Here is a 144,179-nt window from a genome sequence, read left to right on the forward strand (position 1 = left end):
ACTCTCGTTACAAGAATTGAAATTGAGGTCCCTTCACACAAACCATACAGAAATTGCGATGAATAATAATTTATATATTTATTTATTTCGTCAACCGATGTTGACGCTCCGATCAGTGACTAAGCTTGAACGAATCTGCTTCGTTTGGCATAATGCCGTTTGGCATAGAAGATCACTTGCCATAATGCCATGAGAGCTTGCATAGTGACGTCATCCATATTTCCTTCTCTTTTTTTCCTTCGGTGTCGTTCCATAAAGCCTTGCTCTCAAAAAAATCTGAGGGCAATGTTTTCAAATCGTATGGGAATTCTATGAGGTTAGGTTTTTGCTGCAAGTATCTATTTGAACAAAGCCATCATGAACCACCACGCCAACGACGAACGAGAACAGAAGAAAGAACAGGAACGTATCGACACAGACAAACAGCCGTAACACTTACGAAATTTCCATCGACCACGCTTTTAAAGATCATTTTAAATTTTCATAGTTGTGGCTTTCACAACCAGAGGCGCGCACATCATTTTTCTATGCGTTTAACGCTTCACACTAGCGCCTTCTGTTGACGATATTGCACAACGCAGTGTTTCGTGTAACATTTCCACCATGTGATGATAGTATAAAGTGGGCGATGGATTTTCAGGAAAATTGGTTACGTCTGTTTGTCTGTGGTATCAAGAAGGAGCGAGCGTTTGCGTCGTCTCTGATAACCGAGGACGAAGAGAGCAGCTACCGAAAGCTTATCGATTAGAAGAAAGACAAGCGTCTGGGGTTTGACCGACTAGTACATTGGCAACCTGACGGAGATGATCAAGTCAGTACAAAGTGAACCAGAAAAAGAAAAAAAAAAAGCGACGAGGAACAGTGGAAACGCAGAGAAGCGCATGGTACTGTAGAGCGGCGACATTCAAGATACGGACTGTGAGGCGCACGATTATCGCGTCCACGGTGGTTATAACGGTTTCCAGCAAGACGATCACCGGCGATGATGCTCCGTTTTTGCGCGATTTGTACAATTGCTTGCAGATCCACTCCGAATGGGAGTATACCATTGTGGATAACGAGGATTCGGATGAGATCAAGAAGGTCTTCCAGAGAGCCAAGGTCGAACATGATGAGTACAAGACCGAGGAACAGGCCTACTATAGCATTGCGCAAACAGTTCACAAGTAGGTCACCGAGCAAGTCTCGACTCTGATGAACGGTACACTAAAGGAATACCAGATCAATGATCTGAAATGGTTGATCTCGTTCAACAACAATCTGAACGTAATCCTGGCCGACAAGATGGGTCTAGGTAAGATCATTCAAACCATCGCTCTTGTGACCTATTTGATGGAGAGAAATTGGATGTTGGAATTTGAGAAGTGGGCTCCGGCTCGGAGTGGTGACCTACAAGGGATGTTCAGCAGTCTGTCCAAAATCAGATGAAGGCCACTAAGTCCAATGTTTTGCTGATCACATACGAATACGTCATCATGAATAAGGCCGAGATCTCCTGGAAGTAAATAATCATCGACAAAGGTCACCGTATGAAGAACTATCACTGTAAGCTGGCTCAAGTCTTGAACATCCATTACCCCACATCGATTGCTATTGACCGGAGCTCTTCAGAACAAACTTCCAGAATTATAGGCTCATCTTAACTTCATCTTACCGTCTAACTTAAAACCGTATCGATCTTTGAGCAGTGGTTCAATGCACCGTTTGCCGCCACTGGTGAAACGGACAAATTGAACGAGGAAAAAATCATTCTGATCATCCGTCGTCTGCACAAGGTGCTACGTCCTTTACTGTTTTCCCATCTAAAGAAGATGTCGCATGCTACCGGACAAGGCATGTCCTGCAAAGTAGGGGTATTGTGCTCATGGATGGCTCCGAGAAAGGCAACAAGAGCAAGGAAGCAGCCAAGGCTCTGATGAATACGATCGTCCAACTGCGAAAGCTGTGCAACCACCCATTCATGTTTCAGTACTACGACCACATTGTTCGAAGGTTATGGCACGATTTCCGGTCCGGGTTTGTAACAAGCTTCCGGCGAGTTCGAACTGGTGGATAGATCTGCTCAAGCTGAAGGTCTCCGGACATCGCGTGTGGCTGTTCTGTTAGATGACCCAGAAGATCATCGAAGATGATCTTAGGTTGAACGTCTCAGGGTTGAAGTTGCTACATCCTGCTCTTACTCATTTGATGATGAGCAATTTCGAGCAAGTTCAACCAACGTCATTGCACAGGACTTTTCTGTTGTGGTGTGGTCGGATTCCTTCGGTTGGACGATACCACCAATGCGGAGGAGCTGAAGAAGTTTAACAGTAAGGCCTAAAGTACACAGGGTCAAAAATTTGACAAGGAAAGAACTCAAGAAACAACATCAGTTTGACATTCGATTGAAATTCGATCGAGTCAAACAAGGTTTATGAGCCTTGGTTGCCTTTTGGACAAATATTTGACCCTGTGTACTGGGATATTCCTGGTGGTTTGGGTCTGCAGACGGCCGATACGGTCGTCATTTCCGAAATAAACGTGGGAGAGGAAAATGAAGTGCTGGATGATCAGATGATCAATCTGATGATTTTCTGCAACGATGACGAGTTGGAACTGTTCTAGAGATGGACGCCGAACGAAAGGCAGAAGAGGTCAAGCCGCGCTTGGTCGAGGAATCGGAATTGCCCGATTGGTAGGTCAAAGAAGAGGAGGAAGTCGATCGGTGAGAGTGCGAAGAGGATTGAACAGCACTATCTATATATATATAAAAATGCAGTGGCATACGTGGGACCGCGCATAACTTGCGAATGGAAGGTCCGATTTTGGTTTTGTTCTGTTAGTTTTCACCCAAGGAAGGTTTATGAGACCAAAATCAATGAAAAATTGAGAGTTTTCGAAAATTGATTTTCCATATCTTTTTTACCGGGGACTTGGGTTTGGCTAGAAACTTGAAACGTCAAAAAACGCAGTAGGCAAGACAAAGTTTGCCGGGTACAGCTAGTTTATTATAAACTAGCTGTCCCGGCAAACGTCGTACTGCCTTCCTATTGTGTTTTTTGACATTCACGCTATTTTTTTCTCGCTCATCGACTGTGTTGACAACGCACAGAGCGCTGCAACACATGCACAAATCACAAAATGCGCGTCACACACATTCCATCCCAAGTAACATTTTAAGTTTTGTTCGGCTCTACAAGAGATCCTCATGACTAATTTTATAAAACTTGCAATAAAACTGATTTATACATCAAAACCTCTTGATAACCTCTTTAAGAACATCTTCCGGCTAAGTGGACCACTCTCGGAGAGGTTTCGCAAACCGTATTAAGAGTAACAATAAAACCGTTTTAAAGCCTAGTAGAAAAATTTCCCGTTCTCGATTGTTGTTGTTTTTTTTTTTCAACAAAAACTATGACAGCTCAAGATGCAGAGAAGCTTCTTTGATGGCACGTAAAGTTCAGGACGATACATCATTCTTAAGTAGGAGCGGTAATTTCAAAGTAATATTTTAGTTGTTATTGTGTTGGTAGGCTTATGCGCATTCAATTTTACCGTGAATATTGAGGTTGCAGAATCATAAAATTAATGCGGTTCAAAAATAGTGAATATTATCATCTTGGAAATAAATAAATCAATTTGTTTATTTAGTAAAACTATCTCGAATCACAAGAAAATGTTGGGTTTCCATTCGGACACCCCTCGTAATCGAGGCAACTTTTATGTAACGAGATTGACCATGATCGTTTATGCGATGTCAGTGTTATTGTTTATATTGTTTAAGTTGTATGTAAATAAAGAATATATCATTCGTTCGTGTACAGTGCAACCGCACAGTTGTTTAGATTCATTCTTGTCCGCTGATTCCTCTCTCGGTCCGCTGTTGTGTCGCGTCCACCGCGTAGTGCTTTCAACAGGCTATGGGTCCAGGTATGGACGAGAGGGTGAAAATCGCCGCGTTTGATGGTACCGGCTTCCACAACTGGAAGTTCCGGATGGAGACCATCCTCGACACGTTCGATCTGCTGGATTGCGTCCAACGGGAGATTGCTGAGATCGACGAGCTGCGAGCGATGGCTACCGATAACGCGGATGTGAAATCAGGGAAGAAAATCAAAATGGTAGAACGAAGATCCGCGGAGAAAAAGTGCAAGGCAATAATCATTTCGGCCATAGCGGATAGTCAACTCGAACTGGTGAAAGATTGTGCGACCCCGAAGCGGATTTGGGATACGCTGAAGACGGTGTTTGAGCGTCGAGGTGTTGCCGGGCAATTGTTCGTGAGAAAGCAGCTCCTCACATTGAAATATGTGGAGGGAGGTGGTGTTAGTTTTCCGGAGCACTTACTACAGTTCGATCGTTTAATTCGTGAATTGAAAGAAAGTGGAGCAACTGTAGAAGATTCCGATGCAGTTTGTCATTTACTGTTGACATTGCCTTCGTCATTTGACTCGGTGGTTACGGCAATTGAGACGATTCCCGCCGGTGTAACTATGGCTTTTGTGAAGAAGCGATTACTCGACGTCGACATGAAGCAGAATATGTTGACCCGCGACGATGACAATGTGGGTGTTGCGATGGCGAGTAGGCATGTTTGGGGCAAGATAACGTGTTTTCGATGCGGAAGAGTTGGACATAAACAGGCCGACTGCCGGGTGTCAGTGGTTCCCAAACCGAGTGGCAGTGGCAAAGTGAAAGATTTGAATCGAAAAACAGACGTAGTGATTGAAGAAGATTGTTTGTCGGATGGAGCAGACGTCTGCTTTGTGGCATCGAAAGAAGCAGAACTTGAGAAGATGCAGTGGTTCCTGGATTCTGGAGCGACGGATCACATGATAAAAGACTCCAGATATTTCAGTGAGATGAGGCGTCTGGAGAAACCCGTGGAAGTGGTCGTGGCCAACGGTGCTAAGTTGAAAGCGGAGTACTGTGGCGACGTAGTTCTGTACGCAGTCCTGGGTAATAAGAAGAAGAAGTGCATTGCGAAAAATGTGTTGTATTTGCCCGGACTTAGTTGCAATCTGTTCTCGGTGAATCGAGCTACGAGATCAGGTCTGCAGGTTAGATTCGTCGGGAGTAGAGCAGAAATTGTAGAAAATGAGGCTGTGATCGCTGTCGCACCGTACACTGGTAGACTGTATGGATTAAATGCTTTGTGTGAGTGTAAGCACCGCGATGGGGGAGCTCGATTTACAAAACGACGATGAGTTAATTTCTTTTTTTTAAGATTTGACAAATGTTAGGAAGTGTTTTGTGAAAGACGCCAGTTTCAATAGGAGGTACAAGAGAGAACAAGCTGCGTGTGTAGGCATCATGACCGATAGTTGAATTTTGTTGTTTGTTGCACTGTAGGAAATATGTTTTGGAAGCGTGAATTCTTTTCAGACTGAACCAAGAAATTGTAATGACTGGAAATTATTTTGTTAATTGTTGTGTTGGAAAAATGACAGTAATGTTTTGAAGATAAACAAAACTTGCAAGGACAAGTTGTCGATGAGAGAATATGATAAACTGTTTGAAGATAGTTCTGTGATAAAAAAAATGTAGATTCTCGGGTTGTCGACTTGAGGGGGAGTGTTGGGTTTCCATTCGGACACCCCTCGTAATCGAGGCAACTTTTATGTAATGAGATTGACCATGATCGTTTATGCGATGTCAGTGTTATTGTTTATATTGTTTAAGTTGTATGTAAATAAAGAATATATCATTCGTTCGTGTACAGTGCAACCGCACAGTTGTTTAGATTCATTCTTGTCCGCTGATTCCTCTCTCGGTCCGCTGTTGTGTCGCGTCCACCGCGTAGTGCTTTCAACAGAAAACTCAGCAGAAAGAGTTTATTTATGTGAGCATGTTATGGAAATGGTGGCAAACTATCAATTCATTGGTAATTTGGGCAAAATTAACTATTTTCCATTCACGTTAGCTAATTCTTAATATGGCGACAACCATAACCAGCGAAAATAAAACGAAAGCAAGTTTACTTTTATGATGACCGCAATAAACCTAGAAATGTCGTAGTTCTGCTTTTCCACCAACAGATGTCGTTACTAATCGAACGGATCGCCATCTGTTGAGAGTTTTAACAGTTTTATTGTGGTAATAATGATTGCCAGAAAGTTTACAAATCGGAAAGTTTTGTTTACTCTTAAAATCTGTTTTTATGGATATCTTCAAGTTTACTATAAAACATTTTATAAATAGTTTTCATGAAAGCAGTCATAAAACGGAGAGTTTTAATTATTGCTGTTATAAAACCCTAATAAAAATCAAACAAAACCAATCTGCAATGAAATTGTTACTTGGGATGTGTTCCCGGCCTCATACCTAATATGGGAGCGGATTCCATATTCCAGGCGTTCCACAGAATGTGTGTTTTCCACACATGGTGAAACCTTCACCCCCCCAACACAGGAATGAGTAAGGCCCATGCAACACACAAAATGTGCGGCATGTAAAGAGGGTCGATTTGAGAGCAACCAACACAGCCGCTGTGTCGGTGTGAGTTAGCGTGTTCAGCCCCATAGGGATGTCCCCCGCAGATTCACTTTGCAGTGGAGAAAAGTTAAGAACCTTCCACGGTCCGAGAAACTCTCGCATATAAAATTTCAAGCCAATCGGTTCAGTAGTTTCCGAATCCATAAGGGTCAGACAGACAGAAATTCATTTTAACAATAACTAACTCGTCTTTCATGGAAAAAAGTTTGCATTATGAACCACCAATATTTTATGACGACTTTTTGAAAAGTTCGCAAACTTAGGCATTCATTTGGCAAAATAGTCCTTTGGCATAATGATCGGTTGACATAACGATAAGTAAAGTAACATAACCATTTTTGAGAGTTTTTTTTTTCCCAAATATCTCTGTTATTTTCAAAACTTTCAAACCTTCCTGCTTTCCATTCAGAATAATGCCAAATGACCATTATGCCAAATGGCTTTATGCCAAACGGGGAAGACCCATATTTCATTGAATGTTCACCTACCATGGAATCTTGTTGGCTAGAAAGTAACTTTACTCCATCCAGCGCCAAAGCACCATCTTCGTCGGTCTTGGGCGATGTTCCTTCAGTTTCTCCGAGGTTGGAGGGTTGCCAAGATTTCTTCAACTACGTGCAGCCAGTGCATTCGCGGCCGTCTATGAAATCGCCGACTTCTACCTGGTTCCCTGTTAAATATTCTGCTTTCCGACATTCTTACTATGTGTTCAGCCCACTGAAGTCTGTCGTTTGAGCACTTTGCGTTCAAGCTCTGAGAGTCTACTGTCTCGCCTCGTACTGTAAGCGTTTGCGTTTGCAAGTTACGACGCCTAAGCTAGTTATACAATCCGTAAAAGGTCCTCTTCGCAGCTGCAGTATGGTGAATCTTCAAGTTATGCTACCGTAATTTGTCTAGGATCATCCACACACATTTGATCCAACCTAGCATTTGTCAACGAAGGACTCCTCAAGAGGTCGCAGTCTACTGAGCAGGTTAAGCGGCAAAATACTGTACTGTAGACCGAATTTGAAAAGGTAACCCCTCTGTAATTAGCGCTATGTTAATCCTGCTAATGAATGCACCCTAATTTATACCTTATAGTTTTTCGGCTACGAAGTCTTTATTGAACTAACGACGTTCTACATTTTCCCAACGTTTCGTCACTTGGTGTATGTTTTCCTCAGGGGGCACTAAAATAGAAACAAAATTGCCTTTGCCAGTACAAGTTCTTGTAATTGCTCAGTCCACACCCAGGCCGGGTGTCAGCCCATCTGCTTGTAGGCAGATGTGGACCTACTAAGCCTCCCCCGTTAACATGTCCTACACCGAATTAGCACACCGGGATCTTCCACAGGCAGGCGCTGGCGTTACCAGTCCCAACAAGTGTCAGATACATTAAATAGATGGGGTAGAGGATATAGGAAGATGTGACCATTTTCATCCTTTTCATCGCCTTTCTAGTGTTTGTTAGGGCCATCTCGCGTTTTTTCATCATGTCCTCTTTGCCGGTTGGCGACGTTCGGGATGTAAGTAGAAAAGCATGCATTTAATATGATTAGTACGACAGTAATTGTGATTGCTCAGTACTTCCAGTCCATTTGTCCGCAGTATCAGGCATCCCGTTTTAACAAGTCCTGCACAGAATTAGAAACCCGGATCTCCCACAGACAGTCCTAACTAGTGTCAGATAAGTTCAATTGAGGATAGGAAGCGGAAAAAAGAAGACAGTAGAGAAGGTTTGGTACATTGGTAGCTGTGTTCATGTGATGTTTGTCTGACATTGAAAACTATTTTCCGTCAGTGTTTAACTCTCTACCCCAAATTAATTACCGGAAAAAATATCTGATCAGATGTAGTTTGGCAATTCTATGTCCATACATCTTTTATCAAGAAGGAATAATGTGGTTTACTGTTATAAAATAATTCAGTTAAAGGGCAGCTAATGCATTGTAATCCAGAATAAACCTACAGAAAATGTCCCAATAAAAAGTTAACACTTGTTCAACTAACTGCACTAACTAAAAAGTGTTATTATATTTTACCGATGATTTCATCCTAATCTTGACCCTAGCATAGTTATGCGCTTAGTGTAAGTGGACGCCGCTTATGATTTTGGTTGGACAATGACCAAAAATAGTGTTGTTTCGACAATAGTCACATACTATGCCCTACGACATTGACGATTCTATTGTCTATGGCTCACCTATTTAGCGCCACCCAGCAGGGACTTGGTCTGGTACCCAATTCAGTATATCCGCTCCACGTAATGTACCGTACCTCTTTCGATTTGTGATATAGGGTATGTGTACCGTTCCTTGGCCTAATATGCCAGCCGCCTCGACAATTTTGACCATAACTCGTGAAATAATAGCAGTATAAATTATGTGTTCACTCTATCACGCACTCTAGGCAGTGCATGCTTCTGCAATTGGAAGTAAACTAGCGTAAATATTCAAGAATTTACTTTATTACGTTGAAAAGATTCGATGCGACGGTATGCAACGTTGGTCTACGGTACGAAAATTGGCCTATTAGTGGATACAACGTTGGCCTATTAGTTTCCAAACGCTAGAACCACATATTCTATAATTTTTTAATATTTCTGCTGAAGTATTATCACTGTTTGTTCACCAATCTTGCTTTCAAATTACATTTTCGGAGCCAAATTTTCACATAACTATAAATAAATCACTTAAACTAAAGTTCTTTCTTTATTTAGTAACAATAACAATGCAACCACATTATTGTGTTATATTTTTACAGTCACCGCACACAAAATCTTTCTTCCCGTTCGTTCTTTCTGGTTTATTCGCAAGGAATGTGGTTGACGTCACTTTTTCGGTATTGTTGACGTCATTTTATTGGTGGGCCAAGATTTGGGTACATGGTGAAAAAAATGTCCTCAATATTCGGCCCACATTTAATTTGTAAAATAGTAATTTTTCGTTGAAAACAAATATAGAAGATCAAAATAGCGTCTTTGACCATCGCATAAAATGTTCAGTTATCGAAAAGTCAATTCGAAATGTTCCAGAATCAGGCCATTTATGATCATGTGTATAGACTACCCACTAAGCCGAAGAATCATGGCGTCTACAAAAGCTAAACAAAATGACATTTTCATTCAATTTTAATGCTCCAAAATGCTAAAATTGAAACCAAATGTTACAGTTGTTTGGCGCATGGCTTTTCTGATCTTCAGTTATGCGTGTTTGTTTGAGTTTTTGGTTAACGTTAAGATAGGCCGAATGAGAGGACTATGCCAACGAAGCATCCCGATACCCTATTACGCGGAACATTACTCTCTTCATTCGGATAGCGGCTATGTAACCCATTGGATTAAAAACCTCCATCCAACATGAAGCGATTAATCGGAGACTGAAGACTCTATACCAAATTTGGCTGAGAGACAGGTAATCAGTGAGGTCAGTTTTTCTCGTTTGTCAGAGACGATTGATACGTATTAAGACAAACTTTCCACTGCATCTGCCAGCAATAATCGGTGATCGATCAACATTCCGAGTATCTACCCCAATTTACACAAGAATGCCAAGGATCACCGCTCATGCTTTACAATACAGTTGGAAAAACTAGAGCAACACCTGGCCACAATGATGCATAAAGCACTAAAGCGGACCGGAAGTGTCGGTGAGCCAGCCCCACCAAAATTGCCTTTGCCAGTACAAGTTCTTCTATAAAAAAGTGAAATATTTAAAGTGTAAGATTTTAAAAAGTAAATGCACAATAACTATTGTATAACATAACATACTTAAACTTACAACATGTACCAAAAATAGCCAACCCGAAAGTTATAGTTCTTCAAAACATGAGACAAATAACGACACAAGTATTGTAAGTCACACAAACTAGACATTCTTAAACATAATTCAAATAACTTTTTAATTTAATTTTAGTACCCCATGAGAAAGACACAAAGTGACGAAACATTAAGAGAATATAGAACTTCGTTAGTGCAATAAATACTGCCCCTTCCACCTGGCTGCAGCTGTTGTTTTGTCTGTCCGCACATTTTCTTTCCGAGTTTTGCACATAGCGGGCACTTCCTCAGTTTTGTACCGTGCGCTATTGACAGTTGCATAAAACCTCCACATGTCGTTCCTATCCATGCTTTCTCAGTAAAATAGAAGCCCTACACGAGGCATCAATTTCATACATGTTAATTCTTTTTATTTTCAGGTATTGTAGTTTTCATATACCTACTTAAAAATTGAATTGTCTTCTGCAAACGTTGTTGCAAGAGGTTCGTACGCTACACATCTTCCAACGGCTCTGTTTTAATAGTTGTCGTTTCTCCTTTGTGAACCGTGTTCAAATGCTTTACGAGTCTGTATTGAAAGTGGAATGCTTTAACACACAGGGGACACTGGATACTTGGAGCCGTGTGGACCGTTGCCTACAAAGAACACCATCGGATTGCTATTGCTAGATATGTGCACGGAAAGATTGAAAAAACTGGTAACTCACCTCGTGATATTTTAGCATACTTCTCGAGCCGAAAACGGTGGAGCATGATTGGCAGGGGTGTACCTCTTGTTTCTGTAATAATAAATATGTTTATGAAACTAAGAGAAGAAACTTGAATTCGCATAAAAGTTCGGTTAAGGTTAAAGCTTGAGAAATTGAGTTCATGAATAAATTATTTATACACCATCTTACCTTCGTAATCCGTAGCTCCACTTGAATTGGGGTATTGAATTTTACATCACTATGGCACACTAAATGTTTTACCAGCTGAGATTGGAAGTGAAATGCTTTTTCACACCTAGGACATTTTATTCCTGGTGCCACGTGTGCCGTTGCCTGCAAAGAAAATGAACGATATTAACGGTTACATCCATCCCACTCTTGTAGAAATGCCATTTTCTTACCATATGAAATCTTTTGGCATTTGAGGAAATGAATTCAGCTTTACAAACAGGGCAAGGCGTGATGACACCTTTTTGGGACTTCTCTTTCTTTATTTGTATGTTCTGCAACAGAGGAAACAATTACACCGATTTAGGGATCTGTGTTAAACTGTGATTTTGGATTCGTGTCCATTATAGATTATTGAAAGAGCTCACCTGAGGATCTTTAGGAGTTAAATCCTCCGGAGTGCGGTTGTTCAGTTCTGTTTTATGTACGCGAATATGTGCCAACAGTCTTGATCTGAAGTGGAACCACTTATCACAGTTTGGACACTTGAAGCGAGGTTTCGTATGAACCGTTAGCTATGAAAATATACCAAGATATAAAATTATATATCATAAATATGGAGGCATTTACTCACCCTATGCACTCTGAATGCATGAGCAGAATTTAATGTAACATCGCAAATCTCGCACGTCAAATTCGATGGTACCATGTCCTTTGGATCTTTCTGCAATGGATTAAAGTGGCGAATGAATTGATTGTCAAGAAGAGAAAACCTTCTTTGGAACTTTAAGGGTGTAAGAAAAGAACGATACAACAAATATTCCGAGTCTTCTGTATCTATAAGACCATATAAATACATATATCATATTGAAGTTTTCCAATTAGTTTCAGCTGATACCGGTTCGAATAATGACCTGTAACCCTGTAAGCAGGACTGTTGTCGCACATAAGAGCATCTGTAAGTTTGGATCACTATCGAGAGGGGTTACTTCTTGTGGAACAGAGAATCGAGAATTCTAACTTTGAACAGAATTGACGTTTCTTACTGCGCGCGCGTACACTCAGCCAAATAAACTTACGATTTCCATAAGGCCCAAGTTAAGAAACGACCTTTAAACGATTCATCATGATTCGAATGAATTTCATAAGGTCGCTCTATGACGTAGAATTGTCTCACAGCTTGGCTTTTATATATGTTTAGAAACATGGTATTCTCAAGCGTCGGTAGCCGTGTGGATAAAACACAAGCTCAGTGATCCCGACGATCATGGATCAAATCCAGTCTGCAACATTTTAAGATTTTTTTTTGTTCTTTTCATATGTCTAGCTTATAAAATTTGTCATAACAAGAATTTTGTCATAGGTAGTTATAGCAAAAATTCTTAAGGTATTTCTATGAATTTCGTTAGTTTTTTTTTTTGCTAAGTGTTTGACTGTGTGTAACTTGTAGTACAAATATCAAGGACTATTATCTGGTATTATCCATGGTATTATCTTCTATGGCAGTTTTATAGGCTTCCTCATGACGATAATTTTTAATAGAACAAACATTGAAGTAATATGACGAAAGGAATACAGAATACAATACAAAATACATGCTGTAATGTACATTCAAATACATAGAAACAGATTCAAGCGCCAAATCAGTACAACTGCGATTATGACGATAATTGATATGGAGTTGCTACCAAACATCTACAGTCAGACTCTCATATTCCGATTAATGCGTGAACAAGGCCAGTCACCTTGAAGTAGGTGAACAAGTAAAGTGTTGGAACCTAGTATTAACGGCACTTTTGGAGGATTTGTTAGGTGAAGAACATAATTGCCGATTGATATTCGACGAAATCGATTTGAAGGCTTCCCACGAATCCATGATTCCCGTACAAGATTAGTTCAGTGAAACATAATTAAACATAACAAGACGGAACGTGTCCCCTTACAAATTAATTTTGGAATTGCAACGACATTGAATCGAACACTTCTCTTCGGAAACGCTATGTTAACCCAGAAACAATCTTTGAGTGAATGTATAGACAATATCAATATGCTATTTACCTTCGGTATGACTCTATCATGACCGCGCAGGTGAATCCTCAGTTTCGACACGAAGAAGAATGCTCTGGGACACTTTGTGCATTTAAAACGAGCTTCACGATGCGCCGTTAACTGTAAAAAAAAGTTGATATTTTTACTATTTACCATGGTTGACATTAACAACATTACTGCACTGCTTACCGTGTGATACCTCAACCTGGCACCAGTAGGAAACTCAACATTGCAAATCTTACAAGTTTGTGGCATTTCGCATTTGAATTTTTTCGGTTCCTTAAATTAAAAATGTATTTAAAATCAGCGAATCAATAGCTCAAATTAAGAATAAATGAACATATTTCTGCTGTAGGATAAAATACTTTCTAAATCACTAAGCGATACTCACAACGTTTTTCGTCAAACTTTCGCCATGAACGCGCATGTGCTCCAACAGTCTGGATTTAAAATGGAATGTTTTCTCACATTTGGAACATTTCAGTTCCGGCTCTCGGTGCACTGTCAACTGTAGAAACAAAAAAAAAGTTATCAATTGTAGCACATGCAAGAAAAAAGCCACTTACAACATGATATTCCAAACCAGTTCTGGTGTGAAATGTAGATGTACACATTGTGCAGGGAATCGGTCGTTCGTGATGCTTGCCAACTTGTTTCCGCGAAATTTTCTTCTACAACGATTATAGCGACTTTACAACTACACGTACGGGAAAAACAAGTGCTACAGAAATAACTGAAATAATACAAACCAAGTCGATTTTTGTTCTCCAATGCCTTGTGGTAATCTTCGATTCCTTATTTACTATTGGTGGCCTTTGTGGCTTGTCTACAACAACCTGAACTCTATCGTGGTTGCGCAAATGTTTCTCCAGCCTGGACTGATAGTGGAAAGCTCTATCACACTTGGGACACTTTATGTGTGGTTCCGTATGAGCTGTTGCCTGAGAAAAAAAAAAACAGAATGCATATTACCATAAATAAGAGTTGGACATTAAATGTAAAACTGTTCATGGAGAAATTGTAATTTGGGAATAGCTTCTTGATGTGAAGTTCAGATAATCTGTCTATAACTACTAAAGAAATACACTAGAACTCCAATAGCGCTGTAGTCACTTTATGTAAATATTTATATTCATATTTTAAATCGATTGTTCATTATGTTCATCTTGTAGAGGATTTTTCGTTTTGAAAAAAAAAAAAACAAATTTCATTTGACACTTCTAGTACCACTAGTGACGCTGTAAGGATGTGATAAACTAGATGTTATTCACACGAACAGTCACGACATTGGACTGACGCAACAGGTAGGATAATTCCCTCTCCTCTTCTCTTCTTGGCGTAACGTCCTCACTGGGACAAAGCCTGCTTCTCAGCTTAGTGTTCTATGAGCACTTCCACAGTTATTAACTGAGAGCTTCCTCTGCCAATGACCATTTTGCATGTGTATATCGTGTGGCAGGCACGAAGATACTCTATGCCCAAGGAAGTCAAGGAAATTTACTTTACGAAAAGATCCTGGACCGACCGGGAATCGAACCCGTCACCCTCAGCATGGTCATGCTGAATACCCGTGCGTTTACCGCCTCGGCTATATGGGCCCTCAGGTAGGATAATTACGGTAGGCAAAATTGTGTTTCTTTGCGTTTCATAGAGCGAGCAATGGCGCTTAAGCCTAGGCTTGTTAGCCAGGACACATGGTCAAAATGCCTGTGCCCCATCCCGGAAGCGAAAAGGCCCATGGAGTGACAAAATCTTTATGCTACGTCACTCCCAACGTTGGTTATATACTAAAACACTTAGGGGCGATTTCTTCACCCTGGCTAAAGCGTTAAGCCAGGTTTAACTGTATGGGTAAGCCTGGCTTACCGGTTAAGCCGAGGTGAAGAAATCGGCCCTTACATAGACCTGTGCGCCGCCGCGCCACGCCGCCGCCGCCGATACTTTTTGTCCCACGCCGACGCCGACCGAGGTATCGGCGGCGCGCCATACGCCGGTGTTTGTCACGCCGCCGATTTTAATTTTTCGCGCCGTTGATCAGTGCGCGAACAAAATTAAGTTTATATAAAGTTAAGATAAAAAAATTCTCACGATCACTATCATAAAATTTTGACTGACACTATCATAAAACAATTCTGTAGAAGACTTATTAAGAACTTCTGAAGAAATTCAAATGGAATTTCAGAGTGTGCATTCAAATACGAATTCAATGATTTTTTTCTAATTTTTCATTAGATGTCATTCATTGTTTATCATTTATGTCTCTCCAGCAGTTTTTCCAGAGATTGTTCTGGGAGGATTCAGTGATGCCTCCAGTATTGTTTTGTTTTTTTTTTCAGAAGATCAGAAGGATTCAGAAGGAGTACCGTCAGGGAAAACTCCAGGAATTCCTTTAGGAATTCTTTCTGGAGGATTCAGGGATTCCTTCTAGAGATACATCAGAGATGCATCCAGAAGATCCTCAGGGTCTGAGAGTTTTGTTAGGGATTCCTTCTGAAGTTCCTTCCGGAATTCCTACAAAATTTTCTTTAGAAACTAGTCTAGGAGTTCCCTCAGAGATTCCGCCAGGACATCCTTCACAAATTCCTCTAGAATTCCAACAAGGGATTTCGCCTGACGTTTTGTAGGGATCGCCCAAGAAGATCATTCAGGGATCACTCCGGGAGTTTCATCAAGGCTTCCTACAGGAATTCCTTCTAGTATCCCTCCTGAAATTCCTTCAGGGAATCCTCTTGGAATTACTTCAGGATGCCTCATGAAAATTTATCAGAGATTTTTTCAGGAGTTCTTTCCAGGATTGCTCCAGAAGCTCCTTCGATGATCTCTCCAGGAGTTTGTTAAGGGATATTAATAGCTTCAAGAGGGATGCCTCCAGGTGTTCAATAGTAATTCCTTCAGCAATTTATTTAAACAGGAGTTCGCTCAGCTATCCTTCTAGAGGTACCTTCAGAGCTTCTTTCAGGAGGATTGATAAATGCCTCCTGGAGATCCATCGAGAATTCCGTAAGAAGTTTCTTCAGGAATTCCTGCAGGAAGTCTTGAGAAATTAGTCTAGGGGTTCCTTCAGAGATTCCTCCAGGAGTTTCAGGGATTCTTGCAGATGTTTATTCAGAGATTCCTCCTGAATGTCTTCAGGGATTCCTACAGAAGTTCCTTCAAATCTCTCCAGGAGTTCCTTCAGAGAATATTAAAGGAGGATCCAAGGTTACCTGCAGGAGAATTCAAGGATTCCCCCCAGAAGTTTATTCAGAGATACCTATATAAGAGTTCCTTCTAAGATTCCTTTAGGATATCCTTAGGGGATTCCTCGAGAAGTTTCTTTAGGGATTCTTCCAGCAGTTCTTCCAGGGATCGCTGCTTGGGTTCTTTCAGATTGTAGATTAAAATTGAGAATTTTTCAGGAGGTCTCACGGATGCCTCCATGAGTTACATCAGAGATCTTTCCAGAAGCTCATTCAAGAATTCCTACAGGAGTTCTTTCAGGGAATCTTGTAGGAGTTCCTTCAATAAATTCCTTAGGATTACTATCACGCATACTGTAAATTTCTGCACTACAGTTTCGGATCTATAATAAATGTACAGTAACTTATATATTTTCCATAGCATTTCAATCCGAGATGCTTCTTATTTCGGTGTGTCCAAGCACATCCGAGGCTATCAGTACACCACAAAGGCGGACGCATTTAACCACATCCGCTGGGTTTCTTTCTAGGGAATCGCAACAAGCACTATTTGATGTGGTTGTCGCAAGCCGTACGAACATGAATACACGTGAGTATCCTGCAGCTTCTCGTCAAATTAAAGAAATGAATTCCCTTACAATATCGACGGTAGTCCAAACGCGTCTAAAATTGCGCACACAAGTCCATGTATGCGGATTTATAAACATTGAGTAGCCCCTTCTCGAGCTTCGATCTGCATCTTCTGACGGTAATCCACATGCATAAGATGCTCTTTAATACGAGCACTCAATCAAAAGCACAATTACGTGCATAACGTCTGGTTTTTTTTTTTTTTAATTTACCAACGATACTTCGTACGGATCTTTACACTCCGATGTCGCTGTTCGTGTGTGCCTTTTTTTCTTTCGATGGAGCTCCAATCGCGCCGGATCCTCACACAAGCCCATGTGTGGCTCTTTTCATTTTCCCCCGGCGGAACTCCAATCGCGCCAGATCCTCACACAAGTCCACGTGTGGGTTTTCCATTTTCCCCCGGCGGAACTCCAATCGCGCCAGATCCTCACACAAGTCCATGTGTGGGTTTTTCCATTTTCCCCCGGCGGAAGTCCAATCGCGCCGGATCCTCACACAAGTCCATGTGTGGCTCTTTTCATTTTTTTCAATCAGCACTTATAACCTCTCTTGCTCTTCAGCGTCATTGCACAATCAAATAGCATTACTTTGCGAGTATGAAAAAAAAAATCACTTCCTCCAAATATGCTTACCATTTATCTTATATTGGAATATGTTTTCGGCCTTCACAATTTATTTGCTCTTAAAACTTTAAGCAGCAAACCTGGCAGGATCACCAATGTAAATTTCTGCACTACAGTTTCGGCCGATTGCCGCAAAATTGCCTCCAGCCTGTTTTGGATGACACGTGCTTACCGCCCGGTTGCTGCGATGCGAAAAGGGCGATCGTCGGCGGCGCGGTCTCTCCTGTCCGACCGGCTCGAGTCTTCGTGTCGCTGACGACCGACGACGTGCGCGTCGCGACGTCGCGAAGTCGCGATGTCTGATGGAGCGCGAATATTGTTGTCGCGGTTGGGCCGCGCTGTTCGATGATGCACGAATGCTGACGATTCGCATCTCTGCGCATAGGGTGCTAAACTGGTATGCCACACATACCTCCCGGATTTTCTTGAGGGATCTTTCATGAAGTTTCTACAAGAATTCCTCCATGATGTCCTTCTGGAATTCCTCCAGGAATTCTTCGAAAGATTCCGCTAAAAATCCTTTGAGATTCCGCCTGGAAATCCTGCGGACATTCCTACCAGAATTCCCCCTGGAGTTCCTGCAGCGATTCCTCCTGTAATTTCTTCGGGGGATTCCTCCTGGATTTCCTTCACGGGTTCCTTCGGTAATTCCTTCTGGAATATCTTCGGAGATTCCTCCTGTAAATCCATCGGGAATTTCTCCTGGAATTCTTTCGGGGATTTATCTCGGAATTTCCTTGGAGATTCTGCCTACATTTTCTTTAGGGGTTTCCTCCTAGACTTCCTTTGAGAATTCCCCCTGAAATGCGATGACTAATTCTCATCGAAGTCTTTCGGAAATTTCTCCTGGATTTCCTTCAGAAATTCCTCTTAGAATTCCTCCAGGAGTCATCCTGGAGTTCCTTCGATGATCTCTCCTAGAAGTTCTTCGGGGATTCATCCAGAAATCCGTTCGGGGATTCCTCCTTGAGTTCCTTTGGGGATTTCTCCTGGAATTTCTTCGGAGATTTCTCCTGGACTTACTATGGGGACTCCTTTTGAAAATACTTCGATTATTCCGCTTGGAAATAATTCGGAGATTCCTCCCAGAATTCCTTCAGGGGTTCCCTCTGGGATTTCTGCAGGGATTTCTACTGTAATTCCTTCAGAGGTTCCTCCTTGAATTCTTTCGGAGATTCCATGTGGAATTCCTTCGGCGATTCCTCCTAGAGTTTTTTCGGGGATTTCTCCTGGAATTCCTTCTGATATTCCGTGGGGGCTCCTCCTGGTATTCATACGGTAATTTCCTCTGGAATTTTCTCAGAGATTCCTCCTGGATTTCCTTCGAGTTTTCTCTAGGAATTCTTTTGTGATTCCTCTTCGAATATCTTCGGAGATTCCTCTTGGTATTACTCATGGAATTCCGCCTGGAATTTCTCATATAATTCTTTCAGGGTTTCCTCCTAGAATTCCTTCGAGGTTTTCTTCTGGAATTCCTTCAATGATTCCTTTTAGAACTCCTTCAAGAATTTCTTCTGAAAGTCTTTCGGGGATTTCTCTTGGAATTCCTTCGGTGATTAATCCTACAATTTCCTCAGGAGTTTCTCCTGGAACTTCTTCAGAGATTCCTTCTTGCTATTTTTCGTTAATTCCTCCTAGAAATCCTTTGTGGATTTTTTCTCGAGTTCCCATGGTAATTCCCGCTAGATTTGTTTTGGGGATTCCTGCTGGAATTGCTTACTGGATTATAGCTGGAATTGCTTTACAATTTGTGCTGCAGTTCTTTCGGGATTTTATTTTGTAATTCCTGTAAATATTCCTCCTAGAACTATTTCAGAAGTTTCTAATCGAATTCCTTCGGGGATTTCTCCTATAATTCCTTCGGGGATTCCTCTTAAAATTTAGCTAGTGATTCCACATGAAATTCCTTCGAGGATTTCTCCTGGAATTCCTACGCGAATTCCTCCTGAATATTTTACGATGGTTCCATCTAGATTTTTTTTTGACTTCTTCTCGAATTCCTTTTGCAAACTCTCTCTGGATTTCCTTCGGGATTCTTCCTTCTTGAATTCCTCCTGAAATTCTTTCGGTAATTTCTCTTGATATTCCGTCGTGGATTCCTCCTGGAATTCCTTCGAGATTTCCATATCAAATTTCTTCGGTTATTTCTCTAAGAATTCCTACGAAAATTCCTCCTGGAATTTAGGGATTATTCCTAGAGTTCCTTTGGGGATTCCTTCTTGAATTTCTTTGGAGATTTCTTCTGGATTTCCTATGGGGATCCGACTTGGAATTCCTTCGGGATTTCCTCTTGAAAAACCTTTGAGGATTCTGCTTGAAATTCCATGGGTAGTTCCCATTGGAATTCCTGCTGGAATTTTTCCTGTAATTTCTTCGAGATTCCTCCTAGACTTCCTTCGATGATTCCTCCTGGAATTTCTTCGACGATTCTTCCTGAAATTCCTTCGGAGATTCTTACTGGAATTCTTCTTCGGAGATTCCTCCTTGAATTTCTTCGAGGATTCATTCTGATATTTCGTCGGGGATCCCTCCTGGAATTCATTCGGGATTTTCTCTTGGAATACCTTTGGTAATTCCTCTTCATTTTTCTTCCGAGATTCCTCCTGGAATTCCTTCTGGGATTTCTCTTGCTATTTCATCGGAGATTCCTTCTGGAATTCGGTCTTGGAGTTCCTTTGGTGATTCCTCTACGAGTTATTTTGGAGATTCCTCCTGGAATTTCTTCGAAAATCCCTCATGGAATTCCTAAGGGTATTCCTGTTAGACTTCCTTCAGGGATTCTCCACAGAATTCCTTCAGGGATTCATGCTGGAATTCCTTCGAGGATTCCTCGTGGAATTCTTTCGGCAATTCCTCCTAGAATTCCATCGGGGAATCCTTCGAAATTCTTTTTGGGATTCCTGCTGTAATTCCTTTTGGATTAGTGCTTCAATACATTTGGAAAGTCCCTCCGGAATACCTTTGGAAAATCTTCTTGGATTTCCTTCTGAACTTCCTCGAAAATTCCAATCAGGGATTTCTTCAGAAGCCTCTGGAGAGATTTCTCTAAGAGAGATACCGTACCACCAGATATTCCTGCAGAAGTTCCTTCAGGGTTTCATACCGCATTTTCTGCAGAGATTAGTCCAGAATTTTTTTCTTGGATTCCTCCAGAAGTTTTTTGGAAGCTCCTCTTAGAATTCCTTCTGAGATTTTTCCCTGAAATCATATGGGGATTCTTTAGTGTAAATAGTGCAACCTTATTATCAAATTGGATAGCTTCTGAAGGTTCTAAGAAAACAGAATAGAAACTGTAGTAAAATCGATATTATATTGTCCTTGATTTGCAATGGAGTTATGCAATATGCAATAAGGATAAGGGTAATGTTACAATAGGTCAATCACTGGTCGCAGTGTCGGATCCGAACAGAAATAAAAACAAAAGTATTCATTCAAACATAATAGTTTATATGTCATCAAAAGTCATGGAAAAAGCTCAGACTACAAATTCTAGAGCGTAATGAAAACTATTCTTTGCTTTGCCATTGTTGACATTTTGGTCAAATTTTGGCCACGCCGATTCACGCCGCCGCCGCCGCCGAAAGCTGCCACCGGCGTGACGCCGATGACGCCGCCACCGCCGGCCAAAAATGGCCCTCACGCCGCCGCCGAGCAAAATATAGTCGGCGCACAGGTCTACCCTTACACTCATACCCAAGCTAATACCAACACATCTACATGATCTACTCAAATACACTTACACAATCTGAATTTTGCCGCATCACTCGCTTATAGTGAATCCCCTATCAACCCATTCCAAATATCCAACTCCTTGACACCTATGGGGGCGCCGGTGAGTCACTGGCCTTTCATAAAGTAGGTGTCATATCCTTTCCTATCCTCGCAACGGAGAAGATGGATGTGGCCAGCAATGGAAGTTTTCATGTCTTTTTTACTTCAACCTCTGATTGGAAAGCTGTTTCTTCCCAAACAGCATTCCATAAGCAATTAGAATAGGAGTATTAAAGTTTTAACATGACAACTTTCAGTATGCAATCTACGAATTACTCCGTTACCACGCAACGCAACGAACAGTCACGACATTGGACTTCTGAGGGCAATATTTCTGTTGTGTGACTTACCTCGTCCTTACAGCGGTACTAAATAATTTTCAAATGAAATTGGTCCTGGATGGTAAATAGCCGTAGATTGGTAAAAAAACAGCGTGTCTTGGCAAGAAACAAACTAGCCAACTAGTTTATCTTCACCAACACTATTCCTAGATGGAAGAATCCTGGCTACAACCCGGAATATTGACTGCTTGACACGAGGAAGAGACTTCGTCATCATGTCTTCAATAATTTCGGTTGTTGGAAGATATTGTGGACTGTTGGTTCCTTACTGCTTTAACTGACGAGCATAATGGAACCGTGTAATTTACGTGCTTCGAACGCCGTTCACTGAATTTGGATCCCAGTTCCTTGATGGCGCTCTGGTTGTCTTCATGAACTGTAGCTGGGTGTTGATTTCCAGATCGTCGAAAAGGTGTAGAATCCAAGATAACTCGTTGCAGCTTTCTATTGTCGTAACGTATTCGGCTTTCCAACTACTTAAGCTCACGCAATCTTGCTTCCTGGAACACCATCCGATCTTACCACCTGCGTGCATGATCTGATAGCCTGTGATCGATTTCCGATCTTTGATGTCGTCAGATAGTTGTGTGGAGTCTCAGTTCATGATCACTAGTACCTTTTAGGTACTGCAGGATATGCTTGGCCTTCTCCCAGTCGCTCTGTGATAGAAACAAACTGACAAACTAGAGGTCATTGGACAGCGGGATCTCCTCCTTTGGATGTAAGTGGCCGGGATCCAACCGGATGCTGGACGGTATCGCATCTTTTTGACCAAACTTGACCAATAGCTTCTGGATATAGTTCTTCTGACTCAGCGCAACATGTTGCTCTGATCGCGTGACTTGAATATCGAGGAAAAATGTACCCAGATGTACCCAAAATGTACTCCAGACGTAGAGACAACTATCGTTCTTTGATGGCTCGAAACGCCATGCGCTTCAGTACGTCGCCTAATTTGTGATGCCAGATACAAGCGGAATACTATAGCCCATATATCCCCTTTCGTTGCTGGCGCACTTGGTTATCTTCATGAGATGTGCAGCATTCAGGAGGCAGATGCATTTAATGGTTTCTTACAGGTATCCGTTCAGATAAGCTGTCTTGATATCAGCATGATTGATCTAAAGATTTTGTCGGCATGCAACGGAAAAAAGGGTCTGTAACGGTGTGCCGACCACGCCATCGTCGTGGATTGGTTCCGTTTTCTGTCGAGAGACTCGGTCCTCCATATTCGCATCTTCAGGTAGGCTGGCATCTGAATCTTCAAATCCTGAGAAAACTTCTTCATTGTCACTACCGGCTAGGTCGTTCCTGGCTTCGATTTCCGTTTCAGGCTGACCAGCTGCTCCTCGTTGCTCTGTCCCGGTTCACATTACATACCATCAGCCTTCACAGAGACCTCCACGTTATTCGCCGAAGATACGAAACGAGCATGTCGGCTAATCATCACCTTATTCGTCTTTATATCGGTGAACCGCCAAGCTTTGTGTTGCAGCGAATAGTCGATCAGGGTCGCATTTTAGCCTTGGATTCAGCTTCGTTCGTTTGACATCAGGGATGAAAACATATGCTGCTGTTTCGAAAAATTGCAATTTTGAGACGTCCGGTTCAATAGTGCAACGGTGCAACCGCCTTCGTTGGCAGCAAATTTTGATCAAAGCTGGCTGCCACTTGGTTAGCGCCTCGTTATTCTCCTCCTTGGTCGGACCAAAGCACTTATGCCGGTCTGACAAATCGCGTCTTCATTATCTGCATGTAGTCCTGGATTTGAACACTCATTTTTATGTTAACGTTGAACTTTTCGTCATTGAAATCATCGTCATCATCAAACATTTGAAAGCAGTTTTTTCGTTCAAAACAAAAGCTTTTGCTATGAAAATATATTCACTGTACTCCACATGAGGAATATAATGCAGTGAATATATTTTCATGACCCTTGTTTTGGTTTACAGCGAGAAAACTGCTTTTTATTTTTCGAAAAATGATGACGGATGCTTGAGCCTTAAGAACTAACTTACATTCACAAGACGCGACGCGAGACAAGACATAACACTTATCGTTCTTAAAATCGTCAAAAGGGTATAAATTTACCTTTTCTGTCGTTCGGTTTCAGGCGCGCGATGTTGCCCATCTTCCGGACAATTTCCGACTGGTTACGTATTGTCGTACGATGTTTGTATTCGTACAGATAAGAGAATCTATTTAATGTTGTTATCCAGCAGGTCGAAGAAACACGATGCGATGGGGGGATCATCTTCATTAATCAAGGGTCCCTTAGTATTGGTGACTAGCATGGATTCCCATGCATTGAGGTGCAAAGCCTATCTTACTGGTTCCACTGGCCTTCGCATTTCTCCAACTTATATTGTGACGGAATGCCGCCGCCGCATGTGCCGCCACCCCGGATCCCTTCGGTTTGTTCGACTCTACCGCTGTTTTGTGTTCCCTCAGACGCACCTTAGTCTTGTTCGGTCAATATATACTATCGAACAATCTTTGCAATTGATATATACTTAACTGTTTGTCCGGTGGGCTTTAGCCTTCAGGTTACATGGTAAGTCCCAACGTGTGTTGTCACTCTTGTGCACCATATGAAGTTCTTGCCGTTGCAGTGTATTTTTGATCGGGTTTGTGATTTTTGGATAAAAAGGTAGGCTAATTCGTTTTACTTCCTGTGTGTTCGGCTTCAATGTCGTAATGTGCTGACGATGGTTTTTTCCGTTTGTGTATTATTTCGTTCTAAGAACTTTCGGTCATACCCATTGACTTCATCCGCTTTGTAAATCCGAGCTTTTTCTTGGTCAAATCCGGTCTTATCCATGGGCACGTTATAAAGCTGGTACACCATTGAATGGAATGCAATTTGTTTCTTTCTGGGATCCGTAGTGGTTGGAGTCAGAAGCTATGTAGCGGTCTGTTGATGTGGGTTTTCGATAAATACCGAATTTTAACGAACCGTCGTCCTTTTTGCGAATCGTTAGATCGAGGTAGGGCAGTATCCCATTCATTTCTTTTTCAACTGTGAAAATTGATTGAGTTGTGCTGCGAATACAGCACGGTCGAAGTCTAGTAAAGGTACCGTTCTTCTATTGGAGCGATACATCATGGCGGGAAAAGTTTGTTTTTGTTAGCTTCAGCTTCTAAATCGCTCTTAAAAACATTGGCTAATAGTGGTGATACTTTGCTTCCCATACTGAGACTGAAGGTCCGTTTGTAAAACTTCCCTCTGAATGAGAAGTTTTGACTCCCACACCTTTGTAATCGAGAGGTACGCCTCAATATGATTCGAAGGTGCATGGTTTCGTTCAAGGTGTCAACGCATCCTTCTGGATTCTAAGCTATTGTCTACCAAGATCTTCCTAGCAGCTAACTGCTTCGCTACTGAGCTGCTTCCGCTGCTAGGCTCTTCCTGACACCAAACATGGTCCGACAGCGAGTACCTTCTGCCATCCAGCTCGTGCGTCCACCGATCAGCCAGCACCGAACCGACTCAATCACTTCAGTCACACAGCGCAGATTCTTCAAGATACTAGATCCTCAACGAGTGTTGGCCCCCTCACCGCCTCTCGGTACCTCAACGACTATTGACACCCAGTCACATCGTCTATTGGTACCTCATCGGATATCGGCCTTCTCATCATCTCTTGGATTGTACCAAATCTTGGTCTCCTCGCTTCCCGAACAACCGCCAGGGCGTTACTGGGCCCATAACCTGTTGAAATGGACAAATAAAACAGGGAGGATCTAGCATCATCCTTGTCCCAGGCAGCAGGAACTCCACTTTAAGTTTCCAGGTTTCCTAGTTTCCGTTGGTCAATTTGGCGATTCCAGTTCTTTCCATTTTGAATGTCCTCAGCGGGTTCAAAACCTCTGGTTGTAGATCGTTTTTCTACTTTTAAAAGAAAAAAACTTGACTTGACAAGAAACAAGCTAGGATTAAATGTTATCTAAATGAAGCATTAATCTTTAGTTGCTTCGCTTCTTTCTCGCTATCTAGATCATCTTCGTCAACAATTTGTTTACCAAAACAAAAGACCCTCTGCAAGATGGACACTAGTGAACAATCAATAGTGACCAATACAGCAATTGTAATAGATTGTTTTAATCCACCCTAATAGTCATACTCACCATATGGGACCGTCTCGTATGCACAGAACGGAAAATAACCTTGCAGATTGGACATGGAAGTTGTATATTCGCACGAGCTGTCTGTAATAGAAAAAAAGTTTCGATATCAGTTTTCAAGAATCCTCAAAAACTGATTAGTTTTTACACATACCTCAGCTTCAACCAGCGGTTGCTGCGAATGACCCGTTTGTGCAATGTGACGTTTGATTTGGCGCAAAGTCTTCCGGCTGGTATCACATTCACTGCACGAATAACGCCGTTCCGCACAGTAGGCCACATGATTTTGATATCGAGCTTCGTCGATAAAGGCTTTCGGACAGAACGTACATTTGTGCAACACATCCGGGTGGAATGAGTCCTGATAGTATAGAAAACAAGTTATAACTGCAAAAATAAAGTTTAAATAGTGATGTACTAACCATATGCTTCTTGAAATCAGAATGCTTGTTGAACGCCTGCTGACATACATTACATGTTCGAGGATTGCACGTTTTCATGTGGCGTTCGAGCCTCTCAGACGTGCGACATGGATGGTTACAACGCAAACAGGTGAAAGTTGCTTTTTGCGTTACCTTCAAGTTGTCATGAGTGGGCAGATGATAGGAAAGTTGGGATTTGAAATGGAATTCTTTGTCACATTTGGGACATTTCACCTTAGGTTTGGTGTGCTTGATTCTCTGTAAAGTAATTACCGATAGGGTTTATATGATGGCATTTATTCTCAAATTTGTGGCAGTACTCACCATATGATATTTCAAGTTCTTAAGGGCACGAAATACTGCATTACACTTTGGACATGACTGCGGTCCTTCTGGAACAGCGATTTTTCGCTTCTTTGGAAGTTTTTTCTATGACGTAGATTAGAATGTAGATAGAAATATGATTGAACTGAAATAGTGAATAACATAAACTTACTTTTGGTACTTTCTCCTTTTTGATTTTGATGTTAACTGGTACTCTATCGTGATTCTTCAAATGCATTCGAAGCCGAGATTTGTAGTGGAACGCTTTGTCACACTTGGGACATTTAATGTGAGGTTCCTTATGAGCGGTTGCCTGAAAAAGCCAATCACAAGAATCATTGTAAGCTAACCCAGGTCAAATGGGTCACCTAAGAGCACAGAAGCAAGCAAACTACCTAAAATGAGAATTCACTCACCATATGGAACCGCCTTGTGTTCACAGATCGAAAAACAGCCTTGCAAATAGAACATGGGAGTTGCAACTTTCCACGGGTTGCCTCTGTTTCAACCACAGGTTCTTCCGCATGGCCTGTCAAAGCAACGTGACGTTTGAAGTCGTCCAAGGTCTTCCGACTGGTATCGCATTCCCTGCACGAATAACGCCGTTCTGCACAGTATTTCAAGTGATTTTGAAACGGAAGTTTTTCCACGAACGTTCTCGGACAATACGAACATCTGTGCAACGCACTCGGGTGCATTGTTCGCTGATAATAAAAAAATAGAAGTTGAACTAATTGTAACATAGCGCTGAAAAGGTGAACCAACCATGTGTTTTCTATAACTATTATACTTGTCGAAATTCTGCTCACAGACGTTGCATGTTCGAGGACCACAAATTTGCAAATGGCGGTTAAGAATCGCATTCGAGCGGCAAGATTTGTCACAATGTGAACACAAAACAGGAACAGGACGTGGGATTGGCTCTTTTTTGATCACCTTTTTCACCTTTGCCACCTTTACCTTAATTTCCCTTTGATGAGTACGTAAATGCTCCAGAAGTCGAGATTTGAAGTGGAATGCTTTCTCGCACTTGGGACATTTGATTTGAGGTTCTTCGTGCATTGTTCTCTGTGAAGTAATGGGCATTAGTTTAACTAGAGCAAGTTACTGCCCATAACTGCATATTTGTAACATTTGCATATTTTGCTGGTATTGAGTTAATATCGGGGATCATCATCAAATCACAAGTGCTTTCGACCACCTGAATAAAAAAATCACGTTTGTTCTAGGATTTATGAAAAAAATACCAAGTCATTTTGTCTCATTGAGCAATGTGACCGCATAACAGTCACACTAGGAAAATAGATTGGCTTTAAAGCGTGACATCAATCATACTGAGGTTCGATTTATTTTTTGACAATTCCCCCAACATACAGGAACTGCTGTACAAAATTTGATTGCTATACGACTGATGACAAATTTATGAGAAATTTTTAAAATTTTGAATTATTCCTATACTATTCAAAGTTGCAACTTTGGGTTTCATTTTCTCCAATGCCTACTCTTGTCGAATGTTACTGTTATGCGGTTATGGGGAGGTTAGTACCTATTTAAAACTCTGTCTCACCAAATGATATTTCAGGTAGTTGCTAGTACGGAATACTGCATCGCACTTCTTACATTTAACTGGTTCAGCTTTGCGAACGATCCTTCGCTTTTTCGGAAGTTTATTCTGTCGAAACGACATATGTAATAATGCATAGACCGATATTATCAATTTCAAACATCTAATGAAAACTAATTAGCAAAGAGCATAATCACACAGCTTACCTGTGTCTTTTTGTGTTTTTCTAATTTGATTTTAAGTTGCCTTCTATCGTGATTGCGCAGATGCGTCAGTAGTCTGGATTTGTAGTGGAATGCTAGATCACATCTTGGACATTGAATGTGAGGTTCCCTGTGAGCGGTTGCCTGAAAAATTTGTGGACATGTGTTACTATCTGTGCAAATATGGGTAAGCATTGTTTAGTACTGAAGTATAAGTGATTTATTAAGAGTTAAATGATTACAGATATGGGTAACGCAACTCCGGTAGCAAGCTGAACTTCTCAATTACCACAAAAAGTGAAGGAAGAAGAAAAAACGAACGATATTTTCAGTAACGGACCCGGCGACGTGATAAGCACTATGATTGGAAACTCAGTACATGGAATGTCGGGACTTATGAACCCGAACGAGTGAGTCTTATAGCTGGTGAAATGCAAAAACTCAGGAGAGAGCGCAACTGTGATTCAAGATGCCATATGGCCTAGATTTGGAGAACGTGAAGAATTCAATGCAGTGAATCCCATTGACAACACTTTCTTCATATGAACATATACAACATCTATCATAGCGGCGGCGATAACGTAGAACATGAAGTTGGTTCCATAGTGTTCGGGGAACCATTGAAGCGAGTTATAAAGTGGAAACTGGTTAGCGAGCGAATCAGTGTATTGGATTGGATGATGTGTGGTTGCTCATCTTCTTTCCTTTGGTCTTCTTTGGCTTTTTGGAAATAGCCCCTGTCCTGGTCTTCGCTTGTTTTTGCCTTTCCACTGGAGCGGATCCAATCGGCAACCTGAGTGGCCACTTTGGGATCCTTAAAGTTTGGTTGAAAGCTGTTGTTGCTACTTGCCGATGGGTTTGGGGAGATGGCCTGGTGGTTTGGCGAGTTTTCAATGGTGATGATGGAGTTTTTGGGGGTTAACTGCTGTTTCTGTAACTCGACGATCAGTTTGTCCTTGGTCCTGAGGTCGGCCTGGAGTTACTTGACCGCGGCAGTTAGTTCTGCCACCTGCTGGATCAGCTCCTCGATGGGACCGTGATCTTTGGCTGCCTCCAGCCTTGCACCGACGGATCGGCTTTTGAGGGCTGCCTCCATATCAGCCATTCTCCCTCCTTTTGGCATCATCCTCCAGCTTCTGGACGGTGTGTTGGAGTTCGGTAATCTGAGCTTCTCTACTGCTGCTTGCGACTCCGGCGTAGCTGCTGCGGCTTTGTTCTTCGTTCTTGGCTGCTTCTCGCGCCTCCAACTCCCGCCATGCCTGTAGGTATGAGATACCCTCGTCAACCCGGATGATTTGGATAGCGTTTTCTCGTTTGTAAGCGGGGCATTCCCGACTGGAGAGGGCGTGCTCTGGGCTACTGTTGTAGGTCCTGCAGCATTGCGGGCTGGTTGCAGTTTCTTCTTGGGGGATGCTGTGCGGTGGCTCCTTCTCCGTTTGCTGGGTTCGGTACCGGGTCTCCATCATCGATCTGGCTACACCTGCCGCAGATATTGGCTGGGGTCGTGCACTGCTTCCCGGTGTGGCCGAAACTCCAGCACCGGAAGCACTGCATCGGACTCGGGTAGTAGTGTCTGGTCTGGCATCTCGACTACCCAAAGTCTTCATGTTCCGGGATTAGTTTTCGAGCGACGCGTGCTAAGGACGATCTTCGGCGGTGTGCAGGAGAACGGTGTGTGGCGGAGAAGAATGAACCACGAGCTCGCTGCACTTTACGGCGAACCCAGCATCCAGAAGGTGGCCAAAGCCGGAAGGATACGGTGGGCAGGGCATGTTGCAAGAATGCCGGACAACAACCCTGCAAAGCTGGTGTTTGCAACTGATCCGGTTGGCACAAGAAAGCGTGGAGCGCAGAGAGCACGATGGGCGGACCAGGTGGAGCGTGACTTGGCGAGCATCGGGCGCGACCGAGGATGGAGAGCGGCGGCCACGAACCGTGTATTATGGAGAAATATTGTTGATTCAGTTTTATCTTGAATTTGATGTAATACTAAATAAATGAATGAATGAATGTTCCGGGATTACAGTACCGCTGATGGTGAGGATTAGGGAAGGGGTGATTTCCAGAGCGCCAGTGTTGTGGTTTCGCCTTTTGATCCGCCGAACTTCTTTCACCTTTTGGCAGGTAAGCTGCTCCGCCAGGTATCTCGTCTAATCCGATGGTGCCGGCGTTGGATACGACGCACTTGACCTGGTTGAGGGTCGTGTGCCCCTCGATCACGATGTAGGTCCCGTCTGCTAACTTGGTCATTCGGAGGAGTTGGTTGAACTGCGTTTGGCTGCGGATCTTGAGGACGTAGGAGATGCCTTTGTTCTCTTTGAAGGTTCCTTGAATCTGTCCGCCGATAAACTTCTCCACGCTCAGGCGAAGGAGGAAGGGGTCGTTGGGAATGGATCCGAAGACTGCGCGCATGCGCAGGAACTGCAACTCGCCTGATGTACCTAGGGGGTCCATGAAAGAAGGCAAAAGTCTGTCCGCAAGTGCCTAAAGCATGACGTGAAAAATCATATCTTTTCCATCCGATAACACTAGTTTACAGTATTTTTGAACTCGATAAGTTGATGATCGTTTTTGGTGTAGAATCATGCCCTGAGTTCGAAAACGCGAAGGAAAAAAATTACAGTAGAGCGGAAATTTTTTCGACTTTCCATACAAGGTTGATGATTTGAAATCGATTTTTGTTCTATTTTTAAGCAACGTCGCTCACTTCACACATCTCATTCTCAGTAATAAATACTCCGAATGAGCTGAATTTTTTACTGTAACTCGCTTACATATGATATGTCAAATAAACGTTGAAAAAGAACTTTTAAATTGTTTTTTTTTTTATTGAAAAAATACATTCCTTCAAATATTTTTGAAAATTTTGGTAAAATTTAAGGAGATCGTCCCCAAAACTCACCTATATCTTGAATTTCATCAATCTGACACAAAACCTGTATTTCAGATGATCGAAAGGTATTGTATTCAGCTTTTAATTTATGGAAAGAGATTTAAAATTGGTTGAACAAGACGCAAGATATTTAAATTTTATTAAATTCCATATTTTCAAAAGTTGTAAAACTCTATATTGAGCTAAAACTCAAAAACTGTTCTACTTAAAATTTTTTGAAGCACGGTTTCGGAATCAGCGCTAAATTATGCTTCACAAATTTTGGTCGTTGACAGAAGTTCACGACTTTCGTTTTATTTTGTAAACTAGTGTAATTGGTATGGCGAGCAAAACATACGTCGGTAGGGTTTTGGTGAGTAGATTAGCAACTTAACAAATAAACAAATAAACAAACTTGATTTTCGGTTTCAATATACTGCACTTTGATTTCGTGTTCTTCAATGTGTTCTTGTACAAAGTTATATCGAATATCGATGTGCTTCAGCCGTTTTTGATCCCTCGCTTGGTTGTAGGTGGTGCCTAGTGTTGAGACCACTCCAGGGAAGTTCCTACTTGTTGCTTCCAGGCCGTAGAATAATCTGCTACAGATGATTGCATCCGCCACGCGTAGTCTGGATTTCCGGTTGCTTTTGGTATTTTTACTAGAGATAGCTTTTAGCAGGTTCAGTCTTGTTTAACAAGCCTCTTTGGTTGCATTTAGATGCGTTTTGAAGGAGAGGTGTCGGTCGTATGTAACCCCGATCAACTAATAGTACATATCTTGATCAACATATGTGCGCCAACAAACGATAAAACCGATGTCATGGAAGGCGTGTTCTACAAATGTATAGATAAAACCTACGGAAAGTGCCAAAAGCATGACGTCAAAAATCACATCTTTTCCATCCGATAATTGGTAGAGAGCCTTCACTCTGTTACCCACGATGAAGGTCTGAGAATAGTAAATTTCACTGCGGCTAGAGGGGAGGTCATCAGTAGCACCTACTTTGGACGCAAAAACATCTGTATTCTAACTAGGATGCACATAAAACAGCATAACTTGAAACCAAATAGACCATGTTTTAGTGAACGGCAGGCAGTTCTCGAATGTCATTGATGTGAGTACCTTCAGAGAACCGAACAGCGATTCAAAACAGTGTGGATCAAAATGATATGCGGAAATTCTACAAAACTCTCAATGCCGTGCGGAGAAAAACAACGCCTTCGCCCGTCACGTGCAATGACCTCGAAGAGAACTTGCTGACAGATAAAAATATGGTAGCTGCCAGATGGAGAGAACATTTCGATGCTGTGATCAACACCTCTACTGCCCCCACTCGCATAACAGTCCCATTTGCAAAAAGTAGGAATTGAGAAAACGGCATTTGAAGTTTAAAAATTTGTTTCCATATAAAACTTTGAAAAATCGTTAAAATTTGAAAAATATTTCGATTATCTCGAAACTTTCACAAATTGCTTTGCTCATGAATGTATAACTGTAAAAAATATCACAATCACTACAAAGTTGTTCAGTTTTGTGTTACGTAACACAAAAATCCATGATGGGACTGTTATACGGGTACTTTTGATATGGGACGCTCATGACTTGGTATTTTTTTCACACATTGACATAAAAATTCGTATTTTTTATTGTTGTTTTTGGAAGTACATCGAAAATGATGACTATTCATAACGTTAACTCAAAAGTGATGAAAAGTCAAACGGGACTGTTATGCGAGTGTGGGCAGTATTTTCAACCAAAGAGATTCGGGCCACTGGAGCAAAGGTTTCTGTTTCGGTGTAATCATAATTTTTCGTTTGGAAGTATCCTTTGGCAACGAGCCGTGCTTTATACGGCTCAATATTTCATCATTTTTTTTGTGCTTTACTGCCCCCACTCGCATAACAGTCCCATATGTCCCATAACTGCTGAGTGCTAGCCTATGTGAAGTCGCTGTTTAGTATAGTTCCTCTATTTTTATCGAAAATTTGTTTGTTTGTCGATCAGCAAAAACCGTCATAAACAATAGAACGTAAATAGTTACGCTACATCGTGTTGCTGTATAACTTTCAGCAAGTATCAAGCGTTGTGCGATACGAATATCTGTGACAAATTTTGTGACCAAACCGCTGTTTACAAGACTAACACCGGCCATTACAAGCTTCTCTCACGGTTCGAGAGATCATATCGTCGTAATGCAGTGCAATGAATGTCTCAACACTATCGACCGAAAATGCGACCGCTACACCGTATGTGAAGGAAGGTGTGCTAAACGCTATCACGCTGCTTGTGTGGGAATAACGGAAGCAACGATGGATGCCTTATTTACCAAAAACGTTCTCTGGATGTGCGACAAATGCTTGCTGGATTTCTGCACAACCCGTGACGCAAACGAGAGCAAAACAAATGATGTGTGCTGCTCTCATCCGACTACGTGTGAGGCTGAAATCGACGATTTGAAAATAAAGGTTGCCGGTATAATTGAAACACTCGCTACAATGGCATCAGAACGCAAATCTAATGGCATCGATACTACTGGGAAGCAACACTCAACTCCTGATTTATCACCGATAGATCGCACTCATCTCCTCGATGGTACTAAAGAGATACATACCGATGCATTTGTGAGCGGAAATTCTTCTACTGTTCCAACAGATTTAACAGACTGCAACGATACGTTTTCTCTGTTTATAACAAATATCGAATGCCACACCACTGAAAGAGATATCGAACGACTTGTTTGTGAGAGTTTGAGTTTGACTGATTCTAGAAATGTTAGGGTGAAGAAGCTTATATCAAACAAATCGGCCAATAATGTGATTGATTTCGTTTCATTCAGAGTTGTTATACCAAATGAATTCAAAAGTCTTGCTATGCAACCTTCTACTTGGCCGAAAAATGTTAAATATAGAGAATTCGAAAATCGTATAGTTACTTGGAAACCTAACCGTATATAAAACTCGCGACTATATTGAACTTTGAACTGATATTTTGCTGTGAACAGTGAACTGATTGTCATGTGATTGAGACTGATGTTATGTGCTTTTTGTATTGCCTTTACTTTTTGTTGTTGTCGAATGATGTTTGTTCAAACGCTAGTTGTGCCTTATTATCAGTTAGTTTTAAGAGTTTTTTTAGTGTATAAGTTTTCAACAAGACCATATAGGTCAGTTGGAATAAATCAATAAATATGCATAGGAAACCCAGCAAAGATGGGACTGTTATGCGAATGGGGGCAGTTTATACTGCTCAATAATTTCATTGTCACGATTGATATGGAATACCCATATTTTTCTTCAAACTCTTCAGTTCACTTTTGATTGCTGCTTCTCATCGGTTCCATTCTGTTATACTACCAGGAATATCTTCAACAAAAGCTTCTGCATTCAAGGCGAAGGCATAGGTCCGCGACGTATCCACACTGCTATATGGCACGTGATAATCATTCATTCAGACGGGGAGGGGGGGTACCTTTCGTCACGGGATGCTCGTTGAATTACATACGTTTTTTTTACAACTCAGCCCTTTACCAGCTTCTTGAATGACATCACTAGTATTTCCAACTGGATAATCAGCTTTGGTTCCATGAAAAATTTCGTTGTTTTCATTTAGCGTTTGATTTTTTTTTTTGTTTTCGCGGATCCCATAGCCATTGATCGCGTATCCTAACGTAAAGTTTTTCCCTAATCTGGGATCAAGCTTTGGTACGTTCCTGTGAGCAAATGCTCCGAATACTCTCCGGTTATTTATGTCCGGTTTCTTCTTGTAGCACATTTCGTAAGACATTTTCTGACATCCACTGCGCTTGATGGATGGCGATTTAAAAAATACGTTGCAGTCAAGGCGGCTTCTAGTCTAGTCTACACAGCCATTCATTGAAAGAATCCTGGAAAACGATAGAAGCGATTACTTCTAGCGTTTTTTTATCATTATTAATGCTTGCAGTATATTTCTAATGTGTTACAAGCATTAAAGCGGCTAGGCCTACTGTGCAGCGTCATTGAATACAGTTGAACTACTAAACAAACAATGGAACGGCGACATCTCTTCAGCTGCTCATACGTTGCAGCCAAAACGGCCATAAACTTTTTGTCAATCCAGCGTCAAACACCGTCGAGCAGGCGTTGTCCAGTAGGCTTCTGTTCATACGTTTCGAAACCAGTGTTGGTAAAAACTCAAATTCTCAAATCTCATGATTGAGTTGTATCACGCGCGATTCTTGACTCGCCAAACTCACCGCCGAAAAAATCATGCATGAGTTGACTCATGATTTCACTCATTGCTTTATTTCTTGGTGTTCTTGATATTTACATCAAAGTTTTTACGATTGTATGATAGAACAAAAGCAAATCTAGCGTACAACAACATTGAATGCCGTTTAAATTGATTTGAATTCGTTTTACAAGCAAACGAGATTTCGACAATTGACTCGTGAGAGCGAGATTTTGCATGAAATTCTCGCGCGTGAGAAAACGATTCAGAATCGCGTGCGAGTTTGCTCACGCAGGAGCGGTTCATGAGCAAGCTTTGAGCACGCAGAAAAATGGCGCTTGTTTAAAACAATAAAACGCATGGTTGATTTTCAAACTGAGAATTTACTTATTCCAAATTTATATTTAATTGTTTTCATTCAGAGTTTATTGATGAAAACAACCGATTACCATCATTTCATATAATGTCAAAAATTTCATTTGTTTCAACAAAATAAAAACCATAAACATGGTCCGAAAGCACTCACACATCTATAAAATGCTTACCCCAACATCGCCACAGCGAAGAAGGTGCAGCAAATCCATCACGCCAACTTCCAAGTGCAGCTTTGGCCGTGATGGATAACGCGCAGTTACTCACGACAGCATCCACAAAAAGTTGATCGGTTTCGCCTTTTTTGTCTTTTTCTAGTCGTTCTCCTCGCCATCCGCTTACCGACGATCTAAAAATAGATTTCCGAGCTGCCGCAGTTGCTGCCGTCACCAAAACAATCACATTCCGGGTTTGTTAGTGGCAAAAGTGAAGTCGTTTGAATCAATCAATTATTTCATGTTTAAAAAACCATATCTGTTTATTTTAACAAACTGTCAAAAATTTCGACAAATGAAAATATTTGTAGTATCAAACAAATGGAACAGTTCAGTTTAAACTAGAAATCAGTTTGTCGCTATAGTAAACTGAAAAATCGGTTGATTTGAACTAGAATTTAATTGTGTTTACAATTTATTTTTCTGCGTGAGTGTGAGTTTACCAACACTGTTCGAAACTCCATTTTTTGTGGTGTAGGGTAACCAATATAATTTGGACCCCCATATATTTTGGACCCCCTGTGTCCTATTGTCACAACTTACACAGGTTTAATGATTAGATGACGGAAATTTTTAGAATCATTCGCTGAATAAGATCGCTCTGCACGGGCAGCAATCATTTCCTCACTGGAAACAAATTTATTTGCCTTGAAATTATTTTTTGCCAATCTCGCCATCCATGCGGGTTTCGCATCATGTTTACAAAAAGAGATTGCGGGTGCTGAGGAAACTTGCAGATGTAAACAAAAACGTTTATCATTCTAGCGCATTAAATTCGCAAAGTTCGTCTAATCAGCCTTTGTCAATCAAGTGATTAGGATGTGATCCAGCATATTCAAGTGACAAATTCTTCCAAAATAGTTTCAAACGAGTTTAAACACCGGGTGTCCAAAATATATACTGAAGAGGGTCCAAAATATATTGGGGTGTCCAAAACAGTGAAAACTGATGCTTCAAAAATTAGTTATTTTCATCAAATTTTCAGTCAGAAATGACCTTGTGGATATTTTTAACGGACAGTAGAGGCTTTTACGAACAGACTAACATCGTCATTATGTGTAAATACCCTCTGAATCTGTTTAATTTTGAATTAAATTCAAACCAATGTCCTCTAGGGGTCCAAAATTCAACCGTTACCCTATTGTCTACCCGGTTGGAATCAACACAGAAATTCAATCAAAAATTGACATTTTCTTGGTCCACACGTGTCACAACTGTTTCGCGACTAGTGCGCTGTGTTGCTAATGACAAGGAGATAGATGCGCAATCGAAATGATTCAGAAAACGTCGCGAGTCGAATCGCGTCGCGGCTCAGCTGTGCGACGTCAGGTTTGATGGCGGCCCGACAATACACTGAAGTTTTTTTATACGACGGTAATGGTCCCGCGTAAAAAAAAACCGCGTTATTTCAAGACCCGTCGTAAAAAAAAACCGCGTTATTTCAAGAACCGTCGTAAAAAAAACCGCGTTATTTCAAAAAACGTCGTAAAAAAAGTCAAGTCACGTTAGATGTGGTGCTTACTATTTTACGCGTGTTTTTGAAAAAACGCGGATTTTTTTTACGACGGTTTTTGAAATAACGCGGTTTTTTTTACGACGGGTCTTGAAATAACGCGGTTTTTTTTTAGGACGGACCGCGTAAAAAAAACCGCGTAAAAAAAAACCGCGTAAAAAAAACTTCAGTGTATATGGAATCGTGAACTCCATCGAAATTCCTTCTGTACGGCAAAATGCTCAAAATGATTTGCACATTGGGCAAAATCAAGCCCAAAGGTGGGAAAAAATAATAACTTTCTTAATACAAGACCCTATGTGACCATCGATGGCTTATTCGAAGGCAAATTTTCTCAAGAATTGGTTGATGGATGATTCATGTACGGGTAATACTCTGAAGCGAGTTATAGAGCCCGTTTTACCCCAGATTTTTTGCTATTTTACGGCATTTGTTATGATTTTAATGATTTTTTTCGCTGTAGTTCTTCAAAATAACTTCTCTCTTTCACCATATGGCCAGGTACCTCTGAGTCCAGAAACCACTGGAAAGCTAATTTAGATTTTCAGGCCGCAACGAAGGCAATATCGATAGCTCGAGCGGTAGCACAGTTCACATTGCCTCGTCTTTTTCGTGATCCGTTAAACTCTTCCACAGTTGTACTACCCCTCTTCGCAGGGCAGTCCCATGTTGTCTTTAAAGCGCATACATTTTGTGCTATAACTCAAATCATTTTCTAAAACAAATGTATTCAATTCATGCTATCCTTTTCGGGGCATATTGAGCTGTGAAAACAACATGAGACTGACATGCGAAGAAGGACAGTGTAGCACTTGAACGAAAACCTCTTTCCAACAAACGCAGATTCCGAAGTAGGTTCTTCATCGAGAAAATCAATTTAAAACAAAAAACGTCGAATCTTTTTTCCAGCAAACGGCTCTTAACAAACTCCATGGATAGCATCTCAAATGACATTGTTTCCAACGCCGTACACAGATGGCACCATCTTCTTCAACCTTGGCACCTGTGATCTTCAGCCCTCGCAATAGCATGTCGAACTCCTCCAACAAATGATTTTGCATATTCGTACTGCTCCTCAGTATAAGCAAACCAAGTCTTCTTCGGTAGTACAAACGGTTAGCGAGACCTCGACGTTGGAATGTTCCTTGCAGGCCACCCCAGCATTCCTTCGAAGTTCTCCTTTCCATCACGAATTCAAAGTGCTTATCGGTAACGTGGCGTATAATCAGGCACTTCCGATCAAGCTTCCATTTTTCGCCGAGTTGATGCTTCTTTCTCGTCTTTACTTCTGCAGTATCTACAGGGTGTTTAACAAATTCTTCCTCGTTAATGCACTCCTCGAAACAACTTGCAAGGCCTTCTCTTCCAACACCACAGCACGGTCGCACATACTCCTAGGTTTTGCGGACGATATCCGTATCATCGAAACTGATTGTCGAACCGTGGAAAAGGCATTCGCGCCTTTTAAAAGAGAGACAGCTAGCAGCTCTCATAATCAACACCAGCCTCACGAAGTACATGATTGCTGGTAGATAGCGTAGGTCCAATGGTGATGTTGGTAGCGAAGTTCTGAATGAGACATTTGAACAAGTGAAGGAATTTGCGTATCTTACAACTCTAGTGACATGCGATAACAAATCCGCGAGGTGAATAGGCGTCTCACAGCTGCGAATAGGATTCTCTTGCTTCCGTAACCAGCTGAAATGCTGCTTTCTATAGTCCCGAAATTGAGAAAGGGTATTCTGTTGGCTGATCTAGTATCCGATGGAAGTGTGCTACGTGGTGACACGCATTGTTTGATTCAGATGCGGTTGGTGGTTTTTCACAGTCACGATAACGAGCTCTACCAAGTATATAAAACAAGAGGATAATGTCTAGCTAATAAAACACGACATGCTGATTTGGGCTGGTCATGTGGCAAGGATGACGGAAGAACGATCGATGAAGATAATATTCAGCAGAGGACCAGGGAGATGTCGGCGCCTCCGAGGTGGACGATGTTTGCGATTGTTGAAGTTTCTTCGGTGATTCCTCCAAATGTTTTTCCAGGAATTCTTTCAGGGGATTTTCGGCGATTTTTTTCGGGAATTTTCCCATGAATTCCTGCAAGTTTGACCAGGAGAGGAGTTTCTTCAGAGATCCCTTAAAAAAATCTTCAGCAATTCCTTGAGAGTTCATTCTAGGATTCCTCTAGGAATTCCTTCTGGAATTCCTACAGAAGTTTCGTCAGAAATTTCTTCAAAAACTTCAGAGAAATTTCATTACGGATTCCTCAAGGATTTTTTCAGGAATCCCCCATGAAATTCCTTCAGGGATTCTTCCAAAAAAACATTCAAAAATTCGTCCAGGAATTTCTTAATCTTCCCAATGCATCACGTTGGGAGCAGCTCGCTGACGTAGTGTAGTGTACGGTATGAGTCGCATACAGGAATTCTTCCAGGATTTCTTTCAGGGATTTGTACAAGAGTTCCTTCAGCAAATAAGCCAGGAATTTCTTTAGTGATTTCTCTAGAAGTTCCTTGAGAGATTATTCAAGAAGATCTGTCAGGGATTCCTCCAGGAGTTCCTTGAGGGATTTCACATGAATTTCCATTAAGAAGAAACTTCAGAGAATACAAACATGGCTGCCACAATGGCCGACTTGGTCCCCTTCTCACGTTTTCAAGAGCACCAATCTTGAAAATTTGTAAACAAATGCTCTCGATTTGTAAAAGCTGCCTCTTTTTGGAGGTGAGCAAAGCCAGGAAAAACAAGTGCGGCTTGGCTCGATGCTTTGTTCGTCAGATTTGTGCCTCTAAGTTGCAATGGGAGTAGCTGATGTTTCACCTTAAAGATTCGTCCTGGAATTCCTTCTAGAGTTTATCGAGGAGAACCATTACCTTCGGTGATTCCTCCAGGAGTTCCTTCAGGGATTTCCTAGGAGTTCCTTAGGTTTTTTTCCAGGAGTATCTTCAGTGTTTCAGGCATTCTGCCAAGATTTGCTCAGGGATTCCAACGGAAATGTCTATATTGTTTTTTTTTTTGGTGGGATTCTTGAGGTATTCCTGAAGAAAATCCTTCGGGGATTCCTTCAGGAATTTCTTCAGAGATTTCTCGTGAAGTTCCTGCAGAGATTTGTCTTGGCGTTCCTTCAGTGGTTTATCGAGGAGTACTTTTACCTTCAATGATTACACCAGGAGTTCCTTCAGGAATGTTTACAGGAGATCCATTATAAATACCTTCCTCAATAAGTTTTCTATAAATTTATTGTGGAGCTGACCTGGTGTGATGGTTAGAACACTTGACTATAATGCCGAGGACCTGGGATCGAATCCCACTCCCGATAAACTCACAAAATGTGAGTTCTTCCTTCGGAAGGGAAGTAAAGCGTGGGTCCCGAGATGAACTAGCCTAGGGCTAAAAATCTCGTTAATACAGATAAAAAAAATATATATATAAATTTATTTCTAAGTAACATCATTGGGGTATTTGGAGAGGAAAGGAAAGTTATTGTGACATCCGTTGCTTCTAAAGTATATCTCTGCATGTCCACGTTTGTCGAGGGAAAGAGTTTTTGGAAGGAGTATTAGGAAGGACACAACATAATCGGGATACATTTTAATTAGCAATACGATATTCTTACTCACCATATGGGACCTTCGCGTATTCACACAGCGAAAAACTGCCCTGCAAATCGGACATGGAAGCTGCAAGTTTGAACGGATATCCTGTGAAGGAATAATATGGCATTAGAAAGGTTGCAAAACGTAGACTACAATTTAGTGTATCCAATACCTCAGCTTCGATCACCGGTTCATCCGCATGGCCGGTCAACGCAACGTGGCGTTTGAACTCCGGCAAAGTCTTCCGGCTGGCATCACACTGGCTGCAAGAGTATTTCCGTTCGGCACAATAGCCTGAATGATTAACGTAATCTGTTTCTTCAATGAACTTTCTGGGACAAAACGGACAAGTGTACATCACTTCCGGATGAAGATCTTTCTGTGGGAAGCATATTGAAAAGCGTACAAAAATAAGACAAAAATAATACGATATAAGCACAAACCATATGCGCCATATGATGACTATGTTTGGAAAATGTCTGATCGCAAACACTGCACATTCGAGGACCGCAACTATCCAAGTGACGGTTGAGCATAGCGGATGATCGATATGATTTCGTACAATGAGGGCACATAAAAATGGCGGACGACGGTTCTGGATGAGTCGTGAGCTAGAAGAAGATACTCCGTGTTATAATCATTTGTCTTCATGTGGGCTCTATAAAGGCACCATAAACTATATACAAACCTTATGAGCAATCAGTTCAACGTCGTTATTGAAAACTTTCGCGCAAATGGTGCATATGCTCATCTGATGGATTTCCTGAACGTGGTTAGACAGCTGAAAACCATCACCAAAGATGTCCCAACAAATCGGACACTCGCATTTAATCGCTGGACTCTCGGACGGATCTTGTACAGTTTCAGGGGATTTATGGCGTCGCTTTATGTGTTGCTCCAAAGCTTTGGCAGTTGAGTGTGTTGCATTGCACAGTTTGCAGTTCAATATCCTACCGACACACTGAGACTTGTGCTCCAAAAATGTATGCTTTCGCGAAAATTGTAGGGAACACTTTGGACATTTGTGTTTCAGGTTTTGGTGAATTTTTTGCTAAAACATTTCATTAATATGTATTTTTATTGAAAAAAAGTTAAGTAATACTTCCCATACAAACCTTGTGCATGTTGAAACGATGTACACTTCTAAAATTAATATTGCAGGGTACACACTTAAGGGCTGATTTATAGGAAACTCGTTCGTGATCAGAAATCTGAAAATATTTCGAATTTAATAGATTTTTATGACGGGTTCAGCAGTTCCACACCCCCGTGAATCTGAGTTTATCAGTTTGGTGGCGCAAACTACTTGATAACCCCCAACTTCATACACACCATGTGGGTCGTAAGCTCGTCATCGTCTACAAAAGTCATAGTGCACAGCGTACATTGAACGCTATGGTCATGGCAAATTTTCATATGTTCGAAATGTAGACCACTGTCGACGAAAGTTTCATCACACACCGTACATTCGCGTTTGACGTGCAGCTTGACAATTTCGTTCTTGTGAGACTCCTTCGTGTGGTATAACACAGCTTCTTTTGTAGCATACTTCCGAGTGCAAAATTCGCAGGGAAACTTTTTGAGCGCACACTTGGCCGTATGACTCTCGAAAAGGGACTGTTTCCACACCTTTTTCGAACAGTGCGGACAAATGAGATCCGTTCCAATATGGATTTTAAGCTGAAAAGATGTAGCCATGCAAAAAATTGAACCCATAACTAGGAATCAAGAATAGCTAAACAAACCCTGTGCCACCGATAGGCAGTGTACTTCTCGAATGATTCACCACATGTCAAACACTCATAGAACGTTTTCTTCCCCACTTTGTAACTACGACATTGCTTTTGATTTGAACTTTGGGATTCGTCTTTATCCTGACCCGGAACTGGCGAATCACCGAGAAATTGTTCCTGCAATGAAAATGTCTTTGTAAGACCAACTCCATCCACTGGATGCTTTCCATTCAAATACTCACCATGGGATCTAGATCGGAAATAGTGAACAACGTCTGATCGTCAGCTTGCAGTTGCAGTCCATGAAGTGCGGTTTCCTCCACAGCAAATTCCATTTTGATACCAACATTGGCAGCAGGTACATTTTCATCAACGGACTCCTCATCGCTACTACTATCTTGAACCGTGAATTCTACATGCTCCGCCGTCTCTTGTGGGTGGGTTTGAGCTTTGTGCATTTCTAGGTAGCTGTAGTTCGCGAATTCGGCATTGCACAAATCACACGGAAATATCATCTTCGAACACACATCGGAATGATCTTTGAGCGTTTTTTCATCAGGCATTACCTCCAGGCAGTCGGGGCAGGAGAAGCTCTTCTCTAGATGATGTGTGTTCTGTGGAAAATCATATTTAGAATTTAATATACCCAGCGTTTGATGGGGTAATAAGAGCGCAAGTCAACTCAAAGCCAATATTCTAGATAATTAGGGTGGGGCGGGGCAAGATGGGTCGCGGGGCAAGATGGGTCAGTGCCATTTTCGGGCGCATTACTCATGTTTTGATTATGTTAATACTTTTGTTAGATGACCAGCATGAATATACAAAAGTTTAGGGCATTGATTGAAAAATTATTCACTCTCATTGGAAATAAAAAATAAAATGGTTTTTAGCCATTTTTCTTAAGCGATACATTCCATATAATCTCCATATAAACGGCCGCGGGGCAAGATGGGTCACCTTCAATTTTGAACGTATTTTTGGAGCATTCAAAAGTTATTAATTTTTTATTACAAGACTATCCCATAAATGACTTCAATCAAGCGGAATGAACGCTCAAAATTATAACATAAAATTATGATAATTTTTTAGTGAAAACATCGGTTTTCAAGTCGTCTTAAAACCACTCAAATCGTAATTTTTTTTATATTCCAAACAAATTTATAAAATGTTTACTAGTAGCTCTTGTTTACTCAGTATGGATATGGAGCATATATGAATGCGGAACAAATCTCATATTTTGACGTTTTTCGTTGAGAAAATGTGAATTACTTAAAAAGTGACCCATCTTGCCCCGCACTTTTTTCACGGCGCAAAATCGATCACTTTTTAAAACTGCTTGTTTAACATCATATTTTGTATCTAATGAACTTTTTATCGACTTTTAGCATAGCTAACTAGTGTCTTGAAGAGTAGCGGACGAATACAAACCAAGACGATTTGTATTTACAAAGTTATGGTGATTCATCCTTAGGTGACCCATCTTGCCCCGCCCCACCCTACTATCTATGACTATCTATAGCTCCCGAGCAGGAGAAAATAGCTGAAGAATAACTTACTCAGGTATGGAAAACCGAATACCTACAACCTGAATGAGGTATTAAGTAGCCCTGCATAAGAGGTAAAATACCTAAAATAATAACGGGTGTGTATTCTGTGCATAACGCATGAATAATGACATTAGGTATGACAATATCTAAATAATAATCGGCGTTTTTTCCATACAAATAGCAATTTTTCAATAGTTGAATAATACCTCAAGCAGTCCTCAACACCTAACCAATAACTCGTTGAGGTATTGTATCAATACCTACAAAATACCAAAATAAGTTATTGTCAATACCTGGATAACCGACCAATATCTTGTCTTGGTATGATACCTGAATTTGGTATGCTTCAGTTATGTGTCAGTTATTCATTCATGCTCGGGCTGTTGTAGTTGTAATTGTAATATATTAGCAATACGGTAACCTGATAACAGATTGGCGATATTTGGTAAAGGGTTTCTAGAGCCCTTGGAAATTTGGAGAAGTAATCCCAAAGGGTAATAAACTTTATAAAACGAGTTGTGCCTAGTTGGGATCAGGTGTTACATCAACCATTGTCCATCACAGCTCAATTGTGACAGAATACTTGACTAGCACCAAATTAAATTTGGGTCATACCACAATATTCCTAAAGAATGGACGCAGTGGTTAAAAGGCTCTACAGATGAGGAAAAAAACCTGTTAGAAAGCATTATATCGAGTCAATGAAGAAGCAATATAATAACAAAAATTACTATGGAAAAGCTAAACTAGTTACAAATTTTACAGCAAATACAAGATTCCATTGTTTGCAAATAAGGAATTTAGAATTTGGATTTGGTGATTTAGCAGTTCACGTTGCTTAGAGCAAGTTTGAACGTTTTTATCCAAGGGTTGCTTTTAACTTTTGCACGTCTTTTAATTCTCAATGCCAAAAACACGTTTCCTGCAAAAGTGCTCTAATAAAAGTTATTGCAAATTGGCTGAATTTCTCGAAATCAATGAAAAAATTCAGTTGTAAATCAATGGGGTTTAGATTGTTTATCAATAGCTCCACTATTGAAACAAGTAGTTCGCAGTTATGGATTAACCTTATGAGGTTGCAATCATATTCTAAAACTAACTGCGTCAAAAATCGATGGTACTGAAGAGTAACCATGGATAGGGATAGGATCATTCATTTGCAATCAGTTACCTACATTCACTTGCATTCATTCTTTCGCAGTTCCTCACAGAGTTCTGCCTGCAAGTTTTTCCTCCTGTAGTTTTACCATGGTTTGTTTTTCAGTTTTTTTTTCAAGTTTCCATCCAGAGGTAGTTTACATATTTGCTCCAATAAAACCAATAAGGAGTTCTTTTGTAATATCCGAGAATTGTTCCTGGGATTTCTACCAGAGTTTCTGCTGGAGTACCTCCCGTTCGTTCTAAAATGTATTCAAAGTTACTTCAGAATTTTCTATCAAAAGTTTTCTAGGATAGCTTCCCAACAGTTTCTCAGGATTTTAGCAGAAGTTTTTCCAGGGATTTCTTGGAGAGAGACATTCCACTTGGTTTTTGTAAAGATATCCTCGCGGAATTTTGCCCGTAGTTTTTCCCGACATTTCTCTTATAGAGTATCCAAGTCCTTCCTTGAATTTTTGCCTTGATATTTTCTGCCGGGACTACTCGCAGAGCTTTTTCCAGGATGTCACAGTTTTTTTCAGTATTTCTTCCGAAGTTCCTCTCGAGATTTATTTGTGAAGTTTCTTGCTTAATTTCACCTTGATTCCTTCTGATATTTATCCGGGAATTTTTATACAAGGAGTTTCCTAAGTTTTCCCAGTAATCATTCCGAATACTCATGAAAAAATCCCTCATGAAAAAAATTTTGCGTTAACGCAGGAGGATCATCGAGAAAAATCTTACGAGGGGCCAAGGGGACAATATCGGGAAAATCTCTAGAAGAAAATCTGGAAAGAAATGTTATACGATCCCCGTGAAAAACCCGGTTAACTATACTTCTGAGTAGGTATATCTACTACTTCGCTACTTTTTATTTATACGACCCAATGACCTATTTTCTAGCGATGCAAATTTTCCCTGAGTATTACTGATATTCCCTCAATATTCCAGTTCCCTGAGAATTCTCATTTTGCAGGTAGTAGACACCCTAATAGGGCAGTAGTAATATTGTGGCGTTTACGGTAACCAGACTGTTGATAGACAGAATTGATAGAATTGGAGGATCAGATGCATCCAGGTATTCTGTTATCTGACAGGGCAAAGTAGCTGCACCATTGATATAGCGTCTGAACCAGTAGCATTTGTGTTGATTGCGTATAGCTTGCCCTCCTCCCCCTGGATTGATCGTTGATGTGTTGTTGAGATATACAATGCTGTAGTCGGATATGTTCTTCTGCGAAAAATCGAATGAAATGGCCTGCATCCACAAAAGCATTCGCAGATTTTTTTGGGATTGTTCTGTATTCACGTCAATGTCATTTTTAAAAGCCTTTCCACACTTTTATTGACTAGGAGATCCTGGGAGACATTTAGTTTGGCATATTGTCTTTTTGCAGTGTGTTCAGCCTGTCGGGAATCCTTGGCCTGAAGACATCCTTGGAGGAGTTATTGTAAGAATTTCACGGAGGAATCCCTACAGCAGTATCTTCAGGAGTTTACTCAGGGTTCCATCAGGAATTCTTACAATAACTACTCCATTCCAAGAGAAATTTCTGGAGAAATCTCTACATTATTTCGGAAGGAAATCCCTGATGGAGTTCCTGAAGGAATCGTAGGATAAATCCGAAAACAATCGTTGAAGGAAACCCTCGAGACATTCTCGGAGAAATTGCCGAAGGAATCCCTTCACAAATATTTTGAAGAATTCTTGAACAACTTTCTAGAGGAACACCCTCAAAACATACCTGTAAAAACTCCTATAGGAATCCCTGAAGGAGTTCCTGAATAAATGGATGACTTCTTTTAGAATTTGCTGGTTCCAGTGTGCATCCCTGTAAAGTTATCTTAAAGAATTCCAGTACAAATCGCTGTATAGGAATTCCTCTAAAAATCCTTTGAGTAATTAAAAAAATAAAGCTGCTGGTATTCCTGGAGGCATCCCTGGAGTAATTTTTGGGTGCATGCATGGAAAACATGATTCTGCAGAGACCCCCGAATGAATTTTTGAAAAGAACTCCAGAGGAATAACTGAAGGAATCGCAAGAAAAATTCCTGGAGCAATACATGGAGGAATTCCAGAAGCAACCCCTGGAGGAAGTGTGGGAGAAATTCTTGGACGAATCTCTGGAGGTATTCCTGGAAGAATGCCTGGAGAAATGCTTCGAGGAATTTCTGGAAATAATACATGAAGGAATTGCTGGAGGAACTGCTAGAGGAGTTCCTGGAGTAGTTCCTGGAAGAATGCCTGGAAGGATGTCTGGAAGAATTTCTGGAGGAATCCCTGGAGGAAATCCTGGAAGCATCCCTAGAGTCCATGCAGGAATGCCTGAAGCCTTAGAGAAATTCCTGGGAAAAATCCTAGCAGAATCACGGGAAGATTTCCTGGAAGAAACCCTAGAGGAATTCTTGAAGGAATCCTAGAAGGAAATCTCTGGATGAATCCCCGCAGAAATTTTGTAGGAATCCCAGGAAGAATCTCTAGAAGAATTCTTGAAGAAACCACAGAAGGAATTCTTCGAAAAATCCTCAAGGAATCTCAAGACGAGTTGGTGGAGGAAATCCTGGAGGAATCTATGTAGCAGCACCTGGATTTAAGAAGACACCCCAGGAGGAATCCTGAAAGCAATTCCAAGAGGAATATCCAAGAGAATACCTTAACAATTCTTGGAGGAGTTCCTGAAAGAATTCCTAGAGGAGTTCCTGAAAGAATTCCTAGAGGAGTTCCTGAGGGTCTCCCTGGAGGAATTCCTGCAATAAGGAATCCAGGATGTAACTTCAGGCAAACTTTCTTGGGAAATCCCAGGATAGATTTCTGAAGAAATACTGTAGAAAGCTTTGATTACAATTCTGAGGGAATCCGGTAATCTCTGGACGAATTATTGGATGATTCATTGGATGAACATCTAAAGATGTTTTATATAAAATTTTGAACAAATTTTTGATTAATGTTTCAATAACGCTGGTAGAATCACGTGAGTGAATTCCTTGTGAGCGTTTTTAACGGACAGAAAAACATTTAATGATCATATCAGCATTCATTATGTGTAGTACCCTCTGAATCTGTTTGATTTCGACTTAAATTCAAACTTAGGGTCCTTTAAGGGTCCAAAATTCGGCCGTCTCCTTATTACGCAATTTTTTAAACGACTCACCTTATGTTCTATCAGTTCCTGTTCATTGCTGAAAGATGCAGCACAGATTCCACACACCACTACTGGGTGAACTTGTTCGATGTGCTTCGACAGAAGATTATAACTGCCAAAAACGTCCCCACAAGTGGGACACGCACATTCGCCGGCCACATCCTCTTCCAAAGATTCGTCATGAGCTTCCTGCAATAAAATAGATTCGTTTAACAATCTCGAAAATAAGTTCTTTTTTTGAACATCAAAACTTACACTAATGTGCTGCCTGTAGGAATCCTCCTGATAAAGCCGATGGTCGCCACACAGTTCGCAGTCGTACATCTCATAGGGGACCACCAGTTCCTCGCAGTACTCTTCCCCTGTTTCACCCGAATTCTATCAAAAAATGAAAATAATTTAATTCGTCACAGAAACATCAAATAAAAGCGTTCAGTTATTCACCATGTGCCGTTCCAAGTGGTTCCACAAACCTTCCTTGCTCAGATAGTACCAATCGCAAACGGTGCACCGGAAGACCGGTTGTTTCTGACCATCCTCCTGAGAAACATCCCGTTGATCATCCGATTCCTCCTCGAGATCGACAACGAATTGAACCTCAAAACTGTCCTTCATGTCCGCTGGCGGTTCGGTAGCCGCGCTGTTTTTACCTGACCTTTTCCGGAGATGCTGGTTCCCTTCATCTGGGGGTTCCTTGCTGGTTTGTACCTGCAGATAGAAAAGCAAGCTCAGAAGCGAAATTTCACGACTATTACATACCGTAAATACCTTGGAAGTACGCTTGCTACGTGTATTGCAGGACATGGATGTAAAATCCCTTGGAACTACGTATTTTATGCTGTATTTCTGTAAAACAATCTCTTTGATGCTAAAAATCCGAAAAATCCTCCATCAGCGATTTTGTTGTCATAACAATAGCACACTTAAATGAATGTGGTTAATTTGTGTTGCATGTTACCCTCGCATTTTCCACACTGAAAAAAATATTGCCGGCGCTATTCAAGTGAATTGATTCTACCCATTTCGTTTGCTTCTACCCAAAAACTGCAAGAATATACATCTGGCGTTCGATTTTAGTCCCAGGTTTAATTAGGTCGTAACTTTGATGTGATACCTATGCAGATTAGACCCATTCAAATCAAACGCTAAAAAGAAAAAGGGTTTCTGAAAAAAGCAAAGCAAAACCAGCAAAACGATTTGCTGAATTTTAAGCAATATTTTGCTGAGATCCAGCACAATTTTATACCCTATCAGCCAAGCTATTAGCGCAAATTGCTGGATGTTTCAGAAAATATTGCTGAAGTTCAGCAATTTGTATTGCTGAATGTATGCATTGATTAACAACTAAAGCCTGTATGTATCCGCAATAATCGGGACACAGAAATATGTCTGTAACTCTGCAATAGATACATTAAAATTGCTCAAATTTTGCCTGATGGTGTGAATCGGTGAAGTACCTTTTGTTGTAGCAATGAAACAGTAGAACGCGAGCAATTGAATTTTGTACAGCCCCTGGTTAAGCTTGTCAGCGCTGTAACTTTTGAATTTGATATTGTCGGGCCGCCACCAAACCGGTCTTCGCACAATCAAGTCGCGACGCGACCCAACTCGCGACGTTTTTTAATCATGTCAAATGTAGTGCGCATCCTTCCCGTTGTTGTCAGCAACACAGCGCACTAGATGCGAAACAGTTGCGACACTTGTGGACCAAGAAAATGGCAATTTTTGATTGAATGTCGGTCTTGATTCCAACCGGATAGACAATAAATAAAATGACTGACATTTTGAACACAAACCTCTCAATCTACTTTACTTACATAAACAAAACTTCAAAAAAATCGATGCACTATCAACAATTTTATAGTCAAAACATATTTTGGGGCTGACCTTGATTTTAGCCCTCCAGACAACAATTAGTGAGCACCCCTTATTGTTTCGATTGTATTGTGTAAAGTACTACAATCATCAAATTTTGCAGGCATAATTTACACATAATCAACTACCTTCTGTGAAAATTTCATGAAAATTGACAGAGATATTCAAAAGTTATGAATGGGCAAACATCGCACATAAAAAACATGAAACATTTTCACTAACACGCAAAAACGGCTACGCTCAAAAATGTGTTCGGCCTGCACATTTTTAGTAAACATCCATGCCGCACATGACTGTGTTGTAAACACACATTTTTTTTTTAAATTGCTCGTACGCTCACATGAGCATGTATTTTGCAATAATTTCGACATGGCAACCTCATTGGGTTTATAAACCACCTTCAAATACCGAAAAATATTGATATTTTGCAAAAATGTGAGCGTACGAGCAATTTAAAAAAATGTGTGTTTCCAACACAGTCCCTGTGCGGCATGGGCGCTACTCAAAAATGAGAGTTTTTATTTTAGAGAGAACACTATCCCCTATCAACACTAGCAACTTTCAATCCAATAGATAAAAGTTGATGAAATTTTGCAAGAAAGTGTCTCTATAAGTATCATAACTGCTCACGAAGTTTCATAATTATCCTCACAGAGCTTTGAATTGTAGCGGAAAAGAACCATCTAGTATGCGAATGAAAATTGATGATGACTGTACAAAATCTTAAAAACATCGTCTGTTTGTTTCTCATCCACAATTAAAAGTAATGCGTCGATTTTTATGAAATTTTGCACAGATAATAAACATACATCAAAGAATTCTCAGTTATTTTTTGGCCAATTTTTATTGACTCAGTACAGATTTACTGCCGTACTTTTGTGTCCCGATTATTGCGGATACAGGCTTTATGCCGAAGAAATGAACTATAAATTATTAACCATTGTCAAGATTTCAGGGAAATAAATTTCTTTCGCATTGGAAATGAAGCTCATACATCGTTACAATATGTAACCTTCGCATCGTTTACGCAACCTAGTGAACCAGTCACAAACTATATTGTCCACTATGAACAAAGTAAATATGGATGTGGAGAACAAGGTGCAGAACAACATCTCTGAAGAAAGTAATCTAAAATTTTGCCCAATTCTGGTTTTGACTATGGTTGCTAAGTTGCCTTAGCCACTAGGCTAACTGGAGACCCCAGGCTCTCTGTCTCGCTGTTCTCGCTGTTATCGCTGTTCTCGCTGTTCTCGCTGTTCTCGCTGTTCTCGCTGTTCTCGCTGTTCTCGCTGTTCTCGCTGTTCTCGCTGTTCTCGCTGTTCTCGCTGTTCTCGCTGTTCTCGCTGTTCTCGCTGTTCTCGCTGTTCTCGCTGTTCTCGCTGTTCTCGCTGTTCTCGCTGTTCTCGCTGTTCTCGCTGTTCTCGCTGTTCTCGCTGTTCTCGCTGTTCTCGCTGTTCTCGCTGTTCTCGCTGTTCTCGCTGTTCTCGCTGTTCTCGCTGTTCTCGCTGTTCTCGCTGTTCTCGCTGTTCTCGCTGTTCTCGCTGTTCTCGCTGTTCTCGCTGTTCTCGCTGTTCTCGCTGTTCTCGCTGTTCTCGCTGTTCTCGCTGTTCTCGCTGTTCTCGCTGTTCTCGCTGTTCTCGCTGTTCTCGCTGTTCTCGCTGTTCTCGCTGTTCTCGCTGTTCTCGCTGTTCTCGCTGTTCTCGCTGTTGTCTGTCTGTCTGTCTGTCTGTCTGTCTGTCTGTCTGTCTGTCTGTCTGTCTGTCTGTCTGTCTGTCTGTCTGTCTGTCTGTCTGTCTGTCTGTCTGTCTGTCTGTCTGTCTGTCTGTCTGTCTGTCTGTCTGTCTGTCTGTCTGTCTGTCTGTCTGTCTGTCTGTCTGTCTGTCTGTCTGTCTGTCTGTCTGTCTGTCTGTCTGTCTGTCTGTCTGTCTGTCTGTCTGTCTGTCTGTCTGTCTGTCTGTCTGTCTGTCTGTCTGTCTGTCTGTCTGTCTGTCTGTCTGTCTGTCTGTCTGTCTGTCTGTCTGTCTGTCTGTCTGTCTGTCTGTCTGTCTGTCTGTCTGTCTGTCTGTCTGTCTGTCTGTCTGTCTGTCTGTCTGTCTGTCTGTCTGTCTGTCTGTCTGTCTGTCTGTCTGTCTGTCTGTCTGTCTGTCTGTCTGTCTGTCTGTCTGTCTGTCTGTCTGTCTGTCTGTCTGTCTGTCTGTCTGTCTGTCTGTCTGTCTGTCTGTCTGTCTGTCTGTCTGTCTGTCTGTCTGTCTGTCTGTCTGTCTGTCTGTCTGTCTGTCTGTCTGTCTGTCTGTCTGTCTGTCTGTCTGTCTGTCTGTCTGTCTGTCTGTCTGTCTGTCTGTCTGTCTGTCTGTCTGTCTGTCTGTCTGTCTGTCTGTCTGTCTGTCTGTCTGTCTGTCTGTCTGTCTGTCTGTCTGTCTGTCTGTCTGTCTGTCTGTCTGTCTGTCTGTCTGTCTGTCTGTCTGTCTGTCTGTCTGTCTGTCTGTCTGTCTGTCTGTCTGTCTGTCTGTCTGTCTGTCTGTCTGTCTGTCTGTCTGTCTGTCTGTCTGTCTGTCTGTCTGTCTGTCTGTCTGTCTGTCTGTCTGTCTGTCTGTCTGTCTGTCTGTCTGTCTGTCTGTCTGTCTGTCACTAAACCGATCGGCGTGAAACTTTGTATGTGGGTACTTTTGGGGCCGAGGATGATTCTTAGCATAGTGAGAGACTCCACCGATCTCTGGAAAGGGGAGCTCCCGTACGGATGAAGTTGCAGGGGACTTCTATTGGGAGCTGTACAGTGCGAGGAATAAGTATAAAGACAGAGCCGTTTTTCATACAAAATAATCATGTTTAGGGATCAAAATCTCTTTTTCTAGCGATTCGATTGTTATGGAATTTTGTCTGCAACCTTAAAATAACTAGAATTTTGGCTATAAATATAAATCATCATCCATGAAAACGTTTATATCGACTTTTCAGATTCATATAAAAATGTGTCTTTATATTTATTTGAATCTGAAAAGTCGATATAAACGTTTTCATGGATGATAATTTATATGTGTAGCCAAAATTCTAGTTATTTCAAGGTTGTAGACAAAATTCCATAACAATCGAATCCCTAGAAAAAGAAATTTAAATCAGTAAACATGATTATTTTGTAAGGAAAACGGCTCTGTCTTTATACTTATTTCTCGCACTGTATGACAGAAAACACAGTAGGAAGGCAGTCCGACATTTGCCGGGACAGCTAGTATTTTATATAAAAGTGTTATTTTAGAGTAGGTTTTCATTTAAATTTTGGGATAAACCTAGAGCATGTTCAATGTTTTTTTGGTTTATTTACTTTAAAATGAGACTTGGACTATTAAAATCGAACGCAAATTGACGGAGAAATGGGCTTAAAAAACATGTTTTGACGGGTTGTTTACAAACTTTTGATCGTGGTTGTAGATTAAACTTTGTTGTAGATTTGTCCACCAACTTAAATTTACAATAACTAATTACAATTTTTATTATTTCAGGGAGTTTCTCAACAGATATTTTACCATTAGTGAATAATAAATATTGAAAGATTTGTATTTCGGCTACAAAATGCATCATACTTTCCCAAAGTTGTTTCTTCTACTTCTAGAAATCCAAAGAATAATATGATAATTCTGGGAATAATTGGCAGCCGTTATAAATTATCAAAAATATCAATGTACCTGACACTGACAGTAGTCAAATACCTAAATTATCTCTTACGACGATTTTACCCTAGTCCTCTTACTCATTTGAGATTTCCTGGACAATGAACAGGTCAAGGTCAGCGTGAATATTGTTATTAGAGAGATTGTTTCTGGGTGAACATTACGATATTACGATGATTCTGAAGATATCAATTTATAATAATTATTAGGAGACAAAAAGTAAATAAAAACTATACAAACTCTTACCCATCAATCAACTGTTTTCTTTCTTGCTATCGCTGGTGAGTTAGTTGATGACGAGTATAACATGTTTTAAAATGAAACTCTTTGGAGCACAACTTACATTTAAATGACGGATCACTATGTGCTGTTACCTGGAGAAGAAAATAATTATTTTATTCAAGAATATCCATTTTTTTGTTTTTTTATTTGATGTAACTTACTTCATGATAATGTCTCCTTCTATGATTAGCAAATTCCAGGTCACATTTTGAACACGGAAACGTTTCAGAATCATCTGATTCCTGCAAAAAAAAAAATACAAAATTTTACAAAAATGGTACGTTTAAAAACCAAAAACTAATAAACAATACCTAATTAGTATTTCTAGTCTCCTTCTAAAATGAAGTTTTAAACATAAAATTCCAAATTGTTTGTTTCATAAAGGGCAAATTGAAAACTTACCGAAAGCTGGTTTTCCGTGCTCACTATCTCTCCCACTTCCCGGTGACTTTTTTCGTGGTCTACGAAGGCTTCTTTGGAATCGAACGTTTTGGGACAACTGGAACACTTGAACATCGTAGTCGTCGCGTCATTTGTTCCTATTCTACTACTACTGGTCGGTTGGTGTTGCTTGTGAGTTTGTTCGTGCCGTAGAAGACTTTGTTTCCGAATGAACGCGCTCGGACAGTGTGAACATTTGAATAGGGACTCCCGGTGATTTTCCAGCTGAAAGGATTGCTTTATATGGATTGTTACTATGAATACATTAATTAGACTCACCATGTGATAATAGTTTTCTCTACTAGTGGCAAACTGAAGCCCACAACCCGAACAGGCGTGAACGATTTGTTTGGTGTACTGGAAAAAAGAAAAAAAACAATGTTAATTAGACTTGACTAACCACTGTAAAAAGTCTATTCTAAAGAAACGCTAAGAGAAGTAGAACTTCACTCTTAAGTTCAAATAACGCTTCACTGTAAGGCTCACGTAATATGAAATACAATTTTAAGAATTTGGAAACTCCTTTGATAATGACTACTATCTTGTAGACGCTGAAATTCGGGCCATATTATTCAGCATCAAGAAATTCAAGAAAAAACAGAACCATGCGTTTCAATCTTTCAATTAGCGCTTCTAGAATGTTGGATATCTAAACCAACTAACAATCGCAATACACAAACAAGCATGCATGCTGAATTGTTACTTTATAATAGCAATGATAGCTGAACTAAAATTATGCTGTACATATTACTGTACAAATGTTTTACAATTGCAAAAAAAATTCCAATGTTCAACCACAGGCAAACATACGTAACACTTCGAACTTTTCTCAACCCCCTGAAGAAAGCGTTAGTTCTTGAAGCCGCCGCCTTTGGTGGGGCGCCACAGGTTTGTTTACGAAATTTCAGTCTGCTGGCCAATCTGCTACGTGCGGAAGCGAACTTTGTCGTGCGAAGATAAATTCGTGAGCGAAAAACGATCATTTCCACATATTGTTCAATGGGTTTAGTGTTCTTTGTTAAATTTACAAGACGCACAAGTATGAAAATACATTTAACCCATTTAAAACAACACTAAAGTCAATTAAATTTGAATGTCGCACCTGCTCCAACAGAAAAAAACACTGTGTTTTCAGCCTTATGCAACCGCCGATTCAAATCAGCACCACGTCCAGCACCATATTTTTGGCTTCAATCCAGTTGTATGTGGATGACAGCCGTTTCATGGGGTTGACTTTTCTCGATTCAAATCATAGCCATGGAAACATGTTCGCTCAATGCTAAAAGTATTGAAATTGGCCAACCATCAACTAGGTGGCGATAGTGGTTAAACGTCAAACTCGAACGAAAACGATGCGAGCGCCACGGATGACCGGTTGGCGAACTATCAAATTTTTAAATAAACCGTTAAATCGGTGTACGATGGGAATAATCAGAGTGCTACGTCTATATATCTGTGGTTCAACCTTTCGTTCCGGCATTAACAATGATAATTTAAAACACTTTTCAAGAGTTTAATAAGTTTTCGGTTCAACTTGTTGTAATTCCTTTACAAAATAGTTAAACCAAATCTTTTTCTGCTTCTTGTTAAGTTTATGTATAAATTAGCATATGTATCTGCATAATGTATTTTTCACAAGTCATATAAGTGCTTTAGTTTCATCATACTTCGACTCAGAATACAGAATGAAAAACTTTTTTACTGAAAAGTTAATTTTTTGATTTTAGTGCCTCAATTCATCACCTCTAGGATGGCGCAGATAGAAATCCTCTACATAGAGATGAGCGGAATTACATATGTCGATTCGGCAACGCTGTTTGTTTTGTTTACAACAGCTTCCAACACTTGCCACAAAGCTAGATGTTCAAACTTTTTGCGTGACTTTATTGTGGTGCACGTTGTTTTGTTTACGTTTGCTAATTATATTCGTACTTTTTCCCAAATTTTGGAAAAAAAATAACGGCGCAATCGAAGAAATCTGAAATGCATTGCAAAGAATAGCGCGAATCCAATCGGGAGAAGTGAATCAAACAGCAGCAATAAAAGTTTATTCGAGAAGAGCAGCGACAAAAGTTTTTTCATGTGCATACGCTTTTGAAAGCAGAATTAATTAAATATATCTTCTTACTAAATTTACATATGCCATCAAAGTCTCGATAATAAAAATAAATATTTGTAATATGTTTATTGTCGATTGCAATACCGTTCAAACAACGCCTTCCTACAAACGATAAACATGTTCATTTGGCTCACACTTTGACAGTTCTCTCTGCTCGATTGGCTCACAATGGCCGCCTCCGCGCAAAAGGAAGGCATGCGGCTGGCAATCGACGGGTCTCGAGTTCGAATCTTGATTTAGGTGAATTTATGTGTAGTTATTATTTCGTAAGTTTATAGATAATGGCCAATTATAAACCCTCGTGAAAATTTAAAAAAAATGCATTTTATTAATTTTTAATCATTTTTGCTGAAGCTGAATAACAGCTTTACTAATTGTTAAACGCATTTAACAACTAGCAGTTCAGTTGGTACACAATACTATGCTTTAAAATTTCTTTATATTTTTGTGAATAAAACCAGAACAAATGTTGTACCTGAAAATTATCCAAATATTATTCAGCATCATGCTGAATTAATTCGTTATAAAGGTGCTTGTTAAATAAGTGATTGTTAATTGGGAACGCTTGTCAGTCGAAGAGTTTACTACACAGTAATTTCAGAAGCAAGCAAAGCTGCCACATTATAGGCCGATAAATATCACACTCACACTCTAGATGCAAATCCTTAAATTTTTAATGACCGACATGTAGCACTTGTTATTTTGTACCACATATTAAAACATGATTACAGAATTTATTTGTGTTTTTTAATGAATTTAAAAGATGATCTATCAGTTATATCTACACCGAGAACTACACTGCATATGATCGCATAACTATTCCATATGAATAGGAAACCCAGTCTTGAATTCTTTTAGGTTCTGTTTCAGGAGTTCCGTAAACCGGGGTCAAATTGATCTCCGGGTCGAAATTGATCAGACGTTTTTCAGTTAGATCAAGCATACTTTACATAGTTTCCTTCCAAGTATCGTGATGTAGGAATCCTATACTACACGATACATGTGAGAAAACTATTCAAAACATACTTTATCTAACGGAAAAACGTCTGATCAATTTCGACCCGGAGATCAATTTGACCCCGGTTTACGGTTCCATGAAGAGTTCTACCGAATTATGTTATGGGCAATTATCTTTAGTAACGTTGTTTTGCTCGAAATATTTTAACATTTTGTTTCTTCTTGTAATGCATCAAGACATTTCTCCCGGAATACTTTAAGGAACATTCATTTTTTCCTTGGACCCCGCTTCAACAGTGTATCAAAACTTCAGATGCACAAATCTGAACAAATAAGCTTCAAATAATAGTGCACTTTATATTTTGAACTTGCTCACTTGTAATAAGCTTAAAATAAGAAGATCAGTTGAGTATGTCCTTAAGGAACTCACGATGGAGTTTCTACAAGAATTTCTGGGGAAACTGCCGTTGATAATTCTACTGAAACTCCTGAAAGAACTTACGGTGGAACTCCTATAGGAAGTCACGTCCCAAAACATTCTCGATCACACTCCAAGAGGAATTTCTGATGGAATTTTTAGAGGATTCCCCGGTTAAATTCCTGGAGGCATTCACGGTGAAACTCTTTCAGAAATTCCGATGAAACTGCTAGAAAAACTGCCGAAAGAATTTAAAGAGGAAAATTCTGAAAACTCTCGAAGGAACTCTGGAAGAACTCTCGAAGGAAATTTTGGAATAAATCACGCAGAAACTTCTGGCAGACTTCCAGAAAACTTATGGAAAACTTCTAAAACTCGCGTTTAGTATACAGGCGCATCTACAATGATCGATTTCTCTTCATCGATTCTCTCTTCGGATTATTCCGGGAAATACGACCAATATACGGATGATTTTTTTTTTAATTTCTTTGTATTTGTGAATTTTATCTTAATGCTAATTCTTCACACAATATTCGGATGATCTCTCGGTGTATTTCAGTGAAGGACGTCTAGGACTAGCACCTAAAACAACAAAAACAACCAAAAATGATTTGCCGGTCAAGTTATTACCCAAAGAGAAAATCGATCATTGTAGATACGTCCGTATGAAACTGAGCGCGAGAAAAGAACTTCTGGAAGAACTCCTGAAGGGACTTCAAGAGTTCCCGAAGAATCTCCTAGAGGATTCCTGCGGGAACTCCTAGAAAACTTTCCTAGAAAATAAAAGAAAATCGGGTTAAGTACGGTTCCTTTGAATTCCACTAAGAATTTGCATCCTTTGACAGATACGTATTTCGACCTCAACTGTAAGGTCGTCTTCAGTGTCTTGTACTTGACTCGACTACAAGACACTGAAGACGACCTTACAGTTGAGGTCGAAATACGTATCTGTCAAAGGATGCAAATTCTTAGTGGAATTCAAAGGAACCGTACTTAACCCGATTTTCTTTTATTTACAGATATTCCCCTAACAAGCCCAGGTTAATCATCATCATTTCCTAGAAAATTTCCAGAAGAATTTCTGGTAACTTTTACCTGGTAAACTCAGAGGAATGTCCAGGAGAATTCATAGAAAAATTCCTAAGAGAACTCCTAGAGAAATTAGCAAGGAAATTCCTAGAGGAATTCTTGTACTGGTAACTTTAGGAGTACCTAGGTACTAGAAGAATTCTCGATAAACTTCCGAACTCCAAGAGAAGTTCCCATAGGAACTTTAGGGGATTTCTTGGGGGCACTCCAAGAGAAATTCGCGGAGGAGCTCCTTAAAAAAATCCTGGGAAAATCCTAGAGGAAATTCTAACAGAAATCCTAAAGAAATTAGCGAGGGAATTTCTGGATGAATTTCCGAATGAAACACTATAGAAATTCCTAGGTGAACTCCTAGATGATTTCACATGGAATAACTTATCTAAATTCCCAGGGGAACTTCTAGAAACATTCTCAGGGAAACTCTTAAAGGAATTCCGGGTGTATCTGCTGAAGGAATTCTCGGGGAACTCCTATGGAAACTCCTGGGGGAACTCTCGGAAGAACTTTTAGAGCAATTCCCAAGGATATTTCTAGAATAATTCCCGGGGCAACTTTTGGAGGATTTACTGGGGGAACTCCCGGGGGAAATGCTTAAGGAATTTCCGAATGTATTCCTAGTGGAATTTCCGGGGGAACTCGTAAAGAAATCCTTTCCTCCTCCGCGTGAAATGCTAGAGAAATTCCCTGGTAAATTTTGAAGGAAACTCCAGGTATTCCTAGATGATTTTCCAGAAGAACTGCAGCAGTGCCGGTGGACGCATAATTGTCCCATGTGCAAAAACAGACAATCGAGAAAATCGCTTCCAAAGTTCAAAAAAGTAAAATTCCTCAACTATGAAGCAAAAGTGCTGAATCGTGTTATAACATCGACCAATTTTGAATTTGAGCACTAGTTTTTGTTTTAGAGCGATTTTATTGCTCCATAGGATTTGCAATGAAACGTGACGCTTATGCGTCCACTTTTTAGAATGTGACAAATCGGCGTTGCATTTTTTCGACAATTTTCGGAACAAACTAACTGTTTTTATTTCCCTATATGATAGTACACTATGAATCATGTTCATAAGCTGCAAAATCTCAATATTGCCAAAAATGCACATGGGACAAATATGCTTCCACCGGCAGTGCTGGAGCAACTCGTAGAGGAATGCCCAGATGAACTTCTAGAGAAATTCCCGGAAGAACTCTTGGAAGAATTCCCGAAGAAATTCTCGATGCAACTCCTAGATGAATTTCCCGAAAAACTTCTAGAAAAACTCCGGGAGCTATCCCCGGAGGAACTACAGCAGCGATACCCGCAGAAACTCCTGGAGCATTTACCGGAGCAACTCTTGCAACTATTTTCGAGCGAACTCCTAGAGCAACTCTCGGAGGAACTTCTGGAGCAATTTTCGGAGGAGCTCCTGAAACATTTTTCGGGAAAACTCCTTGAGCAATTCCGGGAGGAACTCCTGATGCAATTCCCATAGAAACTTCTGGAGCAATTTCAGGAGGAATTCCTGAAGTGATTCCCGGAGGAACTCCTGAAACAATTTTTGGAGGAACTCTCGCAGCAATCTGCGAAACTACTGGAACAATTCCCGGAGAAACCCCTGCAACTATTTTCGAGCGAACTCTGAAGCAATTCTCGGGGGAGCAATCTTCGGAGCAACTCCTGGAGCAATTCCCGGTGGAACTCCTGAGCAATTTTCGGAGGATCTCCTCCAATGTCCAATGGTACCAATAGAACCTCCTGAAGCGATTCCCGGAGGAACTCCAGGAGGAATTCTTGAAGAAATTTCCTTCAGGAAATCTTGGAGTAATTCCAGGAGGAACTCCTGGAATCATGTCCGGAGGAACTGCTGGATCAATTTCCGGAGGAGCTCCTGAAACATTTTTCGGGGAAACTCCTAGAGCAATTCCCATTGGAACTCCTGGAGCAATTCCCCGAGGAACTCCTCGAGCAATTTCCTATGGCAATTCCCGGGTGAACTTTTGAAGCGATTTCCGGAGGAACTCCTGAAGCGATTCCCGAAGATACACCTGAACCGATTCGCGGACACCTGCAACTATTTTCGAGGAAACTCTTAGAGAATTTTACGGAGGAACTCTTCGAACAATCTCCGGAGGAACTCCTGAAGCAATTCCCGGAAGGACTCCTGAAACTTTTTTTCGCGGAACTCCTAAAGCGATTCTCGGATGAACTCCTGGATCGATTCCCGGAAGGACTCATGAAACATATTTCGGGGGAACTCCTAAAGCAATTCTCGGAGGAACTCCTGGATAAATTCCCGAAGAAACTACTGGAGCAATTCCCAGAGAAACTCCGAAGATTTCTCCGAGAAGAACTCTTGGAGCAATCTTCTGAGGAAGTTTTCAAGAAATTTTCGAGGACACTTCTGGAGCAATTCCCGGAGGAACTCCTTGAGCATTTTGCGGAGGAACTCCTGAAGCAATTTCCGGAGAAATCCCTGGAGTAATTTCCGGAGGAACTCCTGGAGTGATTCTTGGAGGAACTCTTTGAGCAATCTTTGGAGAAACTCTTGGAAGAATTTCCGAAGGAACTTCTGGATGAACTTGGAACAAAAAAAACTTCTAATGGAACATTTCCTGGAAGAACTCCTGGCACAGTTTTCGGAGGAACTCTTCAGAGCAAACTAGTAGCCTAATTACTGACCCCATTCACTGCCGTGTGCAGCATAGTTGTCCCATGTTAATAGGGATTCCCATAGAACATGGAACAACTATGCTGCACACGGCAGTTCACCTCTCATAATCTCCTCAGAACATATCAAAAGCCCAAACCAAGTGCATTCAATTTGATCAAGAATGTTATTTACCGGAGCTTGCGATCCAACATTGTCGTTTTCCTGGGTTTTGCAGCTATCCTTAGTTTTATCCGATTCATTTTCGTCATCCGAACCAATTTCTATAACATCATTTTCCTTACTTTGCACGGCCACAACTTCATCTGTATCCGATTCATCATCTTCAATTTCTATAATATCATTTTCATTCTGTCTGGATTCGCTTTTATCGTTTTCATTTTCATCTGCTTCATCAGTTCCGTCGTCTCCAATTTCTATGATTTCATTCCCCTCATCGTCATTCTCTTGCCCACTTTCGCTTTCATCCGTTTCATACTCATCTGTCGTGCTGCCATCATCAATACTATTTGCAGCTTCGTTTTCAACTGTTTCGTTTTCTGTGGCACTATCCGTTCCAATTGGCGGCTGATGAATGGTCATATGAAGCTCCATGTGATATGCATAGAAAAACTTCTTCGAACAGATGGAACATTTGAAATTTGGCTCGGAATGGACATGCACCTAGAGAAAGTTAAGAAAAAAATAAGTAAAAATGAAAAATAAGATAGATACTACACTGCACTGCCTATGATCGCATGTGTTCCATATTTGCTTGCTTTCCTAATCATATCTGACAGTTATGCGATCATAGGCTGTACAATACAACCTACCATATGGTAATTCTTTTGGCATGCTCTATGGAAAGTTTTACCACATTTGTCACAGGGCTACGAATATCATGTTGCGTTGGTTTGTTTTATCGAAATGAGTGAAAAAATGTAGAATTTCATTAGAAAACTATTGTTGCGCTCATCTGCATGGACTGGCTCCAAAAAACAGATAAATTAAAACCTTACCGACTTATCCGTAAACGTATAGTGAGTGTTCAGATGGTTCATAAATTTGAGCTTGGAGTTGAATACCTCAGGACACTTGGAACATTCGTATTTGCGCGTGCCATCCTTGACCTTTTTGCATTTGTGTTTTAGAAGATTTTGCTCTCGAACGAACGGACACGCACACAGCGGACATTTGAACAGCTTTTCTCGCTAGTAAAATAAAAAAAATGTTACTATTTTTAAATATTATACACTCATAGCACAATTGTGGGTCACTCAAGAAGCCATCATTTCATAATATGAATCATTTTTCATTCAAAAATAACACTTTCATAATTTTTATTTTATATTCTCTTCATTGAAACTCCTTTTTATTGTTTTATATAAAAACTGCTTGTAAAATTCACTTTAGGCGGTGAAAATTGCTAAAATGTTGGTAGGGTGGGGCGGGGCAAGATGGGTCACGGGGCAAGATGGGTCAGTGTCATTTTTGGGCGCATTACTCATGTTTTGTTTAGATTAATAATTTTGTTAGATGACCAGCATGAATATACAAAAGTTTGGGGCATTGATTGAAAAATTATTCACTCTCATTGGAAATAAAAAATAAAATGGTTTTTAGCCATTTTTCTTATGCGATACATTCCATATAATCTCCATATAAACGGCCGCGGGGCAAGATGGGTCACCTTCTATTTTGAACGTATTTTTGGAGCATTCAAAAGTTATTTATTTTTTATTACAAGACTATCTCATAAATGACTTCAATCAAGCGGAATGAACACTCAAAATTATAACATAAAATTATGATAATTTTTTAGTGAAAACATCGATTTTCAAGACGCCTTAGGACCACTCAAATCGTAAAGTTTTTTATATTCCAAATAAATCTATAGAATGTTTACTAGTAGCTCTTGTTTATTCAGTATGGGTATGGAGCATATATGAATGCGGAACAAATCTTATATTTTGACGTTTTTCGTTGAGAAAATGTGAATTACTTAAAAGGTGACCCATCTTGCCCCGCACTTTTTTCACGGTGCAAAATCGATCACTTTTCAAAACTGCTCGTTTGACATCATATTTTGTATTTAATGAACTTTTCATCGACTTTTAGCATAGCTAACTAGTGTATTAAAGAGTAGCGGACGAATACAAACCAATACGATTTGTATTTACAAAGTTATGGTGATCCATCCTTATGCGACCCATCTTGCCCCGCCCCACCCTAATTAATGAAAACCACAATAATGGGTCAAAATTAGAGTCAGTCTAGTTAGAGTCTGGCGGACTGTCACTTTCGATCGGAGCCAATCGAGCATGACGTCACGGTGTAGCATTTATCGGTGAGGACACTATGACGTCATGCTCGATTGGCTCCGGTAGAAAGTGACAGTCCGCCAGACTCTAATTATAGGGACTCTAGTCAAAATTGGCTGTGTAACAATTATGGGTCAATTTGTTGCCTATTATTAGTCACTCAAGAGGAATCGGCTCAACAATAATGTTTGTCTATTTTTTCAATGAATGATCACTTATTCTCGATAAATCAACTATAGTAGAATCCAAACCTGGTCTCAAACTTCTTAACGAATCGTGTTTTCAAGATTTGGAATCAATTTTTCAAAATTGGGACAAAATCTCCAACACAACCACCGATAAACGCCTAAAAGTATGCAATTACCATGTATGCAGAACCAAGCTTTCTATTTGATGAAAACATGCGCGAAATGATGCGATTTGCTTTCGACAACGAATACGTTTTCACCCATCCTCGCTTTATTCAATCAACCTCCCATACGACTAGCAAACGAACGGACTCAACACTGATGAGCATAGTTGACTCTTCCTTTTCGCCGTTGAGCCGTTGCGTTCTAGCCAAGCATCTCTTTTCATCGCTTTCGATGCTTTTCGACAGCTTATCGCGAAGCATCGTTGGCTGGAAGCTTTATTAGTATGGTATCGGTACTTGCGAATGTTGCTTCTGTGTGCGTGTCGAGCGTTCGTGCCGTAGCTTCGCAAACCAACCTATTCGGTATGGTTCGGCTGTTCGGGCGAGCGTGTGGCGGCGCAGTCAGATGTGTGCAAATCGTTTGTGATTTACATCATGTTCGTTTTGCCACCTCTTTGCTGCTGGTCATCGCTGATCAGTGCACAGTTCAATCGCACGCGATAAATATACAGTTGATGAGTTGTGATGAGCACTAGTGTGGTGACAATTTGCATCATTGTGCAGAACTTTCAATTTTGATTTGATTATTTGATTATTTCACACATCTTTTGAAAAAAAAATACTTGTTTGCAGTTATGCTACAGGTTATAAAGGGTGATACGGTCAAAATTTGGTCACACAATTTTTTTCATAACTTTAGACTGCGTACACCAAAACAGCTAATTTTTGGACCAGTAATGCTACATTATATGTAGCTTATACCATAAAATTTTTATCAAAATCGATTAAGTATTGGTTGATATATAGATAAAACCATCGACCTACCTTTTTACAATTTTGTACAAAGGCGCTCCATAGTAATTTTCGGAAATTTAAGGTCAGCAAAGCACAATTTTGATTATAGAACTACCAATACTGCTCCGATTTTTATCAAAATTTTACAGTATAATACTATTATGAAAATATGTTCGTAGTAAAATTTTGAGCTATTTTGTATGAATATTTTCAAAGTTGTAGCAGTTTGAATATGAAAAAAACTGACCAGGTGCCACTTAAGCAAATATAACTTTGTAACGGCTGGATCAAATTGTATGAAATTTTTACACAACATTTTGATATGCATACTTCACATACAGAAAAATTTTCATTGAAATCGGTTAAGTATTTCTGTCTCTATAAATAAAACAGTAAAAATGTGTTCTTATTTGTGAAAAAAAAAATTAAAATTGCAGATCTCAGGGTTCAACAATATCTCCGCAAATACTAGACCGATCTTGATGAAAATTTTATGGTACAAGCTACATATAATGGACCATTCCTGATCCAAAAGTCAGCTGTTTTGGTGTACGCAGTCTAAAGTTATGAAAAAAAATGTGTGACCAAAATTTGACTTGACTTGACAATATTTGACAAAATTTGACCACCTAAACAAATATAACTTTGTAATGGCTGGATCAAATTGAATAAAATTTTTACACAACATTTTAAAATGTATACTTTACATACAGAAAAATTTTCATTGACATTGGTTCAGTATTTCTGGCTCTAAAAATAAAAGAGTAAAAATGTGTTCTTATTTTTTAATCCTCTTTGTACAACATTTTAAAATTGCAGTTTTCAGGATTCACAATATCTCCGCACATACTAAACCGATTTTGATGAAAATTTTATGGTATAAGCTACATATAATGTACCATTACTGATCCAAAAATCAGCTGTTTTGGTGTACGCAGTCTCAAGTTATGAAACAAATTGTGTGACCAAATTTTGACCGTATCACCCTTTATTCCCAAATCTTGGCGGGATATTACTGTGAAGTTTATTCCGAAAGTGGGTCGTGCATCGTATGAAGAAGCAAAGAGTTTCAGACCTATCAGTTTGACCTCTTTTCTACTGAAATGCTTAGAACGCATTGTGGATCATTACATCCGTGATGTTCATCTGGCCAACGTGCCTCTTCATGTGAACCAACATGCCTACCAATCTGATAAGTCCACTGTGACTCTTTTACACAAGGTTGTTTACGATATCGAGAAAGCATTCACTCAAAAGCAATCCTGTTTGGGTGGTTTCTTAGATATCGAGGGTGCCTTTGACAATGTGCCTTTCGATGCCATATTGGAAGCCACACGGAGTCATGGTATATCTCCAATGGGTGGTATCACATTTTCCGGAATGCCATCTCCCGGAATGCCATTTCCCGGAGTGTCATTTCCCGGAATGACACATTTCCCGGAATGCCATTTCCCGGAGTGACATTTCCCGGAATGACACATTATCCGGAAAGCCATTTCCCGGAATGACACATTTCGCGGAATGCCATTTCCCGGAGTGGTTATCCGTGAGGGAATTTGATTGGCATGTTCTCATTGGACCAACCATTCGGTTGTCCGTGAAGGACTTCGTATGTCGGACCAACCAGCCGGTTGTCTGTGATAAATCGAAGGTGTTTTAGTCGACAGCCCTTAGACTTTCTCATCCATCATAGCAAAGTACATACCAAAAAAAAACAACAAGTGCAACCAACCTATCAGCCTGTACTTCATTTTGAAGCAAACTACCACAGCTTTAAAAGGACGGCCAGTGGGCAGCCTAATGGAATGGTATTATTATGAAACACATGATACACCTCGAAAGAACAGCCTATTTTTAAAAGAAGGAAAAATCTCTGATGGGAAAGCTAGTAGAGTGGCCGCCAATAGGACAGTAGCAGCCGAGTTGAATGGCTTGATTATCATAAATGCATATACATACTACTTTCGAAGCATATGGATACAACATTAGCAGTTTATTTAATTAGGATGCTATGATACTGTAATATTGACCACATCACAAACTCTCCCATCAGAGATTTTTTCCTTCTTTTGAAAATAGGCTGTTCTTTCAAGGTGCACATACCTCGAGCACATATCAAAATCAAACTATTCGACTGCCCAATGTCCGTCCTTAGAATTTAAGCCATTCAATTCAATAACCTAGCAAGCTAGCTCCCTAATGACTTGATACCTCATTTCGCGAAATTAGTAATTCCGGGAAATGTCACTCTGGCAAATGGCATTCCGGGAAATGACTTTCCGGGAAAATGATCATTCCGGGAAGTGGCATTCCGGGAAAATTATCATTCCGGGAAATGTCATTCCGGGAAATGTCATTCTGGGAAATGTCACTCCGGGAAATGGCATTCCGGGAAGTGGCATTCCGGGAAATGTGATACCACCCTCCAATGATTTCCAATTGGATTCATCAAATGCTCAAAAACCGATATCTCTTCTCGACATTGCGTCTAGCAGGGATTAGGAGATTGAGTGTTTGTGGATGCCCCCAAGGGGGAGTCTTGTCACCGCTTTTGTGGAATCTCGTAGCAGATACGCTATTGAGGTTTTTCTACTTATAGTTTTGCCGACGACTACCTAGCATTGTTAGTTGGTATGTGTATCACCCTTTTCGACCTGATGCAAAGCGCCCTTCAGGTAGTTGAGGGTTCGTGTCGCCAATATGGCCTTTCGGTTAATCCGAGTAAAACATCTATTGTTCTTTTTTACGAAAAGGCGAAACCGTAATGGCGTTCGACCTTTGCGTCTCTTTGATTCTGAAATCAATGTGAACATGTAAATTACGTTGGAGTCATTCTTGATTCCAAGCTTTCCTGGACACCTCACATTGAGTCCAGAACCAAGAAAGCTTATATGGCCTTCGGGCAATGCCGGCAAACCTTTGGTATAACTTGGGGTCTAAAACCCAAGTATATCAAATGGATCTACACAACTGTTGTTCGGCCAATATTGGCCTATGAATGTCTTGTGAGGTGGCAAAAGGGCGAAGTGAGAACGATACAATCAAAGTTAGGCCATCTCCAAAGGATGTGCTTAATGGCGATGTCTGGAGCGTTCTCTTCAACTCCCACGGCAGCGGTAGAAGTTGTCTTTGACGTTGCCCCACTACACATTCATCTCAAACAAGAAGCACTTTCTTGCACTTACCGTCTACGGGTACTCGGTCTACTAGAGGAAACTCCTGTGAACCGCACATCAACACACACCTCGTTGTTTGCACTTTTGGTGAATTGGGACAAAATTGTCCTTGCTCCAAGTGATCTTACAATTGCTTGTAATTTTCCATATAGGACATTTTCCACGAAATTCCCTTCCCGGGAAGAGTGGACATCTGGATATCTGGAAAGAAGTATTTCAGACGGCATCGTATGTTACACTGATGGCTCCCTTCTCGAAGGTCAAGCAGGTGCTGGTGTTCATTATTGTGAGCTAAGGCTGTATCAGTTTTACTCACTTGGTAGACACTGCACCGTTTTTCAGGCCGAAATCGTTGCTCTTATGTGCGGAGTGCAATCGACACTTCAGCAGCACGTAATGGGCAAAGTGATTTACTGTTCAGATAGCCAGGCTGCTATTAAAGCACTTGCTTCGGGCAACTCCTGGTCGAAGATAGTTATCGCTTGTCGAACTCAAATCGAAGAACTGAATTCAGCAAACGCTGTTCACCTTGTATGGGTGCCTGGCCATTCTTCCATCGCTGGAAATGAATTGGCTGATGAGTTAGCTCGCACTGGAGAGCATCACATGACTTCATTGGCCCTGAGCCAGATATTCCGATATCGAAGTTGGGTAAAGCTTCAGATTCACACCTGGACTGCCACTCAACACAGACAATACTGGAATAGTTTGGAGTCATGTCGTCAAACCAAATTGTATTGTACTGAGCCATCTCCAAGGGTGGCGAAGTATCTTACAAATCTGTCAAAGCAGAATTGCAGCATTCTGGTCAAAGCATTGACTGGCCACTGTCGACTCAGCTATCACATGGCGAATATTCAGCAAGCTGATTCATTTGCATGTGTTAGCTATGAATCCGATTATGGAACTTCGTATCATTTGATATGTAACTGTCCAGTTTTTGCGCAACTGCGTTTCCGAGTATTCGGTAAACACTTATTAAGTGAAACTGCTTTCAGAGACCTGAATATTCAGGATATTATGTTGTTCTTACCCGCTGTGGTAAAGAGCTATAGGCTCTCTTTTGCTTTATGCGTTATTACAGTGCCCTTTTCAGGGCGCTGTTTGAACTCATTGTGGTACGCTTATGCGTTAGTACCCTCTTCCAGGGTATTTTTCCTATTTCCCTACATGTCCTTATCCTTATTTCCTTCCTTTTCCCTCAGGTAGATGATGAAATAGGCTATTATTATGGCGATGGCACAAATGTCCCAAATGGAGGATAACGTGCCTCTGGAGCCGGCCTTCTAATCTGATACCTGAAGTAGCGGCAAGTACTTTAATGATTCAATTTTAAAAGTAATATTTCCAGTTCCACATGTATTGCGTCACGGTATCCATAACCTAATTATATTTAATCGATTAATTTGGGGATGCCGAATAACTATTATTTAACAACTGTGAAAAGGCTGAGAAAGCGCCTTGTCAAGATCTTATTTAGTTAGTGGTTACATAGGAGCCGAGAAAAGAGCTATGATTCATTGATGATAGGGCTTGCATAGAAGTTTCCGTCCATATCACAAAAACTCAGCATCAAGCCGTATTGAGGAAGCTTCGTTGACGTTGACATTCACAATAAATGTTAGTTGGGAAGGCACAGTGACTTCTGCGCAACAAAAACCTGCGCCGCCGTTAGTCTTCTGTGACAAGTGTGTTACTTGGGTGGTTGCCGTCTTCGTTGAGAACCCCTAAGCAGTGTTGCGGAATACTCATTTGGGAGAGTTATACTCACTCACTTCTATCTTAGGTCAGATGCATGCTATCAAAAACGGTGAATGAAAGACATTTACATTGAATAGTGTTACCTAAAATTTTGCGGAATAAAGTAGAGTCGCACACGTATACCTAAGTCTTGACAGAGCTGTGAGTATGAGGTGAGTAAAATTAGTTTAATTTATACTCACCTCGTGCTCACAGCTCTCTAGCGACTTTTGTATGAGTGTGCGACCTCTATTTTATTCGGCAAATTTTTAGATAATATTGCAATGTAAAAGTCCTTCAAACATCGTTTTTTGATAGCATGCTTTTAAACTAATATAGTAGCAAGTGAGTATAACTTTTTGCAAGTGAGTATTCCCAACACTGCGCCGAAGTGGTTCAGTGTTCTGTGGATCCTTTGTAATTTTTGTGCTCATTATACGAGTGGAGTGACGTGATGCTGTCATGTGGTGTCACGTCACTCTACTAGCAGAATGAACAAAAATGTACAGGTCCTGCCCAAACTGTAGATCATCTGGATTCTGTAGATCTTGGTTTCAACTGGCCCCATGAGTTTACGTTTACTGTCACATATACTGTTTCCGATTCGGTGCGGCTTCGAAGTTGATTACAGGGATCGGATTTACACGGTTTTCTGTGTCTACCAAACGTAGTACCAAGATCACGCTCCCCACGCAGCCGAGCACCTGACCTGCTTCTCAACTCCAACTGTTTTTTGAACACCTTGACCCATACCAGATCCTGCGGATTGTAGCTCATGGTCTTGGCTCCAAGATTGCGGAAGAATATTGGCTGTCTTGCTAAGTTTCTTCCATTTTCTTGAAACGGTGTTGGAATAAGTCAAGCGATACCAGAAGAGGAAGAGACTCGACTTCCCTTCCGGAACACTTCGGTTTTGTGTGGGACACACATTGGTCGGGCTCCATACAAAGGGGCGGCCAAAACTCTCAAAAAACGGAATTGATATTTTTAAACTTTTTTTTCACCAAATAACAAAGATAATGTATTGTAGTTTTATGATTCTTAATTAAAAACATACCAGCTTTTGTATTTCAATGACATTTTCACTGCCAAAGTGGTCTAAGTCATAAAATTGAGAAAATGAATTTTTCGAAAAAAGTAAAATAATAATATTTTGAGAATGGAATATATGTTTTATGTTATCCAGCATATGAAAGCTTCTTATTGGACTGTTTGAATGCACGTATGGTGCAAAATTAATATGTAACAAAACTTTTCAAATTTTTATATATTGTACCATAGGAATTTTTTTAATTTTTAAGTTAAAAAACGGTTCGTGTCGTCACGTGTCGCCGCAATTTTGAATAGTACATCTTAAACATCATGCTCAGGGCTGCATAAAAACGTTTAAACATTTTGCAGAAATTTGCAGTTTTTCAAATTAGAGCCATTTAAAAAAGTCATGTTTTTTTTATGTATTTTACGTTATTTTTCCATTTTTGACTGAAATAAAATTTATCTTCCCACATTTTTTACACATTTTAAACAAACTTGATTGGATTTGATCGACAGATAATCATTTAATTAAATTCAAATCGATTTTCTAACAAAAAACGCAAAAAATGTGAAGTTTACTGATTTTTACCGTTTTTGAAATTTTTGAAGTTACGTAATTTTTGAATACCCCTTTTTAAACACTAAAAATACTATATAACATATCTAGAAAACCCATAACTTCGATTAAATACATAAAAAGAGTTTTGGTCGAACTTTATCTTTTTCCGAACATTGTGGGACAGTCATAGAGCAGGAAAATGTTGGTTGGTTGCTTCGCTAAGAGATTCTTTCGCTCTGTAACTATCTTGAGAGTCCGCTCAAAGGTGTCGACGAATCTTTCTACAAGTCCGTTGGACGGTGACTGGATGGCGGCGTTTTCAGGTGGAGAACACCGTTCTTATGACAGTAGCGTTTGAATTGCTCACAGACGAACTAGCGACGTTTGTCACTCGCTAGAGTCACTGGGGTTCAAAACGTTTCCTTGAAGGATTTCCAACGTGGCAGATGTTGTGATTGGGCGATTTGGAACTACTTTGGTTCATTCCGAGAAAGCATTGACTAGGACAAGTTAATACCAATCGCCTACGGACCCGACATAGTCGATATGAAGTCAACTAACAATCGCAAGCCACAAACAAGCATGCATGCTGAATTGTTGCTTTATAATAGTAAAGATAGCTGAACTAAAATTATGTTGTACACATTACTGTACAAATGCTTTTTCAATTGATAACACTAGTTTACAAAATAAAACGAAAGTCGTGAACTTCTGTGAACGACCAAAGTTTTGAAAGCACAATTTAATGGTAATTTCGAAACCGTGCATCAAAAAATTTTAAGGAGAACAGTTTATGAGTTTTAGCTCAATATCGAGTTTTTCAAATTTTTTAAACATGGAATTTACTAAAATTCAAATATGTATCTTGCGTTTTGTTCAACCAATTTCAAATCTTTTTCCATAAATTAAAAGCTGAATATAATAAGGTACCCCGGGGCAAGTGGGACCTAAAAAAATGCTAATTTGGTTTGGTCATGCCAAAAATTTCAGAACACATTTTTTTTAATAATTCCAATGAACCAAAAAGACGTTGTTGGTATATTTGTACTTATTAACGTGCATTAAGACTGTTTCAAAATTTTTACTTTTCATATATTATGCATATAATGAAAAGTGTAGCCACGGTGTGTCTAAAACCGTTATTAACAAAATAAAATACCCATCTAAGCGGTACCCACCATTCGAAAGATATAATATCCAGGTATCATCTTTGAAATTTTGAAAATGTTTCGTGGAGGGAATTGATAGTTTGAGAGATTTCAAATTTTAGGACGATTTTCAATGAAATTCTCTTTGAAGTTATTAATATTCAATCGCGGTTGTATCACGATCGTGGCCATCAACCTGTTCCTCATAAATTTGGAGTCCAACATTTGAAACGTATGGTATTCGAGTATTCTTACTGAAAATTTGAGAACATTTTATCTATGAAACCAAAAGTTATCGTGAATTGAATTTATAATCCAAATCCATAGGTTTTTACAGTATTTATAGCAATTAAACAGTTACTATTTACTACAAATAACCAAAACCAATTCAAATGCCCGCTATTGTAGTCAATCACAGTATTCAACAGCTGGTTGAAATAGGATTTAGATTTCTGGAGCGTACTATATCTCTCCCATGTTTCTGAAAAATTGCTGGGAATTGCTCCGAACACACCAAGAGATTTTACCGTATGTATCATCTCAGACCAGCAACTGGAACTCCTCTCATCTCTCCTCTTCTTGGCGTAACGTCCTCACTGGGACAAAGCCTGCTTCTCAGCTTAGTGTTCTATGAGCACTTCCACAGTTTTTAGCTGAGAGCTTTCTCTGCCAATGACCATTTTGCATGTGTATATCGTGTGGCAGGCACGAAGATACTCTATGCCCAAGGAAATCAAGGAAATTTCCTTTACGAAAAGATCCTGGACCGACCGGGAATCGAACCCGTCACTCTCAGCATGGTCATGCTGAATACCCGTGCGTTTACCGCCTCGGCTATATGGGCCCTTCTGGAACTGCAAAATATGAAACTTTGAGAAATTCGGCAAATCAAGGGTCTCCCATATCGTTCCAAACCTAGCCTTCAACGTGGTATAGTATGGATCCAATTTATCTATGAAACACGCTCTGTAGATGTCTTTGACTTTAATGCCTGAAATATAATTACTATTAAACCACCATAGTTAATTAATCGCTTACGTTTAAAAGATCGTGTGGTGTAGTTTAGGACCTCCTTCTAGAACCATCGAAGCGCCCATTAATTGTGACATGTTTTTCCTGTGAAGCCATACGTTCGTTGCTGATGTCCCACAACAGCCATCATGGAGCACAGCTGTACCTTTTCAGGACTTGCATTTTTGACGACTTTGTACAATGCGTTCCAAGAGTTATGTGCAAAGCAGGTTGGGGAGTGGCAGTCAATATCAACTGCTGATCCATACCGTTAACTAGGGGTGTCATTTACACAACAAACATAGAGTTTCGCTTACAAACTTAGATGTTTTCGCGTGCAAGAATGATGACAATCCTACTTCACCATGCCGCGAGGCCGTGAGGCCAATAACAATCGCCCAACAATTTGCTTTAATTGCTGACTCGCTTCTACATATCACAAAAAATGCTTATTTCCCTTCTCAATTTCTGGTAAGAATTGTTACAGATCCGCTAGACGTCCTTTGACCATTCATATACCACGTTGATTGAAAAGTTTGTATCAATTTCCTAAAAGTTTCATATTCAGCGGTTCCACGTTAAGCAGTTCTGAGAATACACTGAGAAGTCTCTTGGTGTGTTCGGAGAGCAAGCTACTGAGAGCGTTCCCAGTAATTTTTCAGAAACATGGGAGAGATATCGTACACTCCAGACATCTAAATCCTATTTCAGCCAGCTGTTGAATGCTGTGATTGACTACAATAGCGGACATTTGAATTGGTTTTGGTTATTTGTAGTAAATAGTAACTGTTTAATTGCTATAAATACTATAAAAACCTATGGATTTGGATTATAAATTCAATTCACGATAACTTTTGATTTCGTAGATAAAATGTTCTCAAATTTTCAGTAAGAATACTCGAATACCATACGTTTCGAATGTTGGATTCCAAATTTATGAGGGACAGGTTGATGGCTACGATCGTGATACAACCGCGATTGAATATTAATAGCTAGTTCAAAGAGAATTTCATTGAAAATCGCCCTAAAATTTCAAATCGCTCAAACTATCAATTCCCTCCATGAAACATTTTCAAAATTTCAGAGATAATACCTGGATACTATATCTTTCGAATGGTGGGTGCCGCTTAGATGGGTATTTTATTTTATTAATAACGGTTTTAGACACACCGTGGTAGCAGATCTTCATTTACTTCGTTTCACGGGGCAAGTGGGACCTATTCAGAGTTTTTGTTCAAAGGTCTTAATATGAGCTGCAACAGATAAGGAAACATGAATCATAAATCCCTTATATGAATGACTATGTTTGGAGATTAAAATAATAAGAGGTTTAAGGTATCGTGCATAAATTGCGTAACACATAAAAAATCGCTGGGGAAAAAAAACTTGAATCAACTCTAGCAGCTCATGCAAAATAAATTGATTTTTGTATACAAAAGCACCGTAAAGTGAAGAGACAAAAGATTTCGAAACTTGGTCTCAATATTTTGATGAATCTCGCCAAAAGTAAATCTGGGGTTTCGAGATTTTCAGTAATATCTTCTCCCTTACATTATCTGACGATCATTAAATAATGTTTTATTAAATCATGAATTTTGAAAATTTCCCTATTTTATTTTTTAATTGACGGTTCCTGAATGCTCAAAAGAATTCATTATGCAGCGTAAAGTGAAAAAATAATGGAAGATATTTAGAGAAAAACATAAAAAATACATGCTTTTGGTATTTTTTTTTTTCGTTTTACCCAAGGTTTTACCATTTTTTACAAGAATTTTATCATATTTTATCTAAATAGAGGTAATAAAGTATAATTACTTAACACGTCAATTTTTATTGACTTTCGTGCTAATTTCATCTTAGGCTGGACAAGGCGAGATGAACCCATAAAATTGTGTATGTTAATTCTCATAGGTCCCACTTACCCCAGGTAGCGAAATGCACTGGGGCAAGTGAGAGCAGTAAACTAAAGGTAATAAATAAAAATAAAATACAGCTTTTTCGCTTGAAATCATTTGCAAGAACTCCAAATACTATCCTGAAACCGAAAAAGTATTTGTAGAATGACAAATCTATTTTTAAACGACGAATGTAGTAGAGCACGTCAATCTCACCTAGTGAATTGAAAATTACTTATGAACAACAATAACGCATATGGTCTCTTTATGGTTGAAACAATAACATTTTTTGTATTTAAAGTATCCGTAGGTGTGATACCTATGTTTTCCATGAAGAATGTTAGTCTTAAAAATAAATAATAAAAAAATACCAGCTATAGGTCTCACTTGCCCCCGATTCTCACTTGCCCCGGGGTACCTTACCTTTCGATCTTCTGAAAGCAGGTTTTGCGTCAGATTGATGAAATTAAAGATATGGGATAGTTTAAGGGACGATGTCCTTAAATTTTAGATAAATTTCCAAAAATTTATGAAAAAAAAATATTTTTTTCAATAAGAAAAAATAAATTTAAAAATTCTTTCTCAACGTTCACTTGACATATCATATGTACCTGAGTTACAGTAGAAAATTCAGCTCAATCGGAGCATTGATTACGAAGAATGAGATGAATGAAGTGAGCGACTTTGCTTAAAAATAGAACAAAAATCGATTTCAAATCATCAATCTTGTATAGAAAGTCGAAAAAAAATCCGCTCTACTGTTATTTTTTTCCTTCACATTTTCGAACTCAGGGCATGATTCTACACCAAAAATGATCATCAGCTTACCGAGTTAAAAAATGCTGTAAACTAGTGTAAGTAGTCAATGTTCAACCTTATCGGTATTAACAATGATAATTTAAAACACTTTTCAAGCGTTCATTAAGTTTTTTATTCGACTTGCAGTAATTCTATTACAAAACAGTTTAACAATACCCTTTTCTGCTTCTTGTTAAGTTCATGTAAATATTAGCACATGTATCTGTATAATATGTTTTTCACTAGTCATATAAGCGCTTTCGTTTCATCATACTTTGACTCAGAGTGCGGGATGAAAAACATGTGTTGTTTTACTGAACAGCAGCTGAATTGATGTGTTGTTCAGTTGTTAACCATAATGTTCTGTGCTATTTCACCACTGCTGAAAAGAATCGTGTTACGGTGAATATCAGGGCTAAGCACCTTTTTTACTATCTGGCTCGATACTACACTACGACATTCTGCATTGGATTGTAATGCGTCAGTATTAGTGAAGACATCAAAAGTTTCTTTTAAGGAGTCAAGACTTTTGCGGAGACGTCAAGCTTCTTGGCATCCTTATCAGTTGCGAGTATCGGGCGTACCAAGAATTGAACGTGCACCCCTCTTCGGGAGCATATATGCTACAGCGAAATTCGTTGATGTTGCTTGCCAGCGCATTCAGTCAGTGCGACAATTCCTTGAAGAATTTCCAAAGTGGCAGATGTTGTGATTAGACGATTTGGGACTACTTCGGTTCATTCCGAGAAAGCATTGACTAGGACAAGTTAATACCAATCGCCGACGGTCCCGACATAGTCGATATGAAGTCGTTGCTAGGATTCTGGAGTTGCCAACTAACAATCGCAAGCCACAAACAAGCATGCATGCTGAATTGCTGCTTTATAATAGTAATGATAGCTGAACTAAAATTATGTTGTACACATTACTGTACAAATGCTTTTTCAATTGAAAAAGTAGCCAATGTTCAACCTTTCGTATCGGTATTAACAATGATAATTTAAAACACTTTTCAAGCGTTCATTAAGATTTTTATTCGACTTGCAGTAATTCCATTACAAAACAGTTTAACAATACCTTTTTCTGCTTCTTGTTAAGTTCATGCACAGATAACAGACGTTTATGCTTATATTGGCAATGTGTGTAAAAATGCTCAACAGCCATTTCGTATATGTAACGAGCAGCTGAAACTCATGTGGCAATCATTTAGAGATGGCGCAGTGATCGATAGTCAGTGATCGCTTTCAAGATTGCATGCACTACGCAATTTTACATTCAAGATTGCATTCGATCTTGAATGAAACTGGAACTTTGAACTATTCTTGCATTCAAGTTAGATGTAATGCCGCAATCAGTTGAGTAGATGGCGGTAGTGAGCCAACGTATATCGTTTTGAACATTTACACAGGATTCTGCGAAAAATTTGTACTAGCATAAACATCTGTTATCTGTGGTTCATGTAAATATTAGCACATGTATCTGTATCTTTTTCACAAGTCAAATAAGCGCTTTCGTTTCATGATACTTCGACTCAGAGTACGGAATGAAAAACACGTGTTTTTTTACGGAACGCACTAATGCACACTAATGTTCTGTGCTAATTCACCACTGCTGAATGGAATCGAGTGACGTATTCAACTCCTACTAGTCGAACGTTGCTGAACACTGCTGGAACAACTGGATAATCAATCAGTTGAGCACGAATCTACTTTATCCATCGCGAAGCATCAACTGCGTGTTGATTCTTGCTCGGGATGGTTCTCTGAATAAGTAAAATTTTAGGATATGGCGACCATTTTGAAATTTGATATGGCGACCGTCAGATTTTCGAAATCGAAGAAAATCCAGAAATGGTCAGGCCGTTTGTACAATAGGTTATCGTGATCGTTTCATCTAAACTTTCAGGATCTTCTTAAGGTGCCATTACACTGTTTGTCATTATGCCAAATATTTGCCATTGAAGTCCGACATTCATCAAAGGTTGCTATGATTCACGTTGTGTTGGTCATTTGATGAGCTTGCTTAGCCAAACATTTGTCATGTCTAATGGGGCCTTAGGCTCTCATAAAAACTCTCTTTTTTCATTTGATAAATGTTGTCTTTGGGTTGGAACAGTTTACTACTTACCTTCAATTCCGATGTAGCTTGGGCGTTTGTGATTTCATTTCCTTCCGCTACGTCGTAATCAATATCAATCTCTTCGAAAAATGCGTTATCATCTGCCTCGTTTCTATCAACTCCATTTTCGTCAGTTTTGCCTTCATCAGCAACATTTCCAGCAGCTGTATTTGCCTCAGTCTGTATGACTTCCTCCACCAACTTCGAATCTGAATGGGCTATCACCTGGAAATATCGAAAGAGTAAATTCCGTAAACGAATACTTCATATTTCGGTTTGGCATACCCTGGTATCGAGGATGCCTTGTTGACGTTTACATTAACATTGAATGTTAGTTGGGAAGTGCTTACCATTGTTGTCATTGAAACTATGGCGTCCGAAATTTCAATTCCTTCTGTTTTGATTTCCATTTCATCAAATGCGATTTTTCCCGTCACATCTTCTTCGTTTATGGTATCCGACAACCCAACTTCAGCGGTGTTATATTCCATCATGTACTCATCAGCCTTGGTTTCATCGGCTGTTAATTCTTTCACAATGTCCAACATCTCAACATGATCAGTGTTATAATCCATCCTGTGTTCATCAGTTTCGGCTGCATCAGTTATACTTTCTATCTTCATATTTTCCGCGGATGGGACGTCAAAAATCTCAATTTCATAAATTCCAGCGTCAAGATTATTTTCATCACTATTCACGTCATCAACTTGATTTTCTTCCATAGTATGTTGTATTAGTTTGTTTTCATCGAAATCAATGTAATTGATTGTATTTTCATCAGTTCTTATTCCACTGGCATTCCCTTCTGTACTTGTTAACGTAAGCGCCAGTTCATTAGTTACATTTCCATAACGTTGATTTTCCTCATCTTGTTTCTCAGCGTTTACAGCAGATTCAACTTCTGTATTGTCTTCTCCAGGGTACACCTGGGAAAGCAATGGTTCGTTGTCATTGAAAAAAAAAACATTAGTACCAGTCATAGGCGCCAACTTGTGACGTAGTTGGGGGGGCGAAGCTTTCCAAAATTGGACAAAATTCAACTTTTTTTTAGCTCAATGCACTAGTTTTCACGTAAATATGCCTAAACTAGATGAACTGCGTCGAAATTTTACGAATTTGATTGATTTTGAGAGGCCTCGCCCCCCCAACTACGTCACAAGTTGGCGCGTATCCCGGGTAGAGGTGAATAACAAACCAATAACTGAAGAATAACATATTTTATCATCATATCTAAGTTTGCAATTCTTTAATTGTTTATGAATAGCTCAAGATAACAAATAAATAACATAACATGCTATCATTGTATAACTTGTAGTTGGCGAGTTATTATTGAATAGTATAATAACATAATAATAACAAATATTACTCTCCATGCTATCAGCCATAATAACAAAACAATAACATAATTTACCATCAAATTAAAATATGTTATTATTTTGACATTCTTTTTGCTATTATTTTGTTATTACAATGGCAAAATTAGTTATTCTTTAGTTGTTATGTCGTAGCAATTTTGTTATTATTTTTGAGCTTGAGCTTGAGCTTGATTGACCGCCCGTGGATGCTACTCCAGTATCGCCAGACCACCTACACTCACACAAGGACCAATGAGATAACCGCCGGGGACTAGCAGGCATCTTCAGTGTGTGAGCGTTGGTGATCTTCTATTTTTAGGCGACAATGGCGCCTGCCACGTCAGGTTGCAGGTCAATGTGGGGAAGGGGTAAGGAAGTGATGATTGCAATCGTTTGTATCCACATCTGGCCGAATATACCTCTGCGCCAGCACAAAATTCATGCGGATGTTGGAGTGTTGGTGGGAATTGGTTGGCAGAAGGTTCACACATTGGTTTGTGGATACCAGGGGAAGGTGATAGAATTGTGTGTTTTTTTTTTTTTTATTATTATTTTGAAGATGTGCGGCACAGTTCGCTTGATTGCATAACTTGCAGGCGTTTTCTAATAGGATTGTGACACTGTGCTGTGAAAGTTTGGAAGGAAGGGAAACGGCTTTTTCAACCCGTTTCTGTTCTAGCGACGGCTATGAACATGTTTTTATACCTGAGTTGTATATGTAGAGAGCAGAGAGAAAGTATATAGAAAGATACAAATTAGGAGGAAAGGGACGGGCCAGGGATTGAACCCAGGACCTTCTGCATATAAATCAGAAGCGGTAGCCACTAGACCACCAAGCCCGTCTCGTAGCAATTTTGTTATTATTTTTGTTATTTTAACTCTTATTTCAAACAAACTAATAGTAAACTTTGGCATTCAAACATTTGATTTTAATGGCAAAATTTGCCCTTCATTTGCCATTTCGCTCTACCCGGGATGGTACCAGTTGTAAAATAAAGAAATCTAGAAAAAAAAGTGTCCTACCGTTGAATTTGTGGATTTCGGAAGAGTTTCCACCTCTTGACTATGTGCAGTACGCTCGTGACGAGTAACACTTTGTTTGAAGATGAATTGTTTTGGGCAATAGGAACATTTAAACAAAGTTGCTCCGTGTTCTTCCATCTAGAAAGTTATATAATGTTTTTATATCATCAATGGATTAAATTGGCATCGTGTACCTACCATGTGTTTTAACTTGTCCTTTCTTTTTTCGAACTGAAGCCCGCATTTCGAACATGTCTAAAATCAGCAAGTTTCGAAAGAAAAGCAGTAAAATAATTTAAGTTTTATTGAGTATATATAATGTCCGAAATCAATATGTTTATAGAGGATTAAGCCTGATTGGCCAGCCTTAACTTGCTACTCCGATACCACTAGATGAGCTACACTTACACAATAAGAACAAAGGAGAGAATTGCCTGCGACTCACAGAGTGGGCATTTTCAGTGTGTCAGCCTTTTTTTCAGCAGGCGGTACACGGTAGCTGCCTATCACCAAAAGCTGGACGAGTGGGAGTGGACAAGTGAGATCAACGAGGGCGATTACACTCTGTGGCAGTCTATCAACGGACCGATGAATACGACAGCGCGGAAGATGAAAGACACTGCTCGAAGACGATCTAGGAATGGATGTTCCGTCGAAAAGCGCGAGAGGGTAACGAACAATAAGACTGTTGTCAGCTGGACTAGGGAGCGATATAGGCAGTAAAAGTAACCTTAAAACAAATCCACTACGTAAAGAAAAGAGAGTATGGGGAAATTGCCATTGCGAAGCTGCAATAGAGTATGGAACAGAATGATATGCAGAGGTTCTACAGAACTATAAATCTCCTACGGAGAAAACAGCGCCTTTTACCGTAATGTACAACGACTATGATGAAACATTGCTGGCATACGAATCAATGGTGGCTACCAGGAGGAGAGAGCACTTCGAGGAATTGATCAACGGTGAGCATATAAGAGCGACAGACACAATTCGAATCGACGACGTTGGACAGGTTGTGGAACCTCCATCGATAAACGAGATCAAGTCTGTCATTAGAGGATTGAAGAACAACAAGGCTGCTGGAAAGGGTGAAGCAAAATTCCTGTGATTTCTTAATGAATTCCTCCAGGGACATCCTCAGAAATTCATCCAGATATTTCTTCAGGAACTTCTCCAGTGATTCCTTCAGGTATTCCTCAAGAAACGTCGCCAGGAATTTCTTCTTCGTGAATTTCTCCACGGACGTTTGCGGGATTCCAATAGTGATTATTTCAGGGCCTGCTCCAAGAAATGCATCAGGAATTCCTCCCGCGGTTCATTTCATTCAGAAATTTTTACAGATACTTCTGTAAGGATGCATCGCCGAATACCTCCAGAAATTTTCCCATCCCTTCCTTCAGTGATTCCAGTATGGATTCCCCCAGAGATTCCTTCGGAATTTTTTTCTGGGATATATTTAGAGGTTCCTCCAGTGATTATTTTAGTGTTTTCTTTGACGATTCCTGGAGGAATTTCTTCAAGGATTCTCATAGGCATTTCGCCAGAGATCCTTTGAGATATTTATGCAGGTTTCTTCAGGGATTTCTCCATATATTCCTTCAAGAATCCCTCTAGATATTGCTCCAATTATTCCATCTGGAATTATTCGAAAGATTTCTTTAGAAATCTCTTTCTGGATTTATTTTAAGAAACTTTTACCAGAATTTTTTATTTCAAAATTTACCCAAGATTTCAATCAACATTTTGTACCAAAATGCTTTTAGTAGTCCATCCAAGGATTCATTCAATATTTCGTCCTAAAATTACTGCAGGCATGGGTTTCTTCAGACTTTTTCCCGGGATTCCTAAAGAAATAGCTCTCCAGGGATTTACTAAGGAGTTTCTCATGAGATTGCTTCCGGGACTCCTCACAGGGATTTCTTCAGGAATTCCTCCAGGAATTCCTTATGTGATTCTTTCAAGAAAAACTGCAGAGGTAATTTAAAAAAAAATCCTCCAAGGATTTCTTCAGAAACTTCTCTTGGCATTTCTTCAAGAACTCCTCCTGGTATTCTTTCCGAAGTCGACCAAGAATTAATCCAGAACTTCCTCACGGAATTTTTTAAGAATTTCCTGAGAATTTTTCTTGGGGTTTCCCTAGGGATTTCTTCAGGAACTGATACAGGGATTCCTCCAGGTGTTCACCCACGAACTCTTCTTAAGATTGCTTCGAGATTTCTCCAAGAATTCTTCCTGCAATTTCTACAGTACTTCCTTCTGGAATTTCTTCAGAAACACCTCCTGGGACCGACACGAATGCGCACTAACGTGTGAAGTGTCGAAAATAAATTAACTAACTAACTAACCTCCTGGGATTCCCTTGAGGAATTCCTCCAGGAGTTCTACCAGGGATTCCTTGGCGAATTCCTGCAGGAATACTTGTAAGATTTCTTCAGAAATTCCTGCAGGTATTCCTCCAGAAATTACTCTAGAGATTTCTCTAGTAATCTTTCTAAAGATACCTCCAGGAGTTTCTCGAGAGATTCCTTCCGAAATTCCTACAGGCATTCCTCAAGGCATTGCTCCAGATATACCTACAGAAAATCCCCTAGGAATTCCTCCAGAAATTTCTGAAGGAATTCCTCTACGGATCGTCCAAGTGTTCTTCCAGGGATTCCTCTAAGATTCCACCAAGAATTCCACAAGAGATTCCTGTAGGAATTCCACAAGAGATTCCTGTAGGAATTCGTGCAGAGATTCCTCCAGGATTTTTTCCAGGGATTCCTCCAGTGATTACTCCAGGGATTCCAACAGGATTTCTCCAGGAATTCCGCCAGGGATTCCTCCAGGAGTTCCGGCAGAAATTCCTCCAGGGATTTTGCCAGGAATTCTTCCGGGGGTTTCTGCAGAAATTTATCCAGGGATTTCTCCAGGAATTACGCCAGGGATTGCTTCAGGAAATCCTCTAGGAATTTCTCTAGAGATTGTTCCAGGAATTATTCCTGAGATTTCCATTGGGATTCCTTCAGAAATTTCTCTATGCGTTGTTCCAGGCATTCCATCGAAATTTAAATTCAGAAATTCCTCATGGGACTCCCCAAGAATTTCTCCCGAAATTTCTCCAGGCAGCTCTCTGGCAATTTTTCAAGAGCATTTCCAGAGATTCCTCCAGGAATTTCTTCAGAGATTCCCCCAGGAATTCTTCCAGAGATTCCTCATTGAAATTCCCCAGGAATTCCTCTAGGAATTGCTCTAGGCATTTCTTCAGGATTTCATCCATGAATTTCTCTAGAGACTCCTCCAGGAATTCCTCTAAGAATTTCTCCAGGAAATATCCCAGGAATTTTTCCAGGGATTCTTAAAGGTGTCTATCGAGATTCCTAGGGATTCCTCTTCGGATTTAGCCTAGGTTTCTTCCCGAGACTTCTCTAGGGTTTCCTCTAGGTATTCCTCCAGGAATTCTTCCAGGCACTCTTTCTGAAATTGCTCCAGGAGTTTCTTCAGAAATTTCGCCAAACATTCCTCCAGACATCCCTTTAGGATTTTTTTCCAGAGGTTCCTTCAGGAATTGTTCCAGGCATAGGCGCCACCTTAGGGGGAGGGGGGGGGGGGGGTGTGCAAGCATAGGTTTGCCGTCCCAATATTTGACGATTTTTTTAATTTAACCATACAAAAAATTAGAAAAAAACAGGCTTTGCACAACCCCCCCCCCCCCCTGTGGGGGGGGCCCCCCCATAATTAGACAAGTTGGCGCGTCTGGTTTCAGGAATTCGCATAGAAATGCCTCCAAAGAATTTATCAAGGAATTCCTGCCTCCAGGCATTCCTCCAAGAATTTCTTTAGAGATTCTTTCAGGAATTCCTTCCAGGATTTCTCCACAAATTGCTCAAAGGATTCCTTCAGCAATTTCTTCAGAAATTCCTCTAGGAATTCCTCCAGGATTTTTTTTAGGAATTTCTCCAGAAATTTTTCCAGGCAACACTCCCGCATTCTTCCGGGAATACCTTTGGGGATTCTTTCAGGAATCGCTCATGGAAGTTATCTTGGAATTATGACAGGGATTTCTCTATCGATTTCTCCGATAATTCCTCCAGGAATACTTCCAGGGCCAGGAATTTGTCCAGAAGGTCCTCGAGGCATTCCTTCAGGAATGGCTCCAGGGATTTGTTAAAGAATTTCTGCAGGAACTCCTCCAGATTTCTTCAGAAATTTCTCCGGGGATTCTTACACGAATTCCTCTAGGGATTCCTCCAGGAATCCTTCCAATAATTCATTCACAAGTTCTTCCAAGGATTGCTCCGAGAATGTCTCCAAGGATTCCTATAGGAATTCCTCCGGGCATACTTTCAGAAATTCCTCCTAGAATTCCTGCAGGAGTTCCTCCAGAGTTTCTTCCAGTGTATCCTCCAAGCATTCTTGCAAGAAGTCCTCCTGGAAGTCCTCCAGAGGTTCGTACGGGAATTTCTCCAGCATTTTCTCCAGGAATTGCTCTGGGAATTCTTACAGGGATGGCTTCGAAAAGCCCTCTTGTGATCCCTTCAGAAATTCCACCCGGGATCTCTCCAAAAATTTCAGAAATCCTGCCATCATCATTTCCATGGATGCACCCAAGAATTTCTCTAGGATTACCTGAAGATTTTCCTGAATAACTTTAAGGATGTCTAGAGGAATTCCTCCATGTGATTTGTAGTGGAATTCTTTAAGACAACTTTAGTGATTGGGAGCGTCCATAAATTACGTCACGCAATAATCGTCCATTTTCAACCCCCCCCTCCCCACTATGTCACACTTTTTATATGAGGCATCTGAAATGTTTGTATGGGTCGTCACACTTTGTTAAACCCCCCTCCCCCTCAAAGCGTGACGTAATTAATGGACATTCCCTATGCATACAGGAGCCAGGAAATTCTCCAAAAAGACATCCAGGTATTCTTTCAAAATCATCAGACAGAAGTTCATCCATGGATTTGTTCAGGAATCCATCCATGAATTCCTTCAAGAATATCTTCTGCAGCTCATGCAGAGGAATTTCTTCAGAAATTCGTCCTGCGATTCTTTCAGAAATATATCCTGAGATTCTGGTTTTCTCCAAGAATTCCTTCTAGAAGTTATCCATTGAGTTTTTCAAGAACTCCTGTAGATATTTCTCTGGGAATTTTTCCAAGAATGTTTTGAGAGTGTTTTTCTAGAAAGTTCTTCAGGGATTCTTCCAAAAGTTTGTCAAGGAACACCATCAGAAAATGCCTCGTAAATTGGAATACCTCAAGGTTTTCCTGCAACGGTTATTTTAGGACGTATCGTAGAATTTCTTCAGGAAAATCACCAAAGGTTGCCTTCTGAGGTTTGTGTAGAGATTTCTCCAGAAAATTTTCTAAGAAATTGTCTAAAAATTTGTACAACATGCTCGAAACTGTTTCTTCGGGGATTTCATCAAGAATTTATACATTAAGTTCGAAAACTAGTTGAAAATTGTAAGTAAAGTGGAACGTTTTTTGAAGCTTATTATATAAGTCATAAACTCTCAAAATTTCATCACATTCGGTTCATTGATTCCGGAGATATAGCAATTCAAAGCTATCGGATAATTATGCCTTTAACTAAAATCGTTCTCATTTCAAGTAGAATAGCTCGATCTTTCCCAAATTTGGACCATTGATAGACAACTAGTTGTCCAGCAAAAATTTAAGAATTTTTGATGCACTTTTCGAAAAGTAACAGCTAGTTTAAAATGTTTTGAAAAGTGAAAATTTTGCCTGTCCCGATGTCCCGATCATTTTGTCTATCTCCTGCACATGCTAGAAACGCTTTCTTAAATTCATCCAGATGTTTCTTTCTGAATACATTCCAAGGATTCGTCCATAGCTACAGCGTATCAAAGTTGGTCATTTTGTATGAAAATCAGCGTTTGTCCGATCAATTCTGCTCCACAGTGTACCTACAATACCACCACCTTCTACTAGAGAAATTCTGAACTGAAACAGCTATTCATCCAGATAGTTTTTGATCTCCCAAGAATAACGCAATTTTAGTACCCAAGGTCTTACCTTCGAATTTATGGCAATCGGTTCACCAGCAGTTGGTGTTGGAAGTTCGACGATAGGTTCCTGAAGCATTCCTGGTACGCCGTGTATGGTTTTTACATGACGCTTAAGGTTACATGCGAAGGAAAACGCTCTTGGACAATGACCACACTGAAACGACGATGGCTTTTTCTGCTGTAAAGAAAAATGATTATCATTGAAAAACAGAATACTGACCCAATTCGCACAACAGTCCCACGTGAATAGTAAACCCAGCAAAGATGGGACTGTTATGTGAATATTTAGAAGCAGTAAAGTCCATAAATACAGCACTTACTTGCGTTTGCGTTGAAACTGTAGTGTCCAAAATCTCAATTTCTTCGGTTTCGATTTCCATGCTGTCATCATCAATGATTTCATAAATTTGGTTCGTGTTCGATATCTCAATTTCATCAGTTTTGGTTTCATCAGTCTTGCTTTTTGCAGCCTCACTTTCCAACAATAGTCTTGCTATTTGTCCCTGTATATGCATACCAATGTCTAGCTTCTTCATACCAACACCATAAGCTTTGTTTTCCTTGCTCACACGTTCTTGTAGTTTGTTTTCATTAACTTCGTTAGTCCTATGATCGTCGATCTCTTCTTCATTTTCTATTCTTGCTATTTCACCAGGTTCCAGTTCACCAGGTTCTAACTCACCAGGTTCTAGTTCACCAGTTGCATATTCGTGTGTTTCACCTCCATGAACTTCCGATTCTTCCGCTGATAGCTCATCAATTTCATATACAACTGCTTCAGTATCTCCAGAGCACATCTGGAGATGTAAACAGTTGTGCAGCCATTGGAAAGGTAATCAAGAAAAGGAATAAAGAAAAAAAAATGCTTTTAGATAAATTATAGCCCTCTATGTCATACATATGTGCTATCATATAGTTCTAAGAACCGTTGATTCAAATGTATCTAGTGTAATATCTCACCGTTGGGTCTGTGAGTTTCGGACGGCTTTCTTCCGTATAACCATGCACTGTTTTCTCGTGACGTGTAACACTTGCTTTGTGAATAAACAGTTTCGAGCATGTTGTACATTCGAACATTGTGTCTCTATGGTTTTCCACCTGGAGTAAATATTTCTTCTAGGAATCGTCAACAGTGCGGATATGTACATCATACTTACCACATGTTTGAACTTTTCCCCCTGGGTTTTGAATTGAATAACACATATCGTGCATATCTGACGAGTTTTTGTTAAAAAAAAGAAGCGACAAATTATAGTACACAACATTACATAGCCATATCTCACCCAAAGTCTTACCCGCGCAGTTGTTGGCGGTGCTGATTCAGTACTGTGTATCGTTTTTTCATGGCGCCAAAGATTTTGGTAGAAGGAGAACACTCTCGGGCAATATGAACAAGGGAACGATGATGGCGACGGCTGCAAAAAAGACAGTTTAAAGCAATATACTTAAGGAATTATGAAACAACGGGATCAGCCTTGACAAATAAACTATCACGTAACTTCAACTGAAAATACATAAAAAACTTAAGGAATTTTGAAACAAATTGTGATGAAACGTGGCAGATTAGGTTCACAGTGTAGTTGGCAACACTTTCGATTCCCTAGTGGATGGATTCACGACATAAATCTGAAATTTTTCCAAACAAATTTCAAGAAATTTTGCTAAAAAAGATTACCATGAAATTCGCAAAAAAAAATGTGGCTATTTGTGCCAGAAATTTTATTTATCAACAAGTTCCAAAAATTCCGTCATAAATTTATCAAGCTTAAGGCATTAGATAAAAAAATTGTTATGGTGAAACATCAAGAAAATCAATTTCAATATTGCGTACAAATCGGAAGAAGTATTGAACTACACTGCATTTGTTCATCCTGGCTTTGCCCAGTTGCAAAAAGAGGCAGATAATCCAAATCAGGCGCATTTGTTTCAATACGGCCATTGTGGCAGCCACATTCGTATTCCCTGATGTTCCACCTTAAATAACTCGTCCTGATATTTTTGTCATACGTCTATAGAACCTTGCCACCATCATCACTACATCACCCTTCTGGGCCTCATCAAGAAAAAAAATCTTGAATAATAGTGTCCAGCAGAAATAAGGATATTTACCTTAACATTTGTGGTATTTATGTGTGGTTCGCTGTGCATTACCCGTTCGTGACGTATCCGTTGATTATCGGAAACTAAAAATTTCGGACAAAACGAACACCTAAACAATGACTCCATGTGTTGAGACACCTGAAATGAACATTATGTTAAGCATCGCCAGTAAAATGGGTTGAAATATAACAACAGTTGTACCATGTGGTAATACTTATCACTTCTGGTTGAAAACATAAGCCCACATATGTTACATGTCTGGAAATAAAAACAACAACAACAAGAATAGAATGAACGAAGAGTGCGAAAAGTCTAGGGAAAAAAAACTTATAAACATGTCTTACCCGTTCCAGTACAGGCTTCGATGGTTTGTGATGGATTAGCTCGTGTATTTGAAAACTTTCTTTATCAACGAACAAGTTCTGACATTGTGAACACATAATCAGGATTTCCCGATGTTGCTCAATCTGAAGAACAGTTATAGTATTTTTATTGACTTAAAATATATGCCATGCACAACAAACTAACCATGTGATTATAGGCTTCCAGACTTGTGGTAAACTGAAGCTCACAACACAAGCAGGTGTTACCGTTTCGTATGTCCATCTGTGTGTAAAAAAGCAATGAAAAAAATGAGAACAAACTAGTTTATCAACAAAACTCAAGTGACATGTTGATAAATAACGCATTTCCATACGTTAAACAAAAATCCATTTCATGGCACCAGTAATCATATCGTTTATCTGGCTTTTGATGCTTGAGCCTTAAACTCTTAAAAAAGCCGCAATCTTGAAATTCTAAAACTCCATTAAACAGCCGCCATCTTGGATATTGGGCCGCCATCTTGGTTATACTGGTTTCTATTTTTGAACTCCGGAAATCCTCCCTGTACCAAATATACCCATGTTAAATGATTTATTTGCCTAAAGCCGACATCTTGAATTTTGGGACGCCATCTTAGATTTTAGATCGCCATCTTGAATATTCCAATCGCCATTCTCTTGGACTCCGGACATCTTCTACATCCCCATAAATCCAGCCTGATATTGCCCCACGAACTCTCTTGCAATCGATGATAGACGGCGGAATTTATGGATGAACGCGCAACAACGGACCAGATGTTCGCCATCCGCCAGGTGTTGCAGAAATGCCGCGAATACAACGTGCCCACACATCACTTGTTCATCGATTTCAAATCGGCGTATGATACAATCGATCGAGAACAGCTATGGCAGATTATGCACGAATACGGATTCTCGGATAATCTGATACGATTGATCAAGGCGACGATGGATCGAGTGATGTGCGTAGTTCGAGTATCAGGGACACTCTCGAGTCCCTTCAAATTTCGCAGAGGGTTACGGCAAGGTGATGGTCTTTCGTGCTTGCTGTTCAACATTGCGTTAGAATGTTTAATAAGGAGAGCAGGGATAAACACGAGTGGGACGATTTTCACGAAGTCCGTTCAGCTGCTTGGTTCGCTGATGATATTGATATTATAGCTCGTAAAGCCTAAAATTCAATTAAACAGCTGCCATTTTGAATTTGGAGCTGCCATCTTGGAGTTTAGACCACAATCTTGGATATTCTGGTCGCCATTTTCGGATGTCGTACATCTGATTCATACCAAATATACCCATATTGCATGGTTGCAGAGCCTAAAACTCTATAAAACAGCCGCCATCTTGAATTTGGAGCCGCCATCTTCAATATTAGGCTGCCATCTTGAAATTTGGGCCTACATTGTGGAATTTCTGGTCTCAAGTGTAGATTTCCGCACAAAATTCGTCAACCATGCTAAAGGTTACAAAAATCGCCGCAGTTTGATGTGTCGCATGATGAGGCTTGGTTCAATTTAATATACAGTAAGTTCTACCGGTGCTGATCCGGATCACTGAAATAACCGTAACTCCGGAACGCCTTGACCGATCCGGACCATTTTCAATAGCAAACATTCAGGCCCCATTTGGTCTGTATAAAATTTCAGCGCAATCGGTTCAAAGTTAACATAGGATTTACTATGGGAACTTACAGAAATAAATTCCCAAAGGCCGCCCTTGTTTTCTCAATTGAAATCGATCAACGTTTCTTATGGAAAATTCATCCTGAAACTTTTCTTTTTGTTAATCTGAGTTTCTGTCAGAAAATCTTCCTGGGATTTCTTTATAAATTCCTCCAAGGACTCTTTTTTTGAATTGTGAAATCTTTTCGGGAATTTTCTACAAGGGTTCCTTCCCAAATTTTTCGAGGGATGCTTTCTGGAAATCTCCCATGGCTATTCTTATAAATTCAACTAACAATTTCTTCAGAAATATCTTCACATTTTTCTCCAGAGATTTCCGTACAAATTTCTCCTAGGATCACTTTGAAAAAAAAAAACATCCGCGGATTATTCGATAATTCTTTCATGGACCCTTGCTGAAATGCATCGTAAGATTTATATAAAAAATCATTCACGAGTTCCTGCAAAAATCTCCCAGGGATTCTTAAGAAAATTCTTACAGTGACTCCTTTGGAAACATCTCGTAGATTTACTTTAAAAAACATATGAAATTCAATGAGTAATTCTTTCACAAAATATTCTAGGAATTCCTTTAGACTTTAAAAGGTTCTTCAGAAATTTTTCCAACAACTCATCAAGAAAGTCTTGCATGGATAGCTTCCAAAAATGTTTCATGGATTCCTTTGGAAAATACTTCAAGAATTCCTTTCAAAAATCTTGCATAGATTGTTCCAGAAATCCATCTACGAATTTCTTCGGATTGTTTTTTTTTTTTTTAGAAATTCCTCCAGATTTTTTTTTTTAAAAGCATTCAACTAGAAAACCATCCATGAACTTTCTCAAAAATACTCCATAGATGTTTTTTTCCCAAAAATGATTTACGGATACATTGAGAATCAGAAATTCAGAACAACTTTAAAACGTTCTTGGAAGCTTACTGAAGATTTTTTTCCAAGGATTGCTTTAAAAATTCAACGAGAGATTATTAAAGGAATTCCCAAGATTTCTCAACATTTTTTAAATTTCCTCCAAGGATTCCTACAGATTCTTTCAGAAATTCTTATAAGGATTTTCATGGAAAGGCTGGAAAACATTCTTGCAGAATTCCGCCGGGCATTCATCTATGTATTTTCTCAGAAATTCCTCCAAAATTTCCGGGTATGTCGGGTAGGTGTTTCTTCAGGCTTTCCTTCAGAAAATCCATTTAGGGTAGCGAACCACTTGGACAGCGGGCGGTATTTTGGGCACTCTTCGCTATAACTCAGTCAATTCCAAACCAATTGACTTGAAATTTTGTACACGGCTAGATACTATACGTATCTCATCGCATCCCAAAAATTGTGTCAATTGGCTCAGAATTGGCTGAGTTATAACAGAAAAGTGCTGCTTGTGGAGCCTCGTAGCCGTGTGATTAGGGTCACCAAGCTCATAATCGCACCATGCTATGGGGTGAGGGTTCGATTCCCGCTTCGGGCGTTGAAACTTTTCGAGAGAATAGTTTCTTCTTCGTTTCCACTGGTGCATGCTCCGTTGTCCGTTGTCTAATGTTAAGTTTAAAACAGTCTGTACAGCCGAAAGCTGAAGACGTTGTCCGTGTCTTTTTAAAAAAAATAGGACCCCTGCCGAGATGGTTCCACTTCCCTATGGATTCTTAAAATATTCCTGCTTTTTCAGAAATTCTACCAGGAATTCATTTAATATTTTCTTCTTATTTTTTAAATTTCTTCAGGAATTTATTCAGCGAAACTTTTGGAAATATCTTTAGAGACTTCTTAAATATTCTTCAAAAATTTCTTCAAAAGTTGTTCAATGGATTCTTCCAGAAGTTGTTCTAACTGTTCAGGAATTGCTTAGGCGGTTCCTTCAGAGATTCCTCCAAGAATTCACTAACTCATTATGTGAATAACTGACACTGAGGAAGATTACAAGTGGTAGTCGAAATATGCGTATCTGTCAAAAGATAAGCCAAAAAGGGTTGGATTAAAAGGTACATAACTGATTACACTCATTCGAAGAGGGTATTCTACTGAGAGGGTTCGAAAGTCGGTGCAAGATTATGGAAGAAGTTGAAAAAAAAATCCCTGGAAGAATTCCTAGACAAATCATCGGAGTAATTGGTTGGAAAGGCCGTTGCTGGAGGGCTTTCAGGATCAACCCTTAGAGGTATTCATGGAATGTTTAGAGAAATTTCTGGAAGAAACTTCTGGAAGGTTTTCCAAAGAAATTCCCGAAGAACAGCTTGCTGGAAAATCGATTGGAACAATCCTTAAAGAATTATATGAAACACACTTCGAAAAAAATCTTGGAAAAATTTTAAACAGAAAACTTCAGGGTGTCTACTCAATTATGAAAATGAAATTCCCTGATATTTCCAGGATTTTTCCAGGTTTTTGAAAATAATTCCAGGTTCAAGAAACATAAACGAATCGACTAAACTAAACATGATTTCAGATTTCTAGAAATTCGTGGAAGCGCAACTTTTTGGGAAATTTCTAGTTCCAACTATAATGACATTTAAGGACAACATCCCACCAGCATTAAGGATTAATCATTCTTAAAACAATCCTGGCGATACTTTAGGACAATTTTCTTCATAATTCGATGAAAAATTTGTTTAGCAAGGCAAACAACAAGAAATTACACATTATTTTATATAAGTTAAGCTAGGCCGCTCCAACAGATAATCTTCCGAGTAGTTCCTGAGCAAACTTTCTTAAATATTGTCAGAAATTTGAAAAAAAAAATGCAGCTAACGCTTTTGAACAAATCCTCCAAGAAACCCTTCACGCATAGCTTCAGTTATTGCGCACGAATATTTTCGTTGATTTCGCAAAAGAGTCGCTCAAGTATGTACATATTTTCAGAAATTATAATTTCGCTAGATTCTTCTCCCCAGCGATTTCTCCTTTTATAGAAATTGCTAGCAAAAATGTTAGATATGTTTATAGGACTTCAGTCAGAAAATACTTTCAGAGTTTCAAAAGAATTGACTTCAAATAATATTGCCAGTTACACTCGAAAAATTAAAAAAAAATGACAATTATTCAACTAGAGGAATTCTGAATTCTTTCAGAATAGTTGGGTTTCGTGGCCGTGCGGCTAGAGGCGTCAGTCATCTAGGCGTTTCGTAAGCCTCGTAGTGTGTTGGTTCAATTCCCGCTCCAGTCGGGGAAAGCTTTTCGTCAAACGGCTAATTCTCCATTGGACCACTGGGTGTTATGTATATTGTCTGTTGTCTAATGTTAGTTCTTGTTCAGTCTGTACAACCTCTGGTTGAAGACGGTGTAGTGTCTGTTAAAAACAATATTTTAATTATTTTCTCCACAACAAATTTGAACGATTATTCTATGTCAAAACAGCGTTTCTACCAAAAGTATATGAACAAATATTGTTACAGATGGACTAATTTCAAAAATTATACAGAAAAATGTTGTAAATCAATAGTTTTTGTGGTAATAGTTTCACTCTTGAAACAAGTAATTGGCAATTAGAATATACCAAGGAATATACTAATAAGTTGACAATCATGTTTTAAAACTATTGCATAATGTCCATCGAAAATAGTTTCTCTCGAGTTCGTTAAAATATGTGGAGCTCAGAAGCAACTATGGGAAAGAGAGTTTAAAAATTTTTCAAACATTGCATTGTTTAGAATAATTTATGAGTTTTTCTAAAAACGTTTCAGAAATGATCAGAAAAATATTTAAAACTTGTTCCAGAAGTCATCTTGTTAATTTCGCTAGAAATACTAACATCGAATCCGCCAGGAGTTTCAATTGATCAATCATATTCTACGGGAGTTTCGGGAACTATGATTAAAATATATCTTTAAGTTCCTTCAGGTATTTCCCAAAATCTACAGGCGATTGCGAATTTGTTAGGCAAACCTCAATATTTTTTCTTTGCAATAAGCTCATTTACATGGAAATGAACAAAAATAGCTTATACAATTTAAATCACTATGCCAATATTTAGCGCTGCAATAGATTGAAGAATTTAAAATTTGAAAATTTAAAATCCTAACAATAAAAGCATGTCGACTCAGTTTTCCGAAATAGGTAAAACAATAGGAGATTGCTGTCAAAAAAGTTCAAGTTAGTTTCAACGTCAATTGACCCTTAAGGGTAATGAATATCTGATAAATAATATTTAACAAGCGGGTAGTTAATAGCGGCGCACAGTGTTCGAAATCGATGATTTTGCGATCAAAATTAAATAACTTTTTTTAGGTTATTTCTAGAGGTTTGGCGTGTTCTACAAAGTTTTTCTGCATGTTAAAAAGCGTCTTCTGATAAAATGTAATTAATGATTAATCCCCCTAGAAGTGAGATAAAATTTTTATTTTTTCAAAAAAATTTTTTAGAGGTTTGACGTCCTCGGCAAAGTTGTAGCTCATAATAAGAGAAAAAACTTCGTAGAACATGTCAAAGTTCCACCTCTTATGGTTTTCGAGATATGGAGCGTTTTGTGCGAAGTACCCCTAAAACTAGTTTTTTCAGTGTAGCTTCAACAGATAAAATCCTACAGTTTTGTGACCTTCTACAAACTTGTTCAGGACGTCAAAATACACATTTCTTCCGAAAATGTTAATTCATTATATCTTGAAACAAAAAAGTTATAGGCAAATTTATCATTTTTTATTGTGTACTTTCACCTTAAGTAACTATTTCCGGCGCAAAATGGCGCAGATGGCTCAGTCGGTAGGTGAAAGATGAGACTTTTTACTATCTCTTGAGGGTGGAAACCCTCGTGGGCAAAAGTGGGAAAGGTGTTTTAAATACAAGGCAAAAACTTATTATTTTGCCTGTAATACAAAAAAAAAAAAAAAAAAAAAAATAATCATATGCCCGCAGTCATTTTTAATGCACTGTGTTGCTTCCGGCAGAATCTTTACAACGTTTTTGCAGAAAACAGTGAGTTTTTATCAGTAAAAATTGAAAAATTAGTAGAAAATATTGTTATAATCCGAGAGTTATAACTAAAGTTAGTTCAATATAAAAGTTTTGAATTTCTTCATACTTATAATAACATATGCTCAAACGATAGACTACCTATCCAATAGTCACCTATTATATACTTTTATATTTGTTGTTGTTTGACTTTTCAACTTCGGACACAGTATCGGAAAATAACATGAGAAGCTTTAGAAATAATGTGAAGGTTTTTTTTAACATTATGTTTAATCTCTTGACGTTAACCAATTACATGTTTTGACGTACCATCGTCAGTATCATTAGTTACTTGTAATATTTTTCATATTTTTAACAGTACTTTTCACAAACATCGGGATTTTTAGAACTTTATTTCGGTACTTGAAATCAACTTCAAAAAGATTTTTTGATCACCTTTTGACAGCTGGGCAACTGCTTGACAGCTCCGCCCAGTACAAAATACGACAAGGGGTGATTCGACAAATCACTCCCATGTAAACTTGAAATTGATTTTTAAATAGGGTCTGGGCACTAAAATTAATAAAAATATGAATTTCGGCTCAGTTTGGCATGCAGATTCAGAATATGGAAGTGTCTCAACATCGCTAAAGAAGCCAATTAGAACTGCGAAGGTATTTTTTCAAAACGCATTGACTATTCTAACCATTTTATGACTATTGGGTAGGTAGTCAATCGTTTGAGCATATGTTGTCATAAGTATGAAGAAATTCAAAACTTTTATATTGAACTAGCTTTAGTTATAACTCTCGGATTATAACAATATTTTCAACTAATTTTTCAATTTTTACTGATAAAAACTCACTGTGTTTTCTGCAAAAACGTTGTAAAGATTCTGCCGGAAGCAACACAGTGCATTAAAAATTACTGCGGGCATCTTGATTATTATTTCTTTTAATTTTTTTTTTCTTGTATTACAGGCAAAATAATAAGTTTTTGCCTTGTATTTAAAACATCTTTCCCACTATTGCCCACGAGGGTTTCCACCCTCAAGAGATAGTAAAAAGTCTCATCTTTCACCTACCGACTGAGCCATCTGCGCCATTTTGCGCCGGAAATAGTTACTTAAGGTGAAAGTACACCTTAAAAAATGATAAATTTGCCTATAACTTTTTTGTTTTAAGATATAATGACTTAACATCTTCGGAAGAAATGTGTATTTTGACGTCCTGAACAAGTTTGTAGAAGGTCACAAAACTGAAGGATTTTATCTGTTAAAGCTACACTGAAAAAACTAGTTTTAGGGGTACTTCGCACAAAACGCTCCATATCTCGAAAACCACAAGAGGTGGAGCTTTGACATGTTCTACGAAGTTTTTTCTCTTATTATGAGCTACAATTTTGCCGAAAACGTCAAACCTCTAAAAAATTTTTTTGAAAAAATAAAAATTTTATCTCACTTCTAGGGGGATTAATCATTAATTACATTTTATCAGAAGACGCTTTTTAACATGCAGAAAAACTTTGTAGAACACGCCAAACCTCTAGAACCTACCTAAAAAAAGGTTATTTAATTTTGATCGCAAAATCATCGATTTCGAACACTGTGCGGCGCAGCCGAAATTTTTATTCGCTTTGAGGCATTTCTAACTAAAAATTTGTATTGAAATGGCAAACACAGAAATTCCCTGATTGCCACCAAAATTCCCTGAGAATTCCAGGATTTTTCCAGGTCGAGTAAAATTCCCTGATAATTCCAGGTTTTCCAGGTTTTTCCAGGTAGTAGACACCCTGAACTTTAAAGGAATTCCTTCAAGAATGAATACAAGAACTTGTGTATATGTCTCTGTAGATATTTCTAAAGGAATCCATTGAGTGATTTCGAAGTAGATCAAATAAGATCCTTAAAGAATACTTGGAGAAATCCCTGGAGAAAATCTTGAAGGTATTCTTGGATTGATTCTTAGAGAAACACATAAAGCCTGTATCCGCAATAATCGGGACACAGAAGTACGTCAGTAGCTCGGTAATGAATCGATAAAATTGGCCAAATAATGGACTGAGAACTCTTTGGTGTATGTTTATTATTTGTACCAAATTTCATTAAAATCGATGCATTACTTTTAGCTGTGGATGAAAAACAAACAAACGTGGTTTTAAGCATTTTGTACAATCATGATCAATTTTCATTCGCATACTATATGGTTCTTTTATGCTACAGTTCAAAGATCTGTGATGATAATTATGAAATTTTGTTAGCAGTTATAATACTTATAGAGACACTTTCTTGCAAAATTTCATCAACTTTGATCAATTAGATTGAAAGCTACTGGTGTTTTTTATTCTTCAACCACTTAACCTAATTAACAGCTCTTTTATCCACTTGGGCACTGCGTGAGCGATTCCAATTGGCGGCTGCACTTACACTGTACAGCGCCTAAATGTATTCTATTATAATTCCACTAATTCTAATTCGAACTGGTATAGCCTTTGCGCTGCTGTCTTTTCTACCTTTCCATGGTAGAATGATGAGCGCTGCTGGTGTGATTTATGTTCCATTTCCAGTCCGATTGGGGGTCCATTATGAGTTGCCGTTAGCCGATATCCAAGTTTTCCGGGTTCGTTAGAGCATATTGCTCAGAAGAGGGTCAAGGTGTCAGCCGCTCTCGGGGGAAGAGCAGCTGACGAAAAATTTCAAGTGCCGGGGCTGGGATCGAACCCATGACCATCCACTTATGAAGTGAACGTGTAGCCACTACGCTACGGGCCCCGGCAAAAAAAAAGCTACTGGTGTTGATAGGAGTGAATTAGTAATCCTACATTATAGAGATCTGCGGAGGCGGCCATTGTGAGCCAATCGTGCAGAGAGAACTGTCAAAGTGTGAGCCAAATGAACATGCTTATCGTTCGTAGGAAGGCGTCGTTTGAACGGTATTGCAATCGGAACTAAATAAATTTAAATTATTTATTTTTAATATCGAGATATTGGTGGCATATGTATGTTTAGTAAAAAGATAAAAATTTATTAATTCTGCTTTCAAAAGCTCATGCTTATGACGACACTTTTGTTGCTGAACTTGTCGAAAAAACTTCCATTGCTGCTTCTTGATTCACTTCTGCCGATACGATTAGCGTAACACTTTTGCAATGAATTTCAGATTTCTTCGATTGCTCCGCTATTTCAACAAAATTTTGAAAAAAAAAATTTCCATAATTAGAAAATGTAAACAAAACAACTTGAACCACAACGAAGTCACGCACAAAGTTTGAACATCTAGCTTTGTAGCAAGTGTTGGCAGCTGTTGTACACAAAACAAACAGCGTTGCCGAATCGACGTATGTAACTTCCGCTCATCTCTATGTAGAGGATTTCTAGAGTGAATGTTAGTGAAAATTTTTCGTGTTTTTCATGTGAGATTTTTGCCCATTCATAACTTTTGAATTTCTCTGCCAATTTTCATTAAATTTTCACAGAAGTTAGTTGATTATGTGTATAATATGCCTGCAAAATTTGATGATTATTGGTATAGTACTTTCAATAGTACAATCGAAACAATAAAGGGTGCTGACCAATTACGGTCTGAGGGGCTAAAATCACGTTCAGTCCCAATATATGTTTCGACAATAAAATTGTTGATAGTGCATCGATTTTTTTGAAATTTTGCCTAAGCAGCAAAAGTAGATTGAGAGGTTTGTGTTCAAAATTTCAGCCATTTTCTTTGCCAAATTCAAAACTTACAGCGCTGACAAGCAAAACTAGGGGCTGTACAAAATTTAATGGCGCACATTCTACTCTTTCATTACTACAACAAAAAGTACTGCACCGATTCACTTGAAATTTTGTAGGTGAAATGAACACATCTTAAGATGTTATTAGACAAAATTTGAGCAATTTTAATGTATCTATTGCAGAGTTACAGCTGTATTTCTGTGTCCCGATTATTGCGGATACAGGCTTTAGAGGCATCTATAAAAACATGTCTATTCAATTCCTTTGAACAGTTTCTGGAGAAAAACCGCAGATGTTTTGTTATTCCAGAGAAAATCCATTGAGCATAACCTGGAGAATTCCTTGAGGATTTCATGGAGGAATTCATAGAGTCCCAGAAAGAGTACCTCGAGAAACTCCTCCAAAAATTCATAGATGAATTTCTGAAAGCACTCCAAGAGGAATATCTCAAGAAACACCTGCTATAATTCCTATAGATTACCTAGAAATACCCCATCAGTGAGGAACATCAGGAGACATTTCTTGTGATATTGCTGTAGGAGTTTGTAACAAAGTCCTGGAAAAAGTTCCTGGCCGAACTCCATAAAATTCATGGAAAAGGCAAGGACGACCTTCCGGAGAAACTCTTATATAAATCCTCGGGGAAACATCGGGAAGAATTTCTGGAGCGACTTCTGAAAGATATACCAAAGCATTGGAAAAATTCCAGGAGGAACTATTGGATGAACTTCCTTAGACACATCTGGAAAAAAAATGACAGAATTCTAGGGAAAAGTTCCGGAAGAATTCCCGACAAAAAAAAAGGTTCAGGAAACCCCCTGAAACATATGGAAACTAAGAGGAACTCCAGGATGGATTCTCAGAAAACTTTCCTGAAGAGTTACCCGAGGTAGTTCAGATGGGTGAATTCTAGAACGAATCTCGGGGAAAACTTTCCATGAAACTTCTGAAAGAATTCTCAAAGAATTATTTGGTAGAATTCCCGGTAAAAGAGTTCTCAGAGATATTACTGGAAGACCTCCCGAACGAACTGTTGGAAGCGTTCGCCCTGGGATTTCCGGAAGATATCCCAGAGCAACTGCTGGAAGAATTGCCGAGGCTGCACTCTGAAGAGTTTTCAGATTAACTCTTGAGAGAATTCGAAGAACTGTTGCTGGAAGAATTTCCCGTAGGGAATTCTGGAAGAACTGCAACAAGCACTCCAGAATGAATTTTAGGAGGTATTTTTAGAATCTGTACAACTTTTCGATGAGTTTCTTCTTCGTCATCCGGATAATTTTCCGAAGGAACAACTAAAAAACTAGACTTCCAGAAGAACATTTAAAAATCTAGAACTGCTGAAGGAACTTCTAGAAGAATCTTAGAGACGATTCTTGAAGGATTTCTTGCAAGAATTTCTGAAAGAAACCACGAAGGAACCGGTGGAAGAGATTTCGGAGCAACTCCTACAAAAAAAATCTGGAAGAACTTCTAGATGAAAAAATAAGAAATCTGGAGAACTATTAGAATAAATTTATGCCGGAGAGTTCTCGGATGAACTTGTGACAAAGTGCCCCGGGGGAACGTTTTGAAGAATTCGTTAAGGAGCTGCTAGAAGAATTTTCGAAATAATTCGCGATTGAATACCTGTTTTTTTTTCAGCAAAACTTTCGGAAAAGCTTCTGTACTGTTTGTAGGTGCCTTTGGAACCCTAGAGGAACTTTGGAAAGAATTCATAGAGGAGCTTCTGGAAGAATTCTCTGTGAAACTTTCCTAGAGTAGTTTCCGAATGTAGGAATCCAGTACGAACTACTGGAAGCATGAGAAACTTGTGACAGAATTTCGTGGAGAACTTTTGGAAGAAATACCGGAGGAAGTTCCGGATGCATTACTGAGGGATGTTCTGAAACAATTTTCCAAAAATTGACGAAAACAGCTTATTTGGAATGTTCCATAAATGCCTTATTGAACAAACTACAAAAAGATAATAACAAAAAAGTTGTTTGGTTAAAAAAACAGGATAAGTCAAATAAAATGATATGTTGTATAATAATATATTTTTTGTGTTTCGTATTATTTGGAGAAAATGAAGCTGAAAATGTGATTATAATACACGGGATCACCGTATTGCGGATTATTAGAAAAATTTCCACTCTGCGGTAGCCGCCGAGTTCTACCGCAGCTGTCAAAGTCCAACCGCAGGCTTGAAAATCATCCTATCATTGAAACTGAAGGCCATATCAAAGCATGCTTGCAAGGTAAATTGAACTGAAAACCAACAACAAACAATGATCATCGGCGTCGTATCCAAGGCTATCCAAGGCATCGCTAGGGCTCGCTAAGGTAGATCAATGATACCTCAGTGAAAATCAGTAGTCTGACAGCTGCGGTAGCTTTTCGTTCTACCGTAAAACGGAAAGTTTTCTCTAAATTAGCAATAATACCGGCACTATAATTGCAAATGTTACAAATATTCAGTTTGACCATAGATATATGTATCCCAAGTAACAATGAAAGCTGAATAACAGCTTATTCAGCTAAAATTTTCAAAATTAAGCTTAAGAGCGGCTTATTCATCTGTTGTGCACCATTAATGTTTGTATGATTTAATCAGTGTAATAATTTGCTAAACATAAACATAATTTTCTCAAATATATAGATCTTACCCGAGTTTGTGACCACCCTATGGTGTTCGAAACATCTTCAGTTTCAATTCCCATTGTGCTTTCATCAGTCTTGTTCCCGGCCATTTCGGTGTCTTCTACAACGGTTTCGATAATCTCAAGTTCGCCAATTCTGATTTCCATTGTGTTCTCATCAATACTTGGGTTGTTTTCTACCGATCTTTTTTCGTATATCACTGTCTTGATGTCTGGTTTATCTATTCCAGAGCTCAGCTAAGGGTGTAACGTTGTGTTGTTAATGTAATGATGATCGAAGTAAGAGATTAGGTACTATAATTAAATACAAATAAAAATGTCTTACCGTTGAACTCGTGAGCCTTGGAAGATTCTGCTTCTGTTGGATGTGCGCAGTTTCCTGGTGACGTATAAGGGTATGCTTGTAAATGAATACTTTCGGACATTGAGGACATTGAAACAATGTTGCCCCGTGTACGGCCACCTGAGGGTAAAAAAAAATTTCGTTTTAAATAGCCCCATAATTTAATCAGAATCCTATGTTATACCTACCATGTGCTTGAACTTCATCGATTTATTGGGAAACTGAAGTCTACACTTCGAGCATGTCTGTTGGAGTATGAAATGGAAATTATTGGATTATAGTCATTTTTAGACTAAACATGCCATACCTTCTCCACCACGCGCTTCGACAAAACGATCCTATGGGCTTCTTGTTCGTGACGGGCAAGATTTTGCAGAGCAATGAACGCACTCGGACATTGTGAACACTTGAACAGAGAATCTCGATGTTTCTTCAGCTGAACACAAAAAAACAAAGAATTCACTCGTGAGTTGGTAAAACAAGAGAACACACAATTTAAACGGTACCGTGTGGTAGTAACTTTCTTTGCTACTGGCAAACTGCTCACCACAATCCTTACATGTGTTGACAATTCCTTGCGTATTCTGGTAATAGAAAGAGAGATAAAAAGGTGAACTATTAATTTACTCGTATAATACATTGTAAATTTAAAATAAAGTCTAAATTACACTGTCCATCGGTTTTAACCCTTGGCTTTCCACGATTGAACGATTATTTCTATACCAAAAAACGCGTTAGTTATGCTCTATTTCCTTGTTCGAATAATATGCCAAAGCAACCATTTGATGCCCAATTGGTTGAGAATCATCAGAAATTTCAAATGATTTGAGTTTGATTTTATGATGGTTTTAAACATCTCTTTAATTCATTTCTTAAAAATGTTACTTGGATCACCTTCAAGTTGCGACCTAAGCGAGTTCTATCTGTGTTTTTTTGTCCTCAACTTCCGGGATTTTTCAGGAATTCCTTTTGGTGTTCCTCAAGATTTCTTATGAAATTTCTCCAGAAATTCATTTTAAGATTCCTCAAGGAGCTCTTTTTGGAACTTCTTCTGAAGTTTCAACCTGGAGATCCTTCATGAATTCCTTCAGTATTTAATCTCTTCTGACTTTTATCCTTGAGTTTTCTTTCTTTGGTTTTTCCAAGAATTCGTTATGTGATTCGTCTGTATATCTACTGATATTTCCATTGAAGGCCCGTCTGAGAATATTTCTGTGATTTCTCCTAAGATTCATACACAACCAATTTTAAAATTGCTCAAGGAATACCTTCTGGATTTTTCGATAATTTCTTCCTGATATCCCTTCAAAACAATCTTCTTCGATATCTTCGAAACATTCTTCTGAGAGTCCTAAAGGATTGATATATGAGGATTCTTCAATGGACTTTTCGTAATATTCCTCCAGCAGTTCCTTTTTTTCTCCTGACATATTTGGGAGGTTCTCCTTAGAATATTCAAGGAGTCATTTAGGGTTCCCATGGATATTCTTGTAGAGTTCCTCCTGGAAATCCTTCGGGATTTTTTTAAAGGAATTCCTGAGATTCCTATAGTAGTTTTTTTCTCTTCAACTACCACTGATTCTACAGTCATTGTTTCGATTCTCAGCATGTCACTCAGTTCTGGTCCAACCAATTCATCTTTAACACACCACAAAAACTGTGGTACATGCCACCAGAGGTCACAATGAACGAGAGCAGATGGCATCATTCCTCTCGAAGCAACGTCCGCTGGATACGAATCGGTTCTCACGTATTTCCACGACCAATTTTCAGTCTATTACGAACGTAGACCTCCATATTCCCGGATGGTTTTTAAGCCATGCCAACGCCATCTGGTTGTCTGACCACAATACGATTTCGGAAAACTCCATCGCCATTCCTTCAACAATTTTCACTGTGAGGCGAGCTAACAGTACGGCTGCCAGGAGCTCGATCCAGGGGATGGTGACGGCCTTCAAAGGAGCTACTCTTGACTGTCGACGCTTATGCAACGTGTGTAAACGCACGAGGGGATCATACGAGTCCAGCAAGCTTAGAGACAGCTGGGACAGAGATCTCCGTCCTCCAGATTCGCACCGGCCGTTTTGAGTTGCCTCACCAGATTGTCGAACGTCAAATGGTGGGACCGCATCGAAGCTCTCTCTTTCATCCGTAGGCGACCAAGCTGTTTCCGCAGCAGCGTTTGTCTGGCCACAGACTTCTTAACGAAAACGTCGCTCAGGCTTGATTACAACCCCCTCGCACTGCGTTTGTCCCGGACAACTTCCAAAACTTCATCCGCCAGGAATCCAACGATGAAGGCTTTTTACGGCATCATCAGCATCGGCAGCCATGTTGGATATGTGGCTCGAATTTTCAAAGTGATAATTCTCTGCCACCAAAGCGAATATTCGTATGAAAAAGTATCATCCTATATGCTCACTCGCAGTGATTGCGATGATACTTTTTCAGCTGCGTTGCTGCAGAATTGACAGTTTTTTAAAACGCGAGGCAAATAAGCATTGAAAAGCAAAAAGTCAATGATTTGTTTGAAAGCTTGGTGACGCATCATGACACCTGAAAGTCTTCGCTTTCCGATCTTCCTCGTCGAATTTCGGGTCCTCCGTCAAGGTTTGCAGCACGCCCGCCAGCCGAATTCAAGAACATTTTCACGCGAAAACTGAAATTCTCGAATCCTGGTGCACCGAAATACTGGGGAATTCCGTGCGCAATTTCCTTCGGGGTGCCCATAATCTCTCGTAGGTAGCAGAGAAACACTTGTTACGATCTAACTTGTTTTATTACGGAGAAATAACCTACCATGTATTTGACGATTGGTTAAGAACTGAACGGCCTTTGTTAAAAGCCACATTTTTATACCCCACCAGTTGTTTATTCGATTGCTGTGGTTACCATTCCGATGATGATGATGATCACGACGCAAGCACAATAACATTCCGAAGGTCATAAACTCCCAGACTACTTTTAGTTTACAAAAACCTTGGGAAATGGAGGATTCATGGCAATTTTTTTAAATTTTTTTGCTGTTTTGTTGTGCCCGGGTTGTGTTCACCGTTGTTTTTTACCTTCATGTTAGTTGTACCATGCTTTACCCAAAAACTTACCGTTGCCCTGGCTGTTTCCGAATCTTCACCGCGTGATGACGCGTAGTCCATTTCGTAATCACTTGATTGTGCGCCGTTGTCTTTCGGTTCCGAGGGATTTGCTGATGGGCTGCGTGCGTTGGGCACAGATTTCCTGTGACGCTGAAGATTAAGAAATTCGTTGCTTATTTTCGTTTCTAGTCACTTTATAGGCTATACAACAAGCTATACAAACACTATGCATGCATGAAGTAAAATTTTTAACTTACCCGTTCAATTACTGTATATCTTCGATTAGTCCAATCCTTACCGTGACGGTTTTGAAGGTGACGTTTCATTTGGGGAAAATTCATGAACGTTTCCGAACATTCATTGCACCGATATTGTGCAGTTCCATGCACTTTCCGCTGAAAAAATATTAAATTCCCACTTCAGAGGATCGACTGAAAACTAAAACATAGTTAATACTAACCATATGTTGCCACTTGTCCTCTTCGCGGTCAAACTGCTCCGAACAAATGCTACACTTCTGAGAACAAAAACAAATATGAGAATTCAATTTTAGCTCGCAATCCGAGTTTTTGATTCAGGTTTCGAATAATGGAATCTTTATTTCATTTGTATCTTGGGAGTCAAACTCGACTAATGTTAAGCAATTTTAACTAGAATCCCTAACTTTTTTCATACCTGATTTGCTTTCGGTCCTTCGTGTATTTTTAGATGGCGCGTAATACAAGCTGAAAAATGGAACCTTTTCGAACAGTATTTGCACGCGTACTTCGGTTCGGTGTGTTCTGTTATCTGAAAGAATAAAAAAATCATTTCAGATTAAAAGTACTAATAAATCGCGTCCAGCTTACCATATGATGATACTTTGTTCTGTACGACGGAAATACAGCTTTACATTCCTGGCACGTCTGAAAGGGAATAGATAATTTGTTACGAAAACGACTATAGAAACAGTTTCAAAGTCATTGGGCACTTTTCGTAGTAGTTCAAATCAATTACTTTTGGAAAATATGTTGTTTTTTTTACTGTGATATAAAATAAATGTACAATGCTTTCTGATCCCAAGTTGAGCTATGGAACCTGGCTGGATTTTCCCATAACTTGCAGAAGTTTACAAACTCCCTCCTAAAAAATCTAAGACGGAGATCCGGACAGCTAGAAACGATGCAATCCGAACTCCTTTTTCTTACCTTCGTTGCCAGTGGGTCTCGCGGTGGTCTTTTGGTTTTTTTCTCTTGAGGCAAATTGCCCATCTCCTTTTTCAGGTGCAGCAGTTCGTGTCTTTTCAGCGTAGTTGTATAGTAGAACTGCTTTTCACACTTTGAACACTTGAATTGCGGGTCGCGATGCTTTGTTATCTAGGGGTAGGAAAACATTTATTTTCAAATGACATTTTTGTAAGATTGGATTTTGGAAATGGAAATGTTTTTTTTTTATTAAATCACCAGTACGACTTACCATATGATGTTGTCGCCTTTTAATGTTAGGAAACGGTAGGCTGCACACCTTGCACAGCTAAAGATATGAAATAAACAAAAATGTTAGTAGTTAGTACAAAGGAAAAGTATATTTTTATGCTACAGTGCCGTAATCGCACCTTACATTGTGCATTTTGTGTCTAACTTTGTGCACTGTTCAAAAAATCGTCACAAAAAATCAATAATGTATTTTGTTCCATGGAAGGCTAGTTATTGATTGAGGTCGTGACATGAATGTAGACAATTGCTTTCAAGGTGTAGTCAACAACTGTTAAGTCTATGGTGTAGTCACACCCAAGTAACATTTTGATGACCAATTAGTCTTGTAGAAGTTTTGAGAGCCGTCATAAAGCCAAATACCTTTTATTTAGGTTTTATGATGGTTCTAAGGAGCTCTTCTAGTCTATTTGACTAGAGAATGTTACTTGGGACAGAGAACAGACATCCAAGTCCAGTTCCGAAGCTGTGTAAGGAATTTAACGGCCATTTGAAATCGGCAACACACGTGGCAATAGCGTGGCGCTGCAATCAGTTAATTTCCCATACTAATTTAATTCACCACTTGAAATGTTTCGATTCACCACTGACTGTGGCAATATGGTGTTTGGTGGCGTTAGTGTTTTCATCGTGTATTGGTTTGCAACCTTACTCAAGTAAAGATTCAAATCCTTACACAATCTTCCGAATGAAATTTGTTCTAGCCTGGATGTCTGTTCTCTGTGGTGTAGTGTTCACTATGATGCGCAATGTTTTCTACAGCTCAAAGTATGGTGCGTTACAGGTATAAGCCCAGTTTCGTGTTCAAAAGGAATTGCTCAAGAAAGTTCTTGACCGATTCCTGGCAGAAACTTTCTACAGTGACAGCCGGTTGCATCACAAACTCCAACGACTGTTCGACATCGAGACGACTCTCCAAGGTCGTTATACCAATCGGTTGTACGATTCCTGCAGACTCCGGTACACCATCGCTACTTGTAGCGATTCTTCGATCTTCGACTGCCCTGCACACTAAAGCCGATCAAACAACTCTTCGACCTCGAACAGCTGTTCTTCCATTTTAACACCCCCTGCGAAGTTCGAAGACTACAAAGACTCTAAAGCAGCTTTGGCACTCGCGACGTCACCGTAGCCTTTTCGTGATACTTCTTCAGCTTTTCCCGCACAAGTTGTGACCAATTTGACCTCGGATTACGGTACCCAACATGGTACCCAGTTTAAGAAATTGTAGTATTTATACTTTGCTCGTTTGAAATGCTTACTTTCAATTTTTTCGTATCTACAGCCGCAAGCTCCTTCGACAGCCTTTCGTGATTCCTTGAATGAAGTAAAAACGAAGCTCGACGGTGAAACGCTTTCGGACAAACAGTACATTTGAAGCGGTGTTCCGTATGCGCATCTCTCTGTAATAATTTGATGGCACGCGTTAGTTGAACAACGCAACAAATATAACCTAATGAAGGAGAATACTCACAATATGATCCCTCAGACTTCTTCTGCCGGAACGCACGACTTCACAAATGGGGCATTTTTGCGGCTGAAATGAGAAAGCGATATTTTCTTTGTCTGATGGTATTTTGATGAAATTGGAGTGCCAATATTAACCTTGTTTGCACTTGATTTGCGATGCTCTCTGGAGGTTTCGGAATGAACTCTCATATGTTTCAACAATGTACTTTTGAAATGGAACCATTTGCCGCACTCTGGACATTTGAAACGAGGGACGTAATGAACTCGCTGTAAGGTAATATGTATTTTTGTTGAGTAACGCATAATGAGTTGCGCGCATCACTTACCTTATGGTAGTGCATTCCTGACTTAGTAGCATACTCTTTTTTACAGATTGGACAGGGAAATCGTGTCTGAAAAGAAGAAAGTCTCTTATCTTGGAGACTATATTCGAAAAAAAAAATGGACACAGAACATAGTGTATAATTTTTAACAAAAACAGCTGTTTTTTTGACAAGGAATTCCAAGGGTTCAGGGAACTTAAGGATGTATCAGGGACGTTCCAGTGTTTTGAAGGGATTCGGAGGGATTCCAGGGCCCAGTGGAACTCCAGGGAGTTACAGGAAATTACGAGGGTATTCGGGGGATGTTAGGAAGTTTTAGGAGCATTCCCGGGAATTTCTGGAGCTTGCTAGAGAGTTTCAGGGGGTTCTTGGGCGTTACAGAGTTTTAAGAAGTTCAAGGCCGTTCCAGGGGGTTTCTGGAGGTGTCAGAGGTGTATCAAGGAGATTCAAAGGTGTTTCCAGAGATGTTTTCGATCACCTGCCAATCGTTTGACTCATGTGTCCATAGCTCAGTTCAGAAACCTTATATTAAAATGTGGTGTTCGGCAAAGTTGTTGATAAGAGTTTTTCCTACGACTATAACCAAGGACGTCATATTCTACCTCTTATATATACAGCGCTAGAGCGCTAGTACAAGCTACTCATATTAAACGATCGAAATATCCGATCGTTTAGTATGAGTAGGTGGTGCTAACAATTTAACGACGTAAATATTAGAGTTAGAATATGGCGTCCTTGGTGATAATTGTAGGAAAAACACTAATCTACAACTTTGCCAAACACAATATTTCAGTATTAGGTTTCTGAACTGAGTAATGGACAAATGAGTCAAACAATTGCCAGGTGATCGAAAACATCCTTTGGTGTTTCATTTGGTTTCAGGAAGTATCAGGCGCGTTCTGAAACCAAATGAAACACCCTGGAATTCCTGGGAAACGCTCTGGAACTTCCTTCGAAACTCCTTGGGAAAGCTCCTTAAAATACCCTAAAACGTCTTAAAACATCTTGGTACGCATAGAAAGTGGATTTGACGTTTGGTTCATCCTAGGCGAACCACTTCCCCACGGATGAACTTTGAATAATTTGTTTAGGAAGCTTCAAAACACGACTCCTAATAGTCGAGTCCAACCTGTATATTCACATAAAAAATTAATAAAAAGTTATATACAATTTTCTGTGCCATTTTTCTCGAATAACAGTCTTGGTCTTTGGTGAATTGTACTTACCCTTGGACCGTTCATTATGCGCGGCGGATACCTCAGCTCAACGTCCTGAGGCTGTAGTGTTGTTCCCTCCAGCACAAGTTCAGTTTTGATATTAATGTTGGTATCTTCCAACAGAATTCCAAAAGGCTTGTCGGGCTTGATAACGCGATTATGCGTTAGAGATTTATGACACTCCATAGTAAATTTTCGCTTAAATTTTAAACTGCAAATGTCACATCTGAATTTGCGCTTTGCACAACAAGCTGCATGCAGGTTGAAATCGCGCTTGTCAATATATATCTTAGGACACGTTGGACAGCGAAGCCGCATTTCTCTGTGGAATTTTTTCTGCAAAGAGTATAAAATGTAGGTATGCGTATTTCCCGTTACACATAAGCTTTTCTACATACCACGTGATAGGTGAGCTGATGATATCTGTCGAATTTTCGATGGCAAATGTCACAATCTCTCGGACCGCAATGATAGATATGTTTGTTGTAGATTTTACCTTTCCAAAATGTGCTATAGCAATAGGGGCATTGGTCTTTGACCTTGGAAGCTACCCTGGGTGTTGAGCTATCATCCTTCTGTAAAACATATAATTGTAAGTACATAGTGCCCATGATTTGAGTAATGTAGACCTTGTCTCTGCATACCTTTTTCGGAACGTACAGCGTGTCGAAATGAGTTTTCAAATGCGGCAGCAATCGGCATTTGTAACGGAACTTCTTTGCACAATGCGCACATTCGTATAGAGCTTTGTCATGAACTACTTTCTGAAACGGGAAAAAAATGTCCGAGAACATTTCAGGAGCGTGTTAGGAGGTTTCAGAGTGTTTCACAGATATTGAGGGATATTTCAGGAGCATCGCAGAGGGTTCCAAGAAGGTTTCAGGGCAATTTAAGGGGTCGGTAGCGTTTCAGGGGGTTTCGAGAATACTTTAGATGGTATCAAGGGCTTTCAGGAGCATGTAAAGGAGTTTCACGAAGTTTCAAGGAATTTCAGAGACATTTCAGGAAATTCTTGTATGCTTCGAGTGTTTTAGAGGTCTAAATGGCGTTCCAGGGGGTCTTGGGGAGATTCTAGGGCGTTCTAACCCCGCTGCAGTAAGTCTTATGAAAGCTTAATAGATGGTATTAGATCAGTCGGGATATCCTTGGTCATCCAAACTGTTCCTGAGTTTAGATCCTAAAGTCTACGGGTGTAACGGTAACTTCTTTCATTATACAACCCAAGTAACCACGGTGCTGAAGCCTTATTGCATGCAGATACACGGTGTATTTAGAGCAATCATTATTTTACATTCAAACTTAAGGTTGATTTAAAGTGGAAATTGTATACCAGTATAATCTTTATTTGATTCTATAATTGCCCATATCCACTTTATATCAACCTTTACTTTGCATGTAAAGTAGTGATTGCTCTAAAAACATCGTATATCTGCAAGCAATAAGGCTTCAGCATCGTGGTTTCTCGGGAAAGCTACGATTTGTAATCTAACATGTCCAGTATGTCTTCTGAAAGTTCAATAGACAGTATCAGATCAGTCGGGACTCGGGATATCCAAGGTCATCCAAACTGTTCTTGAGTTCGGATCCTAAAGTCTACGGGTGTAACGGTAACTTCTTTCATTATACAAAGCTACTATTTGTAATCTATCATGTCCAGTGAGTTTTCTGAAAATTCAAAAGACATTATCAAATCTGTTGGGATATTTCAGGCCATCCAAACTGTTCTTCAGCTTAGATCTTAAAGTCTAAGAGTGTAACGGTACCTTCTTTCAGAATACATAGCTACGATTTGTAATTTATCATGTACAGTAAGTCTTCTGAAAGTTCAATAGACAGGATCAGATATCCTTAGTCATCCAAGCTTGTGATTAGATCCTAAAGTCTACGGGTGTAACGGTAACTTCTTTCATTATACAAAGCAACGATTTGTGATCTATCATATCATATCCAATAAATCTTCTGAATGTTCAATGGACATCCTAATATCTGCCTGGGCCATCCTAACTATTATGATGTTTAATATCTAACATCTACAGCAATTGAAGTTTCTGTTTCGGCTATATAGAATTATGTTGCATAATCTGTTATACTTACTGGAGCTCACAGAATACAACCAGAGACTACGACATAGCTAAATTATCAGAAAAAAATATTGTGTAACAATACTATCTGAAACGAAATCGCCTCATGTCACAGTGGTTCTTTTTATCAACTAAGCTTCATAACAGTAAGGACGCCCATAATATCCCAAAAATATATAACAACGCTTATTTTTCCTTCAACTAATTTGGTAAATATATGTAACTTGTAACATGTAGCATGTAAATTATGTAACACTACTCAATGTAGTGGCAAAAGCTATTACCACAAGTGTAGACCTGAAGGTATGGTCTCCGGAGTAATGTTGTTAATCTGGAATATCTCAAAACTATCTTGAAATGACTCATGATATACCAGGGAGATTACAGATTCCAGTTTAAAATTTATTGGTAGAATAACTACTGTTACTACCAAGATCTGAACTTCAGGATAGTTTAAACGACTCTCAATGTCCCAAAGGTTCATAAAAGTAGACTTCAGGTTGGTCCAGTCACAGCGATTGATTATGAAACGTTACTGAGAATGTCAGAAATAGCTGATGTTACGAGTTTAGACCTGAAGTTCTGAACTCCAAGGTAGTTTGGCTGACCTGGGAATAACCCTGTAGTGTCTCTAAACAGGGTGTCTACTCATAACTCAAAATAAAATTCCTTGAGTTTTCCAGGTTTTTCCAGGTGAAGTTTTGAATTATAAACTTAAATAAATTATAAAACAACCCAAATTTTCTAAAAACTATAAAGGGTGACTTAGGGTATCATCGGCAGGTTTGTTCTCTTCGTTATGAGGGTTTTATGCCGGCCAAATTGCCTGAAACTTGATCATATTCAGCTTGGTTGGGAAGGATTTGATGCCAACTCTGAGTTCAACAGGTTTTAAAAAAAAACATGACGAAGAGAACAAAACTGCCGAAAATACGTAAGTTCCCCTACTCTTCAAAAATTCTTTCAAGATTTCTTGAGCATAATTCCTGAAATTTCTTCCAAAGTTTCTTCCTGGCTCTCCGCAGGATTCTTTCACACGAGATATCTGTTTGAGTACGTCCCGATATTTCTTGCAAAGGTTTTCCGATATACTATGCGGAGTCTTTCGCAAGATTTTATTTGAATTCCCTCGAATATTTCTCCATGATTTTCCTAAAAGGTATTTCTTAAATTATCTCAGGAGACATTCTGAGGAAAACCCGTAGAAGAATCCCTGCAATTACTTTGGGAGAAATCCCTAAAGGAGTATCCAGAATCTCGGGACAATTTCTGATAAAGATTCCGGGAAGAATTTTGAATAATGCATAGAATATCTGTAACTCTCAGGTGGATCACTGCAAGAAATCCGGTACAACTACAAGAAACAGCCTGGCTCTGAAAGAATGCAAGAGAAGAAATCAATGAGAAATATCAGCAATAACTCCTGTGGAAATCTCAGAGAGCAATCTGGAAAAAAAAATCCTAGGAGAAAATCCAGGGTAAATTAAGAAAAACTCTGAGAGACATCTCATGACCAACATCGGAAGGAATCTTCTGAGAGAAGTTCCAGGAGATACTCCGAGAAAAATCTCAGGTAAATCTTCAAAAGTAACCTCGCGAAAACTTTAAACAAATTCCTGTAGGAGACTAGGAAGAACATCTCGAAGAAAGCCCAAAGCAATGCAATGGTTTGAAGATATCACAGGAAAAAAATGAAAGAAATCTCTTGCAGTAAATTCGTGAAAACTCCTTCAGAAACCCTTGGAGGAACTTTAGTAGAAATCCCAGGAATAACTCCTTTAGCAACTCTGAAAGACTTTCTGTGAAGATCTTCTGGGGAAGTCCCAAGAGGAACACCGGAAGGAATCGGGTAAAATTTCCGTGAGGAGTGCCGAAAGAAATTCCATGATATATCCCGACAGATATTCTTATAGAGTATTCGGGATAAATTCTGGTAGAAATCCTACGAAGATTTCTTTGAGCAAAACACTGGAGGAACTCTGGGAAGAAATAGCATCCCCGTGAAAAACTCCAGGAGAAATCGGTTGGAATTCACGAATCCTGGAAGGAATCCCGAAGTATACATTTCCGGAAAAAACCAAAAAGGAATACCAAGAAAAATAGCGTCAAAAATGCGGAAGGGATTTTATAAGAAATCCTGGGCGACATTCCAGGAGGTATTTTTAAAGAAGTTCCAGAAAGAAATTCTGACGGAATTTCTGGAAAAAAAATCCATGTAGCGAAATTTCTATATGGATTTTTACTACCAGGTTCAAACGACCCAATGCTTTTTTTTATCGGAGTAAAATTTCCCTGAGTACTCAAGAAATTCCCTGAGTATTCCAGGTTTTTCCCTGTTAAATAAAATTCCCTGAGGATTCCCGGTTTTCCAGGTTTTTCCAGGTAGTAGACACCCTGCTAAATGACATTTGAGATTTCAAGAGCTTCGCGAATCTCAACGGATTATGCAATACTATTATTTATGGCGTAAACACATAAAGTTATTCTTGTAGATTTGAAGGACTTCAATGCAAAACAGCTTGGACGATCCTGAATGTCGCAAAGGTTTGTAATAAGCTAGTAGACTTCAGATTGCTCCAGTAACTGCGGTTGATTATGCAGATATGGCTCTTGTTACGAGTGTAGACCTGAAGTTCTGAACTCCAAGGTAGTTTGGCTGACCTGGAATATCCCTATAGTGTCTATAAATGACATTGTAGATGTCAAGAGCTTTGCGAATCCCAGTATTATTTGTGGCGAAAACACATAAAGTTTTTGTTGTAGATTTTAAGGACTTCGCTATAGGACAGTTTGGAACACCTAGAACATCCCAGAATAGAAAACACCTTACCAAGTTCATCTTTCAGATAAACTGATATGTCAATTATTTCGTTTTTCCAAATTTCATGGTGTTCAGGATGTTCTAGGTTGTCAATGAAACCTCAAATACAAATATGCCCATTTTTTCCCCAATAGAGGACTCAATTTGCAGCAACTTCGCCGAAGACAGTATTCTGTTTCATCGAATGGGTGAATTTATACAGCCGTTACTATTTTGGGGTCATATATGACCCCTCCGGCTCCAAAGGGTTAACATTTTTTTCATAACATTTCAAGGGAGTTTTGGAAGTTTCATAAGCATTTCAGAAGGCTCCAGGGAGTTCAAGAAAGTTTAAGTGTGTTTTAAGGGGATCTCAGAGGCGTTTTAAGAGTTTCAGATGATTTCATGGGCGTTTTCAGGGGTTGTAAGAGGGATCTTAAGGCGTTTCAAGTGTTTTTTTTTCGAGTTCTCGGAGGGTCTTAGAGGACTCTATGGGTCAAGTACGAGACACTTAAGACGACCTTACCGTTGAGAGTTGATGTCGAAATACGTATCTATCATAGTATGCAAACACTTAGTTGGAATTTAAAGAAACAATACCCAACTCGATTTTCTTTTACTTACAGATATTCCACTAACACACCCACGTTTATCATCATTACAATTTACGACAAAGCAAATAATTATCCGAACAAAATCATTGCATTATCATAATACTTACCTTATGGTGCTTCCTTGAATTTTTCTTTTGGAAGGATAGGTCACATTCATATGGCTGCCAAAAAAGTAATAAGCTTTCATTTTTAGTCATTCTCAAATTGAGGTCCCAAACTCTTTACTAACCTCATCAGGATCGTTCACATCCGCATCCTCTTTAGCAGTTTTCTCCACGTTTGATGAACTGTGTTCATCGTCCGATGGCTGAGAGTCCTGATCATTGATGCTCCGTTCAACATTTTCAGAACCACAAGATTCGTCTGCAGCTTCAGCTTTTACGGTGTTTGTCTCATCGGAAGTGTCAGTTTCAGATTCTATATTAGAGGAGATTCCAGCAAGCCTGAGCTTTGATCGCAAACTAGTAGCATGGGTTGATGCCTCCAGTATTGGGGCATCTTGATGAAGACTGCTGTTTTCGTGATTTGATAACTGCTCAACAACACTATTATGAGAAGAAGTGCAAGCAACGATCTGCTGAAAAAATACAATCAACAGGTAAACCAAGGTCTCTGAAAGACTTGATTGATACAAATTTTACGTATACTAACCTTATCCGGTAGATTCTGTAACTTTGTTTCCTCTGCAGAAAACTCCATCTTAATAGTAATATCACTTGGACCTGCAAGGGCGCGACTATCATCACAGATCACCTCGTTCTCGGGTTTCGTGTCCGGATCTTCACAAAACGCCGATCCTGTGCTTGGTTCTTCTACTGCTATGTCCGTATCAAAATCGCTGTCATCGTCTTCGTCATCCACAGTTTCTATTATTTCATACTTTGGAATATCTTGGTCGCTCTTTTCGTGGCTCTTCTTGTGGATTTCCAACAACTCTGGTTCATTGAATTTCAAATCACACAACTCGCACGAGTAATTCCTTTTCTTGCAATCCTCCAAATGCCTTTCGAAGGCTTTTTTGGTGCGAATTATTTTGAAACAATGTGGACAACCGTACATCGTGTTCAGGAATTATGATACTGTGAAAAAATAAGTTAAACATTAATATCCCATTAACAAGTGAAATCCCCAACTCAGATTCATTGCGATTCGCTTCAGCCACAGAGAAACAGACGTAACACTTAGACCAAATTATAATGAAATCATCGTCACGAAATCGTAATCGCCCAATGCTAAACATGCCGTGCTGAGACAAGCCGCCTCTAGATGGCGGTAGTGAGCAAACGTCAAACAGGAGCCAAAACGATGCCAGCGCCGCGACTGGGTAATTGACCAACTACCGAATATTTGAATCAACCGGTCAAATCGGTAATCGATGGGAAGCGAATAGAGTGTGACGTCTGTTTCTCTGTGCCTCAGCGTTTACGTCTGGGCCATAATGACTTCAACAGACGACTAGGGTTAAGAAAGGTGCATTTATCAACCAATCTGTTGACACTAATCTAAAACGCTTAAATCTATGCTTAAACTAGGTGGTGTCCAAAACATATTTCAGGTTTTCATAATATATTTTGGCCATCTGATAAACTATGCATGGAAGATGCAGTGTGATTGCATACTTGAAGGAGTGTTCTGTGAGTCTGGCAATATTTACTCAATTTCGTTAAAAAGCTGTATTAATCACTGAAATAACTATCTTTTTAACGAAGGATTTAGATTATTTGCAGCAGAATGTTTGTTACTTTATCCTAAGTTTAAGATAATGATCCTATCCAAATTATATTCACCAGAGAGCGTTCAAAACAAATATTCGGTGTCCTAAGTCCATTTGTTACAGGTGATTGGATATCGTGATTCGCTCAGGCTAAATTGATTTCTTCAAGGTTTTAATACTACAAACTCAAAGTACAGTCATATTATAAGCGTATTAGCAGCGTTGCAACATAATCGATTGAGCCTGTCCAAAATACATAATTTACCCTATAGAAATGCAATTATAAACATTGCGTTTGCTTATTTTCTTATTAACAGCTAAGTATCCGAAGAATATCGATGACTTACCCCTTGAGGATTCCTAAATGTTCTGAGGTTCGTAATGCCGATGCGGAAATTTTAACTTTTTGGATTTAGGATCCTATTTTTGTATAAATCAGACATTATAGACTGAACATTCCTTATCACAGATGTTCAAAACAAGCAATGTAAATAAACATTAGGGCAATCTGTCACAACAAGCCGCTAGTGCACGGAAAATAGAAGCTGTCGGGAATTTTTAGGGTGTAGTGATCCGCTTTCATATTCGTACAGAAGCCGATGTTTCGATGTTTTTTTTTTCATAACAGGCAATTGGGTTCCCGCATAATCACAAACTGTAAATGCAGCGTTTCTCATACTGTATATGAGTATTAAAAATAGTAATTTAACCATTTTTCAAGCTGTCTGAGATAACAATAAGCTAACCATGCCACGTACAGATTTGCCAGTTTGACAAATGGTAATCCGCCAAATTACAGTATGTGGAATAGGCGGTTAAGATAGGTTACCATAAAAAATCGCTCATTTTCTCGAACAAATTTTTCGCAAAACAGTAAAGGATATGGTCAATTTATTATCCAGTTTTTCAGACAATTCACTGCATGGCAGTTGGTTAGAGAACAGTAAAACAATAAATCTGGAAAGAAAATGAACAATGTATGTGGTATTTTTGATTTATGGTCATCTATAGTAAATTCAACTTATGATATATGGTTCTACTGCATTTGAACCGTTAAAATAAAAAGTCTGTTATGCGTTCACCGGAGATTTTTTTATTTAATAAATATTTAACCACTACTTCATCTTAAAATCACATTACTTTGTCGACCTTCACGCGGAATTTATCGACTTGAGAGGCATCCTTGATCCGGTAGCACCTACGACGGTTACCGGGTCTTCTTCCGGATGGGGCGGATCCCATGCAGTTTCTGCATACAACAGGAGGGATCCTTCTCACTTTCATTTTGCGGGATCCCTCGCAGGCAATCAGATTCAGGCGGAATAAGGCTCATGTTGATAGGGGAAATTCGCGAATTCTGCAATATAATTAACATTCGATTAGTTATACTACAAAAAATGGAATAATCGTGCAAAACTTACCCCTGACTAAACCAGACCGCTCCAGACACTACAGCTCGTTTACCGCAGCAAGTTTTTAGTTGTTTTTTTTTTCACTCAGCTCGCAAGCGACTTCACGAAAAATTTCGTTTTTTTTCTAAAAAGCTGCAAATCGGTTTTCACAAATACCAATGTGTGCAACAATATGGCAAACTGTTCAATTTAAGTGGCATACAGTGATATACACATGTTTAAGTGTGTTGCACAAATAAAATCACAAACCGTTTGAGAAAAGGTCATTCTATATTGCTACCATGCCTCTTGAGTTTTCATCACTATATTATTCAACAACTTCTGCACAATATATCATATTGTTACAGCTTTCTATGCGTTACATAGACCGTTCTTTATGATTGAATGCTTCGAGTTTCATAGTTTCAACATCAAAGCACCTGTTCGAGATACAGTAACAGTAACAGATAAAGGAGACATACTGTGTGGATATTAACACAAACTGTATTTTATTATGCGGGTTGTTTAGTGAATAAAATTTTGCTATTTTCTATAGCCTAATCGAAAGAGCTAATTTTTCTGAGAATAACGTGATTTTATTGGATCCCAATACCTTTGTTTTGATGGGTAAATGAACAATGAAGAAGATTAGTTGGACACCTAAATGGTATGTAGAGACCTCTGCGTCCTCTCTGGCCTAGACATCACTGGAATTTGGGTGTTGTTAATGGAAGGCTAAACTCCAAAGTATGAGTTTGGTAAACGTTCAGGTGCACAAAATATTATTTTAATATTTTATTATATAGAAACGGCTGCCTGCATAAATCATCTGGTTTGTTTTTTTCATCTTGATCGCTCCAGAACAGTGGCCGAAATCTGGAATAGAAAACGGTGTTAACATCTTTCATTGAATAAGCTATTTGTGATACGTTTGCAACTGTTATGTATATACCTTACTATAATGTCTGCATCATATGATAAACCTACCTGAATCCACCCGAAACAAGATGATTACTGATAAATAAACACTTAACACACGTAAACAAAAACACAGAAAAAAAAACTACATCAAATCTTGATCCTGGAATGTTCCTACAGGAGCCTGGCTACATTTGTTAGGAAAATAGCAAGATCAAAATTTGATGTAGTAGATCTTACGCCGTAACGCACCATTCAAAGGTGATCTACCCACGTTACGGGATTGTTTTTTCTTGAATTCATTCCTTGTCAACTATTTGACGCTGTGTACTCGAGGCTTTAGTATCGGAGAGTCCCTCATCAATACAGTCGAAATATTGATCTGTTTTTGAACTCCTCTTTTATGAAGGGATGCCCTGCTGCTTGATTCAGTCGGTTGCCAATCTTCGCTTTTCCAGCAATCCTCGGGACATAAATACAACTCTCCTCTAAGGTACCCAACGGCTTCTACTTTGAGTCCACGAAATTTACTTGCAACACATCCGCAAAGTTCACTTCTCGTTTAGGGCTGTAGAATTTGCGGTCACTGGTCTTGAGCCGAGAAAAGACATGTGACTTGACTATCTGCATACCATCCTTGCCGTTTCCACGTCGAAACAAATTCCGGGGTTCTTCTTTGCAGTTTTCTTCATTTCCAATCCTTTTTTCCACGTTCACTTAGCATTGGGCACTCTCTCTCTCCTAACCCAGATCTGGTTTCCGGGAATTTTAACACACGTCCATTTCTCACTTTCAGCGTTGTAGGACTCAGGAAGCCTTCCGGTACACCAGAGCGCTACATTTAACGAATCTTCGACTTTCTGACCCGCACACAAAAGCTGATCGAATAACTGTTCGAACGCAAAAATGCTTCTCAATATTGACATAATGCTGTTCAGGATTATTTTAAACAACTTTAGGCCCCATGAGGGACCACTTAGCCTTGAGATACGGACTTCAAATTTTGCTAAAACGATCATTTTCCAACAACAAAATTTTAATATATTCAATTTTTGCAAAATACGGGACGGCCTACTGTTTAGGACCTCACACGAAAATAAAAAAAAATCCCCAGTAAGACAACATTTTATGTCGAAGAACTGTGTCACTCAAACTAAGCTCCGACATGCCATAAAAAGAAAATTCAAGGTAATGTCATAATCACATCTGTGTGTAAAAACTCTTTCAAAAATGAGTGCATGCACCTGAGAGTCGCTTTGAAAAATACGACAACTTTAAAAAAAAACCCGGATTGATCCACCTAGTGGTGATAGTGCCTTTCTCGACGAATATGTACCTTGATATGTACTCATGACGTTTCCGTTGACGTGAGCTGAAATGTTCCTGAATCATGAGAATACTTTACTTAGTTTTATCAGAGCCATCATTGCATCATTGAATTGACTTTAAACTTATTGATGGCACATATTCCGACGTTATGTTCAACGTATAGGCAGAGCTGGAAAATATCAGACCTCTCAGTTGACAGCTTGACCTCCTTCACTATCACTAGAGGCCGATCAACACCAAGACGATACAAATTTTTCACAAACACAGATACCTTAACGATTTTCGACAAAGAATTTTCTACACACTTCTACAAACGCTACATTTTATTATCATGCATGTAAAATTTGACAAAAACATGCAAGTAACTGAAATTTTTCATACTGAATCCCATTCAACTTTCAACCACATTACAGTGCGTGAGGGAGCAACCAGTCGCACAAAAATTTTATGCAGTCATTTTAGACGCGAAAGAGAATTGAAAAAGTTTGTTCGGAGTTATTACGATAAATTTAAATTTTCCCATACAACGTTGACCCATCCTTCTGCATTATTACATCTCAGGAATCTGAAATGGTGTGATTGGATGAGATCGTCTTAGTTTTGTCAAGATATCTATCGCTTGCTTTATTTTTTCTCACTTTTGAATTCCGACGAAGCACCCAACGCTCGTTTTATTTATTTCTTATTTCTTATTTATTTATTTGAAATTCAACGGACCCCTTTTGGTCTAATTGAACTATTACTAACCTATCTAAAAATTACAATTTCAGCTCAATTGACAATTCACACGCTCACAGTTATCAGATGGACAATATAATCACAAAATGACAAATTACCAAACTTCAATACTGTAACCAAAACTAGACGACGCATCGTTCCTATTATGTGAGTTACAGTGGTTCCCAATAATTGTTGTGAAACTCCCTGAAGTGCAATCCGCGAGGCCAAGAGGACGGTAGTAGCGCTGTTCGTTTCAGGCGCACGTTGATTCCAACTTTGAACGAAACAAACGGCATTGAACAAGAATCCTTCCAAGCTGGAACTAGCCTCTTTACTATGACGTCATCAGTTGATAAAGCTTCGCAGACCAATTTCAACACTTCTCGCTCAGTCAGGTAGTTTTTAATTCTCGTCAGAAAAAGCCAAAAACGATCGTTTGTAGACTGCTATTCCACGATACTGCTTGGAGAGCTCGTTCCTTTTGTGCCCTGCTGTATGTTAGGTAGCGTTTTCAACGACGACGATGACGACGACGACGACGACGCTGCGGATCGATCAACAGCCGGCGAATCCACAATACGAGAAGAGGTGGCAGTGGAAATAGCAAGCGATTGATGAATGGCAATAACTTGTTGTTTCAGAGCTTCAATTTCGCCGTCAATGCGGGTGATCACGTCGACTTTTGGTGCACTTGTTGTAGGCTCGGCTTCTTTCATCGATGCACTGCGGTTCGAACGTTGCTGTACCTTCTTATCGCTGCAAGAGTTGCACATCCACCACATATTATGAGATCGACTGTATTTTATTAGCTCTTCATAACTCATCGTCACGCATGATGCGTGATAGACGTCGGTGCAAAATCCCTCGCATCCAATAGAGTTGAGGCCTGGGGCAATAACAAGCGAGCATTGTTTGCAGGTTGAAAGTTTGTCATCCATATTGACTAAGGCAGGCACAATACCGGAGACGATTGATGTTAATTGCAATTCCAGGATAATGCAAGTACTAACACGAAAAACTTCTACACTATCACGAGCGTGATCGAACAAAAAGTAAATAATTGTACTGAGAACAAATTATTGGATGGTTTAACACACAATATTTCGACGATATTCGCAGCAATCAAGAGTTTGCTAGACAGTATATCAACGCATACACACATCATTTTGGAATACTACCGGTAGCTTCTTATGTGGTCTGAGACTATTTTCTTGCTAACCGTTCATCAGGTTACCTAAGGAGCCGCGATTTGATGTGTCGCATGCATGTGTTTGGTTCACTTAAATATTTTGCGGTGGAGCGGGCCTGGTTTGATGGTTAGAACACAAGACTATCATGCCTGGGATCGAATCCCACTCCCGACATATTCACAAAATGTAGGTTCTTCCTTCGGAAGGGAAGGATCCCGAGATGAACTAGCTTCGAGTTAAAAATCTCGTTAATAAAGACAAAAAAATAATATTTGGTCTCTTCCGGAGGGAACCCGGAACCGGTTCCGGAACACCACCGGTTGTCTCAAATATGGTCTAAAACTATTTTTTACTAACCATTCATCAAGTCGCCTAAGGAGCCGCGATTTAAAGTGTCGCATGCATGGGTTCGGTTCACTTTTATATTTGGCCACAGCTGGCGGGACATACGGAACCGATTCCTGAACACTACCGGTAGAATCTTAGGTTTTCTGAGACTATTTTCTTGCTTATCATTCATCAAGTTATTGAAAAAGCCGCGACTTGATGTGTCGCATGCCTGGGTTTGCTTCACTGTTATATTTGGCCACTTCCGGCGGGACCTCCGGAACCGGTTTTGGAACACCGGTAGTTTCTTATGTGATCTGAGACCATTTTCTTGCTAACCGTTCATCAGGTTATCGCAAAAGGCGCGATTTGACGTGTCGCTTGCATGGGTTTGTTTCATTTTTATATTTGTCCACTTCCGGCGGGACGCCCGAAACCGGTTCAGGAACACTACCGGTTCAGATATGATCTGAGACTATTTTCATGTTAACCGTTCATCAGGTTATTGAAAAAGCTGCGATTTGATGAGTCGTATGTATGGGTTTGGTTCACTTTTACATTTGGCCACTTCTGGTGGGACCTTCGGAACCGGTTCCGGAACATTACCGGTTCAGATATGGTCTGAGACTATTTTCTTGCTTACCGTTCACCATATTATCGAAAATGTCGTGGTTTGATGTGTCGCATGCGTGGGTTTGTTGCATTTTCATATCTAGCCCCTTCCTGGGGTACCGATCCGGAACGCCTAAATGGCCATAACTCCGGAACGGCTGGACCGATCCAAACCATTTTCAATACCAAACAATGGGACCAGATTCCGCGTCGAATGAACCGTCGGTCATTAAAATCGGTTGAGATTTACTGCTGAAAAGTGACGTGAGTTCGTTTGTACACATACACACACACATACACACACACATACACACACACAGACATCACCTCAATTCGTCGAGCTGAGTTGATTGGTATATGTGACTCGAATCTTCGGGCCTCCTATCAAAAAGTCATTTTTGGAGTGAACATATAGCCTTTCCAGTACACTTAGTGTACGAGAAAGGCAAAACGATATTGCACGTTAACCAAAAATGACCAAGTGCACCGCGTAGAGATTCATTTCCAAAAAGTGCACCGCGAACCAAAAGGTCCGAAAACCCCTGCCCTAGAGCGTTACGTAATTTGTGGACGACGCCTAAAGTACAGTAAAGGCAGCCCCAGTGACAAGTGATTGATTTCTGAAAACTGACTTTGGTTGCTGTATGGTGCTTGTTTTGCAGTCGTGAATTAGCTTATGGTTTATATTTGACTAGCATCTCTTTTATTCAGCGTTGACCGCTTCAATTCGATGGTTACACAACAAAAAGCAAATGACTGAAGCTTATAGCGCTGAAAATGTTTGTTGGAACGGGACACCGTTTTATTTTTGCTATCTTCCGTCTCTTTCATTATCATTACCCTCGAAACTTAGACGATGCAAATCTCCTGTTCCAGTAGTGTACTGATCTTACTGAAAACTTAGTCGATTATTCATCACATGCAAGCACACAAACGATCAATTTTCCTGCCCAGCGGACTTCCAGGATTGCTTCTATAAATCTTCCACGAATGCCTGCTTAGCTTCCAGCTGGGATTCCTGTTGTGATTCCTCTAAGGATTCCATCAGGAATTTTTTACAAGATTCCTTCAGGAATTACTTCAAGCAATTCTGCTGGAATTGCTTTAGAAAATCCTGAAAGGATTCTCTCAGTTATTCTACCTAGTATTCCTTCAGGGATTCCTGCTGGGATTTCTTCACGGAATCCTCCTGTTATTCTAATGTTTCAAAGATTTCTGCCGAGATATATTCAGATAATTCTAATGGCATTCTTTTAGGTATACGTGCCCTGGTTCCCGGGATTTTATTTTTTCCAGGGATTCCTCCCAGGATCTCCAGTAATTACTCTCGAGATTTCTTCTGTGATTCTTTCAACGATTCCTAGCGAGCTTCCAGTCGAAAATCCTCTGAAAGATTCCTTCAGGGATTTCTACCGGGATTGCTTTAGACAATCCTGAAAGGATTGATTCAAGTGTTCTAGTCGGGATTCCTCCAGGGATTACTGCTGGAATGCCTTCAATGTTCCTTTATGGGATTTCGCAAAGAATTCTTTAAGGTGAATATATAACGAAGCCACACCTCGAATTTTCAAGAGCACAAATCTGAGGAACCAAAAGACGAATTGCGCTGAAAAGTTGATCGATTGGTGACCCGCTGGTGATGACCAATCGATCAACTTTTCAGCGCTAATCAATCCTCGGTTCTTCAGATTTGTGCTTTTGAAAATTTGAAGCGTGGCTTCGTTATATATTCACCTTAAGGAGTTTCTGCAGGATCCCATCAGGGATTAAGTACGGGATGTTTTTCAGGATTACTTCAGGGATTCCTTTCGGGTTTTCTACGGGGAATCTTCATCCAGCGTGAGGAAGAGCTAATGAGAGTGGGATAGTAAGAGAAAATAGAGAGACAGAGAGAAATAGGCTTTTTAACCCCTACCCGCCCACGACTTCTTTCAAACTTTTGAATGCTAAAAAATACTATGAACGAATTTATCGAAATCTTAAAAAAATATTTTAATTGTTTATCAATAGTTATTGATTGTTTATCAATAGTTTCACTATTGAACCAATAATTAGAGTGTACAAGTGCTCTTATAAGCTTATAACCTCTTCCCAAACGCTTTTATAACATATTGAAGTGAACTGGTTTAGGTCGGATTCGCCAAAAAGTGATGGTGCTCTACAGACACCATGAGCGTTAAAGGGTTAATGCACCTATATCTCTAGTAAACCATTAGGTCATCTGACAGTCATTTTCTTATTCTTCTCGAGTAATTAATATCCTCTCGTTCAAAAATTAAGTATTGATTTCGGATGAATACATTAGTCTAGTTTGGTCTAGTCTATTATTATTATTATTGACTTTTTATTATGGGGAAATTCAGCCCGAGGCTGGTTCATCCCCGTCTAGTCTACACATACACAGCCATTCATTGAAAGAATCCTGGAAAATGATAGAACCGACTAATTCTACAATTTTTCTTGTCATTATTAATGCTTGCAGTGCATCGGAAATGCATTACAAGCATTAAAGTGGCCAGGCCTACTGTGTATCGTTATTGGTTTTACAAGAAAGCTATAGAGCGGAGACATCTCGTAACAACCGTTCACCCTTTTAAAAAGCAAAAAAAAACTTGAAAATCGGTGGGGGCGACGATGCTAAGAAGATTAATGTCACCCCTTGGTCCTTGGTTTCCAAGGATGGAACACAGTTATTTACTCTGTTTTGATTTCGGATGAATAAATTTCACGCAAACGTAGATTTTTTCTTTAAATTTGTTTTATTGCAATCCAAAGCGATTCGTATTTTGTCTACAGTGTATTTTTCTTTTAATCAGTAAAATTCTAAATACATTTAAATGCTTACCTTTCAACCATCGGTTTTCTGCGTATGAGTTAGATGATGGCGATTCAAACATGTTTTGAAATAAAACACTTTGGGGCAGTATGCACATTTATGTAGCGGATCGCCGTGTGCCACAATCTGAAAAGGACAAAAAAGGGAATATGTTTTAAATAGAGGAAGACACACACATCATTTGATGTAACCTACTATGTGGTAACGCTTTCTTCTCGGAGTGGGAAACCCGAGGCCACATCTTTCACACTTATATCTGCCTTTCGTTTCCTATGAAGAAAAAAAAATCAATTTAATGATCCAAGAAAAGCAGACGATTGAAATGGGTAAATTTGACCATTACCGGAGGGCGACTTCTATCCACTGGTGTACTTTTAAGAGTTGCGGCCATATCTCTCGCTGCTTGATGGCGTTTCTCATGCTTGCGGCGATTGTCCTTAGTGCCGAATGTTTTAGGACACTCAGAACATTGAAATGGTGCAAGCTTTGTTTCCTTTCCCTGACTTTCGAGGATCGCTCTTTCTTTCGCTAATTCATGGCGTTTCTCATGTTTGCGGCGATTTTCCTTAGAATTGAATGCTTTAGGACATTCACCGCATTTGAATGTAGGTACTTCCTTCTTTGTTTCCTGCGGAGGAATTGTTGCCATTCTGAGAGTTTCGACGACCGCCTGTACTTTCGCTATTTGATGACGTGTTTCGTGCTTACGGAGATTTTCCATAGAATCGAATGATTTAGGACATTGAGAACATTTGAATGTAATGACTTCCTTCTTTGTTTCCGGCGGTATCTTTTTAATAGCTGCTGATTTATTCTTCCGGTGAGTTCTTTTGTGTTGTATGAGACTTTGTTCGAGATAGAACGCGCTCGGACATAGTGAACACTGGAACAGATATTCCCTGTGGCTCTCCACCTAAGCAAAAAAAAAAGAGTGTTTGTCTCTTTCCAGCTTCGAAAAAAAAAATGGTGAAACTTACCATGTGATAGTAGTTTTCTCTACTGGTGTTAAACTGGAGACCACAATGCACGCAGGTTTGCACAATTGGTGAATGGAACTGGAAGAGGAAGTGAGAATTAGTCTCGATTAATCTGTGGGAGGGCTTGAATTCGACTTTAAGGACAAACGTCACAAATCCCGCTTCAACATTGCATCGAAACTTCAGACGCACAAATCTCAAGAAGCAAGCTTTAAACAACAATGTATTTCATTATTCTGTTCTTGCTCATTTGTGACTAGCTTAAAATTAAAAGCTCAGGTGCACTGGTTTTGTTTACGAAGAGATTTGTGCCCTCGAAATCGTGAGTAGGTGTTAAAGTCGGCCATTGTGGCAACCATTTTGGGATTCTAACAAGTCTGTCCTTAACGTTTGTATGTATGTGTAAAATGCATTAGTGTGGTGTGGATTTAGTGAAGACTAAATGATATAATTATGCTTAAGAAAACAGCTAAACAGTCTCGGAAAATCAAATATTATTAGATTTTACACAACGTTTCGACCAATGATTTAATCTTCTTCAGGGGGTTTATCGATATTATCGTTCCTTGTCATTTTTTTTACATAAACTTTTTTTACGAAGAGCGATAATATCTTCTTCTTCTTCTTCTTCTTCTTCTTCTTCTTTATGGCTCGACGTTCGCATTGGAACTAGGCCTGCCTCGCTTCAACTTAGTGTGCTTAATTGCACTTCCACAGTTATTAATTGAAGGGCTTTCTTTGCCTGCCATTGCATGAATTTGTACATTGTGTGGCAAGTACAATGTTACACTATGCCCAGGGAGTCGAGAAAATTTTCCCGACTGGAACGGGAATCGAACCCGCCGTCTCCGAATTGGCGATCCATAGCCTTAACCACTAGGCTAACTGGAGACCCCATAATATCGACGATAATATCTATAACACTTTTTAAGAAGATTAAACAAGTGGTCGAAACGTTGTGCAAATTCGAATCATATTTTGTTTTTTTTTTCGAGTCTGCTTAGCCTTCTTGCATATTTAATCGTAGATTTTCCTTTTTAACATATTTCATTTATTAAAGTTTTGCTAGTTATCATAGGTACCTAATAGTACTATCAGATTTTTCTTTTTTGAATCTTCCAGGTATCTCATTATTCAAATGTTCTAATGAAGTTGCAGTCATAATAATCTGACAAATATAGTAAACTTAGTTTATGGAAAAGAAAGAACTCTATGGTGTCGTTCTTCAATATGAGGCCATTACAGATGCTGTAGAGAAATCCCGGGAGTAATATTAGCGAGTATCCCAGAAGAAATTCTGGGAGCAATCTTTTGAAGATTTTTTAGAGGAATCACAAGGAAATTCCCCCTTGAAGCTTGAAAGCAATCCGTAGTAGACTTCAGGGAGAAATATAAGGAGGAAAGAATTCTCTGCAGAAAGCCTAAAAGAAATCTTTGGAGGAACCTCAGGAGGAATCATAGGTACACTCGCTCAAAGAATCTCGTGGGGAATCCGTGTATGAAATCAGGGAGTACAAATTCTGGAAAACTCTCTGGACTGAAGAATTCCTGAAGGAGCTTCCGGAAAAATCTCTAAAAAACAAATTTCGAGAGCAATTCGTGGAAGAATTCCGGGAGAAATCAAGCGTTGAATCTCTGACGGAATCCATAAAGAAATCTCAGAAATCTCAGAAGGAATCCTGGAAGCAATCCCTGAATTAATCTTTGCAGGAATTGTGAGCAATGTCGGGACAAATTCTAAAAAAAAAACTAAGCAGAAATTTCTAGAGAAATTTCGTTGGAGTCCCAGCAAGAATCCCTGGAGGATCCTGGAAGAAATCTTTGATGGAATCATGAGATAAATCTCTGGATAAATCTCAGCAGGAATTTCGGGAGGAATTCAGAGCAAACAGCAATCCTGAGAGAAAAACATGGAAGAATTCTGGAAAATTTCCTGGAAGGAATTTCTGCAGGAATCCCAGAAAAAAATCTAGAACGAATCCTAGGAGATATCCCGGGATTTCTCGTAAGGAATCTTTTCAGGAATCCCGAATTTAATGCCGGGACAAATTCCATCAAAACTCTAGCGAGAAATGTCAGGATTAATCTTGGAAAGAGATCCATACAGAATCCCTGCAGGGAGTCCCCGGAGAAATGGCTGGATAAATCTCTGCACGAATCCTGGAAGGAAACCCTAGAGAAATCCCAGAAGGAATATTTGTAATAACTTCAGGCGGATTTATTAGAGCAATCCGTGGAAGAATTTCGGGAAAATTTCTGAAAGAAATTCCCAGGGAGGAATCTTTGGGAAAATCCTGGCAGCAATGCCTTGAAAAATCTAGTGAGGAATCTCGGTATGAATAACGGAACAAATTCCAGGAAAAATATAGGGAGGAATTTCTGGAAAAATCCCAGAAAGAATCCCCAGAGGAATCGCTTAAAAAATCCTGATAGAAATACCTGGTAAATCTCTGCAACAATCCCAGAAAGAATCCCGGAAGAAACATCCGGAGGAATCTCTCCCCAGAGGAATACCTTAAGGAATCCAGAGAAAAAATCCTGGATTAATATCTGTAGGAATCCTGAAAGTCATCCCGACAGGAGTATTTGCAATAACCTCAGGCGGAATTTCTAGAGGAATCCCCCCAGTCAACCAGTGGTCGTATAAGATGTAGAATAAGATGTTAAAGTGGAGGCGATATGCGTACATTTTACATGCACGCATATGGCCTCCACTTTATCATCTTATACAACATCTTATACAATTACTGGTTGTCTGGGCCGGGAACAGTCTCTGGAGGAATTTAGGGAGAAAACCCTGGAAAATTCATGGGAGCAATCCGTGTAAAAATTCCGGAAAAAATTTCGTAAATAATCTCAAAAAAATAATCCCTGGAGGATCCAGGAAGGAACACTCGGAGAAATCCCTGAAGGAATCCTGAGAGAAATACCTGGTTAAATTTCTGCAGGATTTTCAGGGAGAATCCCAGCATAAGTCAGAGAATTCGAGATGCATATTTGAAAGAACTTCGGGAGGAATCTCTGCAGGAAACACAGAAGAAAATCCTAGAAGAAAAAGTCTCTGGTGAAATTTTGGCAGCAATCCTAAATTCTGAGAAAAATCTACGCATTGATTTCTGGAGAAATCCCGGGAGGAATCCCAGAAAGAGCCCCGGAAGTAATCCTCAGAAGGATTCCTTAGGGAATCCAGATAGAAATTCCCTGAAGCAATCCCAGCAGGAATATTTGGAATATCCTCAGGCGGAATCCACGGAGGAATCCCGGGAACAGTCTATGAATGAACCTCGGGGAATTTCTGCGAGCAATACGTGGAAGATTTCCGGAAGAAATTTCGGAAGAAACCCAGGGAAAATCCTGGCAGCCATTCCAGGTAGAATCCGGTGAGAAATTGGATACTGTAGGAATACTGGCACAAGTTCCGGAAAATATGGAAGAATTTCTGTAGTAATCCTGGCAGAAAACCGTGAAAGAAAGGAATCGCCGGTGGAACTCCGGAAGCAATCGCTGAGGGAATTCCGAGAGGAATCCCGGCAGGATGACGGATGGAACATGAACAGTAATTCTTGGAGGGATATTAGGAAGAATCTCGAAAGGATTCATGGTGTTCTCCCGAATTAGATCACTAGTGAAATTTCGGGAGAAATATTTAGAAGATCCACTGAAAGAATCTCGGGAGAAATCGTTGAAGAAATCCATGGAGGAATCACAGGACAAAACTCTGAAAAAAAACCCAGGAGAAATATTAAGAAGGTGTCTCTATATAACAATCATGGAATGAATCTTTTGAGATAAATTTTAGGGGAGAAATCGATAAGAATGCCTCGGAAAAATCTTTCAGATTCTCGGATAGTATCCCAAAAGAATGCTTGAACAAGTCCCGGAAAGAATCCAAAATAATCCAGAAATACATCCTTGGATCCCACAAATAACTGAAGTAACTAAGGACTTCATTTGGAATTCGTATAGGAGTTCCACTGAGATTTCTTCTACAAGTTCCTCTTGGACTTCATCTGGGAGTTCCACTTAAACTTCCTCTAGTTTTTTAGGAGTTTCGCAGAGAATTCATCTAGGTTTCCCACCGGGAGGTCCTCTAGGAACTCTTCCAATAAGCCCTTTGGGAGTTCCACCGAGCATTCCTTTGAGAGTTTCACTGGGAATTAACCAAGAAGTTGTACATTAAATTTCTCTGGAGTTCCTTCGGGAATTCCTCTAGATTTCTAGAAGTTCCTACGGAAATTCCTCTGGGAGTTCTTCCAGGAATTCCTTTGAAAGTTCTTTGGGGAATTTCTCTAGAAGCTCTTCTGAGTATTCCTCTGGAAGTCCTTTGGGAATTCACAAAGTTTCCTGTTGAGAGATCCACTGGAAATTCTTCTAGGAGTTCCTTCTGGAACTCCTGTGGGCATTCCACTGGGAATTCTTCAAGAAATTCTAACAGAAGCTCTCCCGGAGTTTACTTTGGGAACATTCCAAATATTCCTTTGGGGATTTCTTCTAGAGTTCCGTCGAAAATTGTTCCATAAGTTCTTTCGGAAGTTTTTTTTTGAGAATTCTTTTGAAATTTATTTGAAAGCCAGAAATTTGTTCAAAAGTTGCTCCAAGAATGTTTTCGGAAGTTCTACTCTGAGTTTTTTAGAAGTTTCTCGATGAATTCTTCCAAGAGTTGCTCCAGAAATTTCCCAGAAGTTCTTCCATAAATACTTTCAGAAGTTTCTCCGTGAGTTCCATCACATGTTCCTCCTTCGTAGAATTCACCATAAGTTCTTTCGAGATTTCTTCTGAAAGTTAGTCAAGAAAATCCTCAAAAGACGCTTTAGAAATTATTTTAAAATGTCATCAGAGAATTCCCCAGAAATTCCTTCAGAAATTTTTCCGGAAGTTCCTCCCGCTGCTTTTTCCAAAATCAGGGAACTCTTTCACAAGTTCCAGAAGTTCTCTCGTATTTTCTTTCGGTACTTTAACCTCCAAGAATTTGTTCAAAGGTTAGTTTAGGTATTTTCCGACAGTCCGAACGTGTGATTTAATATTATTTATAGTTTCTAGTTGAATCCTCCAGAAATTCTTCCGTGAATACTTCCAGTAGGTTTTCCGTGAATACATCCCGATGTTCTTCCGTAAGTTCATCCAGAAGTTTCTCGGAAGATTCTTCCTGGACTTTTCCGGAGATTCGTCCACAAGTTTCTCTGGAAGCTATATCAAAAGTTTCTCTTAGAAGACGATTTAGAAATTATTTTAAAGTCCCTTCGGGAATTCTCTCAGACATTGCTTTTAGGAATTCTTCCGGAAATTTTGCAAGAATTTCTGAAGATTTCAGAAGAATTCTTCGGAAAGAGCCTCCGAGAATTCTCTCGGATTAATTAAAAAATTCTACCGAACATTCCTCTATAGTTCCTCCGGAAATTTCTTTGGAACATCCTCCGGAATTTATGCAGTTTTCTTAGGGCGCTCCACTAGTAATTTCTTCAGGAGATCTTAGAATTCTTCAAGAATTTCAAACGCAAGTTCTTTCGGATTTTTTCTCGGAAGCTCTTCCAGATGTTCTTGCGGGAAAATCGTTTGAAAGGACCTCCAGGAATTTGTTCGAAAGTTGTTACTCTAAGATTTTTCTGAAAGTTCTAACCTGAGTTTTTTAGAAGTTTCTAGAATAATCTCCCAGAAATTGTTCCAGGAATTTTTCAGAAGGTTTTTCGTGAATAATGCCAAATGTTCCTCCGTGAGTTCTTTCAAAAGTTTCTCCGAAGATTCTTCCAGGACTTCCTCCGGAGATTATTCCAAAAGCTCCTCCGGGAGCTATACCTAAAGTTCTTCCGGAATTTCTTCTGGAAGGTCGTACAGAAAGTCTTCAAAAGACGCTTTGGAAATTATTTTTTATCCGGGAGTTCACCCTGCAAGTTCTTCAGGAATTCTTCCGGAAATTTTATGGCAAATTCTTTCGCAATTTTTTTTCGAAAGTTCCTCCGGGAATTCTTACACAAGTTCGTTCCTCTGATGATTCTTCTGGAAGTTCGTTCGAGAATTCTTCCGGCAGGTCCCCCAGAATATCTACCGGAAATTTCTCGCCAAAGTTCATCTGGAAACTGCTCCTATTTTTATTCAAAAGTTCCTCCGGAATTCTTATTTAAAATTCATGACGGAATTGTTCCACAAAACCCTTCAGAAATACATCCGGAAGTTTTCTGTGAAAATCTTCCGAAAATTCCCATCAGAGTTCTTCAAAAAAAATCTTGTGGGAATTCTTCTGGAAGATTTTTTTTTAAATTGATCCTGTTTATTTCCAGAATGTTTCCAATAACTCCGGGAGTTTCACCAAAAGTTTTGTTTTGATAATTCTTGCAGAAATTCCTCCAGTACTTCTTCCAAGAATTCTTGCAAGAGCTTCTGGGTATTTCTAAAGCAAATTCACCTGGGATTTCTCCAAGATTTTTATCTAGGATTCCTCCTGGAAGGTTTCCGGAAGATCTGCCTGGGATTCCTTCAGAGGTTTCTACCAGAATGGAGAAAATTCTGAGAAAGCTCTCGTGATAAATTCTTCATAAATATATTATTGAAATAATCCACCAGAAAGTCCTGGATGCATTGCAAGAATCAGTAGAATACACAAATATCTAGAATAAGGAATAACGAGATTTAGGAGAAATAGCTGAAAGAACTCTTTGAAGAAAAATATAAAAAACCATTATTGAAATCACTGAATAAAAATTTAAAAGAATCCTACATTTCAAAAGAAATATGCCAAAAATAAATTGAAGAAGCATATTGAAGAATTCCAGGGAATTTGAAGATTCTGAGATGGAGCAGCTCATAGAATCATTACAAGAGGAAATCTACAGGTGATTTCGCTAAAACGTATTGACGTTTGCAGGACTTCTTCATGAAAATTTGCTTGGCGTTGCTCAGAATATTCCTTCAATAAATTTTTGATGGACTTGGAGTACCATACACCATAGCATTCATATTACCGGTGAAATAATAAAAAAAATTAGTGGTATAATTCTTCAAAATTTCTCGAAGAGTTTCGTACATAGGATAACGTTGAGTATTTCCTTCGTCACAGAGATTTTTGACAGGTAATTTGCTGGAAACTTTACTGTATATATCAGCTTTGGGGCCAACAGGTTTAGAAAACAGGTTTTAGAAAACACCTCAGGTTTTAGAAAACAGGTTTTAGAAAACACCTCATGACGAAGGGAACAAAACTGCCGAAAATAGCATAAGTTTCCCTATTTTTGAAGCTACATTGTATGTTCTTATGTAAAGGCTTCTGAGTTGATTCTTAATGAAACTTCAGATGGAATACCTGCACATATACTCGATGTTATTTCTGATACAGACTTTAGGAACTCCTAAAAATAGCTCTAATTGTTACTTGGAACGAATCTCAGGTTTTCCTAAAGACACAGACTGTAGTGCGTTTTCTGAAGGATTGCTATGAGATGCTAATAACTATCAAAGAAATTGATGAGAAAGTCTTGAAGGCATTCAAGGAGAAACTCCAAAAGAAATTCCCGGTGAAAGTTTTGACAAATTATTGACTAATTCTCAAAGAATCTTTGGAAGTTATTCCCAAAAGACGTCCTGGGGGAATATTTGGCAAAATCTTCAAGGAATTTTTTGTAGGAACTCCCGAAACAATCATCGGAAGTGCTCATGAGATAATTCGAGAACAAACTCCTGAAGGGTTTTCCAGGACAAGTCTTATAGAAATGCCCAGAGAAACTTCAGATTTTTGCTTGTAACTTTTTAATTACTTTCTGTCCATCGAAATGTAACGATGTTCGATTTATTTAGTCCTGTAAAGGTTTTCAGAACCGCCATAAAACCTAATACCTTCCGTTTTGATTTTAAGAACCTTTTCGAGTCTACTTGACTGAAAAATGTTGCTTGAATGGAAAACCTTATTAAGCAACTCTTGAAGGAATTCTCGAAGCAAGTTTTGATAGAAATATTGAGATAACGCCATGTGCCTAATAATGTTTCCGAAATAATTCACAAAGCAATCGCCGAATAAATTCTCAGAGGAATGATTGGTGAAATTGCAGTAGCAATTTTCATAGAAAATAAAGGAGGATGTTGCAATGTCTAATGGAATTTATTAACCATTCGCTGAAGTTATTTCCAAGGGAAACGTCGACGATATTTTGGAAAAAAAATCCAAAGCAGATGGCAATTTCCGAAGAAATTATCGAAATAATTGCCGAAGGATTTGCTTGTCGAATTTCCAAAGTAAATACTGAGGGAATTTCCAAATTAACCAAAGAAATATAAACAAAGTGACGTAGGATTTATGAACTTCTCGAAAGAATATAATAGCATATAATAGAATATAGAGAATATTCAAAGGATTTCAAAAAAAAAAGATACTAGAAACGTACTCTTGGGAGAATATTTGGTGCAACTTCTAGACGAATTACCAATAATTTATTGGTTATTTCTCTATAAGTTGCACCAAATATTCTTCCAAGAATACGTTTTCAATCTCCTGAAGTAATTTTCTAGATTAATTTTCGGGGGAACTCCTGGAAAATTTCGTGGAGGAACTCCTAGGAAACATCATTCTGAAACTTTTGGAGCAACTTCCATGTCTCTAGTGAAAGGAATTCACAAAGGAACTTCCGTAGTTATTCTTGGAGGCAATTCACCAAGGAACTCCTGCGGGAAGTGCCATAAAAATACTTGATGAATCTTCGGATGAGCTGGAAGAATTTCCATATGAACTTTTTGGAGGAAATGTTTAGGAAAAGGAAGGAAACTCTTGGAGGAATTACCAAAATAACTCCGATGATGACCGCTTACAAACCGCAACAAACGTATAAAAATTGGAACTGGTACACATTTCTGTTCTAAATTCTGCGAGAAATAGAACGCGTAGAACAGTTTTATTTTGTTTGTACCAAAATTGTTCAATAATAGAATTAAAAACGAACCCGGTGCTGGAAAATCATCAGTTTACTACGCTTACCTGCAATTGCGATGCATCTGCTTCGAAGTCGTTCTTTTTGCACTCAACAGCAGTATGTTCAACTCCCCTTTCGACGTTGTTAGCTTTATTTTCCTTAGTTTCACTTTCGTCGTTGTTCAGTCCAGCAGCGTTGCCACGATCCGTTCCATTTTTCCGGTGATTTGCCAGATGACGCTCCAGATGATGAATGTAGAAAAATGGTTTCGTACAAACGGTGCACACGAATGCAGGCTCTGAGTGGGCTACCACCTATAGAAGAAGAACACAAAAATGATGAGCTTTGAAAATTTCTGGATGTAAACTACGATTGTGGTGGTCTTACCATATGATGACTCTTTTGACTTGGTGTTTTCAAAACGTAACCACAAATGCTACACGGCTGCGGTTGTGATGTTGCGTTTCATCAAAATTGCGGTAGACATGAAAAAAAATTGTAAATGACTTTTAATCACACTTGCATAGAGTTTTTCTTTAAATTCAGCTAGATGCTGCAGATCGATAAATGAGGTCTATTCATTTGAAGTTTTCAGCACGCTTTCTTTTCTTAAAGTGAAATTTAAATAGCAAAACAATTCGTAGATTCCATACTAGAGAGTGTCAGATTCTTTAGTACATTTGACACTCTTAGTCAAATTACTTCAGATTGAGGAAGAATAGTGATACAGAAGAATAGTGAAACTTCCATTGCTGGCTACGTTTATCTTCTCCGTTACACTTACTCAACAATAGGCAATAGATTCACTGTCGGCCTCACAGATAATAGTGCATTGGGGTTTTAACGATAACTTACACTCAGACAAATGATCAAAACAAATCCATAAGATCTGCCTTATGGACGCAGCAATGCTTACCTGCAAATGCGACGTTTCGTATGCACTTGATCCAGTTGTTTTGTTTTCCTCCATTCTCTTTTCATTCGCGGTTCCATTAGCTGCTTTCCTTCCAACGTAGTTAATTGACACAGAGCCGTCAACCTTATTTCCATCAGTTTTGCTTTCGTCATTTTTGTTCTCATTGGCTGTGATCGAGTCAGTTTTAACGAGTTTACTTTTATTTTCGTCGGCGCTTTCAAGTTTACGCTTATTGCTATTGCTGACTTTCTTTCCCTCCGGCGGGACCGTTTGATTTTCGTGGCTTTTTAGATGACGCCTTAGATGATTCCGGTAGAAGAACGGCTTCGAACACATGGGGCAATGGAACTTCGGTTTGGTATGGGTTGTCAACTAGAAAACGCCAAAGACATAGTGAGTTGTGAAAATCGATGTTTGTATACGTGTAGATTTGTAACCTACCATATGGTGCTCCTTTTTGCCGACTGTATCAAACTGGCGACCGCATATGGTGCACGGCTAGGGATGTGATGTGGCGTTGCGTAACAATCGGAATGGTAGTAAAGAAAGAGCATAATACATCATTTAGTTAACATGTTTATATTCATAGATAGGATGGAAAATATTGTGGCAAACAATGTATTCAAAAGATTAGGGGTTAAAGAAAGATGAAGCATGATCGATGGGATTTAAATTTCCACCGTACCATTTGCTTGGTAGCCTAGTTGGTAAAGCGCTCGCCTAGCGTACAAGGGTCGTGAGTTCAAACCTCATCTGCGCTGTTTTTTTTATAACTAGCAGTCCCGGCAAACGTCGTACTGCCTGCCTGCTCTGTTTTTTGACATCCGATTCCATGAAGAAATGCCCCTCAAAATGGAATTTCAGATTTTCCCGTTTTTCTTGCCTTCCCGGTCACTTTTTCTAATTATTTTTTTCGTACGAACACGTCGGAGGCCTGGCGGAATGCAACAGTGAAAGAATCCTGTCGATCTGTTGGCCCGTTCCCGAGCCTATTCGTGACATACAAACACCATTCCATTTTTATAGATTGTTTTTTTTATATGAAGATATTACCACATTGAGTTAAATGAAAATCATAATTGACTATACACTTTGAGAAAGTCAGTGAGTTACATGAAGTAACAATCACGTTGACAATTGCTCCCAATCAAAGCTAAAGATCAAGCACTACTTACATGCGAATGCAATAAACTGCTGTTGGCGCTTGATCCGGTAGTGTTGCCTTCCTCCATTCCCTTTTCATTTGCTTCATTATCCTCTTTATTTGCCTCATTTCTGCTCACATCTGCTTCCGTTTCACCATCTTCGATTTCCACCGATTCATTTTTGCTTTCATCAGTTTCTTTTTCATCTGCTGTGTTTGCATCAGTTTTGCTACTATTTGCATCCTTCCTTATATGTTTACGTTTAATGCTCAACACTTTCTTTCCATCAGGCGGGATCGTTTTATTTTTATGGCTTCTTAGATGACGAGACAGATGATAACTGTAAAAGAACGGCTTCGAACACATAGGGCAATGGAACTTGGGTTCCGAATGAGCTGTCAACTGGAAAACCGCAAACAAGTGTGAGTGTTGTTGAAATCTATGTGTTTGTACTATTTGTCTTACCATATGGTGCTCCCTTTTGCCGATTGTATAAAAATGATGACCGCAAATGTTACACGACTAGGGATGTAATGATGCGTAGTTATCGGAATGGCAGTAGAAGAAGAACAAAATATATCAATTATCTGCTGTTTATGTTCATAAATATGTCGGTATGTTGTTGGTAATGAATTCAAATAGAAACATTCACACTTTTTTATCCACTGAAAACACATGCAATTTAATCAGGGCTTGATCTCATATTGTTCAGGACTCTCTTATTTATTTCAAATTGAACTAAAACTTCTACTCAGAACGGAAAGTAATCGATAAAGCAGGACAATTATTGCATAGAATTATTTAAAATGGAATTACTTTGACATACATACAAAAGTGTATGTGTGAGATACCATCTAATTTCATGCGAAGGGAATTTCATTTGTGAAAATACGCAAACCATGGTTGCAGATAGTGCAAACGAGCTCATTTCTTCGCCATTAGGCGACAGAAAAAGTCAAGCGGCTCCATAGCTTGGAGGGTTACAGGCACCCGGCCAGCGAATTACGAGTCGTCGGTTCGAGTCCCATCGGAGTACGTGAGTATTTTTTTTTTGCAATTTCAATTTATCCGTTATACACGTGTCCCTGCTGTGTGCAAGGATGACAAAGCGTACTAAAAACATTTCCGATCTAAACGAAAACTTGTCTCAGGAAATTGTGCTTTCTATCAAAATATTATACATCGCAAGATAGGCATTTACAAGGAAAACCGTTTGTTTTAATAACAACTATTTTCAGTGTTACTCCAAAATCACTTGAGGCTACAGCAGAAGATTTTTTTCTAAAAATCCGCAATATTTTAGTCAAAAAGTACCGAACAGGCAATTCAGGATTGAGTTTATGTTTTACGAAGATCATGTTTTGTTGTCTTTTTTTGGCGACGGACCATTATTTGCCACTACAACATTTAAAACTAGTTAGAATTACTTAACATCTTCTTACCTTCATGCTTGAAGCTTTCAAACGTTCCGCGTCTTGCTCGCTGGAAGGTTCCTCATTTTGAAACGATGACTCCTCGTCTGCATCCATCTGAAGATAGATTGAGTGGTAATTCAGTCAACAATTGAAAAATAACATTACGGCGGAATAAAGTGTTGTCAAGATACAGCACACCCACCTGAACTTCCGCTGAATCTGTGACTTCGGAAATGTCCATTTCATCAGCTTTTGTCTCTGTCAAGCTCTCATCGGGTTTGGTGCCATCAACTTTGCTGTCTTCAGTTACATTTTCTTCTGGAATAGTGTCCGAAATCTGCATTTCTTCGGTTTTGATAGCCATTTTCTCGTCAATATTGGCTTCAACCGTTTCGATGTGTTCACTTTTACTTTCATCTACTTTTGCTTCGTTCTCATCAACCTTATTTTCCTTGGTTTCACTTTGATCGGCTTTAGTCTCTTCACATCGTTTTTCAACAGGTTCAGTTATATCCGCCTGAACTTCTGTTTTATTTCCTTCGGAGGACAGCTAGGGATACAATTTTCCGATGTCATCGCAATGAAAATAGCGAAAGAAATAGACAAACAGAAAGATGTTTTTAGAAAATTAACCCTAATCTCTATACCATTTATTGTATAGGACTTAGTATTACTTTCAAAACTGGATATGAATATCGAAAAAGAACTCTTACCGTCGAATCTGTGGGATCCGGAAGGTTTACCGAAACGTCCATAGCTTCAGTTTTGATTGCCATTTTCGCATCATCGTTGGCTCCATCGGTTTTGATATCTTCACTTTTACTTTCGTCTACTTTAGCTTTGTTTTCATCAACCTTATTTTCATTGGTTTCATTTTCATCCATTTTATCCTCATCGGCGTTCTTAATCTCTTCGCTTCGTTCTTCATCAGTTTCTTTAGGTTCTTCCTTAATTTTCAGCTATCGATGCAGTGTTCCGATGTCATCGTAATGAAAATCGAGAAAAAAACATAAAATTAACATCACAATGTGTTGTACAGACTTTTCGAACCCTCTATAAGCAGAATGCCCTCTTCGAATGAGTGTAATCAGTTTTGTACTTTTTTAATCCGCCCTGTTATGCTTATCCTTTGACAGATACGCGTATTTCAACAACCACTTGTAATCTTTCTTAGTGTCAGTTTCCTTCAGAAATGTTTCTAGAAATTATTGCATCTTGCATTGCTTTATAGATTACCGTGCAAATGTTCAATCGTCTAAAATATTTGTTCACACGTCAAACACCAAGGAAAGTAGCAAGTAAACCAACCAATTATTCCATGCACCACCCAAAAAGTGTAACCGACGCTTAAAATTTCTAGCAGCGAAACGAACCAATGTATGCTGAAACTGGTGGGAACATATTGTGGTGTGACAAAAAATTTCTGCAGGGGGTCGAATACGGTGCAAAAAAAGCAATAAATTCTGAGATTCTTTTAGGAATTCCTTTTGGGATTACTCCAGAAAATTTTCCTCAGATTCCTCCAGGAATTGCTTCCAAGGTTTCAAATTTATTTTGGGATTACTCTAGTATTTTCTTCTGTGATTCCTCAGGGAGTTTAATCTGAGATTATTTTTGGCGTTACTTCAGAAGTTTCCTCTGGGATTCCTTCTAAGATTCTTAAAACCTCTTAAAACGTTCCATCTGATATTCCTTCAGAAATTCCTTCCAGGCTTCCTTCGGAGGTTTCTTCTATAACTTCAACAGATTTCTTTCGGTATTTCTCAAAGAGTTCCGGGAGTCCTACATGAATTCCATTCGAGATGCTCCTAATAGTTTCTTTTGAAATGTCTTCAGAAGTTTATTCGACTTCCGGAAGATATCGTGGAAAATATTCCTGGAAATTCCAACAATTTCACCCGGGATTTCTTCCCGGATTCCTCCAGGAGTTCGAGATTACTTCGGGCATTCCTTCAGAAACTTCTTTCACAATCCCGTCATGGATTCCTTCCGGGAATTCCATGCGAGATTCCTTATGAAGTTTATACTGGGATTTTATCAGGAATTATTTGTGAGATCCTTCCAGGAATCCTACAAGAACTTCTTTTATTCATCTGAAAACTTCTCCGGAATTTCTCAAGAACTCCTTGAGATATCCTGGAGGAAACCCCTTGAAGTTTCGTCAGGAATTCCCTCCAGGAATTTCTTATGGAGTTCCTACTGGGACTTTATCAGCAATTCTTTTTGAGATTCTTCCAGGAATCCTATAAGAACTTCTTTAAATATTCTTCTGAAAACTTCTCTGGAATTAATTCAAGAATTTAATCCGGGATTTCTACGGTAATTCCACTGAAAACGCCTTCCGGAATTCCTCCAGAAACCTCTTCCAGAATTCTTCCAGGAACTATTTCCGGGAATCATTCAGAAACTCTTTCAGGGATTCATCCGAACATTTCTACTGAGCTTTTGTTAGGAATTGCTTCCGGAACTTCTTCAAGAATTCCTCAAGAAGTTCCCATAGGATTTGTATGAGCAAATACGTACTCCAAAACGTTCTCTATGGTTTTCATACAACAGTTTTTCCAGGATTCCATTTTTCAATGAACTTCTGGAGAGATTCTAAAAGAAGCTATTGGAAGAATCTCGGCTGGAATTCCTGGAAGACTCCCAGAACTCCTTGGGAAATCCAGGAAGAAATCCCTTGAAGTTCTGCTTCCGGAATTCCTCCAAGAACCTCTTCCGGGATTCCTTCAGGAACTACATCCGGGATTCTTTCGAGAACTTCTTCCGGGATTCATCCAGGAATTTCTACTGGGCTTTTATCATGAAAAGCTTCTGGAACTTCTTCAAGAACTCCTTCGTGGATTTCTCCGGAAACTTCTCCTGGAATTTCTTTGGGAACTCTTTCCGGAATTCCTCTTGGAACTTCTGGAAATCCTCCAGGAGTTTATTGGGGAAATCTTCCAAGAGTGAGTAATTCCTTTAGTTTTTGTTTGTTCCTGTTTTAGTTTATGGAATTCCTCAAGAAGTTCCTATAGGATTGCTATGAGAAAATACGTACTCCAAAACGTTCTCTATGGTGTTCCTACAACAGTTTCTTCCAGAAATCAATTTTTCAAGGAACTTCAGGAGAGATTCCAAAAGAAGCTATTGGGAAAATTTTGGCTTGAAGACTCCCGGAACTCCTTGAGAAATCCAAGAAGAAATCCCTTGACGTTCCATCAGGGATTCCTTCCAGGAATTCCTTATGGAGTTCCTACTGGGATTTTATCAGCAATTTTATTTGAGATCCTTCCCGGAATCCTACAAGAACTTCGTTTAGTATTCCTCTAAAAACTTCTCCGGGATTCTTTAAGGAACTATTTCTGGGATTGCTTCTAGAATTTCATCCGGAATTTCTCCAAGTTCCAAGAACCTCTTCCGGGATTCCTCCAGGAACTACTTCCGGGATTCTTTCGGGAACTTGTTCCCGGGATTCATCCGGGAACTCCTCCACGGATTCCACCGGACATTTCTACTGGGCGTTTATCAGGAATTGC

The 144,179-nt window shown here is 39.4% G+C and overlaps 4 protein-coding genes and 1 pseudogene across 17 annotated transcripts in view; 2 read left to right on the forward strand and 3 right to left on the reverse strand.

The window, feature by feature from the left end:
- The first annotated feature begins 1,194 nt into the window (after positions 1-1,194).
- LOC134291080 (ATP-dependent helicase brm-like) lies at positions 1,195-2,604 on the forward strand (annotated as a pseudogene).
- A 7,802-nt stretch (positions 2,605-10,406) lies between these two features.
- LOC109425925 (zinc finger protein 91) lies at positions 10,407-49,636 on the reverse strand. 2 transcript variants are annotated; one of them, XM_062856689.1, is made up of 33 exons: positions 49,462-49,636; positions 49,138-49,401; positions 48,949-49,071; positions 48,703-48,882; positions 43,109-43,480; positions 42,879-43,043; positions 42,466-42,813; positions 42,249-42,344; positions 41,822-42,184; positions 41,577-41,744; positions 41,306-41,512; positions 41,158-41,238; positions 28,350-28,490; positions 28,147-28,251; positions 27,345-27,647; positions 26,996-27,283; positions 26,752-26,892; positions 26,580-26,684; positions 26,256-26,513; positions 25,988-26,194; positions 25,837-25,917; positions 13,911-14,102; positions 13,728-13,832; positions 13,553-13,669; positions 13,351-13,440; positions 13,171-13,281; positions 11,747-11,836; positions 11,541-11,687; positions 11,346-11,447; positions 11,134-11,277; positions 10,942-11,013; positions 10,678-10,870; positions 10,407-10,606 (listed from the first exon to the last, which is right to left on the reverse strand). In XM_062856689.1, the coding sequence occupies exons 1-32, from the start codon at positions 49,495-49,497 to the stop codon at positions 10,727-10,729; spliced, it is 5,346 nt and encodes a 1,781-aa protein (XP_062712673.1). In that variant the 5' UTR covers positions 49,498-49,636; the 3' UTR covers positions 10,407-10,606; positions 10,678-10,726. The 2 variants fall into 2 exon arrangements, with proteins under 2 accessions (XP_062712673.1, XP_029731914.1); XM_029876054.2 differs by lacking the exon at positions 10,407-10,606 and having other exon boundaries at positions 10,619-10,870; positions 49,462-49,635.
- Positions 49,637-51,648: 2,012 nt separating this feature from the next.
- LOC115268212 (uncharacterized) lies at positions 51,649-54,095 on the forward strand. Its single transcript, XM_062858363.1, has 3 exons — positions 51,649-51,691; positions 51,766-52,280; positions 54,066-54,095. The coding sequence occupies exons 1-3, from the start codon at positions 51,649-51,651 to the stop codon at positions 54,093-54,095; spliced, it is 588 nt and encodes a 195-aa protein (XP_062714347.1).
- Positions 54,096-54,102: 7 nt separating this feature from the next.
- On the reverse strand, positions 54,103-118,496 carry LOC109407606 (uncharacterized). Of its 5 annotated transcripts, none has more exons than XM_062856692.1 (44): positions 118,342-118,496; positions 116,932-117,359; positions 116,510-116,854; positions 116,388-116,441; positions 111,430-111,549; positions 111,184-111,360; positions 110,795-111,121; positions 109,572-109,637; positions 109,381-109,512; positions 109,250-109,312; positions 109,038-109,178; positions 107,759-107,815; positions 107,491-107,658; positions 107,152-107,208; positions 106,979-107,092; positions 106,764-106,820; positions 106,561-106,698; positions 106,313-106,453; positions 103,715-103,792; positions 103,516-103,644; positions 103,397-103,453; positions 103,191-103,328; positions 102,872-103,102; positions 90,134-90,211; positions 89,950-90,072; positions 89,807-89,863; positions 89,615-89,743; positions 88,801-88,920; positions 88,663-88,719; positions 88,466-88,603; positions 87,826-88,302; positions 87,513-87,683; positions 81,688-81,744; positions 81,490-81,627; positions 79,462-80,037; positions 79,121-79,336; positions 63,183-63,374; positions 62,997-63,053; positions 62,359-62,847; positions 55,236-55,313; positions 54,918-55,181; positions 54,677-54,757; positions 54,480-54,607; positions 54,103-54,412 (listed from the first exon to the last, which is right to left on the reverse strand). In XM_062856692.1, exons 2-43 carry the CDS (start codon positions 117,337-117,339, stop codon positions 54,506-54,508), a joined length of 6,798 nt encoding a protein of 2,265 aa, XP_062712676.1. In that variant the 5' UTR covers positions 117,340-117,359; positions 118,342-118,496; the 3' UTR covers positions 54,103-54,412; positions 54,480-54,505. The 5 variants fall into 5 exon arrangements, 4 of the variants coding, with proteins under 4 accessions (XP_062712676.1, XP_029731926.2, XP_029731925.2 ...); XM_029876066.2 differs by having other exon boundaries at positions 87,513-87,680; positions 116,510-116,857; XM_029876065.2 differs by having other exon boundaries at positions 116,510-116,857.
- Positions 118,497-127,217: 8,721 nt separating this feature from the next.
- Positions 127,218-144,179, reverse strand: part of LOC109407604 (uncharacterized) — a 79,330-nt gene continuing 62,368 nt past the window's right edge. For 8 of the 9 annotated variants that reach the window (XM_062856691.1, XM_029876059.2, XM_029876058.2 and 5 more), the window contains 13 exons: positions 141,375-141,620; positions 140,864-141,211; positions 140,689-140,775; positions 139,712-139,768; positions 139,277-139,648; positions 138,543-138,599; positions 138,102-138,473; positions 137,573-137,629; positions 137,251-137,499; positions 128,295-128,372; positions 127,661-128,230; positions 127,513-127,587; positions 127,218-127,443 (listed from right to left, as the gene is read on the reverse strand). In XM_062856691.1, coding sequence (XP_062712675.1) covers positions 127,330-127,443; positions 127,513-127,587; positions 127,661-128,230; positions 128,295-128,372; positions 137,251-137,499; positions 137,573-137,629; positions 138,102-138,473; positions 138,543-138,599; positions 139,277-139,648; positions 139,712-139,768; positions 140,689-140,775; positions 140,864-141,211; positions 141,375-141,620 — 2,682 coding nt within the window. In that variant the 3' untranslated portion in view covers positions 127,218-127,329. The remainder of the gene's footprint in view (positions 127,444-127,512; positions 127,588-127,660; positions 128,231-128,294; positions 128,373-137,250; positions 137,500-137,572; positions 137,630-138,101; positions 138,474-138,542; positions 138,600-139,276; positions 139,649-139,711; positions 139,769-140,688; positions 140,776-140,863; positions 141,212-141,374; positions 141,621-144,179) is intronic. The other variant, XM_029876056.2, reaches the window with a different exon arrangement.

The sequence above is a fragment of the Aedes albopictus genome, chromosome 3 (assembly GCF_035046485.1).
Source record: "Aedes albopictus strain Foshan chromosome 3, AalbF5, whole genome shotgun sequence".
Taxonomy (NCBI): domain Eukaryota; kingdom Metazoa; phylum Arthropoda; class Insecta; order Diptera; family Culicidae; genus Aedes; species Aedes albopictus.

Bases quoted from the DNA above. Each gene is read 5' to 3' on its own strand.
- LOC109425925 (XM_062856689.1), bottom strand. From the start codon at position 49,497: ATGTCCTGCAATACACGTAGCAAGCGTACTTCCAAG. The intron at 28,252-28,349 runs GTAAGCTGTGTG...TCGTTTCGACAG, and splicing joins AAAAACACAAAAAGACACAG to AATAAACTTCCGAAAAAGCG. The intron at 26,195-26,255 runs GTTAGTACATCA...CTATACTATCAG, and splicing joins CTGATTTCAAGAAGCATATG to GACTCATTCCACCCGGATGT.
- LOC115268212 (XM_062858363.1), top strand. From the start codon at position 51,649: ATGGATGTGGAGAACAAGGTGCAGAACAACATCTCTGAAGAAA. The intron at 51,692-51,765 runs GTAATCTAAAAT...GGCTAACTGGAG, and splicing joins GAACAACATCTCTGAAGAAA to ACCCCAGGCTCTCTGTCTCG. The intron at 52,281-54,065 runs GTCTGTCTGTCT...TTATTATTTCAG, and splicing joins CGCTGTTCTCGCTGTTGTCT to GGAGTTTCTCAACAGATATT.
- LOC109407606 (XM_029876065.2), bottom strand. From the start codon at position 117,339: ATGTACGGTTGTCCACATTGTTTCAAAATAATTCGCACCAAAAAAGCC. The intron at 111,122-111,183 runs GTATGTAGAAAA...TACTCTTTGCAG, and splicing joins ATCAGCTCACCTATCACGTG to AAAAAATTCCACAGAGAAAT. The intron at 55,314-62,358 runs GTAAATAACATT...TCTTTTTTCCAG, and splicing joins ATGTTGGATCGCAAGCTCCG to TACACCAAACAAATCGTTCA.